At 37.2% G+C, this 144,179-nt stretch overlaps 3 protein-coding genes and 1 pseudogene across 4 annotated transcripts in view; 2 read left to right on the forward strand and 2 right to left on the reverse strand.

Annotated features, from left to right (window-relative positions):
• Positions 1–13,116: 13,116 nt before the first annotated feature.
• On the reverse strand, positions 13,117–23,391 carry NDUFB3 (NADH:ubiquinone oxidoreductase subunit B3). The gene is made up of 4 exons (XM_079710202.1): positions 23,341–23,391; positions 17,803–17,886; positions 17,056–17,197; positions 13,117–13,409 (listed from the first exon to the last, which is right to left on the reverse strand). Exons 3-4 carry the CDS (start codon positions 17,193–17,195, stop codon positions 13,253–13,255), a joined length of 297 nt encoding a protein of 98 aa, XP_079566328.1. The 5' UTR covers positions 17,196–17,197; positions 17,803–17,886; positions 23,341–23,391; the 3' UTR covers positions 13,117–13,252.
• A 383-nt stretch (positions 23,392–23,774) lies between these two features.
• Positions 23,775–85,099, forward strand: HYCC2 (hyccin PI4KA lipid kinase complex subunit 2; the record flags this gene model as incomplete). Its single annotated transcript, XM_079710101.1, has 16 exons — positions 23,775–23,796; positions 24,599–24,632; positions 34,914–35,017; positions 37,691–37,790; positions 43,450–43,693; positions 45,975–46,055; positions 47,011–47,112; positions 52,910–53,089; positions 57,009–57,089; positions 58,393–58,508; positions 65,455–65,550; positions 68,229–68,345; positions 77,649–77,736; positions 79,299–79,458; positions 80,187–80,354; positions 84,498–85,099. Exons 6-16 carry the CDS (start codon positions 46,005–46,007, stop codon positions 85,097–85,099), a joined length of 1,761 nt encoding a protein of 586 aa, XP_079566227.1. The 5' UTR covers positions 23,775–23,796; positions 24,599–24,632; positions 34,914–35,017; positions 37,691–37,790; positions 43,450–43,693; positions 45,975–46,004.
• LOC307057076 (RING finger protein 122-like) lies at positions 69,500–69,965 on the reverse strand (annotated as a pseudogene). Its single transcript has one exon. The product of its transcript is annotated as an RING finger protein 122-like (transcript).
• Positions 85,100–110,541: 25,442 nt separating the features above from the next.
• The window catches only part of ORC2 (origin recognition complex subunit 2), a 46,848-nt gene continuing 13,210 nt past the window's right edge, over positions 110,542–144,179 (forward strand). Inside the window, exons 1-9 of the mRNA XM_079710754.1 lie at positions 110,542–110,592; positions 111,527–111,630; positions 112,101–112,244; positions 123,943–124,032; positions 128,303–128,395; positions 129,295–129,326; positions 131,735–131,798; positions 134,209–134,402; positions 135,397–135,495. Of these exons, the coding sequence (XP_079566880.1) occupies positions 111,534–111,630; positions 112,101–112,244; positions 123,943–124,032; positions 128,303–128,395; positions 129,295–129,326; positions 131,735–131,798; positions 134,209–134,402; positions 135,397–135,495 (813 nt within the window). The 5' untranslated portion in view covers positions 110,542–110,592; positions 111,527–111,533. The remainder of the gene's footprint in view (positions 110,593–111,526; positions 111,631–112,100; positions 112,245–123,942; positions 124,033–128,302; positions 128,396–129,294; positions 129,327–131,734; positions 131,799–134,208; positions 134,403–135,396; positions 135,496–144,179) is intronic.

Below are 144,179 nucleotides of genomic sequence, written 5' to 3' on the forward strand. Positions count from 1 at the left end.
ACCAGTGATATGAAATGACTGACCGATCAATCTGTCCCATAACTTTCCATTTGGACTGGAACTGACCAAACTACAGACACAGTATTGCTGGAATTTTGCCAGAATATGAAGTTTAGTGTCTGCTCCATTCCAGACTCTTTAAATGAATCAGATCAGCCCTAAAATGTGAGATCCAGCCTCAGGCAATACCAGCTGTTACCAGCTTTCATTCAGATGGGCTGTCATTTACTGTCCAGAATTGTACCATTTATTTTCTTTGCCTGCCTGGCTTGACAATCCCCTTGAATTTTAATTTATGCACACATTCTTTGTAATTGCACAATCCATTTGGACAGGATTTTCTGCCTCTGGCTTTCAGCACTCTCTTCAGACCTGACTTGGTAAATGCCCTCTACCCCAGTCCTCAGGAGCTATACTAGATAGGCCACCCACCATTCCTACCAGTTTTCCTGTGAAAAATTTCCAGGAAATTTTAAGGGAATAGGTCTTAAAAGTTCTCATCACAAGGAAAAAAAAAGTGTAACTATGTGAGATGATGGATGTTAACTAAACTTATTCTGGTAATCATTTTGTAATATATACATATACCAAATCATTACGTTGTACACCTAAAACAAATACAATGTTATATGTCAATTATATCTCAATAAAACTATTTACAGAATTAATTTAAACTTTCTAACCATCTGACCAAATTCTAAGCAGGCAATGTTGGGATCCACCCGGGTGCTGTGAAAGTTTCATCAAGTTGAAAGTTGAGAATTTCAGTAGCATTTGCCATATAAATTTGGAACCTGAATTGAAATATATCCTCACATCAAATATGCCTTATGAGAAATAACTGTATTCTTGCTGCCTCAGTCACAATTGAGCAATAACTGCTAATGTTATTAATGCTAATGTTAGTATTAACAAATACTAACTCTATAGCAGGGCACTTTTGTAAAAATAAAGTTGAAGAAAGTATTTTTGGACATCTTTTATACTACTGAAAAAATTAATTTTAGGAAGTGCTGACTTCTATAGTTGTCATTTAAAAATTAGCCTTCTGGGCTTCCCTGGTGGCGCAGTGGTTGAGAGTCTGCCTGCCGATGCAGGGGATGTGGGTTCATGCCCCAGTCCAGGAAGATCCCACATGCCGCGGAGCGGCTAGACCCGTGAGCCATGGCCGCTGAGCCTGCGTGTCCGGAGCCTGTGCTCCGCAGCGGGAGAGGCCACAACAGTGAGGTAGATGCCTGCGTATCGCAAAAAAAATAAATAAAAAATAAAAATAAATAAAAATAAAAATTAGCCTTCTACACACATGGATTTCTAATCATATTGCTCTTTGTTAAAAACACGTGGACACCCTTCTGCTGTATAAACAATGCTTACATGTCTATGTAGTCATATGTGGGTTATGTGCTCAACCCTAAAATAAACCAGAATGGGTGGTGCAGCTCTAGTGGTCCCAAAGGAGGATAAAACCAAAGTAGTTCTGGAACACAACTTTATTTTTATTTTGGTGAACATCTGGACCATCTGGACCTACAATGGGATGACAGGGGAGTAGTGAGAAGATAAAGATGAAAATACCTAGTCTTAGTCTCAAGGAGTTAATCTAGAGGCAAGATAAGAGTCATGCAAAGTAGAGTGAGATAAATTGTAAATTGAGTATAAGCATTGTGCTGAGGGCTTGAAGAAATGGGACTTATTACATTTGTGGCAGGAATTAGGTTCCAGTAAGTAAGACAGGGAGTGAAAAGGAATGTGGGACATCAGAGAAAACAGCCTGGGGCTTCAAACAGTTGCTAGATGTTGAGCTTTGGAATGCTTGTGGCACTGCAGCTAAATCTATGTGGTTCATGGCTTAGCAGACAGATGTCTCAGTGTCTCCTCTGGCCTATGGTGACCATAGGACCTTGAGCACAGACAAGAATGCTTCCTATTAATCTACATGACCAGGTCAGCCCCACTCTATGATTGACATACTCAGGCCACCTCTCACATAGCCCAGACTGCCACGTAAACCCACTACATATCTGCAAATGTAGGCCACTTCGTTATTTTAGCTTTTGTAACTCTTCGGAATTATACACTTTATTATGGTCTTTATTATAACTTAGCAAGAATAATCAATTGACTTTGAAGGATAATGGAACAGGGGAAGAAATGATGTAATATATGAAGCAAGTATGGTAAATGCTTAAGTAGATTTAAAAAAAAGAGAGGAGATCAATGTATAAATTTTAGAGAAATGCAAATCATTTCTCTAAAATTATTATTTTAAATTAGAGAATTAGCAAATTATTAGAGAAATGCAAATCAAAACTACAATGAGGTATCACCTCACACCGGTCAGAATGGCCGTCATCAAAAAAATCTACAAACAATAAATGCTGGAGAGGGTGTGGAGAAAAGGGAACACTCTTGCACTGTTGGTGGGAATGTAAATTGATACAGCCACTATGGAGAACAGTATGGAGGTTCCTTAAAACCTAAAAATAGAACTACCATATGACCTAGCAATCCCGCTACTGGGCATATACCCTGAGAAAACCATAATTCAAAAAGAGTCATGTACCACAATGCTTATTGCAGCTCTATTTACAATAGCTAGAACATGGAAGCAACCTAAGTGTCCATCGACAGATGAATGGATAAAGAAGATGTGGCACATATATACAAAGGAATATTACTCAGCCATAAAAAGGAATGAAATCGGGTCATTTGTAGAGACGTGGATGGACCTAGAGTCTGTCATACAGAGTGAAGTAAGTCAGAAAGAGAAAAACAAATATATATTGACATATATATGTGGAATCTAGGAAAACTGGTACAGATGAACCTATTTGCAGGGCAGGAATAGAGATGCAGATGTAGAGGACGGATGTGTGGACACAGCGGGGGAGGGGGAAGGGGAATTGGGATGAATTGGGAGATTGGGATTGACATATATACACTACCATGCATAAAACAGATAGCTAGTGGGAACCTTCTGTATAGCCCAGGGAGCTCAGCTCGGTGCTCTGTGGTGACCTAGGTGGGTGGGAGGGAGGTCCAAGAAGGAGGGGATATATGCATACATATAGCTGATTCACTTTGTTGTACAGGAGAAACTAACACAACATTATAAAGCAACCATACCCCAATTTAAAAAAATCTGATGGTTATGTTTTTATTTCCTCAGTTACTCTTTTATTTCCTTTTTAAAGGATTGATTTTAGGTGGTTAGGCAAAAGAGGAATTTACAGTCCTCATAAGAACTGATTTAAAATTTTTTAAGTAAGTAAAATTACTTTAAACATGTTCAATTCTGTTCAGCAAATATTTATTGAGGTTTCCTTTCCACAAAGCACTGTGAAAGAAAAGTAGTGTAATTGTGTATAAGTAGTTTAAATGAGAATTATACTCATTATAAGAATTGTGATAAAGTCTTTGTTAAAAAACAGAAATAATGAATAGACGTTTTTTCAAAGAAGTCATACAGATGGCCCACAGGTTCTTGAAAAGATACTCAACATCACTAATCATCAGGGGAACGAAAATCAGACAATGAGATATCACCTCACACTTGTTAGAATGGCTATTATCAAAAACAAACAAACAAAAAACCAAGAAATAACAAGTGTTGTCAAGGATGGAGAGAAAAGGGAACTCTCTTACACAGATGGTGGGAATGTAAACTGGTGCAGCCACTATGGAAAACAGTGTGGAGGTTCCTCAAAATTTTTTAAATAGAAATACTCTATCATCTAGCAATTCTACTTCTGGGTATTTATCCGAAGAAAACAAAAACACTAACTTGAAAAGATACCTGCACCCCCATGTTCATTGCAGCATTATTTGCAATAGCCAAGATATAGAAATAATATGTGTCCATTGACAGATGAATAAATAAAGAAAATGTGGTATGTATATGTACAATGGAACATTATTCAGTCATAAAAAGGGAATGAAATCTTGCCATTTGTGACAATAGAAATGGATCTTGAGGGTTTTACACTAAGTGAAATAAGTCAGACAGAGAAAGACAAATACCATGTGATCTCACTTACATGTGCAATCCAAAAAGGAAAAAAAAAAGAAAAACAAACGAGCCAAGCTCATAGATACAGAGAAGAGATTGGTGGTTGCCAGAGGCAAAGGGTGGGGGGATGGGGGAAAATGGGTGAAGGGGGTCAAAAGTACAAACTTCCAGTTATCAAATAAATAAGTCATGGGGATGTGGTGTACAGCATGGTGACTAGAGTTAGTAATACTGTATTGTATATCTGAAAGCTGCTAAGAGTAAATTTTTAAAAAATATTTATTTATTTATTTAATTTATTTAGTTGCAGTGGGTCTTAGTTGCGGCATGCAGGCTCCTTAGTTGCAGCTCGCCAGCCCCTTAATTGTGGCATGTGTATTTTTAGTTGCGGCATGCATGTGGGATCTAGTTGCCTGACCAGGGATCAAACCCAGGCTCCTGCATTGGGAGCACAGAGTCTTAACCACTGTACCACCAGGGAAATCCACAAGAGAGTAAATCTTAAACGTTCTCATCATAAGAAAAAAAATTCTGTGTCTATGTATGATGATGGATATAAACTAGACACTGTGGTGATCACTTCACAATATATACAAATATCAAATCATTGTGTTGTACACCTGAAACTAATGTAATGTTGTATGTTAACTATGCCTCCATTTTAAAAACCAGAATTCAGTCCAAATTAAACACTTGTTGAACATTTATCATGTGTAAGGCACTGTGTAGGAGATAAAAGAATAAATAAGGTAAGATTTTCAAGAATTTAAATCCTGCTAGAGAATAAAGCAAGTATAAAAATAACTGAGTTACAAGGTAAGGCAAGATATATTTTACTAGGAGGGTACAAAGTTCTGAGCAATTTATAGGAGGGAAAGATCATTATCAAGAATCAAGACTCACTGACAAACTGCAATATCAGATTTATAGTCTTAGGGAAAAAAAAAGTTTGGTTGGCAAAATATACTGCATGTGGACAAAATGTCTCTCGTGCCTGCCAGGTAGAGAATAGACCCACTGTTAGTAATGATAATCCTGCACCCGTATGTAAGTACCAAGAGGAGAGAAATTCGTCTGTTTTATTCATTGATGTATACTTTGTGCCATAAAGATCCCTGGTACCTAGAAGGTGCTCACTAAATATTTAAGTGAATGAATAAAATTCGAAGAAAAGGAGCTGAGATGTCTCTTTTCTAGTTGTAACTCCCTGAAGCTTCTTGACTTGGACTTTGGAGGAAGGTTGGGCAAGCATGCCTTATTTGCATATAGGGGTTATGTTCCTTGTAATCTTGAGAAAACAAAACAAAAAATGACCAATGTATTGAATGAGAAATATTTATTGCATGCAACAGCCATAGGGTAATTGGTTGGTTGCATTTAGCAGAAATTAGTCTTGACCTCCGATGGTTAGTATTTTTATTACTAACTCATCAGCAAGTAGGGGAAGGTTACATAGCATGTGTCAGAAAGCTTAGGCATAGCTCAGTTCTAACATCCTCGCCAAGGGGTTGGGGAAATGCCTTCCAGTCCTGGAATATGTGCCCAGGTTACCATCACAGGCCTTTTGTAAAGGATCTGTTTTCTTGTAGGCAATTGGAACCAATGAAGCCTCTTAGACATTGGAAAATATGTGACCCTCTCCAATCCTTCATTCCCACTAACCCTTTATTGATTCATAGATAAGGTGTTAATCTGTGACTAATCATTTCTATTACCTCACTTGTATATTTAGATCTCTAATTTTGTTTCTTTAATATAAACTTTTTAAAATACATTTATTTATTTTATTCATTTATTTTTGACTGCGTTGGGTCTTCGTTGCTTTCTCTAGTTGCAGCGAGTGGGGCCTACTCTTCGGTCTGATGCGCGGGCTTCTCATTGTGGTGGCTTCTCTTGTTGCAGAGCACAGGCTCTAGGCACATTGGCTTCAGTAGTTATGGTGCGCAGGCTCAGTAGCTGTGGCCCATGGGCTCTAGAGCACAGGCTCAGTAGCTGTGGTGCATGGGCTTAGTTGCTCCCCAGCACGTGGGATCTTCCCGGACCAGGGCTGGAACCTGTGTCCCCTGAATTGGCAGGCGGATTCTTAACGACTGTGCCACCAGGGAAGCCCTAGATCTTTAATTTTGAATTCATTCATTCAACAGACACTGCCTAAACACCTATCACAAAGGTACAGTCCCTGTCTTCAAGGAGGCCATAATTTAATGAGGGAGTCAGACACTGAGTGAATAATTAAGATGCATTATGATTAGTGCTATAATAGAAATACGTTTAGGGTTTAAGGCTGTAAAAAATTTCTTTCATTTACTTATAAATGTATAAATTGACTTATTAGAATTATAATTGCTGATAAACCCAGGCCAAATATAAGGGAGCATTTATAAGCTATGAATGAAGGAATTAATACCTTGAGTTTAATCTCTGTATTGTTTTTTTTTAAATATTTATTTATTTATTTATTTATTATATTTATTTTGGCTGTGCCAGGTCTTAGTTGCAGCATGCGGGATCATCGTTGCGGCATGTTTAGTTGTGGCATGCGAGATCTTTAATTGCGGCACGCATGTGGGATCTAGTTCCCCGACCAGGGATTGAACCCGGGCCCCCTGCATTGGGAGTGCGGAGTCTTACCCACTGGACCACCAGGGAAGTCTCCCTGTATTGTTAAATACATGAATTGTGACATGTTTCCTTGTTGGAACTTATTTAGCATCTACAGATACGGTTTTAATTTTTAATTATGTTTCACTAGAAATCCTGGTCTAAATATAAGATCTAATTTTAAACTTTTCTATCTGTATTAAACCCTCATGTTACTATCACATGGGATTCCCAGGTCCCGGTGATACCACTGCCTGTGAACCTGATTCTTCCTCAGTAAGATGATTCCATCTGTGCTGATACAGGGACTCTTTATTTTTAGGACAGCTATTGCCATGGTTACTGTGAACCACAGAGTTGGCCTTCAGTACTATGTCCCTGAACAGTATTTCCCACAAAATTTTGTAGCAAGAGAATAAATGAAATAAAATATATCATACGTATAACACAAGAAGAGCTATAATCACAAAACATTCACTTCACTGTGTCATTCATTCAAATGTGTAATGCAAAGATTTTTTGAAAATCCCTTTGCTCTTCTACAATAAGTAAAAATGTCTGACCAATGTATTTAAAATAAGTACATTTAGAAAGATGTTTGGTTAATTATCAAGTCAGCAGGAAAAGGCAAGTTAAATGCTATTATTATTTCCAAATTCAGTTTGGGAACTGAGCAATTAAAATTAAAGTAGGTGGAACATTTGCATGGGGTATTAAATGCTTTATTTATAATGAGATTTAATTAATAATTTACAAATACTCTGGTAAAAATCTAAACGTAAAAGATTTCTTTCTAGTCATAATTTGCTTTGCAGGGCACTCTTTGGAACATTATTAAGAATTATTCTTTCAGTTTTAAAACACAAAATGAAAATATATGACTGTTCCAAATGGCACAAAATCTTCTGATTTACATCTTAAATATACTTAATGTTCTTATTTTGCAATGGATTTCCAGAAATATAAGTCTTTAGCAACCCTTTTTAGGTAGTTTTGTAACTTGGGGCCACATTTCAAGAGTTTTTTTTTTTTTTAATGTGAGATTCAACAGAAAAATATACAGACCTTGAGACAAAGAATTTTGTTGTTGTCGTTTTTAAATAGCTAAAGCCAGTTTTAAATTGTTATATGTGTCAAAGTTAACTCAATCTAATACAATATATTGCATTTAATAATTTAATGAGTTAAGCATTTTGAATATTATATTTATAATATATGATAAATGTAATACTATATAAAAATAAAGTATATAATATATATTTTATATATAACATAATGTGTTAAAATAACACTCTGCAATAGATCCTTTTTAATATAATTATTGGCAGGCAATGTAATTTCCATTGTGTGGTCTAGTTTCTGAGTTCCTGAAGCTGATTTTCTGACCCAAAACAAAAATAAAAACAAAAGCAAAAAAACCACCCCATTTCTCTCTGCTAACTGATATTGAGGTAAATTAGGACTCAAGTGGATGATTCTACTCTCAATAGTATAGCTGTTTAATTTGAATACCTTGAAATTCTAGAGATTCTGAGGACCCATGAGGATTATATCAAATTTTGAAACTCATGTTGCCAACTGAGTGAGAGGCCATCATGAAATAACATTTAATTTTTGTTGCTAAACTACCCGGGTTTTATATAATTAACTATACATTAAAAAAATAAAAACTTTAAAAATCTGATGAGTCCTCTGAATGCTATTTTTTAATGACAGCTGAATACTCTGAGGAGAAAGTACATTAAATCTCCGTCTTTGTCTTAACATTTTATATGTAATATGTAAATATTATCATCGACATTAAGAATACACAAATATAGAAATTAAGGGTAACACAAAGATTAAACACAATTTTTTAAAGTGTTTAATTCAGGGGTTATTATTATATTCACAGATATGTGTACCATCACTACAGTCAATTTTAGTAATATTTTGGCCTTACCGCACGGCATGTGGGATCGTAGTTCTCAGACCAGGGACGGAACCCAGACCCCCTGCAGTGGAAGCACAGAGCCTTAACAAGTGGACCACCAGGGAAGTCCCCAATTTTAGTAATTTTTGTCAAACATAATTTTAAATGTTTTCCTAATCATAAAGACTACATGGGGACTTCCCTGGTGGTCCAGAGGTTAAGACTCTGCACTCCCAATGCAGGGGGCCCGGGTTCGATTCCTGGTCAGGGAACTAGATCCCACATGCCACAACCAAGAGCCAGCATGCCAGCAACTAAAGATTCCACATGCCACAAGTAAAGATCCTGCATGCTGCAACAAACATCCCACACGTGATAACGAAGATCCCGCGTGCCTCAGCTAAGACCCGAGTAGCCAAATAAATAAATAAATATTTTTAAAAAAGGACTACATGCCATCATTAGTTAATATATCAGATTTATATACTCTTAGGGCAAGGTTTATTGTACTAACAGAGGGTCCAATCCATATTTTGATCTTTTTTTTTTTTGGTTGACTTTTTTTTCATGGTTAGCTCATTGTAATTTACCTGGTAATGTTGCTGATGAAGAGTTCATAACTTATTTTCTTCTTGTTTGCTTGTTCATGTATATCACTATTAGCAGCTTCTTTGTAAAAAATCTTTTTAAGGCACTTACCCACTTCACGAAGTTTAGTTTAGTAAAACTAGTAGATAATAAATTCCAAGAACCAAGTACATATAAAGTACAATCTGTAGCAATCCACTGAATAGTCCCTTTGTTCTCCCCTTTGGAGAGCAGAACTCCCACTTTCCCCTCAGGATACCTTAGTTACCAACAATTCTATGTGATCACTTGGTAGCCACCAAATAAGGGAAAACCTCACTGTCTGTACCTTAAACATTAGCAAAATTGAATTAATTTTTATTAAACATGAAAATAAATGTTTAAATTTATTCTCTTTCTCACATCAATGCATAGTCTCGCACATCCCATGAGTTGTGTGTATCTCATTTGGGGAAACACCATGTTAGAAAATGTCTGTCTAGTCTCTGATACCCAAATTTTTAAAAAGAAAAATGACAAATATGATCAGTGATAGGAAAGAGAAAGAGAAGAATGAAGGGTAAGACTCAAGTTATTTCTACTGGAATAGTTTTATCTAGTCCCTAACCAAGCAAGCCTTGCCAATGTCCTCTCTCTCCAAACTTAAATCTATGTTAATATGTAGACTGACTGTGTTAAAACCCAATGTAAAGTACCTTCCTTTTCACAGTATCATTAAGGTCTATATTTGGTTGAAGCAGCGAGTGGATGATTGTAAATACATCCTATTGTGCACGTTCTGCTTGTCTCTGCTGCTTCCATCAGGTCCATAATCCTACAACCCCTTCTTTCCCTTTTTTATTTTCTTCTAATTTGTTTCTTCCATCATATTAATTGCCCACTTGGATAAATTCTTATTCTTTCCATGGTTTTGTCTTTGTACAGATTTTCTGTGCCAACTTGTCCCTCCAAAATCCTCATGTTACTTTAAAAAAAAGTCTAAATCTGTTTCATTAGGTGTATCAAAACAGAGTTCCCTTCAAAGTACAAGTATACAGTAAAATGACTGTATTCATTATTTTCTTTTTCATAAAATATTACATGCCATATTTTAGATTTTTAAAAATCCCTACTGTTTACTTCAAGCGTAATTAGAAAGTAGCGCTGAGAAAAGATCCCAAACGATAATTTTATGGCATCTTATAGTAGTTATCAGATACAACATGATAGGTAACATAATTTAGTGGTAACTATGGGCTGTGGAGTCCGACCTGGATTCAAATCTAACTCTAGAACTTACTAGCTATGCCATCTTAGGTTTTGTTACTTTACTATGAACTTGGCCAACATACAGAAAAGGGCTAATAACCCTTTTAATAATCATCTACAATGCTTATTCATGAGGCTAGCAGACACATAATTAGCATTACTCTCAAATGTACTTTGGTTATTTTAAGAACGCGTATCACACTTAATTGGTTCTAATTCAAGTAATGGCAACAGCTAAGATGACAGTCGTTTGTATGCTTTGCAACTCCTAAGGTATTCAGGCAATAATTTTCAAATTAAGATATAAGGAAAACTTTACTTCTTGTTTCCAGCAAATATTGATGGATAAGAAAAATCAATTCTAAGATTTGAGAACAAAACTACTGTTATTCTCTACTATTAATGTATGAAGCACTGCACTTTCCATCTTTTTGCTACCTAACCCAGCAAATGAATTTACAATTAACCAGAGATTCAATTTCTTTAATATATATATGGCTATTCAGGTTATTTACTTTTTTTTTTTTTTTTGCGGTACGCGGGCCTCTCACTGTTGTGGCCTCTCCCGTTGCGGAGCACAGGCTCCGGACGCGCAGGCTCAGCGGCCATGGCTCACGGGCCCAGCCGCTCCGCGGCATGTGGGATCTTCCCGGACCGGGGCACGAACCCGTGTCCCCTGCATCGGCAGGCGGACTCTCAACCACTGCGCCACCAGGGAAGCCCCAGGTTATTTACTTCTTTAGTGAGCTTTGGTAGTTTGTCTCATAAGGATGTAGTCAATTTCATCAAAGTTTATTTGCATAAAGTTGCCAATAAATATTATTGTTTCATTGTTGTTTTAATGTCTCTAAGGGATCTGTAACGATGTCTCTTCTTTCATTACTAGTATTCCTAATTTGTGTCTTTTTTCTCATCAGTCTAGCTAGAGATCAATCTTATTAGCTGCATGTCACAAATTTTGCTATTTGTGTTTTCATTTTATTCAGTTAAAGATATTTTCTAATATACCTAGACTTTTTTGGGCAGGGGTATTTACAAGTGTGCTGCCCAATTTCCAAATACTTGTAGATTTTTCAGATGTTATTTTTAGTATAATTTCTTCATGGTCTAAGAATATACTTTGTGTTGTTTCAATCCTCTTAAACAGTTTTATGGCCCAGAATATAGTCTGTTGTGGTAAATGTTCCATGTTCATTTGAAAAGAATGCTCTACTGAGCCTGTGCTCTAGAGCCCGTGAGCCACAACTACCGAAGCCCACGTGACTACAGCCTGTGCTCTGCAACAAGAAGCCACCGCAATAAGAAGCCCGTGCACTGCAACGAAGAGTAGCTCCCGCTCTCTGCAACTACAGAAAGCCCATGCACAGCAATGAAGACCCCATGCAGCCAAAAATAAATCAATAAATTTATTTTTTAAAAATCTGGGGACTTCCTTGGTGGTCCAGCCTTCCAATGCAGGGGATGCAGTTTCGATCCCTGGTCAGGGAACTAAAGATCCCACATGCCACGGGGCAACTAAGTTCGTGTGCTGCAACTACTGAGCCTGTGCACTCTAGAGCCCATGCACCACAACTAGAGAGCCCATGTGCCACAACTACTGAGCCCACACGCTCTGGAGTCTGAACACAACTAGAGAGAAGCCCACACACCGCAAGGAAAGATTCCGCATGCTGCAATGAAGATCTCACGTGCTGCAACTAAGACCTGATACAGCCAAATAAATAAATAAATATTGTTAAAAATATTTTAAAAATTAAAAATAAAAATCTGGGGACTTCTTTGGTGGTCCAGTTGTTAAGACTCCATGCTTCCATGGCAGGGGGCACAGGTTCAATCCCTGACTGGGAAACTAAGATCCCACATGCCACAAGGTGCAGCCAAAAAAAAAAAAAAAAAATCTGTTAGAGTACACCTGTGTTCATAGCAGTATTATTCACACAGCTAAAATGTGGAAGTAACCCGTGTCCATCAATGAATGAATGGATAAGCAAAATGTGGTATGTACATAAAATGGAATATATTATTCAGCCTTAAAAAGAAAGGAAATTCTGACCCACGCAACACAGATGAACCTTGAGGACATTATGTGAAGTGAAATGAAATAAGCCAGTCACAAAAAGACAGATTCTGAATGATTCTACTTATATGAGGTACTTAGTCAAAAATCACAGAGACAGAAAGTAGAATGATGGTTGCCAGAGGCTGAGGGGAAGGCAGAATGAGGGGTTACTAATTAATGGGCATAGACTTTCAGTTTTAAAAGATGAAAAGAGTTATGGAGACAGATGGTGGTGGTGATGGTAGCACAACATTATTAATATATTTAATGTCACTGACTGTTCACTTAAAAACAAGATGGCAAATTTTATCAAAATTTTAAAAATTAAAAAAACTATTAGAACATACCCATTTGTTCAAATATATGCTGGCTGTCTGCTATTTGCAGAATGTACTGCTGCCAGTCCTCAACCCCCCAAGTATTCCAAACCAAATCTGATATGGCTGGAGACACTTTTTTTTTTTTTTTTTTTTGCGGTACGCGGGCCTCTCACTGTTGTGGCCTCTCCCGTTGTGGAGCACAGGCTCCGGACACGCAGGCTCAGCGGCCATGGCTCACGGGCCCAGCCGCTCCACGGCATGTGGGATCTTCCCGGACCGGGGCACGAACCTGTGTCCCCTGCATCGGCAGGCGGACTCCCAACCACTGTGCCACCAGGGAAGCCTGACACTTTTTTTTTTAAAGAATGACAAAGCAGACTGGTACATGTTCTCTTTATTAAATCTTACTAGTATTCTTTAAGGGACAAACACACAGATGAGTAGGCTACAGTGAAGAAATCTTCTTTTTATAAGAGAGTTAAGAAGACATTAAAAGATAATTCCAGGTATTATCTTCAGTGATGCTTCTTATCTTTTTTCTGGGACTCCAGGTAATATTCAGCCCCTACAGCTACCACAAATGCAGCAAATCCCCATTTGAATCCTTTTAATAATGCACCAACAAAGGAAACATTATTTGCAAAGCCACCTGTGTATCTCCAAGCTTCATTGCTAGAGGAAAAAAAAAAGGGGAAAATTATATTCACATATGACTTACATACATTCATTGAGTAAAATATATTTGATTTCATCTTTCTAACAGACTTAAATGCAACCTTATATAAGATAATCTAAGTGGATCACAATAGGAAACTTTCTTTGACATAAGATAATTAGATCTATATGCCCACATTTCGTACATGAAATACAAGAAAAAACACTTGATGATTTCATATTTCACAGTCATAGTACTCAGGATTTTACAGAATTCTCAAATCCAAGGCTCACCTTGGCCTATCCATCACAGGTCAGTTGCGTAGCTTTGCTCATACTAGTCATTACAGCTTCATGGAAAGAGGAAGTTAAGAGACCTGGGTATTAATCTTTGCTCTGCCATACTAGATACACAACTTAGGCTCAGCAAGTTACTTAACCTGTTGGGGCCTGTTTCTTCTACTCAATAATGATTAATGGTTACTATTTACCTTATAGCATTATAATAAAGATTAAACAGAGTAATGTATGATGTATTTTGGCACAGAGAGTACGTAACACTCGATAATACTATTACTATTCAAGAGGATCATTGATTTTCCCTGTCATAGAAGCCAGAACTTTAGTAGACTAATTTCGTGCTCTGGCAATCATTCTTTTGAGTATCCTGAACAGAGAAGGAAACAAATCAGAGCGCTCTAGTGAAAAGAAGTCTTCTCTCACAGGTAAGGATAAATGAGTGGAAAAAATCATGCTTTAAAGAACAAAACCCACTTAACTCTAAAAATCTGACTTATGAAAGCTAATGAAATCTAATTTAAGACACCAAAACCAGGCAAAGACATTAGAAGGAAACTACAGATTAATATTCCTCATCAACATAGATGCAAATATTCTTAACAAAATTTTAGAAAATTGAATGCAGTAATATTTAAAAGGATAATATATCACGATGAAGTAGGGTTTACCTCAAAAGAATGCAAGATTGGTATAACATCTGAAAATGAATAAAATTAACTCACCATATTAACAGAATAAAAAAAGAGGTGAGTGTCTTAATAGATGTAGACAAAGCATTTAACAAAATTCAACACCTATTAGTAACAATAACAATAATAATAGTAACTCATAGTAACCCAGGAATAGAAGAGAAATTCCTCAACTTGATGAAAGGCATCTCTGAACATCCTACAACTAACATTACACTTAATGATGAAAGACTGAATGCTTTCCCCAATTAGGAATAAAGCTAGGATGTTCAAATACACCACTTTTATTCAACATTATACTAGCAGTGTTAGCCCATGCAATAATGCAAGAAAAAGAAATTAAAAGGTTATAGATCGAAAAAAAAAGTAACGCCTTTGTAGACGAAATGATCTTCTATGAAGTAAATTCTAAGGAATCTGTAAGAAACACCTGCTAGAACTAAAAAGTTAGCAAGGTAACAAGATACAAATTCAATATATAAAAAGCAATTATATTTTTATATATTAGCAATGAACAACTGGAAACTGAAGTTTAAAAATACTGTTTACAATAGCATAAAAAATACGGAATAAGTCAGGATAAATTGAACAAAATATGTATAAGACTGTATGAACACTGCTGAGAAAATTAAAGAGGATCTAAACTGTCCATGGACTGGAAGACAATATTGTTAAGACAGCAGTTATCCTCAATTGAGCTAAAGATTCAAGGTGATCCCAATTAAATTCCAAGCAGGCTTTTTATAAAAACTAAAAAGCTCATTCTAAAATTTAAATATAAATACAAGAACTTGGAATAGCTAAAACAATTTTTTTTAAAGTTGGACATCTTATTTTATACTACCTGATTTGAAGACAGTGTGATATTGACATAAAATAGATATATTGATCAAGGTAACAGAAAAGAATCCAGAAATAGACTGTACAGATATTGTCAACTGACTTCTGACAATGGTGTCAAAGTCAATTAATGGGGAAAGACAGTCTTTTAATATATGGTGCTAGAACAAGTGGAGGTCCATATGCAAAAACATTTACCTTCATCCTTACCTCACATGCATAAAAATTAACTCAAATGGATCATATGCCTCAATGTAAGAAAGAACACTATAAAAGCTTCCAGAAGAAGATTAGGAGAAAATCTTAGGATGCAAAAAGCACAAACCATAAAAGAAAAAAATGCTAAATTGGGACTTCAGCAAAATTTAAAACTCTTTTAAAGACATCATTTAAAAAATGAAAAGAGGCACTTCCCTGGTGGAACAGCAGTGAGAATTTGCCTGCCAATGCAGGGGATATGGGTTTGATCCCTGGTCCAGGAAGATCCCACATGCTGCAGAGCAACTAAGCCTGTGCGCCACAACTACTGAGTCTGTGCTCTAGAGCCTGCAAGCCACAACTATTGAGGCTGCGTGCCACAACTACTGAAGTCTGCGCACCTAGAGCCTGTGCTGTGCAACAAGAGAAGCCACCGAAATGAGAAGCCTGTGCACCGCAATGAAGAGTAGCCCCCGCTCACCGCAATTAGAGAAAGCCTGCGTGCAACCATGAAGACCCAATGCAGCCAAAAATAAACAAACAAACAAACAAACAAATAAATAAATTTATTTTAAGAAAAGAAAATGAAAAGATAAGCCACACTCTGGGAAAAACATTTGCAAAACTTTTATCTGATAAAGAACTTATATTAAAAATATATAGACAACTCATAATTCAATAAAAGACAAACACTCTGATAAATAGAATGGGCAAAAGATCTGAATAAACATTGCACCAAAGAAAATAGACAAATAAGCATATGAAAAGATTCTCGTGATCTTCATTCTTCATGGAAATGCAAATTAAAACCCAAAGAGATATTACTATCACATTCACTAGAATGGCTAAAATTAAAAGGCTGATAATACTAAGTACTGATGAGGACATTGAGCAATTGAAATTCTCATGCATTGTTGGTGGGAATGCAAAATAGTACAGCCACTTTGTAAAACAGTTTGGCAGTTTTTATTTAAAAAAATACACTTTTCAAATGATTCAGAAATCCCACTGTTAGGTATTTACCCAAGAGAAATGAAAGCATATGTTCACATACACTTGTACTTGAATGTTTAAAGCAACTTTGCTCATAGTAGCCAAAAACTGGAAACAAGCCAGATGGTCATCAACTGCTGAACAGTAAACAAAATGAGGTATATGCATACATTGGAGTAGTACTCAGCAATAAAAAAGGAAGGAACTATGGATATAAGTTAACAATGTACATGTCTCAAAAGCACTATGATAAGTGAAAGTGGCCAGAACAAAAGACTACAGACTGTATGATTCTAATTGAAAAAGCAGATCAAGGGTTGCCAGGAACCAGGGGTAGGATAGCACTGAGTGCAAAGGATCATCAGGGAACTTTTTGGTATCTAGAAATATTCTGCACCATGACTGTGGTGGTAGTCATGTAACTCCACACGTAACTGCACACATCTGTCAAAACTCATGGAATGATACATTTAAAGTGGAGTGAATTTTACTATATATAAGTGGTATTTTAATAAAGCTGATTTTAAAACTTAAATGTAAAAGGCCATTTTCAATGATTTTTTAAAAAAGAGAATACATTGAAAAGGAACATAGATACTGCTTCTCTAGGATAAGTTCTATTTAAATTATTTAATTATTCTTACCGGCACCACGGATCCCTTAGCCCTCGTGCAGCCAGCTTCTTCTGGACAGTTTCTAATGGTGTCCCTTCTATACTCCATTGTTTATAATCTGGAAGTTCCATTTTACTATGACCATGTTCATGTCCATGTCCATGGGCCATGTCTACAGGAAAAGATTAATTTAAGGGAGAAATACATATATTGTGGATATCAAATACCCAAGTTTACTATTTATGTTTTAAGGTAAAAATTTAATGTTTTAAAAAGAAAAGCAATATAAATACTTGAAAATTCGAAGCTAAGAAATTTTATAAAACAGTGTCTCTTTACATAACTAGTACCTGTTCACAGTTTGGAAATATACATATGCAAAATATAAAAAAGAAAAATAATCAGTAATCCCATCACTAAGAGATAACCATTTACTATTTGGTTTCTTTCTTCATTATAATAATAGCAAATATTTATCATGCCTTATGTGCCAGGTGCACTATGATAAAGTGCTTTAACTGTCTTGACTCCACATTATTCCTAAAACAACTCTTTGAACTTAAATTACTATTATCCCCATTTTATAGATGAAGACAATGAGGCTCCAAGAAAATAAGTAACTTTCTGAAGGCAACAAAAATAGTTAATGGTACAATTGGGTTTTGAACATTGCAGTTTCATTTCAGAGCCCTTGCTCCTAACTTTTAAGCAATACTGTTTCCTTCTTTTCAGTCTTTCATAATGCATGAATATCTGTTACAAAAATGTTGTACATACTGCTTTGTTACGTGCTTTCTTCAGATGATTCTTTAAAAATGCGGTGTTACTGTGGTTAATACATATGGATCACGTGAACTTTTTCTGTAAAGAGTCACATAGTAAATATTTTAGGCTTTGTTGGCCAAGAGGTAAAATCAAGGTTATTATGTAGGTACTTTATATAACAGGAGAAAAAACAAATTTCCATAAATATTTATTGATAAAATTCAAAATATAACAACTGAGTATAATTTTTTATAATACAAGTCTTCTGATGAAAAAATACAATTCCTTTTTTGGGGGATAACATTTTGCTTAACTGGGGCTCAAAGTTTAGTGTTCCTTAGTATCAAATTGATTGCAAATGTTCATCTGTAAAAACCCTTCTTAACTCATTGGCCACATAAAAACAGGCAATGGGCTGAATTTGGCCAGCAGGCTGTAGTTTGTTAACTCTTTTTTTTTAAAAAATAAATTTATTTATTTATTTATTTTTGGCTGCATTGGGTCTTCATTGTTGTGCACGGGCTTTCTCTAGTTGCGGCGAGCAAGGGCTACTCTTTGTTGCAGTGCGCGGGCTTCTCATTGCAGTGGCTTCTCTTTTTGCAGAGCACAGGCTCTAGGTGCATGGGCTTCAGTAGCTGTGGCTCACGGGCTCCAGAGCGCAGGCTCAGTAGTTGTGGCTCACAGGCTTAACTGCTCCGCGGCATGTGGGATCTTCCTGGACCAGGGCTCGAACCCATGTTCCCTGCATTAGCAGGCGGATTCTTAACCACTGCACCACCAGGGAAGTCCCTAGTTTGCTAACTCTTGACGTAGATCAACAGAGACTTTTTTAAAAAAAATTTTATTGAAATATAGTTGATCTACAATGTTGTGTTAGTTTCATGTGTACAGCAAACTGATACAGATATACATATATTAAGTATTCTTTTTTTTAACATACTCTTCCATTAACAGAGTCCTTAGGACCCCTTTTTAATCGATAAATTTGCTTTAATAAAATATACCCCAATGGGTATATAAAGATTCCAGTTTTCTAGTGTTACTTTTATAGATAACACAAAAATAAACTTGAGCTCAGTCCCCAGTTATATTGTTATGAATTTCAAATTAACAGGGTATGAATTAATAATGCTATACTGTAATTTGTATAAGGTTAGCAGTAGCAATTCTAGAATCACTGCTTTCCAGAAATAAAACCAAACCAAATAATTATTACCATTTTGTCTTCATTTATAACTATAAACAAGTCCAGTAATAAGGCAGGATTCTTACACTGAATTTTAGAAGACAGAGGTAATTATTAGATAGTGTATACTAAAGACACATTATGTGAAGTGCTCATTTCATTAAACAATAGTTCCCAGAATATGGGGGACAAAACTGTACATAGTAATTCTGACAAATTAGCCAACACTTAATATTTTTATTTATAGACATGTTAAGATATCAAAAAACATTATGTTGATGATTTTCACATTTAAAAGAGAATAAAAATGAACACCTACCAAACACAAGTTAAAACTACAACATTCACAACTTTGAATGAAACATTTAATCCATTATTTCATTATTATTTGGTGGATTCAATAATATAAAGGAAACAAATTATGGTTTCAGATTTCAGTCTGACTTTTGAGATTCAATACATTATCACAAAAGAAAGACTTCTAGAAGCATTTAATTATAATGATATAGTGTTGTCTTCTTCTAACTATGTTTTCCAAAAAATATTTTTTAAATAATGTTTCATTCCAAAAATCTTTAGATTACAAGAAAACCCTTATTTTGGCAAATGTCAATTCTAGAACATTAAACGTACTTGAGTATCAATGTACTTGGAAGAGAATACAAAACAAAGGTCAAAAATTTTTGATTAAATAGCTTGATTTTGAAAATGAAAATTGAAATGTTACCATGGTATGAAAGCTATCTCAAAGTTACAATACTACTATGCTCAAAATATTAAGTAATTTGGAAGATATATCTTTGAAAAAAAAAACCATGAAAGTATACCTATACTCATTTCTCCTAAACAAATTTCCTTTAATAAATTCAATGTATTTTCTCTTCTATCTGATTAAAATATTTCAGTAAGAGTCCCTTCATAGGCATTTACTAAATATTTTAATGACTTTTCAAGAAGAACAAAAAGTTGAACAACACTATTTTTAGGGAAGCTTCATTTTCTCTTAAAAATTATTTCTACTTCAGAATAGCCATAAATCAAACAATGATATCCTGATCACTTGAAGGAAGAGTTTGGAATCCTACTGAAGTGCAGACTTTGGTGCTGTACAGATCTGGCATCAAACCCTGAATGCACCATTAATAGCTGTAAAATCCTGTGCAAATCATTTAAATCTTGCTCAACTTCAGTTTCTTCATATAACATGAGGCTAAAACCTACCTTGCAAAATTGTGAAAATTGGGGAAAACACATTGTGATGATATGCCTTCCACTTTCACAACCAGGTGGTGAGAATGTGATTTAACAAAACCACTGTAAAAAACTGTTTGGTATGTCCTAGAAAAGTTAAACATTTGAATACCTTACGGCCTAGCAATTCCAGTCATATGTACTGTATATATACTCTAGATCTGCACTGTCCAATATGGTAGCCACTAGCTCCCTAAATGTGGCCTATGCAACTGAGGATCTAAAAATTTTAATTTAATTTTAACTAATTTAAATTTCAAAATGGATTTTCAAACCAGTTATTGGAAAATTTTAAAGTGTCTTTGGTACAAACTGGGCATGCAAAGCTGCTTTATCAACTGTAAATTTTATGAAATATAAATGCAGATCAAGTGTTTGCATTTATGGAAACAGCATATTCTGTAAGAGTAAAACATCACTTTTGAAGACAGCATGAAGAAAATGTAAAATATTTCATTAATAACTTTTAATACTGATTACACCTTAAAATTATAATATTTTGAATATATACACTCAGATAAAATCATTATTAAAATTAATTTTATGTTTCTTTTTACCTTTTTAAAATTTTTTTAATTTAAAAAATTTTTTTGCATATGAATGTTTATTTATTTATTTTTTCCAGCTTTATTGGAGTATAATTGCTTTACAATGGTATATTAGTTTCTGCTTTATAAAAAGGTGAATCAGTTATACATATACATCTGTTCCCATATCCCTTCCCTCTTGCGTCTCCCTCCTTTTTAATATGGCTACTAGAAATTTTTAAATAACATATTTGGTTTGTATTATATTTGCACTAGACAGCACTGCTCTAGAGAAACTCTTGCATCTGTATAACAGATATATTTTATAATCAACAGGCAGATAGATAGGGACTTCCCTGGTTGCGCAGTGGTTAAGAATCTGCCTGCCAGTGCAGGGGACATGGGTTTGAGCCCTGGTCAGGGAAGATCCCACATGCCGCGGAGCAACTAAGCCCGTGCACCACAACTAATGAGCCTGCGCTTTAGAGTCCGCATGCCACAACTACTGAAGCCTGTGTGCTGCAACTACTGAAGCCCATGCACCTAGCCCGCGCTCCACAAGAGAAGCCACCACAATGAGAAGCCCACACACAGCAACAAAGAGTAGCCCCGGCTCGCCACAACTGGAGAAAGCCTGCGTGCAGCAACGACGACACAACGCAGCCAAAAAAAAAAAAAAAAAAAAAAAAAAAAAGCTAGAGAATCAGGCGGAAAAACTGTTAAAATAAAAATTCAACAAGAATGCCAAACACACAATGAAAAAAAAAATCTTTCTAGCCATATTATTTATGCTAGCCCCAAACTGTAAACAACTCAAATGTCCAACTATGGAATGGATTAATTATGGAATATTACACAATGAAAAACAACATGCAAAAGTATGAATGAATTTCACAAATATAAGAATGAGCAAGGGGCGAGTTAGAAAAAAACACACACTTTGAATCCCATTTATATAAATGGAAAAACCTAACAATTCATTTTCTAGGAAAAAAGTTTAAGTGAAACAAGTAAATGATTACTACAAGTTAGGATGCTGGTTACCTCTTGCTGGAGGAGAAGGAAACACAGAAACTCATTCAGGGAGCTTCTAAGGCAGCGTTTTTCAACGTAATTACTGTACCCCAAAGGTGCTTTCTTAAGACCTTTTTTTCCCCCTCATCATGTTCTCACCCTACCCCTCCACATGAAAATTTAATACCACAGTTTATGTACTATGGCTCTTTGGAAGGCCACAAACTATTGTATTATCTAAGGGCTTTTTTGCCCTCTCATCCCCACCCAACAAGAACCAGTTTTTACCTCCTTAAAAGGCAATCACCTCTGCTGAGAATGCATATTTAAGTTTTTGGCAATGCTTTATTTCCTAACCTGAGGGGTGGTGATCAAGTGTTTGCTTAATTATAATTCTTAAAAATGTACTTATGGGGCCTCCCTGGTGGCGCAGTGGTTGAGAGTCCGCCTGCCGATGCAGGGGATACGGGTTCGTGCCCCGGTCCGGGAGGATCCCATATGCCGCGGAGCGGCTGGGCCCGTGAGCCATGGCCGCTGAGCCTGCGCATCCGGAGCCTGTGCTCCGCAACGGGAGAGGCCACAACAGTGAGAGGCCCGCATACCGCAAAAAAAAAAAGTACTTATGTTTTATACAGCCTTCTGTTATGTATACTTCACAATAAAAACTAAAATTAGATAAAGTGACTTAAATCGTGCCAAGGACTCAACAAGAGGTGATTATTTCCCTTTCAGAGCTTTTCAAACAAGAACAGCAAGGAAATAAGTTCAACAAGGAAAGAACATGTAATCATGAATTTTTTTTCACCTCCTTCTATCTACCTATGTTTGGAGTGAACCTACAAGTTTGTTGGATATCAACCTCCACTAACGGGAGCTGGCTCTAGTGCAGGAACAGTGTTGGCATACTTTCCCTAAGAAGGAAATAAAAGGGAAATGCCGCTTACACTATATGTAATTTCACAGTTTACCGAAGACTTTGAAGTATATATCCCAATTTCTCCTCATTTAAAAAACTGTACCATAAGAACATTAGAAAATAAAAGACAAATTAACTGTTTTCCCCTTTAGTGTCCCTTCCAATCCCTGTATCCGCGTATATGCAATTGAATAGTAATCACACGAAAAACTGATGTTACTTTGTACCCTTTTAACATTGTGTCATAAACTTTCATACCAGAAAAATCTTATTTAAAACTGTACTATAAATGCTCGTGAGGTAGGCATTACAAGTATTCCTATTTTACAAATTTTCGATTTGAGTGCGGTTGTGCCTTCATTCGACTCAAAGATAAACCAAAAAAACACGGGGCGGGGGGTGTTGCGGGTGACGCAGGAGGAAAAAAAGCATCTGGACTTAACCACCACAGCGATCCTCACAGCATCCTTCTACAACCACCCCTCACTACTCCAGGACTCCATAGTTCTCTCCTGCTAGTTCTTCGATCTCCTTCCCTCTTGAGCTACTCATTCTCATCATCCTTCTCTATTTAGTCTCTCCTTTTCGACAATCCCCGGAGTAGAGTCTCATTCTCATTCCCGATCAAGAGATCTACCACCAGCTCCCCTATTTACCTGACAGCAATCTGACCTCTCAGGACACTCAAGATTGAACGCACCAGCCGGAGGCAACCGGAAACGGAAGTTGTCACCTCGAGTACCTTACGGCAGGAAAGCAGAGGAGAAATTTAACATTCTGGTCCTGGGTCACTGATTCCTGGACCAGGTGGAGGTGACATGAAGGAGGCTGGAAGTGGACATTTTCCCCGCACATCTGTGCATCCGGAGTCTGACCGAGGTAAGAGAAACCGTGGAGGACAGAGGGAGGGGAAGAAGCGACGTGGTCCTTCCTAGGAGACCGGAATCTTTAGACTCTGCACAGGGGGAGGGCCGCGGGCATACTGCTGCCAATCAGCGGTGCTGTTGTTGGAGCGTGGAATCACCCAATGGGAGGGCCGATTGTTGCGCTGCAGTTGGCAGGCTGCTGCGGGAGGCGGTGGCGGTAAGAAGCCGGAGGCAGAGGGGTGACAGGTAGGCGGCGGCGCTACCTCTGGGGGACGCGGAGTGCCAGATAGGGGGGATTTTCTTCTTCTCCGGCTACAGGAACTATAGAGGGGATCTGCCGAGGGTGGTCTGGGAAGGCGGTAGCCGGGGAGTTGGGTGTTGGTGGTTTCGGAACCTCTAGGAGACCAGCTAGCAGCTTGGGAGGGTCGTGAGGAGAAGGCAGCCGAGGCGGATGGAGGCTGAGCCCTGCGGGGCGACGTAGGGGCCTCAGGCGTGGGGGGCTGCGGTGGCGCCGGCGGAGACGGGAGAGAGGCCGGAGCAAGACGGCGTCGTGAGGGCTGGAAGAATTCCTTGCACGGAGCTCCGAGAGAGAAGAGGACGCGCGGCATTGCAGGCACCTGAGAAATCCTAGGGCTTGCTTCTTCTTAGGGCCGTTTCTCAGGGTGGGAACGGAGGAAGCGGAGAAGAAAGATATTCATTGGCGGCCAGATCCTTGAAAGTCTTCGTAGCTGTATATTACGTAATCCTTGGCCGTTATTTACGCAAACAACCAGGTTGCCCCTCCTGGAAGAGGAGGTCTTGCAGTCTCTTGATGTGTGAGGATAGTTTTTTCGTTTGTTTGACTGTTTTGTACCCCGGCAGGCTCTGTGGGCGAAGAAGCATGAAGGATAGAGTAGTCACGAAGAGCTTATCCCAAATATGGACTTGGGTTGAGAGATGTGTTAGTCTGAGATGAGCGTGGCCAGGTTCACGTTCTGTAGTTCGTGAATTTATTTGTTTTGAGGGTCAAGGCTGACTACAAATCTTTTTTTTTTCTTTTAATCTTCAGGAAAGTGGAGACTCTCAAAAATCTATAGTAGGAGGTAAGTGCAAGTTGGAAAATGACTAGAAGATTAGTTGGTAGATTTTTTTACCCCCTAAATATTGTGGGTGTTAGAGACTGTGAAAATTAGGTGGTGGTCTGATTTTGGTGGGGGGAGAGTCGTCTTTTTAAGCGATTTGCTCTATGAGTCTGAGAAACCAGTTTGAATTATTTATTTCTTAGGTTTAAAAAGTATGTTCTTTGAACCTCTCCGGTAGAGGTAAAATGTATTTACAGACATAATTAATTGTAGATTATCCTGTTTTTTCTAAGTTTTTATAATTCATTATTTGCACAATGAAATACAGAATTAAAATAGGAATTCCATTCAGTGTGTATTATGGAATGACAGACTATGTTAAAAACTTGATTTTATAGCTCACTGGAAAGCAGTTTTAAAGGAAGTGTTATAAATTTCTAAAATGTGAGCTGATGGAAATGTTGCCTTTAGCTTAGAAGATAAAGACTCATGTAGTATTTATTAGCAAGTGTATCATTTTCCTGAGCTTATTTTAATACTACATGTCAGAAAAACTTTCTAAAATGTGATTTTGTTTTCTATTATTGATAATTTATATTAGTGTATCCCAGAAACTAAATTGAAAAAAGTTTTTTTTCCACATGTCATTTGGTAAAGAGAGCTGGATCATTAGAGTTCGTTTTGAAATATTTAGCATACTGAGATATTTATCAGTGTTTCAGATAAAAATTTTGATACTTGGTGTTTCATTCTTGGTCGTTTTATCTTTTGGCAAGAATAATACTCTCAGTCCAAAGAACAGTTCTGCTTCTGTTTTAGGTGCAGTTCTGTAGTGTGAGTACCTGTGAACAAATCTCTGCTTTCATGCAGGGTATATGTGTCTCTGTGTGTGTATGTATGTGTCTCTTCTTATTATGTAACCAGCCTACTAGAGTTGTCTTAGAGAACTAATGGCTGATTTTGAATGACCAGTAGGTGTCCTTGTAGAATGCAATAAAGTTGAACATTGAGTAGGAAATTACCAAGTGATTTAAGGAATGCTAGTCCAAATTAGAATATAATAATAATTGGCTGATTATTTATACATGATTAGAAATTCTCTTTTCTGATACACTTCAGTATTGTTTATAAGGAATTTGAAACAATGACTGTAAGGAAGTATAATTGTTTGCCCTAAAATGGGCTTTGAAAGCTTGTTTTTTAATCCAACTCTTAAGCTATCTTGACATGCGATATGGATTTAGGATTATTTGATTGTTTTTTAATACAGTTTTGTCATCTTATTGTAGTTTATTAGGTTCTAGAATGGTTAAGATTTTCAGCTTGACTGAATTTTGTAATAGAAAAATCAATGCTACATAATGAAAAACTAAAATGATAAAACATGGGCAGAAAGTCTCCAAACAAATTAACAGCTGCACAACATAATACTTTGTTATTGTTCTTTTAATGCTTTGTTATGTTCTTTTAAACAATAGAGGAATTTTTGTCTTTCTTTTTCTGTGGCTTAGTTTTTTTGATGTCCCAAATAGCTTCTTTTTACATTTTTATCTGACTGGTAGACAGTGTGCTTTTCTCAGGATGATGAACTGAACATTTGTCATTGTCTAAAATATATAATGGATTCTGGAGGGAGCTGGCACAGAAAGATTAGGGCTGCTATTAGTACAGCCCCTTACCTGCAGAGCTTTCTGCTGTGCTCTTATCACTGTGTAGCTCTGCTCTTTTTGCCTGCTGTTGATACAATGTTAAAAAATAGAGTTGGACCTAATTCAGGTATTCTCCATAAAAATGAGTGACTCCAAGAGAGTTACATGTGTATCCGAATAATCTAGGAGTTAAAAAAAAAAGGCACACATGCATATCCGTTATATCATCTCCACTTCCCTGCAGAATCTTAGTGGTAGGGGGAATATGAAGGGAGGCAGATATATTTTGAAGGAAAAAAAATTCTCTGGATGATATGGTTTATGACGGGCTTCTACTTGAGAATCATTGATCTAATTCAAGGCTCTCACACTGTGGTGTGAACCAGAACAGTAGTTTTAGCTTGAGAAAAAGGGCTTCTAAATCTATCAATATATTATAGCTCAATAAATTTTCACCATTTAATGTCATAGCTGGGATGATGGATTTTCTAATCGGGAGCTAAAGTTGCCAGAAATAAAAATTGTGCTGAATGTTTTGGTTGGGATTACTTTTTACTTGGCACTTAGCTGCTTTACATAAACCAAGCTAATTTCTTTCATAATTCAGACCTGTGCTTTGCACAGATATTTACTTGTACCTGTTCTCTCAATGTCTCTGAAAGCTATCTAGTACTAAATTAAACTAGAATTGGAAGTTTTCTTGATAAAAGGTTTTTTTGCAATATTACTATGATATGATGAAGGTATACATTTATCTTTTTGTAAACAAATAATATATATTAAAAATTGAAATTGTGAATGTGTTGACTTTGACACAGGTCCTGTTTAGAAATTCATGGTATATTCTTATGAATCCTAGACTTTCTGTTTGGGTATTTGTCTGCCATGGAGACAATTACGAGAAAAAGTAAATGAATAGGCTTTAATTTTGGAGAAAGGAGTAAAAAACTCAATTATGTAATATATTAAGGGTGTGACTTTGATTACTTATGGGATTATAGTTCTTTCTAAGTTTGAAATACAACTGCCAAAAATGTGGTCATAAAATATGGTAAGTGGCACTTAAATTGTTAAATGGCAAAGCATGGATTACATAATAGTTACTTTGTTCTGTTCCAAAAACTGAACTTCAAAAAAGGTTAGAATCAAACTTATCTATCACTTTTGTCATTATGAATCCTTGGCTTTTTTTCATTGAGGTGTAATTGACATTATCCGTTGACTCTTTTTTTTTCTTCAATTTTATTTATTTATTTGCATGGGTTTTCTCTAGTTGCGGCGAGTGGGGGCTACTCTTCGTTGCGGTGTGCGGGCTTCTCGTTGCAGTGGCTTCTCGTTGTGGAGCACGGGCTCTAGGTGCACCGGCTTCAGTAGTTGTGGCACACAGGCTCAGTACTTGTGGCTTGCAGGCTCTAGAGCGCAGGCTCAGTAGTTGTGGCGCACGGGCTTAGTTGCTCCGTGGCATGTGGGATCTTCCCGGACCAGGGCTTGAATCCTTGTCCCCTTCGTTGGCAGGCAGGTTCTTAACCACTGTGCCACCAGGGATGTCCCTATCCCTTGACTCTTGATATTGCTTGCTTCTTATTTAGCTACTAAGATTTGTCAGTTTACCTCCTTAAATTGCCCATTTTTTTTTTTTTTTTTTTTTTGCGGTACGCGGGCCTCTCACTGCTGCGGCCCCTCCCGCTGCGGAGCACAGGCTCCGGACGCGCAGGCCCAGCGGCCACGGCTCACGGGCCCAGCCACTCCGCGGCACGTGGGATCCTCCGGACCGGGGCACGAACCCGCGTCCCCCGCATCGGCAGGCAGACTCTCAACTACTGCACCACCAGGGAAGCCCTCCCCATACATTTTTTTGAAAAATGGGTGGAGGGAGTTGGATGCTGAGTGGGGAGTGAAACTTATGCTTTTTACATATTCTTTTGTACTGAGGCTTAATTGTTTTTGTTTGTTTGTTTACTGGACGTTTTAGAGCGGGTTTTAGATTCACAGCAAAATTGAGTAGAAAGGACAGAGATTTCCCATAAACCCTCTCAGATATGCATAGACCCCCCCCCCATTATCAATATCTCCCACAGAGTAGTACATTTGTCACAATTGATGAGCCTACGTTGACACATTATCACCCAAAGTTCATAGTTTACATTAGGGTTCAGTTTTGGTGTTGTACATTGTATGGGTTTGGTCAAATGTATGATGACATATAATCACTATAGTATCATATGGAGTAGTATTAAGGTTTTTTAATCAGCAGGTATTCCTTTTGTAGTTCTTTCTTTTTAAATGAAAAAGGGAGTGGGGGGAGCGTATATTACTCCCTTTATACTTTATACGTTATACTATGATTGTAAAACTCATATGGTAGACATGATGTGCTGTAATATCTAAAGTTAATATGAATTTGCAGTCTCACAGTACCTACTGTTTTATTGTTTGTGGGAAAAAACTAGAGGAAATGAATGTTTCTGTTCTTCATGGATCTGTTGTCAAATCTCTTTGTCATTCTGTACCCTGTCCCTCTGATGTTATTTACTCAAATCAATCTCTAATCCAGAGCCTTTTCTTAATCTCTGGTTCCTATTCTATAAACCTAATTGCTTGCTAGTTGAGGATGACCTGCAGATACCTCAAATACAGTATATATAAAAGTGAATTCGTGGGCTTCCCTGGTGGCGCAGTGGTTGAGAGTCCACCTGCCGATGCAGGGGATACGGGTTCGTGCCCCAGTCTGGGAGGATCCCACATGCCGTGGAGCGGCTGGGCCCGTGAGCCAGGGCCGCTGAGCCTGTGCTCCGCAACGGGAGAGGCCACAACAGTGAGAGGCCCGCGTACCGCAAAAAAAAAAAAAAAAAAAAAGTGAATTCATATTTTGTCATCTATCTAACGTGCTGAAGCTGGAACCTGGTGTTATCTTTGACACTTTATTCATATACCCCTCATCTGAGCAATGCTATATTCTGTTGACTCTGCCTTTTTATTTACTTCTCTCAATTTCTACAACCACTGGAAATAGTGTGAAGAGTTAGGACCTAGAGGCAGATTGTCTAGATTAGAATCCCAGCTCCACCATTTATAGCTTCAGTTTCTTTAAAAACAGAGTTGTACAGTCCAGCAGTTGCACTATTGAGCATTTATTCCAGAGAAATTGAAACTTACATTCACACAAAAACCTGTACCTGAATGTTCATAGCAGTTTTATTCCTAATAGTCAAAAACTGGAAACAACCCAAATGTTCTTCAACAGGTGAATGGTTAAACAAACTGGCACGTTTATGCTGTGCAGCAATAAAAAGAATGAGTTATTGATACATGCAACAACTAGGATGGATCTGAAGTGAAAAAAGCCACTCTCAAAAGGTTACATACTGTATGATTTCCTCTATATAGCGCTCTTGAAATATCAAAATTATAGAGATGAAGAGCAGAGTAGTGTTTGCCAGGAGTTAAGGATCAGGGAGAAGGGAGTGGGTGGCTACAAGGGAGCCTCTCGGTGATAGAACAGTTCTGTATCTTGATTGTGATGGTAGTTACACATATCTACATCTGTTATAAAATTGTATAGAACTACACACACATACACAGACAAATGAGTGCTTGTAAAACTGGTAATATCTGAGTAACCCTCTGTGGACTATACCAATGTCAGTTTCCTGATCTTGATATTTTACTATAGTTATGCAAGATGTTACGATTGGGGGAAACTGGGCAAAGGATACATGGGACCTCCTGGCACGTAGTTTGGGAACTTCTTATGAGTCTGTAATTATTTCGAAATAAAAAATTTTTTAAAAGGGTTGTATTAAGGATTAAATGAGCAAACACATATGAGGTTCTAGTTATAGTACTTGCTTGGTTCGTCATAAATACATAATACCTCTACTATATATAAAATAGATAACTAACAAGAACCTACTGTATAGCATAGGGAACTATACTCAATATCTTGTAGTAACATATAATGGAAAAAAATCTGAAAAAGAATATATATATATGTATATATACACACACATATATAAACTGAATAACTTTGCTGTATACCTGAAACTAACACAACTTTGTAAATCAACTATATTTCAATAAAAATAAAAATTAAAAAAAATGTCACCAAGGTGATATTCTATTAAAACAAATAAAATAAATATATAATGCAAATAATAGTAGCAGCAGCAGCAGTAGTAATGATAGTCTAGCCTTCTAACCTCTTACTAAGCCTCTCACTAGGACTATTCCAGCAGTATTCATATTGGTCACTCTGCCCTCATAGGTCTTTCCTCCCTGTGGTCCACTCTACAGTGTAACCAGAGTTCTCTTTCTAAAGTGCCTATTACATATTACTCACTTCATACAAAAATTTTTAATGGCTCCCCATTGTATTTTCATACATTAATTTCTTTTTTTCAGTCGTAGTGGAAAGAAGCATTGGAGTCGGCATGGCTTCCAGGGTGCTATAACATATGAATTAAAGATAAAAACAGAAAAATCTCAAGCGAGTGTTCTCACCTTCAAGAAGCTGTTATTTTAAGTGTTATCTTAAAGTTTATTTGATATTGCTGCCTGAAACACTACCGCAAAATTAAATGACTCAGGACAAAAAGATTTATTGTAATTTTTCATGATTCTGTAGGTTGGCTAAATTGTTCCTTTATTGGTTTCACTTGGCTGTCTCATGTAGCTGAATCCACCTGGAGGGTTGACTGAGTTAAAAGGTCCAAGATGTCTGCACCCACATGTTTGCACATGGTGCTGGCTGTCCATTAAGGTGCTTCAGTTCTTCTCAGTGTGGTTTCTCATCCTCTGGTAGGCTAGTCTGGCATCCTTACATGGCATTCTCAGGGTAGCATTCTAAAAAAGGTGAAGGTGGAAGCTGTAAGGCTGCAAGGCCTCTGAGGATTAGGCTTTGAAACTATATAACAGCCCTTCCACCATATTCTGATGATCAAAGCAACTCACCAAGCTAGTCCAAATTCAAGGGAGTGGAGAAATGGAAAAGGACCTTTGTCGCAGACAATTCAGGCTGCTATAATAAAGTACCATAGACTGGGTGGTTTAAACAACAGACTTCTATTTCTCACAGTTCTTGAACTTGGGAAGTCCAAGATCAAGGTGCCAGAAAATTTTGTGTCAACTAGGGACCCACTTCCTATTTCCGAGATGGCTACATTCTCATTGTGTTATAACATGTGAGAGTGCTCTCTGGGGATCTCTTTTATAAGGACACTAATCCCATTCATGAGAGCACTACTCTCATGACCTAATCACCTCCCAAAGGCCCCACCTCCTAATACCATCACACTGGGAGTTAGCATTTCAGTATATTTTGGGGAGACCCAAAAATTCAGTCTATAACAATAGTCCACAGAGAGATCAGATTATTTTCTGTTTTCTTAATGTAAGAATGAACAACAGTCCAAAAAATGACACAGTCACTATAAGAATTTAAAATTTTTTGCTGGGATCTATCAAATAAAAGTAAAAACACAAGTACCAAAGACATTAAATAGCAAGCCAAGAAGGACAGATTCAAAATCTTCATGAAGTAGAATAATGTGCATAATATGTGGGAGATTCAGCCTTATCTAACTATTGTGCTACAGTAGTGTTTCCTGAAACCTTGAAGGAGGTTAATCTGTAGAAAGTTCACTGGGTTTTTATTTGAACAGGTTTTAAACAGCTGATTTAACATCTTCCATTAAACTGTTTATTTTTCCTAACCTCTCATTTTCATATAATTTGGTTTTGGCCAGTCACAGTAAGCCACATTACTTTTCTAGAACATAACTCCCAAGTGTTGGCAAGAAATTATAGTACTGCATTATGAAATCTTGTCAGTGTACTGAACTATTATAAACACCCCTCTGTCTGAACTGTAATGGTGGTGCACCTTCACAGAGTAGATTCATTCTTTGGTCAGTCTTGCTTCCTACACTCCCCACCACCCCAATTTCAGTGTAATATCCTAAACACTTTATTCTTAGCATTAAATTGAAGCATAACTGAGATGGCTTGTTGGCATCTTAGACCATAAATTTGTTCCTGCAGTCTCTTTCTTACCTTACCAGGTGGGAATTGTGTTTGGCTGCTAGAAACAGAGATAAGAAATAACCGTTGCTTAAATAAGATAGTAGTTCATTTCTTTGTCTTGTAAAAACAAATTCAGAAGTAGTCTAAGACTGGTACGGCAACTCCATAGTCTTGTCAAGGACCCAGTCTCCTTCTCTCTTTCCTTTGCCATCCTTAGCATGTGGTTTCTATTCTGAAGATCACAGAATGGTTGCTGGATATCCAACTATCACATCCATGATCTAGGCAGAAGGAAGGAGGAAGAAAGGCAGAGGACAAAAGGGGCATACCTTCCATCTTTTAAGAAAACTTTCTAGGGACTTCCCTGGAAGTCCAGTGGTTAGGACTCCATGCTTTCACTGCCGTGGGCCCGAGTTCAATCCCTGGTTAGGGAATTAAGATCCTGCAAGCCACATGTGGATGACAAAAAAAAAAGGAAAGAAGCCTTTCTAGAATTCCCTACACAGTATTTCCTCTGATCTCATTGACCAGAACTTAGTCATTTGGCCATACTTAGCTATAAGTGAGGGTCAGAAATGGCTTTAGCTGATTGTATCGACTAGATCATTGGGGGTGGAGGTGTGGATCTCTATCGGGTGGGAACTAGTAGTCTTTACCATACTTGCCGCCTGTCTCCTCTGCTGAGTCTGCAGCTGACTGACTGCTTGTTGCTGTTAGGCCCTTCACTCAATAGTCATGAACTAAGTGCTAACTGTGCTAAGCCCTGTCCCAGGAACTGGGAATACAGATACATCTGAGATGTCCTCCCTGTCCTGGAGAAGTTATAGATCTTACAGTTTTCCTGCCTTACAGTTTTCCTGCCCTACCCCCCCACCAAGCAGTCACATCTCTCTCTAGGTATCGGGCGTAGGTATTGTTGATTTCTTCTGGTCTTTGGCTTGCCTTTTCACTCTCAGTTTCTTTTGATGACAGGTTTGATACAGTCCAATTTATCGTTGTTGTTGTTATGGTTATGGTTAGTACTTTTTGTGTTTGCTTAAAAAATATTTGCCTGCTTCAAGGACACAAAGATGTTTTGCTATGGTTTTTTGTTTGTTTACTTTCACATTTAGAGCTGCATTCTATTTGGAATTTACTTTTGTTGAGTTGTGTAAAGTTAGAGATCATGATACACTCATTATTTTCTATAGGGATATCCAGTTGACCCAGCGTCTTTTATTTAAAAGAATGTCTTTTCCCAACTGCACTGCAATTTGCCTTTGTCATAAATAAAGTAGTCTTATTTGTGTGTGACTTTTTAGGCTCTATTTTTTCATTGGTAAGTTTTAGTTACTATACTTGTACAGTTAATTACTATGGCTTTATAACAGGTCTTAGTATTTTACAGTATAGTCCTCCAATTTTTGTTGTTTTTCAAGGTTGCTTTGACTATTCTTTTTTTTGCATTTTTTTATTAGTTTCTGCTTTATAACAAAGTGAATCAGTCATACATATACATCTGTTCCCACATCCCTTCCCTCATGCATCTCCCTCCCTCCCACCCTCCCCATCCCACCCCTCCAGGCGGTCACAAAGCACGGAGCTGATCTCCCTGTGCTCTGCAGCTGCTTCCCACTATGCTTTGACTATTCTTGGCTCCTTGTAGTTCCCTAGGGATTTCAGAATCAGCTTGTCAATTTCTCTCTAAAAGGAGAAGAGTGGGATTTTGATTATGATAGCTTTGAAACTAGAAATCAATTGGGAGAGAATTGACATTTTTACTATGAGTCTCCAACCTGTGAACATGGTATGTCCTTCAATTTATTTAGACCCTTAAATTCTCTCAATGTTTTCTTGTTTTCAGTGTAGTGGTCTTGCACATCTTTTGTTAGATTTCTTTCTTTTTTTAAAAAAATGCTGTTGGAAGTTGTGTTTTTATTTTCTTTAATTTATTTATTTGATTATTTTATTTACTTATTGTTTTTGGCTGTGTTGGGTCTTCGCTGCTGTGTGCGGTCTTTCCTCTGGTTGCAGTGAGCGGCGGCCACTCTTCGTTGTGGTGCGTGGGCTTCTCATTGTGGTGGCTTCTCTTGTTGCAGAGCACGGGCCCTAGGCGCGTGGGCTTCAGTAGTTGTGGCGTGTGGGCTCAGTAGTTGTGGCTCGTGGGCTCTAGAGCACAGACTCAGTAGTTGTGGTGCATGGGCTCAGTTGCGCCACGGCATATGAGATCTTCCCAGACCAGGGCTGGAACCCGTGTCCCCTGCATTGGCAGGAGAATTGTTAACCACTGTGCCACCAGGGAAGCCCAAAGTTGTGTTTTTAAAAAACACTAGTTTACAGAAATATAATTGATTGTTATATATTAGCCTTTTATCCAGAAACCTGGATAAATTCACTTATTAATTCTAATAATTATTCTGTAGAATCTTCTGAATTTTCTTGGTACATATTCATATTGTGTATTAATAATAATATCATCTCTAAATAATGACCTTTTTTCTTTTCTGGTTATTCTTATATCTTTTTCTTGACTTGCTGTAGTAGAGCTAGGCCCTCCAGCACAGTGTTGAATAGAAGTGGTGATAATGGTTATCTCTTTCTTCTTTTTTTTTTTTTTTTTTTTGGCATCACTCCGCGACATGCGGGATATTAGTTCCCTGACCAGGGATCAAACCCACGCCCCCTGCAGTGGAAGTGTGGAGTCTTAACCACTGGACCTCTAGTGGAGTCCCTCTTTCTTGTTTTCAACCTCAGAAAGTAAGTTTTCAATATTTTATCGTTGACTGTGACACTTGTACAACCTTGGTGTTGTTTCCTTCTTAACTGTTTGGAAAAATCCACTGGTGAAACCATCTGCACTTGAGATTTTCTTTATGGAAAGATTTTTAATGATAGATTACATTTCTTTAATATCCATGACGCTGTATGGATATTCTATATCTTTCAGTGTTGGTTATTTGTATTTTTCAAGAAATGTGTTCATTTCATGCTAAGTGTAACATTTATTGGCATAAAGTTTATCATAACTTCTTGTCTTTTTGATGTCTAAAAATTTCATAGTAATTTGTGTTTTCTCTAATAAGTATTACTAGGGGTTTGTCAATTTTATTAATCTTTTCAAAAAACCAACTTTTAAAAATATTTTATAATTTATTTGGCTACGTCAGGTCTTAGTTGCGGCATGCGGGGTCTTTGTTGCGGCATGCAGAATCTTCTGTTGCGGTGCACGCAGGCTTCTCTCTGGTTGCAGCGCTTAGGCTCTAGAGCGCACAGGCTTAGTTGCCCTGTGGCCTGTGGGATCTTAGTTCCTTGACCAGGGATCGAACCCACATCTACTACATTGGAAGGCGGATTCTTAACCATTGGACCACCAGGGACGTTCCAAAGAACCAACTTTTGACTTTGTTGATTTTTTCCCTTTATTGTGTGCTTGTTTTCTGTTTCACTCATTTGCTATCCTCTCTGACCTCTAGAGATAGATATCTGTCAATAGATAAAACCACTGATTTTTTTTTTCAGCCTCTCTGCTAATATAGGCAATCTTAGCTTTGCAAGGTACCAGGTTAACTGAAACTCCTAAATGCATATAGGAACTATGTCTTTGCTTAATACATGCAAAGTAAGAACTTTCTACATATGAAATAAGGCTACAGCTACATCCCACAAGCTTTAATATATCTTTCTTAGCACTGAGTTAGGCATTTTTTACTAATTTTGGTTGTTTTTTGGGTTTTTTTGGCTGTGCTGTGCAGCATGTGGGATCTTAGTTTCCTGACCAGGGATCAGATCTGTGCCCCCTGCATTGGGAGTGTGAAGTCTTAACCACTGGACTGCCAGGGAAGTCCCTAATTTTGGTTTTAATATCTTCTTTGACCCATAGATTATTTAGAAGTATAATTTAAAATTTCCAAGTAGTTGGGTTTTTTTTAGGTTTTTATTTATTAATTGTTGTTAATGATCTCTAGGTTACTTTGGTTGTGGTTAAAGAACATGAATGGCTCAGTTTTCCTGTCATTTGCCCTGTTGGGTTTTCTTGTTTTGTTTTGGCTTTTTCCTCAGTTGAGAGCCTAGTATCTGTATCCTTAGCCATGAAAGACTGTCAGAGACAGTCTTCCCAGCATAGCTCTCAAGTCTGCCTGCCTGCACTGCTTCAAAATCTGGTGATTGTCTTGGTGGTTCCAAATTCCCAAGGTACAAAAAGACAGTCTCCTTGGCACCAGCTGCCCCTTCCCAGAGTGTTACCAATTTCCTGTGTATCTTTCCAGAGGCTAACAGAGAAAACTTGCTAGTCCTTTTCAAGTTTTTTCCCCACTGCAGAACTTCTCATGAAATAAAAATCCCATGCGATAGCCCAGTATATACGAGATGGTTGGAGTAGGAGCTCCTGACACATTTTCAGTTTGGAAAACATGGGAGACTTTACAATGATAATGTCGTTTAACTCCAAGAGAATATTATTGCAGTATTCTTTGTATTAAAAAATGTTTTGTCAATGGACATATTTTTAAATGCTAATTTTCTTTTTGTGTTTTAGCTTTTAAAGTTGTGATAAGTTTTTTTTTTTTGGTGGTATGTGGGCCTCTCACTGTTGTGGCCTCTCCCGTTGCGGAGCACAGGCTCCGGACGCGCAGGCTCAGCGGCCGTGGCTCACAGGCCCAGCCGCTCCGCGGCATGTGGGATACTCCCGGACCGGGGCACGAACCCATGTCCCCCGCATCGGCAGGTGGACTCTCAACCACTGCGCCACCAGGGAAGCCCTGTGATAAGTTTTGAATCAAAGAAGTAGAGTATAATGTGGTCAGCAACTACATGATATTAGTTACTACTTTATGAGAAAAGTATACTTTTATCAATTTGAAAATAATTTTTAATATTTTTTGTGCCAAAAGTTCAAGTAACAGCATTTTCTATGTTCTTTCTCAAAATGATAAAATTTTCAGTCTGTGAAACTTATCCGAAATTATAATGTAGCCATTGATACTTATTTAAGCTTGGTTTTATAGTACATATTAAAATTTTAATGATCGTTGCATGTGTGTGTGTGTATGTGTGTGTGAGATCACTGTAATATGTTTCAAAAGTTGGATTCATAGAAGTTTTGGCTGGAAAGTACTTATTTTTGTAGATTTTTCAGGTGAGGCTCCAGAATATTTAACTTACTCGAAGTCTTTACAGATATTTAATGGTAAATTTGAAACTAAAACTCAGACTTCTTTTTTCCAAATCTAATGTCTTCTAAAATAGGTTTGATAATGGTACATAAGTATAGCCTAGTTATTATAGAAAACTTAAAAATAATCCCAATTATTTTAAAAATTAGATAAACTATATTATAAATGCCTTTTCAGAATTGTTCTTTCTCCTTTATATTACATTCTTGAGGATATTCTCTCTCACTATTTCACAGTTTTTCGTTTTCATTTTTTATAGAGTTGGAAAACATTTAAGTCTCAACAAATGAATTCCACACTTGAACTCTGCCGCATTCCTGTGCCACCTCCTCCATTGGAACACTGATCTTAAAACAGAGGTAAAATTATAGAATTTAACTTTTTAAAAGGTAAAGAATGAAGTTCCCATAGTTAGACATGTTAGAATTTTTGGTAATTTTTGGTGGGTAGCTTCTATATATTAAGGAGTTTTACCTAGGAGAATAGTCACATCTTAATTATTGCCTTTGAATTTTACTTTTGAAAGTGTTTCCTTTTTCATAGTTGTGACTTCTGGGCTTCCCTGGTGGCACAGTGGTTGAGAGTCCGCCTGCCGATGCAGGGGACACAGGTTCGTGCCCCGGTCCGGGAAGATCCCACATGCCGCGGAGCGGCTGGGCCCGTGAGCCATGGCCGCTGAGCCTGTGCGTCCGGAGCCTGTGCTCCACAACGGGAGAGGCCACAGCAATGAGAGGCCCGCGTACTGCAAAAAAAATAAATAAATAAAAATAGTTGTGACTTTTAATTTTTTTGTTACCTAAATTTTACAGCTCTTGAATTACTGAGTTTACTCAGCATAATTGTATTATCTAGCTACATCTAGATCAGTGCTGATCATAGAATTTCTTTGATAACATCTGTATTCTACATCTGTGCTGTCCAATATGGGAGACACTAGCCACATGTAGCTACTAAGTGCTTGAAATGTGGCTAGTGCAACTAAGGAATTGATTTTTTTTTTTTAATACAATGTTAGTTGGGTTTTTTTTTCAGTTTTTTTGGCTGTGCCACACAGCTTATGGGATCTTAGTTCCCCAACCAGGGATTGAACCCAGGCCCCCTGCAGTGGAAACGCAGTCTTAACCACTGGCCCACCAGGGAATTACCAGGAATTGATTTTTAAATTTTGTTTTTCTTTTAATTAATTAAAACTAACTGGACAGTGCAGCTCTAGTTTTTTCCTTAGGGAATTTGGTATTTACAATACAGTAATAGCACATGTTAAGTGCTTTGTTTCTGACTTATACCTTGAAATATCTAGATAGTTGTTGGCCTAGTTTGAAAATTTTCAGTAACATAGCCATTTTTTTACTGTCATATGTTGCCCTGATAATTGTATAGGTTTGTTTATACAATAATTTTGGTCCATTAGAAACCCTTGAGAGCAGTTATAATTTTGCTCACTGATGTGTTAATTTATTTAATCTTTAAAAAAAAAACTTTGACATAGGTACTTATATTATCCCCATTTTATAAATGAGGGATTTGAGGCCACAGGTTAGGTAAGTAACTTTCCCAAGGAAACACAACTTGTAGGTCATGGAGGTGGAATTTGAACTCAGGCAGTCTAGAGCAAGAGCCTGTCCTCTTTAACCATTAGGCCATACTGCCTGTTATATCCTGTTTCTCTCTAAGTTGACAATTCCTAAAAAAATATATGTGCTGACTATCAACTAAGACACAATTTCTACCAGTGTTGTTAGTGGAGAACTTACTGTACTTGTGCAAGTACTGTGAGTTTGCTTCCTGGCAAGTAGTTATTGACCTCTTTCAGATCATGTTCCAGCACTTTATTATTTTTTTCATTGTGTTTTATTCAGGGCTTGCTAATAAAGGTTGCCATTACCATGGTCACCAAAAAGATAATCATTTTCTGTGATATCTTCTTTATTTTGCTTCATACTCTGGAAGTGAGGCAATATGGGCCTGAATTGATCTGCATGCTAGAATATCAGCTTGACTTTTGCTTTTAAATACAGCTTTTAAACTAAAAATAGAACTACCATACGACCCAGCAATCCCACTACTGGGCACATACCCTGAGAAAACGGTAATTCAAAAAGAGTCGTGTACCACAATATTCATTGCAGCTCTATGTACAATAGCCAGGACATGGAAGCAACCTAAGTGTCCATCAACAGATGAATGGATAAAGAAGATGTGGCACATATATACAGTGGAATATTACTCAGCCATAAAAAGAAACGAAATTGAGTTATTTGTAGTGAGGTGGATGGACCTAGAGACTGTCATACAGAGTGAAGTAAGTCAGAAAGAAAAACAAATACTGTATGCTAACACATATATATGGAATCTAAAAAAAAATGGTTCTGAAGAACCTAGGAGCAGGACAGGAATAAAGACGCAGACGTAGAGAATGGACTTGAGGACATAGGGAGGGGGAAGGGTAAGCTGGGGTGAAGTGAGAGAGTGGCATGGACTTATATATGCTAACAAATATAAAATAGATAGCTAGCAGGAAGCAGCCGCATAGCACAGGGAGATCAGCTCGGTGCTTTATGACCACCTAGAGGGGTGGGATAGGGAGGGTGGGAGGGAGACGCAAGTGGGAGGAGATATGGGGATATATATGTATATGTATAGCTGATTCACTTTGTTTTAAAGCAGAAACTAACACACCATTGTAAAACAGTTATACTCCAATAAAGATGTTAACATAAATAAACAAATAAAATAAATAAATATAGCCTTTATACATCAGATGATGGGATGGGTGTAACACAGTAGAAGAAATGATTTTCAGAATTCCATATTGTCTGTTTAAATAGAAAGAGGGCTTGCAGTATGTTTATAACTGTGTTCATAGCTACTTCTAAATACTAAAAGATGCTGATTCTAGTTAGAAAACATATATTTAAAAAATTTCTCTGTAACTAGTACTGTTCTGTTTTCCAAATGAAGGTACTAAAATATATTTATAGGATTTTAGATTTAGAAAGTAATTTATCATTGTAGTGACCTGAAGCCCAAAGGGTTTAAGCGATTTGTCCAAGGTCATATAAGCTATGTGGTTCATTGATTCAACGAATATACATTAATTACCTGTCATATGTCTAGATACCATAATATACTTGTTAGCATTGAGTCCATAGTGAGCCCTCAAATGCTAGCAGAACAGAAAAGGACCCTGTTCTCATGGAATTTGTGACTTGATGGGAAAGATAGACAATAAGTAATAAGGTTTAATATACAAGGTATAAAATCCAAAGCCCTAGGAAGGAAATGAACCATATTTGTTTGAATGGAAAATACTGGAGAAGGGAGAAAGGGCTCCTATTTAGATAAAGTCAAGAAAGGCCTGCTGAGATTAACAGGATTGGAAGGAGCCAGTTATTTAAATAGCAATTGTAGGACAGCATTCCAGGCTGGAACAGCCCACACAGAATCCCTGGGGTGAAGGTGTGCATGAAGCTCTAGAGAAACTGAATTGAGAATATGGCCAGAACATAGGAAGCTGTGGTGGGGGAGAACTATGAGCTATAAGAAAGGGACCACGTTACATTTTGCAACCATAGATTTTATTTTATTTATTTTTTTAAAGTAAGGGTTTTAAAAAATTTTATTTTAATTAATTAATTAATTAATTAATTTGTTTATTTATTTATTTATTTATTTTTGGCTGCCTTGGGTCTTCGTTGCTGCGCACGGGCTTTCTCTGGTTACAAGGAGTGGGGGCTACTCTCCGTTGCCGTGCTCGGACTTCTCATTGCAGTGGCTTCTCTTGTTGCGGAGCACGGGCTCTAGGCGCGCAGGCTACAGTTGTGGCACGTGGGCTCAGTAGTTGTGGCATGCAGGCTCAGTAGTTGTGGTGCACGGGCTTAGTTGCTCAGTAGCATGTGGGATCTTCCCGGACCAGGGATCGAACCCGGGTCCCCTGCATTGGCAGGTGGATTCTTAACCACTGTGCCAGCAGGGAAGCCCAAGGATAATTTTTTAAAGTCATATGTGATTATATGGATATGCTTATGCTTTTATCCTTTAAACATTTTGTTTCATTTTAATAAAGGATTGTGTCTTACTTCCTACTTAAATTTGTTAATAAATTACTGTCTTAAAATTAGTATCATAAAATTGGGGAAATATGTTAGTGTTTTGGTTATAATTATCATTAACACCACTATGTTCTTCTATCTAAAGTTAATTAACTTGCAGTCATTTAAAAAATGGTATTGGTTGAAAGTAAAGTGATTTGATGTGCCAAATTTGTGGTTATAGGAGAGATCCTACAGGAATTTAAAATAAGAAATTTAACCTGGATGTGATACTTTTTTTTTTTTTTAACTGAAGGGTGGTCATCAGGATTACTTGGGAAACTTTTTCAAAATATATATTCTGGGCCCTATATCAGATAGGGATTCTGATGCAGAATATATCACATTTAAAAATTTTGTGTTTCTTTCAAAAAATAATGTTTGGTTTTCTTTTTTATTTTAAGAGCTGTGCTGATGTTTTTTGTAAAGAATTTGAAAAACTTTTTTGGTTAATTGTACTTGCTTTTTCTTATCCCTTTCTATAACATAATCAACATTGAAAAAATCTTCTAATCCATTGTAGTTAGTAAAAAGATAACTTATTAGTTTATAAATTTTTCCTAAAACACAGAAATCTTAATTTAAGCCATTTTCAGTATTTTAAATATTTATCTAAAAACTTGTTCATTTTGATTTTTTAAGAAAGTGTTTATTTTTATGTGTGTAACAACAGCTAGTTTGAAATAATGAAAAAGAATCACAGTCGCAGCAGGAAAATATAAACTTTTAACCCTTGAACAACACTGGTTTGAACTGTGAAGATACATTTATACTCAGATTTCTTTTCAATAAATATCGATACATGCAGTGCTACACAATGCATGGTTGGTTGAATCTGCTGATAGGGAGGGCCAGCTCTGGGACTTGAGTATTGTTGGATTTTGGTATCTGCAATGGGTCTGGAACCAGTTGTCCACAGAAGATTATACTTAGGAATCAACTTAATTTGAACGTGTTGATCTATATGAAGAAAACACAAAATTTATACAGACATATAAAAGATTTTTCTTAAAAAAATTTTATTTATTTGGCTATGCCGGGTCTTCATTGCAACACATAGGATCTTTTAGTTGCAGTATGTGGGATCTAGTTCCCTGATCAGGAATCAAACCCGGGCCCACTGCATTGGGAGCGTGGAGTCTTAACCACTGGACCACCAGGGAATTCCTAAAAGAAGATTTTTAATAAAGAGCAGTGCCATGCTTCTGTATTGGATAACTCAATTATGTGAAGATGTCACTTGAAATTAATTTGTAAATTTAATTCCAATAAGGATGGAGTATGGGAAAGAAACTTATCATTAGAAGTCTAATATTCAACTGGAAGAATAAGCAGGCAATAATAATAAAATACATTTTTAGGAAAAAGAATTATTATGGGACTTGTACTATTATAAAGTGCATTATAAAGCCACAGTAATTAAAATATTATAGTCCCGGTACCAAATTAATGGGAAAAGTAGCTCAGAAATAGTTCCAAATATACGTGGGACTGTTAGTATATGATAAAAATAGCATTTCAAGTTAGAAAAAAATAGACATGGAAACAAGATATTAGGACAACTGAGAAAACAGTGTTTATTGGGAGAAAACATTGTTAGATCTTAATCTCATACTGCATTCTAAAATAACTTTCAGATTGTTTAAAGAGTAAACTATAGATGTGGTTTTTAACTTTAGAAGATTCAAGCCTTTACTAAACAAGCAGAGTGATTTTTAAAGTACAGTAAAATATATTGTGGTATCTTTTTTGCCGTGTCTCTTTCAAATACATTACAGCATTTGTGTATTAAATTTTGAATGTTTTGGTAACTAGTACTCACTCGAATGTTCTGATACCGATTTTTGTTGTCCTAGTTTTAAAAGTCATATACATCATATTAACAAATGTAGAAAAATTGAGGTATTTATATTTAGATTTTTTTTAGATTTCAGTGCTGGGCTTCCCTGGTGGCGCAGTGGTTGGGAGTCCGCCTGCCGATGCAGCGGACACGGGTTCGTGCCCCGGTCCGGGAGGATCCCACATGCCGTGGAGAGGCTGGGCCCGTGGGCCATGGCCGCTGAGCCTGCGCGTCCGGAGCCTGTGCTCCGCAACGGGAGAGGCCACAACAGTGAGAGGCCCGCATACCGCAAAAAAATAAATAAATAAATAAAATAGATTTCAGTGCTAAGGTATTAACTTTATAAATAGAGCAGGAAGAAATTATTTTGTATATGTAACAATCATATGCTCTTTAAAATTATATGATGGATTATGGTCTTGAGAATTTATCTGTATTTGCATATGCTATTAAAAATATTTATATCCTGTGACCTTAAAAATTCAAATTCAAGTTTTAGAGTTTATACTACAGAAGATAACAATACAAATACATAAGTACGTACAAGGATGTGTATTGCAGCATTTTTTTGTAATATAAGGAAGTTGAAAACAGATTTGTTTATTAGTAAATAATTAAATAAATTATGGGATTATACTTATAATTAATTACACCCATTAAAAAGAATGAGCTTGAACTATAGATCTTTCATATATTTTTGACAATTGGAAAAGCAATTATAGAATACTATGTACAATGAACACAACTATATTTAAACTGTATACACACACATATACATATATGCATATACATAAAACATATATGTGAAGAAAAATACATACCAGCTGGTTAACTCTGTTTATCTTTGTGGGTGGGGGAGGTAGTTAGGTTAAGTTCCTTTTTTAATAGACATACACTATTTATAATAACTTTTAAAATTATTTAATAATTGAATATCAACTATTCATATTTACAGCTAAGGATATTTGTAAAATTAGAGGTAATAGTTGGGGTACAGAGGAAGAGTAGCTTTTTAAGTTTCCAGTAAATAAAAAGCAAAAATCAATCATTATTAAAATTCAGCAGTGGAAATAAAGGAGTTTTGTGGGTTTTTTTAAAGTTCCTATTTTGTTTATTTTGGAAGATAAGTCCTTTCTGTCACCACTAGAATGAAATTGTGGTTTTCTTCTTTACATGGTAGTATATTTATTGAAAGTATTTACCTCCTTTTCTGGAGTACTTCTCAAAGAGGACGTATAATTCAGTCTCTTTTTCCTCAGTCTTGTGGCCTGTGCTCCGCAACGGGAGAGGCCATGGCAGTGAGAGGGCCGCGTACCGCAAAAAAAAAAAAAAAAAAAAGTAACCTATAATAATTCCTTGAATTAGTATCATCCAGTATTAAGTAATAAGTCATACAATAAGTCACGTTTAACCTTTTCCAATTGTGTTATGCTCTTTTTTATTGTTGAATCAGAGTCCAAATAAGATTCATCCTTTGGTTCTTGATTTTTTTTAACATATCTTTTAATCTGCTGTCTCTTTTTTCCTCTTGCAATTTATTTGAATAAATCCACCAGTCCATCTTAAGAGCATTTGCTACTTGAGAATAAGGGACATTTCTTACTCCTTTTTGTACTCCTTGCTTATATAATACTTGGTATAGTGCATTATATATGGATATTTAGGGAATGGGAGGGGTTTAGAAAATCTGATTTCTTTTTTTTAGATAGAAATTTATTATGGAATATGACACATATTGTCTTTTTGATAAATATGTCTTTTTAATAAAGGAACTTTCATTTTAGTTGCTCTGGAGACATTTCCCTCCCTGCCCAGAAAATTCCTTTTTTCTTTTGGTTACCTTTTGAGCCTTAAATTTAAAACCAAAAACCTTCTGTTGTTTGTCTCACTTAAAAAATAATACATACCAATTTTTATATTTTTTTATAATTCAAAGTTACATAATTAGAATATCCTCAGTAATCCTTCCCTCAGAGGCCAACACTTAATAGTTTAGTATATATATTTTTCCTCCCAGCCTTTTCACATTTATATAATTTTTAGTGGAATTATTATAGCTTATATACTGTTGTACAACTTGCTTTTTCTATCTGGCCGTTTTTCCATTTTAGAAAACATATAAATCTACCTCCTTCAAAGACCTTATTTCATATAATATATATATATATGTTTATAATCAGTTTGCTGTACATATAACCCTTGATTTCTAATTTTTTTACCTTTGTAAAAATCTGTCCCAGTGTTCTATTATGTATAACTTTTTCCAGTTGTATGTGCCAGTTGTATATTTAGTAAAAGTTCTAGGCATAGACTGTGCATTTGTCTTGGGTAATGTGCAGTTTGATTTTACTTAGTAAACTTGTTTTTGCTACTTTGGAGTATAATTGGAAAATAGAAAAGCATTAGGAAAATAGATTTCAAACGTATCATTAAAAATAGAACTTATTTCTTAAAAACAGTTCTGTTTTAATTGAACACTAGTCTAAAAGTAAGCTTCCTTATCTAAAATATACACTAGATGAGTTTCTCTTTTAGTGAAAGGCACACATCATTTACCTTTGATAGTTTCTGTAAGTAACACTGTCCTCAAGTTCAGTGCCTTTTTCTTTCAGAGAGAAAAGAGGAATAGAAGGTAGAAGAAGATGCTGGGATCTGAACGTGGCGTTGTGGAAGAATGGTTATCAGAATTCAAGGTAAATTGGATTGAGGATAAGAATGTGTCATATGATTCTATATATCAGTAATTCAGTTATACATTTTCATGGAAAAACTGAAACAAAAGTTATGAAGTAGGAATGGCAAAATATGAAATAACCTGTTTCTGTAGCTGCACCTCTTTAAAAATGCACTAATGTGAATAATGGCTAGAAGGTAACGTAAAAATGAAGCTAGTAAACTTGTTTTTGCTACTTTGGAGTATAATTGATATGGATTGATATCAATGGATTGATAAGGTGATATATAAATTTTAAGATATATTCAATAAAAGAGGGGAAGCATCCAAGCTTTAATAAGGCACAGAAATGAGATTTGTGCCTTATATTTTTATTTCCTGTGATTAAAAAAAATCACTCATTAATTTTATTGAAAACTATATAATTTATAAACACTATGAAAATAAGTGTTTTGTGAACATAAAATACAAGAATTGAAATATATCCCACACTCAGGGACATCCCTGGCGGTCCAGTGGTTAAGGCTTCGCCTTCCAGTGCAGGGGGTGTGGGTTTGATCCCTGGTCGGGGAGCTAAGATCCCACATGCCTCGCGGCCAAAAAACCAAAATGCAAAACTGAAGCAATATTGTACCAAATTCAATAAAAAGACTTTAAAAAAATGCACACCTCATTAAAAACAAAAGAATATATTGCACACTAATTTTTTAGACTAGATTATAAGGTGACTCATTTCAGCAAATCTTGGTGTAATGTGTGATTTCTAATCATTTCTCATTGTTGAGTAGTTAGAAGAATTGTATAACATCCTAACTAATTTGTTTTATTAACTCTCATGGTTATTATATTAATTATTTTTACTTTTCTTAGTTGACTCAATTATAAATCTTTTCAAGAGGAACTCATATAAAATAAAGTTTCTAACTTCTCAAATATTAAGTTCACTTTTGGTTTCCTTTGATGTTTTCTTTTAGGCATTACCTGACACTCAGATCACCAATTATGCAGCAACTTTACATCGGAAAAAAACACTGGTACCAGCCCTGTATAAAGTTATTCAAGATTCGAATAATGAGGTAGGAGAGTTTATAAGAAAAGTAATTTTAATGTAGTACATAATGAAATATGTGCACTAAAACACATACATGTAAGTTGTGCACTTTTCCTTCTTTTTTTAAAATCCTTCCAGTGGGACTGGAAAACTTTCTTTCTGCTATTTTTCATTCTGATAGTTGCTTTGGCTTTCCCCATGACCTCCCTCTCCATATTTTTAAATGTTTTGATTAAATTTGTTCCTGTTGAGGACAGTATGTTTTGATTCTTGATTTGAGTGACCACCATCTCAGTAGATTATTTATTTAATTTGAAACTTTTCTCTGTTTCCTGTTCTGGAATGTTTCCTTTCCTGGAGTCCAAATTTTAACCATATACTGATTGAGATTTATTAATTTTAAGTATTGTTTGCAGTCCTTTTATTGACAGTAAAGAGCTATGTGTAATCACTCTAATTAGTGAATTCAGTCAAACTGGTAACATGAAATGCTGCTGCTGTAAGTTTAGCTTGAAAATGATCAGAGAAAGCCTAAATAGTCAGGATCAGTAAACTTAGAATAACAGTTTCCTATTATTTAGCCTGTGCTAGAAGGGAAAAAAAGTGCAGCTATTGGCTCTATGTGTTAACTTACGCAAAATACACACATTATCTTTCCATTAACACAGTAGTATGACATACAGTTTTATCACCAGTGGATTCGTGTATGCTTTAAAATGAAATGAAAGGAGCACACAGGAAAGTAGCTTCTTATCTTCCCAGATACAGCCTCCAAGAGTGCCTCTGCTGTGTACTGGAGTGAGTTTGAAGAAGTTCAGGTAATCATCTTCTAACCAGCAGCTTAACTTAAAGTGCATCTTCATTTTTGTACTACCACTAAAAGCTTGCTTATTGACCTCTTTCTCTCCTATCTCCTAAACTTGGATTGGCTCTCAGTTGGGCTTGCATCTGTTGCTATTTGTAGCAGCAACCGCAGGATTCATTTGCTTCTTTTTCTCTTGCTATGTATTTTTGAATGTTTTATAACTTAGGTATGGTAATGGACATATATGCATATCCTTCTTGGTCAGGAGTTTTCAAAATTCTGTGTGAATATGAATGTATGTATCCCTTGTTTTGCACTGTCTTAACATTAAGCTTTGCTTATTAAAATGGATTTGTTTTATGCTTTCTCTTTAAATTGTAAGCTCTTCATGGGCAGTGGTCGTATATTCTATATCTGTTAACATATATATCTGTTAATTCCCTAGAATCCAGTATTTTATCATGTGCATAATGAACACTTAATAAATATTGATTAGAAGAATAGTGAAATACATGGAATTCTCTGGCAGTCCACTGGTTGGAACTCCACGATTTCACTGCCAAGGGCACGGGTTCGGTCTCTGGTTGGGGAAGTGAGATCCTGCAAGCCACGCGGCCAAAAAAAAAAAAAGAATCACCAGGGGAAAAAAAAGAATAGTAAAATACAAAATGAGATTCTAAAATGCTGTCATTTTCATTAGGACTCACAAGTATGTAAAATGTATTGGCTTCCTTTTTTTCTTTTATGCTTTGGAAGCTGTGATATTGATATTATAAGAATTAACTCACTTTATATTGTCATACTTCATAATACTAATGTGTGAGACTTTGTCAAGGCTAGAAATAGAAAAATTACAACTTGCGAGACTCAAGCTTAAGACCCAGCAGTCATTATAATCAACCAGTTACTAGAACAGGTCTGTCTGTCCATCCTTTCTCCTGTCAGGTCATAAGATTCTAACCATGCATTCATACTTCAGAAAAACAGAGTGTTAAGTTCCGTAGAATCTCAAAGCAATTCTGGACTTCAGTTCTAGAAGGAGAACCCTTTTAGTCCTGATTTTGTTATATTCTGAAACATAAATGTATTATTTACTTAATAAGAAACAAATTTGCCTTAAATACCATGAAAGTTCTTAAGAAAGTATATTTCCTAGAAGTTCTTTTTTTGTTGTTTTGTTTTGTTTTGTTTTTTGGCCGTGCCACGTTGCACGGCTTGGGAGATCTTAGTTCCCCAACCCAGGATCGAACCTGGCCTACGGCAGTGAAAGCGCTGAGTCCTAACCACTGGACCGCAAGGGAATTCCCAAAGAAGTTTAATATTACATATCATGGCCAACCTGTACTACAGCTCAAGTTTTAATCTCTAGACCAACATGTTGCTTTATTTTTCTCCTTTCCCTCCTTCCAGATCCCTTAGTCACTCTAGCATTTCTTCCACTTCAAGGAGACCATTAACCCTCTTGCTTTTTTACGATTTGATTGTCCTTTTGCCTCCCTTCAAATGTCTCACTTCCTTCAAATGTCTCACTTGCCTCTTTTCTTAGCTAAATTTTCTTGATCCATCATTACAGTCATTCCCTTGCAAACATTCTGAGCTCCTTTGCCTCTCATTCCCTTAGGTCATATTCTTTGGGCAAAATCTCAACACTGGATAAAACCCAGCCATCCACTTCATGCCTGTACCTGAGCGGCTGAACATACCTGGAAAAAACACAATTTTGTTGACTTTTTCCATTTAAATGCAGGACTAAAAATCATAAATGAGCACATAATATTTCATTGGTACACTGTCCCAGTGTTCGTTTTATACCTTCTCTTTCCTCACACTTACTGCCCTTCCTCCTCATTTTCAGTTTGCCTTCTGTGTCATTATAAAAGAAGAAAATAGTTGGAAACTCTATTCTCCCATTCAAATCTACCACTCTACCAGCATCTCTACCCACACTCTCCTGCCGTTTCTGCTGTTCGGTGGATGAAGTGTCTCAGGTTGTATCAAAGGCCATCTCTTCCACTTAGGCCTGGATCCCATCTTCTCTAACTACCTCAAAGATTGCTACTGCAGTTATCCCCTCCCTTTCCTCTGTCACTGATTTCTTTTTTCTTAAAACAGCAGTGTTTTTTTTTTTAAATTAAGTTATTTTATTTATTTATTTTTGGCTACGTTGGGTCTTCATTGCTGCGTGAGGGCTTTCTCTAGTTGTGGCGAGCAGGGGCTACTCTTTATTGTTGTGCACAGGCTTCTCATTGCGGTGGCTTCTCTTGTTGTGGAGCATGGGCTCTAGGCGTGCGGGCTTCAGTAGTTGTGGCACGCGGGCTCAGTAGTTGTGGCTCACAGGCTCTAGAGTGCAGGCTCAGTAGTTGTGGCCCCCAGGCTTAGCTGCTCTGTGGCACGTGGGATCTTCCCGGACCAGGGCTCGAACCCATGTCCTCTGCATTGGCAGGTGGATTCTTAACCACTGTGCCACCAGGGAAGTCCCTGTCACTGATTTTTTTTTTCCTTTCTGATGAGAGGAATATGATAAACAACCATATTCTATTGTTTTAAAAACCTTCTTTGATTTGCCTCCTATTTTATTATCTACCCCATTTTTCTGTCCTTCTTCCCAATGAACTTTATAAAGTATTGCTTATTCATAGTCTCTGTCTACTTGTGCCCATTTCCTCACCTCATATTTTTTCTTTAACCCACTCATATTTGGGTTCAGTCTCCATTATTCCACCCAAACTGCTCTCAATGCGTTCATCATATGGCATGCCTCTTAGTAATTATCATGTCAAAACTATTTGCTAAGTTTGGGGAAGGTGTAAATTTTTCTTAAGCTTTTATTTAACGAGAAGATAGTGATTTTTAACACCTTTTGCTGTGGGTGATAGCACCAGTTAGGGGAGGTCATTTCTGATACTGAGAAATTGAGAACACGATGGCATGATAACATATGCTTAGAATTAAAGATTTTAACAGAGCACATTGGCAAGTTTTTAACAGTCTTATTTTGCAGTGGAGTTGATGAAAATTTACTGGATTGCCAGCCACTCCTCCCTCCTTTTAAAAAAAAGCAGAGTAATAATTTTGGTAACTCTGTATTTCTTTGCAATGCTTATTAAAATATAGTCTCTACATGCCAGTGTACTTGCTGCTGAGGAAGGAAAATAAGGTCTTTATGACATAGACAAACTGTAATTGTACCATGGCCAGTGAAATCTAGAGAAGGCAATTTTAGAGTCTTCTACTAAAGAGGAAAGTAGATTTGAAACGTGGACATATATTTTTAAAACATAAATTTATGAGAGAAACAATGTTTAATTGTCCTAAGGAGCTGAATATTGTTGTCAGTACTTTACAAAGTTGCCAGCAGTTGACCATTTTCAAAAGTTTATTACTTCGTTATTAGCACTACATGGACTACACTATTTGTAATTAAACAACGCTCACCTCCTCCTCCACTTCCATCCTGGTATAAGAAATGCGGTATAGTGATAACATCAGCTTGGTGTCAGAAGTTCTGAATTCTGGTGTCTTTCTCCGCTACTAATTTCTGTAACCTTGGGCAAATTGTCTGACTGGTCTAGACTTCAGTGTAAGGGGAGAGTTGGAACGTTTTTTAATATTTTATATCCTATGAGAGTGATTTCATATAAAGAGCTTAGTAGTTACTAGACTAGGTGTGTAAATTTTTTTAGCTTTAGAGTTGTTTGTTAAGAGCTAAGCTTAAGTCATCTAAGTATATTAACTGTACAAGCAACATAGGATTTGTTGACTTTTAATTTACAATTTTGAAAGTAATGACTTTATTCTGGAGTGTTAGATTATTACAGACATATATAACTACATTCAAGCAGATATACAAGTGTATATATATATTATTGTAATCATTCAGAATAGAAGTAAGCATATAAATTACTGAATCGTTCTTTTTTTTTAAAAGCTAGTGTTACACTATTATATATAAAGTAGATAACTAATAAAGACCTACTGAATAGCACAGGGAACTCTACTCAATACTCTGTAATGACCTATTTGAAAAAGAATCTAAAAAGAGTGGTTATATGTATATGTATAGCTGATTCACTGTGTTGTACACCTGAAATTAACACAACATTGTAAATCAACTATACTCCAATAAAAATTTTTAAAAAACAAAACAAAAAAAGCTAGTGTTAAATTTTTTTATAGTTTCCTCTCAGTGTTTTATCTGCATTTTAAAATCATAGCCAGTTTTGTGTAGTCTGCAGTTATTCTAACAAAACCAGTCTAAATTAGCAGTACAAGTTTAGGGGAAAAGGGGAGGTTTGTTTAAACTGCTCATTTTCTTCAGTTTTTAAGATTATGAATTTCCTTATAAGTCATATTGTATGATATCATATGAAAAATTATCCAGTTAAAAATTGGAAAAGCTATTTCTGTATACTTCCTCCTTTTCAAAATCTTTCCAATAAATATAATTAGTAGAATTTGTCAGTCTTAAAACAGAGAAGTAATCTGTTTTACTTGTATGTATTTAAAATATTAACTAGCATTTTGGATGTCCAAATATTATGTATTGCCAAGTCCCGTTATCTACTGAGTGGTATATAATTTGTTTAAATCATAGTCTTAAGTTGAGATTTAAAGTTTATTTCCAACAAGATTATTTGAAATTATTTTCTTCTAATAGAAACTTTTAAAAATGGAGGATAGTAAGGGTTGGTAATAACAGAAAAGGAAACTCAATATAAAGTAGTACATTGGTTAAAGAACTAATTATCTAATAAGTTTAATAGTACAGTGTATTGAAAGATATGTTGTTATTATCTGGGCACAAAGTACTTCTTGCAGTTACTGGATTGATCAGTTTAATGTGTAGTCTCTGAGTATAAATAGAGATTGAGGTTTTGGTTGCATTGATTCAGAATAAGCAAAAATTAATGTTGAGAATTTATTTAAAAAATATTATACAAGCATATGTGCCTAAAAAAAAAATTACAGTTACAGCCAAAAGAATGGAAATAACTGATGCACTTTATTTTCTTCTTAGCTCCTGGAGCCTGTCTGCCACCAGCTGTTTGAGCTCTACCGTAGCTCTGAAGTTCGACTTAAGAGGTTCACACTGCAGTTCTTGCCAGAATTGATGTGGGTTTATTTACGGCTTACAGTTAGCCGAGACAGACAGAGTAATGGTTGCATTGAAGCACTACTTTTAGGAATTTACAATTTGGTAAGTGGAAAATGATAGTTTGGGAAATTTTAAGTATTTTTTAAAGTCCTCTGAAATAATACTTGAAGAGTATTTAGAGGAAAATAAATTTAAATGTCTCTTGAATAACTTATTTGAATTAATTAAATTGAGTACAGAGGTGTTTAATAAGTAATTGCTGGTAATGCATTTTATAAAGTAGGTGAAACTATTATAATTGATAGCATTACTAATATTTTATGGCTTATTTTTCTAATTATTTTATTTGGCTAATATTTATGAATGCCTTGCATTTATTAATCATTTGATAAAACATTATGTATTTGATACATTATTTATGAAACTTTTTTCTTCTAAGGAATTCTTAAGTACTTTAAATGTTATTATTCTGTTGTTTTTTTTTTCTTCCTCATGGTGCCCAGTTTAGAACATTGGTATTGAAATTCCTGCCCTTTGAATTCTTATATTCTGTGTATTCACTGTAAACAGACACTCCACATATTAAAGTTAAGTTTGTAGTTGAGAGGTACCTCAACCAAAGTACCTCACAAAACATTGAATCTCACAAAAAATAAGTATTCTTCTGCACCAGTGCTCATTCCTCTAAGTATTATCCCTTAAAAAATCATTAAAAATCATTTCCATTACTAGAATCTGAAGCATGGAGCCTGGCCTGTGGAATCACTTGTATTTTGTTTAAAATCAGGTCCTGTCACTTACTGCCTGTTTTAAATTTAAGCAAGTTACTTAATATCTTGACTTCAGTTGCCTCGTCCTGTAAAACAGAAATAAAACATTGTTAGTAGGATTAAAAGCAATGAGAAGAACCCAACATTTTTCCTGAGGTGTTTATCAAATGTTTACCACTATTATTATAAATAGTAGTAGTAATAGTTGTATCATAATTAAAGATGAGTTTTTTTAATGAAAAGCTGGTGTAGGTATAAAAGTCTTTATTTTGCTACCTTGCCTGATTTTGTCTTTTAAAGTAGGAAATTTGTTTCACATATCACTGTGTTTCTAGTGCTTAGCAAGGCACTTAGTAAATGTTGATTTAATAATTGAGTTTAGTGTTTTAGATTATGTTTGACATTAAGCTATCATTTGTCTTGTTTAATGTAATAAAATTCAGTAGTGGGACAAATGAAGCAAAAAATTTTGTATAGTGGGATGCCTGACAAGTTCTTGACAGTACTTGTTTGTGTTATGGTTTAATTATCTTTTGGTATCTCAAAAATAGTGTACTGTTTTAAAAATGCTCAATTATATATCAGAAATGTAACCTCAGGTTTCTGTCTTCTTTTAATTCCCTTGATACCTGTGTTCTCTCTTCTCTGTGGTTCTCGATTTTTCTTACCACACTGGATTTCTTTTATATATTAATTTCTCTTTTTTCTTCTTTTCTCACTCCAGCATTTCTCCCTTGCTTCAGTAGCCCAAGAGAGAGTTTTATATTGCCCTCAACTTAAAAAAGTTTCATAACACCCTTCTCCACAGATATATACACAGATATAAATAAAAAGTATTTGGCTTAATTTGAAATTTAGGAATAAAAATTAAAATTTTATTGCCTAACTTAAATCAGGCCCATTCATCTTAGCATAGATGTTCTCTGAGTCACAGTGGCCCAGATGTGGTGGTAACTATTTTGTCTACAGAGTAGTTAAATGATCTTTCTAGGGATTTTTAAACCATTTTCATGCCAAAATTAGAGGTATGGCCATTGTTCACATGTAATTGATACTCTCCTATGACATATTAAACCCCAAAACTAGCCCTATAGGGAAGTTCTTTTGGGTTTGTGTCTTGGTGATGATAGTTGTTTTTTTTTTTTTTCCTGTTGTTTCTTCCTCTTATGCTGTGCAACTACTCAGTCTCTGTCTGACTACCTTCCTTCTAGGGCAGTCTTCTCTGTCTGGATTTTATGCCAGTTGTGTATACTAATATGAGTTTTAAAAGAAACAGACTAAAGACAGTAGAGAAAAGGAGTGATTCAGGAGGAGCATTTCACCCCTCTAATTGCTGGCATCTGTAGGCAGTTTTTTTTTTTTAAACATTATTAGATCTTTTATTATTTTTTTAATAGGTTCTCACATCTATTTTTTGGGGGGGGAGTGCTGCACTTGGTCTTCCTTGCTGCCCGCAGGCTTTCTCTAGTTGTGGCAAGCAGGGGCTACTCTTCGTTGGTGGTGCGCGGACTTCTCATTATGGTGACTTCTCTTGCTGTGGAGCACGGGCTCTAGGCATGTAGGCTTCAGTATTTGTGGCTCGTGGGCTCAGTAGTTGTGGCTCACGGGCTCTAGAGCGCAGGCTCAGTAGTTGTGGCGCACCGGCTTAGTTGCTCCGCAGCATGTGGGATCTTCCCGGACCTGGGCTCGAACCCGTGTCCCCTGCATTGGCAGGTGGATTCCCAACCACTGCACCACCAGGGAAGTCTGTAGGCAGATTTTTATTGATACCTGTAGAAGATTGGCGGTGCCAGAGACTGTAGAAATAGATGCTGTTGACCTTTTCAGTGAAAGATAAAGTGCTTTTAAAAATCACAGGAATGTTTTTGTAGTCAGTAAAAACCACTTAAGTATGAACTTATGATTAATCACTTGGACTACTATTAATCATGTTAATATGTAGCTTATTTCAGGTCATTAATTTATTGCTGAATAATTGTAAGATTTTCTTTTAGTTAAGATTCATCCTGTGTTACAACAGTGTTTTTCTTTTTTTTTTCTATGAATTTATTTATTTTATTTTTGCTACATGCAGGCTTTCTCTAATTGCAGTGAGCGGGGGCTACTCTTCGTTGAGGTGTGCGGGCTTCACATTGCGGTGGCTTCTCCTGTTGCGGAGCACAGGCTGTAGGTGCACAGGCTTCAGTAGTTGTGGCTCATGGGCTTAATTGCTCCGTGACATGTGGGGTCTTCCCTGACCAGGGCTCGAACCTGTCTCCCCTGCATTGGCAGGCAGATTCTTAACCACTGTGCCACCAGGGAAGCCCTGTGTTTCATATTTTAATAAGTGTGGATTTTTTGGCTAAAACCTTTAATTTTAATTTTTTATGTGGTGATTCTACCTTTAGCTTTCTGAGGAACCTCCATACTGTTTTCCATGGTGGCTATACCAACTTACACTCCCACCAACAGTGTAGGAGGGTTCCCTTTTCTCCATACCCTCTCCAGCATTTGTTATTTATAGACTTTTTAATGATGGCCATTCCGACCAGTGTGAGGTGGTATCTCGTAGTTTTGATTTGCATTTCTCTAATAATTAATGATGTTGAGCATCTTTTCATGTGCCCACTGGCCATCTGTACATCTTCTTTGGAGAAATGTCTATTAAGGTCTTCTACACGTTTTTCGATTGGGTTGATTGTTTTTTTGTTGTTGTTGAGTTGTATGAGCTGTTTGTATATTTTGGAGATTAAGCCCTTGTCTGTCTCATCATTTGCAAATATTTTCTCCCATTCCAAAAATACGGAACACTTCACGAATTTGCATGTCATCTGTGTGCAGGGGCCATGCTGATCTTCTCTGTATCATTACAATTTTAGTATATGTGCTGCCGAAGCGAGCAGTGATTGTAAGCTTTTAAACTCAGTCATGTTTCAACTAAAAGATCTGATCACTTATAACCTCCCTAGCCTGTATGTAAATTTATCATGAAATTTGTGTGCCTACTTCATGTCTTTGTTGTCATGGTGTATTTGATTGATTGTAGTAGTATATCTTTCAGTGTTTCTCAAAGGATAACTCAACTACCAAAGTGTACAAATCTGCTAATAGGTTAGAAAAGATACACTAGGGTAATAATATTTTTATATATTACTATTTCTAAACATTCTCCTCAATTGCCAGTGATATATTTGTTAAGAAAGTAATTATTATTTCTTTTAATATAGTCCTGTGATTATTTCATTATCTCTGCTTTTTTTTTTTAACCATAGGAAATTGCTGATAAAGATGGGAACAATAAAGTTCTGTCTTTTACTATCCCTTCCTTATCCAAGCCTTCGATATACCATGAGGTAAGTAAGACTGGAAAGGTAGAATTTTTAAAAATTATGTTGAGTAAAAGTCAATTTCTTACTAGAGATAAATACTCCTAACACATCTTTACTGATTTGTTTCTTAATGGAGATGTTTGTTATTAGTGATATAAAGCTGAGCTGTTGTCAAGGGAGAGAGAATGTAATTAATGGAAAATTTTCCTCTAGTTCTGGTTTATTTCTTTTTCATTCTTCTACCAGTATCATTTTTGGTCTTTTTTTTCAAAAATACTTTCAAAAATATTCTTTTAATTTTTTTGTCTTCCATATTAATTAGAAATCATCTACGTTAGATTGATTTATTTTCATTATTTTTTAGGAAAATAATTACACTTCTGATTTTTGCTTATATTTATTTGGTTGAAGATTGTGAGAACACTGATAATTATATAGGTAGATGACTCCTGTTGAGCTGAACTCCTTCTGCCTGCTCTCTTTAAGGACATAGACTTTGAATCAAGCTTCTTGTCTGTAGTGGCCTTCAGTGCATAAACTTGTGAGGAAAGTGCTTAAAGAAACTTTACCAGTAGTCTAAAAATTAAAATCCATTTTCTTACCAACAAACAGTATCCAGTTGCCTCATAGCTCTATGCAACTATTTATTTTCTCAATTAATTCCCCTGGGACTTTGTTTTGTGTTGAAAATAGAATGCCTCCTATTTAACCAGGGCTGATTTTAGCATAGAACATTTCTGAGTAATAGATTTTAACTGTGTGTTACAAAATAAAATGGAGGGTAGTGAAAAGTGTACAAATGGATGGTTCTTCTAACTTTAGAAACATGAAATCAATTATGTCACTATTAAAGAGACATTTGATCCTAGTATTCTTGTTTGTGTTCCATAATTATAACTCTCTGCACCTTGCTTTCTTCAGTGTGGAATGAGATTAATGAGAGCAGCAACCTTCCTGAAGTTAGAAAGACCTCCAGGGTTGAATGCATAGTCCCCAAGAGTGCTCTGCGTTCTGGAAACAAACAACTTAAAGTTGATCCATTTGTAGCCTTTATTCTGTTCAACGACTTTTCTTATTCTGTCCTAAATATAGACTCATTCCATAATATTTCAAAAAACAAAGCAGTGTATTTTTAGTTTTATATATTGTATAAATATTTTTTAAAAGGAGCTGTAGAATGTATATAATAGAAAAGTGGAAGAGGTTTTGAAACGTAAGAAATGGTCTGAAACTGTCTTTTGTTGAGACAGAATTAAATATCCTCACATGATATAGATTTTTACTTCATTTTAGAGACACAGTCTCATACTTTACCTTGTTTTTGTAGCCCTCAACAATTGGATCCATGGCTTTGACAGAAGGGGCATTGTGTCAGCATGATCTCATCAGGGTTGTTTACAGTGATCTTCATCCGCAGAGGGAAACATTCACTGCACAAAACCGGTAATGGTCAAAACTGTAGACAGTAAAAATTATTAATTTATGCTTAAGTTATCTACAATTACTTTGGTTCAGGTTTGGTGTGAGAAAAGACAAAAGTTAAATATGTCATACTAGTGAAATACATCATAGCAGTGAAATACTCATCCGTAAACGTAGCAGCTCTTTGTTGGTCAATAGAGAGTTGTTCACAGGGCCCCATCTAGGTGATAGATAGAATCTGGCAGATTGTCAGGTGGTGCCAAAGTTGGCCCTAGGGAAAAAGAGGTTTCCTGCCTCCCTGCTTATGAGTACTATAAGTACTTCTTTCCATTCCCTTGGTAGCATGTTTCTGCACAAACCATTTGCACCTTATTATGGAACTCTTCTGGCACTTATAATGGGACTCTTCTGGCACTTATTATGGAACTCTTCTGGTGTTTTTCTGACATTACCCAGGATATTATGGGTATTTCAGATTTCAGGATTATTTTATATTTCAATCATGGGGGCAGTCTCACTTCGTACCCATTGGTAAGCATGTTGTCTCTCAAATGGAAATTTTCTGGTCCCAAATCCCAGAAGTTGTTGCTAGGTGGCACTTACTGGCTTCTGCCATAAGCTCAAGTCTGTATTCCACATAAGGCTATTGTTCAGCAAATTAATGACCTTGTAAACTTGGGCAATCTTATTGATCCCAGTTGAGCATGTTCAATTAATATTAGAGGAAGGATGGATGGATTTACATGCCTTCTGTTTTACAATACTAGATAGGGGAAGTGTTCCTCAGACACAGACACAGTATCTGTTCCCATAATGCATTCAGGTAAATGAGACACAGTCACTTCACATAAAGTTCACCCAAACTTTCACCTTAATCCTGTCAATCATCGCAGTCTTAGAGCCTTTCAGTCTAGCCGTTACCAACAAAGAGAGCCTGTGTCACCAGCCCCCACTCTAAACAACTTATCAGGTATGACATAGGTTACTTCCCAGAAGCTGAGGGCAAAGGCTAAAACTTTCTTTGGGCATGGCCAAATTTTTTACCATACATTGCCCTGCATGGTTATTGTGAGAAATAAATGAGATGATGCTTAAAACATGCTTAGCACAGTGCCTGGAACATAATATATGTTAGTGATACTATTATTATTATTCTTTTTTACAAAATGTTTATTTATTTATTTACTTGGCTGTACCGAGTCTTAGTTGCAGCCTGTGGGATCTTCGGGATCTTCGTCGCGGCATGCGGGGATCTTTAGTTGCGGCATGTGAACTCTTAGTTGCGGCATGTGGGATTAGTTCCCTGACTAGGGATCAAACCCAGGCCCCCTGCATTGGGAGTGCGGAGTCTCAGCCACTGGACCACCGAGGAAGTCCCGATACTACTATTTGTTATATAATATTTTATGTTCATAGTAAAATAGTACTCTTATCTTATTGGTTATAATATTAGAGTTATGGAAGGACTATAGGATCAAGCAGATTTCTCAATTATTGACCTTTGATCAAGTGCTTCAGTCTGGAATTCCAGTTCTTCTTAAGGGTCTTTCCAATATTACACATATGATAGAAAACACAGTGGCTTCCCTTGTTTCCTAACATATTGGAATTCAGCTTTAGTGATTGTTCTTTATTAGCCAGCAGGGTGCTGTATAACACCTGGAGAAGGCCTTATCCCAACTTAAAGTAACAACTTAATTTTTTTCTATACAGTTATGTTGGGGTACTCAAATCATTTAATAATAGAAAATGTATATTAGAATAGTGGTTCATAAGTACTGTTTGCAGACTAGTTTGCATAAAAATCATCTGGTTACCTGATTCCTTTTTTGTTTTCTCATTTTAATTTTTTAAAGTATAACAATATATACTTGTGGTACATTTAAAATAGAACAGAGTATAAAGTAAAAATAGGCAAGAGTACAATGAGAAAAGTATATGTCCTCTTCCCTCTAACCACCCATTTCTACTCTCAGTAGTTAAATTATTAGCAGTTTTTTATGTGTCCTTCCAGAAAATTTTCATGCATGCAAAAGCATATATTCAACCTTAAACACTTGCAGACCCATACACACTGGATTCATTTGTACATGTTGTTGTACAACTTGCTTTTTTTTTTTTTTTTTTTTTTGGCCACGCCACGTGGCATGTGCGATTTTAGTTTCCCCACCAGGGATTGAGCCCACACCCCCTGCAGTGGAAGTGCGGAGTCTTAACCACTGGGCCACCAGGGAAGTGCCCATACTATCAGTTTTTAACCACTCTCAATCTGACTAAAATTTAGATTTTTTCCAGTTTTTTTAAACAATCTTATAAGGAACACAATATTTTTTGTATAAATATTTGCATGGGAGCACCAAAGTATCTGTAAAGTAAATTCCTAACAGTGAAATTGCTGTGCTAAAGAATGTCTGCTTTTTCAGTTTGAGTTAGTATTGCCAAATTACCCTCCCCAAAACTGATGGACTAATTGAATCTCCTATGAGTAGTTTGAGAGTGCCTCTTTCCTCATACTAACCCCCAGTACTGGATATTTTCAAATTTTTTAATCTTTGCCAATCTGAACATTAAAAATTGATGTCACATTATTTTACTTAGCATTCCTTTAATTATGACTAGGCTTGAATGCTTTTAATATGTTAATTCATTAAGTATTTTTCTTGACCTGTGAACTGCATATTCGTGTCCTATGTCCATATTTCTTATTGAACTGTGTATTTTTTTTCCTAGTGATTGGCAAGGGTTTTATTTGTTTATTTATTTATTTATTTATTTTGTTTGTTTGCACCGAGAGGCTTGCGGGATCTTAGTTCCCCAGCCAGGGATTGAACCTATGCCCTCTGTAGTGGAAGCACGGAAACTTAACCACCGGACCACCAGGGAATTCCCCGAGAGTTTTTTAAATATTGAGGAAACTGCACTGTGTTTTATATTTGCACATTTTAAGTTAATTACTGACTTTTAAATTTATTTTAAATTAAGATATAATTCACATACCATAAAATTCACCCCTTTAAAGTATACAATTCAGTGATATTTAGTGTATTCACAAGCTTGTGCATCCACCACCACTAGCTAATTCCAGGATGTTTTCATCACACTAAAAAGAAACTCCCCTTTCCTTTCTCCCCAGCCCCTGGCCACCATGTATCTTACTTTCTACCTCTATGGTTTTGTCTATTTTAGACATTTCATATAAGTGGAATTATACAGTATGTGGCCTTTTGTTGTGTCTGGTTTCTTTTACTTAACATGTTTTCAAGTTTCGTTTATGTGGTAGTGTGTAGTTCCTTTGTATGACTGAATAATATTCCATTATGACAATATACATTTTGTTTATCCATCCATCCATCAATTGATGGATATTTGGGTTATTTCCAGTTTTGGAATATTTATGAATACTACTGCTGTCAACATTTGTTTACAAGTTTTTGTGTAAACATTTTCAGTTCTTTTGAGCATATACCTAGTAGAATTGCTGGGTTATACGGTATTTATTTCATTTTATTTTACTTTATTTTATTTTTATTTTTTGGCTCCACCACATGGCATGAGGAACTTCCCTGACCAGGGATCGAACCCGTGCCCCCTTCAGTGGAAGTGCGGTGTCTTAACCACTGGACCACCAGGGAAGTCCCTATATGGTATTTAACTTAATACTTAACTTTCTGAGGAACTGTCATATTGTTTTCCAGAGTGGTGTACCATTTTGCATTCCCACCAGCAATGTATGATAGTTCCAGTTTCTCAACATCCTCACCAATACTTATTTTCCATCTTTTTGATTATATCCATCCTAGTGGGTATGACAATTGGTATCTCATTATTGTGCTATTGTTTTGTCTTTGCTGTATATGTTACTTTTTTGTATAGCCGACTGTATCAGTAATACACACACACACACACACACACACACACCCTTTTTTTTTCAGTTAAATGTGCATTAGTCCTACAGAGCATATTAAGAAGAACTGCAATCTCCAGGTCCCTCTCCCTTCTACTTCTCCCTTCCCAGATGTAACAACTTTTAACCAGTGGTTTTCAGCCAGGGCACTTCTGCCCCCCAGGGAACATTTGGCAATGTCTGGAGACTTGTTTGTTTGTCACAACTGAGTGGGAGGGAGGAGTGCTACAGGCATCTCAAGTGTAAAGGTCAGGGATGCTGCTCAACATCCTACCATGCCTGGGCCAGCCCCCCACAGCAAACACTTATCTAGCCCAAAATGCCGATAGTGCTGAGGCTGAGAAGTCTTGCTTTTAATATTTACCTCCACTTCTTTGATTAATTTATTGCTTTTTAATTTTTCACTTTGGGCCATTATCTAATAACTTATCTCTAGGAAAGATAAAAATTTAGGTTGTTACCTCTCTCATTGTCCTATCTTATGTTGTAATTCTGGGGAACTCATTATTTAGATTTCTCATTATGAATGATCATTGTTCATCAGAGCTATTCAGGCTGAGCTTTGTGATTAGTTTATTACTTTTCCTTTCCTGCATATCTTTTTGTTTTCCTTGAAGTTCATCCTTAGCCTTTTGTTTTCTTTGTTATCTATGTGCTTTGTAATTCAACCCTGCAAATTTTCTGTCAGTTTTCTACATAGCCTTCCAAGACTTCATTTACACCAGTTATTTTCTCAGTTTTATCTCAGAACCTTTTGACTTATTCCAATCTGGACTGTGTTGCCCTCTTTGCCTGGTGTACACATTATGTTGGGATCTCCCCTCACTCTTATCCTGGGAATTCTCTTTGTCTTTTTCCTGTGTGGATGGATCCACTGTTTCCTGCACCCTATATCCTCATTCTTTGTTCCTAGTATTCTGAAATTCCTTTGTGGTATTTCTTGGTGTGGGTTTATTTCCTCCTTTGTGCTGAGCACTATGTGGACCTTTTCTATTTGGAAACTCATGTCCTTCAGACTGGGAATTTTCTTGAATTATTTTTGTTAATTAGTTTAGGCTCCCCAGTTTATCTGGTCTTTTACTATTTGTCTTTTATCTATCTCGTCTTTTATTATCTTTCTTCTGGAGCTTTTATTATTTGAATGTGGGAACTCCTGTTGTGGTCCTCTTTCCTCTTCCATTCGCCATATGTTTTTCCTTTTGCTTCACTTTCTGTGGTATTTCCTCAATTTCATCCACCAATCCTTTTCTTGAGTTTTTAATTTCTGTCATCATATTTTGTGTATCTAAAAGGTGTTCTTGTTTTCTGAATGGTCTTTTAAAATAGATCCTTTTTGGTGTTTTTGGTTTTTTTATTTTTTGAAACAACATCTCATCTTTTAGAATATTAATGATAATTTGCTTTATTTTTTCCTCTTCTATGTTCTCTGTGTCCTCCAAATTGTGCCCTCGCCACCCCCCATTTCTTTATTTTGATCTCATTTTCATGTTAGTGAAGTTCTTCAGGTGTCTGGTAATCCTTTTTTCCCGCTTATGTTTAAAAGTAGGGGAATTAAAAAAATGAGAAGCTATGGCCATGTTGGTAGGGCTAGTTGATGGTGAACTTCACAACTTCTCACTGGGCCATCCAGCTGGGGAACTTCCCAAGTCTATATCTTTAAGTCTTTCCTCTTAGGGTGGTCAGATTCCCCAAAGAAAACTCTCCCAGTCTCTTAACCAGAGGGCTTGCTGCTAGCATTCTGATGACCACATGGGGAAGGAGGACTTGAGGTCTCAATATCCAATAAGACCTATTTCACTTAAGTTTTCTATTTTCAGTATCTTCCCTTCCTCCCCGACCCCCCGCCCTGACCCCAAATCATAATTGTGCCTGATGGTTCCCAGGTAGAAATTTCTCTTTTATCCTTTCAGAAAATAAATCTTCAATTTCAGAAAATAAATCTTCAATAAAACTAGCAGCATAGAGAAGGAGAAAGGATCTGAAGATGTGCCTGCTTCCACGTCAGACTTTCAACTCACTTTTTACCTTTTCATTTTGAAATAATTTCTGGCTTACAAAAAATGTTTCAAAAATAGTACAGTGAGTTTCCATATACTCTTCACCACCTATGGGAAGCTTTTTAGACAAACAACGTTCCTGGGTCCTGCCCTCAGAGATTCTAATTGGGTCATTCTGGGTTGAGACACAGGAATATATTATTCCAAAGTGTCCTTAAATAACTATAATGTGCATCCAGGCTTAGGAGCCACTTTCTTAGTGATCATAAAGATTAGGAAAGCATTCATTTATTCACTCAATAAAAATTAATTGAGCAGTAATAATGTATTAAACACTATGCTGGACACTAGAGTTAGAGATGAATAAATCAAGGTCTGTGTCCTAAAGTTGCTTATTACTAAATAGATAAAACAGAGGTAAAGACAGAGTTGATTTAGTGGGATAAATGTTGTATTAGAGCTACACAGATAAAGGGAACAGTGTTTGTTTGTTTTAGTTAGAAGAATTAAGAATGGCTTTATGTCTGAGATTAAAGTTTGAGCCAGAATTTGAAACCTTAGCAGGAGTTTCCCAAGTGAGAAGTATGTTCTAATAAGAAAGGGTAGCATCCATAAAAGCAAGGAATTTTGAAAGGTTATGGCATATTCATGGAATGGTATAAGATTGATGTAGTGTTGTGTATGTGGTAGACAGTAGAGGGAAGTAGGGTTGGAGAGGTAGGTTGAGGGTGGGTTTTAAAGGACTTTGTATGCCATGATGAGTTTGGGCTTTATCATGCAGTCAATAGGAATAGTGGATTAATGTAGCATAGAGGAGTCATCTGTTCAAGCATGTTGGGGGTTTTTCTGAGGAAGAAAATATAGATGGCAGCAAGAGCTGTGACCTTTAATAAGGCAAATGGAAATAGAGAAATTATTGAGGTGGATATTACAGTACTCTGATTGAGAAATTATGAAGGTCAATATTAAGGCATTGTTGTTATAACCGTCAAACGAAGAAATCATTTACTACAGTCTCTAAGTAGAAATAATTGTAATCCTTTTTCCTTGTTTTTGTTTTTTCTAGGTTTGAAGTCCTGAGTTTCCTCATGTTATGTTATAATTCTGCTATTGTGTATATGCCTGCTTCATCTTACCAGTCTCTTTGCCGAATGGGCTCCAGGTAAGAAGAATAATTATCATTAACCTTCACACATATTTATTGAGCACATTCTCTCTGGTAGGCACTGTTCTAATTTCTGGTGATACAGCAGTAAACAAAACTCAGGGAACTTACATTCCTATAGGAATCCTTATCCCTCATGCATCATGATTTCTTGAAAATATTTCAGTTATTAAAGAAGCATTTTCTAGCTCAACATTGAGCTAAGCCAAGATGTTTTAGGTTTAGGGTGGTTTAGTGATATATACCTAGTCACTGCCTGGATGCCAATTTTTATAAATCACTTTGAGTGATTTGAAAAAATAGTCCTCTATGTAGAGAAAGTCATAAGAAACATGAACTTTTTCCCTTCTATATCTCACAAATAACTGTCTGCTTTGGATAAGATTAGCAGTGACATCAATTATGTGTATGTCTTATTTGTATTTGTATATTCTAATCTTTACTAAATCAGAATTTCTAATAATTTGGACAGACCTGAGCTGAAATTTTAAATTTCCACTGTTGAAAAAAAATTAAGTAATATAAATGAGATTGGAGACAGAGGAGCAGAATTTTAATTATAGAAGGAACACTCAGTTTATCCTGCCCAGTTGATTTTTATTTGAGGAAACTAAGCCCCCACAAAAGTTAAATGCTATTTTAGTTTTTCTATTGCCTCATAACAAATTACACCATGAATTTAGTAGCTTAAAATAGCATGCATTTATTATTTCAGTTTCTTGGGGTTAGAAGTCTAGGTATCATTTAGGTGGGCCCTCTGCTTAGGGTATTACAAGCTGCAGTTAAGATGTTGGCTAGAGTTGTGGTCTTATCTGAGGTTCATTTGAGGAATTATACACTTCTCTTGGCAAAATTCAGTTCCTATAGTTGTAGGACGGGCTTCATTTTCTTGTTGACTGTCTGCTGAAGGCCAGTGGTCAGTTCCTCTTACATAATATAATCACATAACGTGTACGTGTACGCATGCGAATCCTATCACCTTTGCCTTGTTACAAGCAAATCACAGGTTCCAACCACACTCAAGAGGAGAGGATAACACAGGGTGTGAATACCAGGAAGGAGGGATCATAGGAATCAGGGCCCCTGACCCCACCCCTCAAAGAGTCTGCCCACTGCAAATGCTTTGTACACGTTCATGCTGTTGTATTATTGGGAAGAGACCAAAACTCAGTTTTGCTAAATGGAGGAAGGCCGATCTAAGTTAGCTGTGAGATTGATTTATATATTATCTTAAAGTTCACTTGCCTATAATAACATGATTAATGACTAACAAAATTCTTGTCTCGGGCTTCCCTGGTGGAGCAGTGGTTGAGAGTCCGCCTGCCGATGCAGGGGACGCGGGTTCGTGCCCTGGTCCGGGAAGATCCCATGTGCCACGGAGCGGCTAGGCCCGTGAGCCATGGCCGCTGAGCCTGCGCGTCCGGAGCCTGTGGTCCACAACGGGAGAGGCCACAACAGTGAGAGGCCCGCGTACTGCAAAAAAAAAAAAAAAAAAAAAAAATTTCTTGTCTCTAACCTAGATACTGTTATCAAGAGAGTATACTGTTTAAGCACTTGCTTCCTATCTACAGATAAATTTATTTATAAATGACTATTTTTTGGCTCATTAAAACAAATCTGCCATATCTCTAATTGGTAACATTACTGTGGCATGATATAGAGTTTCTTAATAACAAAAGTGATGATAGAGTTTAGTAGTCCTCAGACTTTTATTCACATATCCCCTAAGGAATTTCGAAAAACTGTGTAGCCTTTGTACACTTTTAAGTTAATATTTAAATTTTTTATTCTGTTTTAAATAGTTGTAAATTATATGATTTCCAGTAGGTAAATATTGACATAATAAAACAAATAATTGTTGATCACTATTTTAAATGTATATAATGTAAATACACAGTGATCTGATTGATAACCACCATCATCCCATGTATGGAATAAATGAACAAGCTTTTCTTTAATAGTCTAACATTCTTTTTCTCCTTAAAATTGAATTTCTGTTCCACTTTATCCACATAATTTTATCCTAATATTGTGCCATATTATACTTACAAATCTTTTATTCATCACCTAATTATACATCTCTGCTACCAAAAAAATGTGTAAATTAAAAATTAAAAAAATATTTCCTGACCATAATGCACGAAACACTAAAAAATTTCTTCTGGACTCACCATTACAATTATTCTAATAAATTAATTTCTTAAAATAATAGAAGTACATAACAGTTTTTGATAATCATTAAGGGTAACTTTTCTGGAAGCATCTCTTAATGAGATGGAAAACAGAGAATTATTTTTGATACTTTGGTTATTTGTTTTGAGATTTCTGTATCTTCCACTCATTCCATCCTGATTCAATTTGGGATGTGTGAAAGTTATGCATTTCTTTTGTGAAGAGGGAGAAGGATGATTATGAAAGAGATGCCTATTTGAGAAAAGTTATTACTTGTATTGATATAGTCCACTAGAATGTTCGTTTTATGAGGGCACAGATTTTATTTTTATCTTTTTGCCTGTTTACAACTGTATGCATGGGCCCAGAATAGTGACTGACACATAGCAAGTACTCAAAAACTATTTGAGAAATGAGTCATTGAATAAGTGAATTTATGGAAACAAAAATGTTTTATTTAATGTATCAGGAAATCACATGTGATAAATAATGTATTTTCCTAGGGTTTGTGTGAGTGGGTTTCCACGGCAACATGAAAAACACTGGAAAGAACTCTGTGGTCGAATAGTATTGGATCCCGAATTTATGGTGCAACTTCTCACAGGAGTTTATTATGCCATGTAAGTAGGTGTACTGTGAAATTGGGTGAATTCTTTCTAGTGTTTGGAAACTTATGTTTCTCTTTTTTCCTTATTAGTTGCACAACACTGAATTTTTTGTTCCATTATGGACCCATTATCTTGTTTTTCTAATATGAATTTCTTTTAGTACTTTTTTTTTAGAGAAACTTGTTATTAAATTTAATTTTCTTTAAATACATACATTTTTCCCACCCTCACCCACTTGGGGGAGGGACAGAAAACCCCTACCCCTTCCATTTGGGGGATTCCATGTATAAAGCCTGAGATGGTGAGGGTGAAGTATAAAAATACTATTTACAAAGGGGAAGAGGGTGTCCACTGCGACCTTAATATTCAGACACCCCCATTCCCAGGCCCCTTTTTGCTCCTTTAGAAAAAACCCTGGGAATCCATTTGGGTGTAGACCAAGCCCTTCCTCTGGGGCAGTGGATACTCAAACCCCAACATGGAATAGGAAGCTCTGAGATCAACCAAAGAACAGGGAACAGATAGCACCTCAGATCTAGGAGGGGGAGGGGGCTGCCCTCTACCCCCCTGTAGTCAGCAGGCCGGCCAGACAGCCTTTGTTTCCATAGGTCCCATGTAAACATTGACTTTTCTTCTGTTCATCCCTGCTCTTGCCAATTTCCTACAGAGCCTCCCTCGCTTCCACTGGAGGCACTTGGTTCCTCCATCTTTCCTTCCTTCCCTTCTAACCTTCCTCTGGAAGGAGTGGGGAGGGGGCAGGGAGGTCACAGGCGGGGCAGAGCCTATCTCATCCCTTCTTCTAGGTCAGGGCAGCTTGTCCTCCTCAGCGGAACCCTCAAGGGAGTGTGCTCTAAGTTCTTGGGCAAATAGGAATGGATTTCTTTTCCCAGAGCAGGGACAAGGCAGGCAGATAGTCCAGTACCAGGATACAGTGGTCCTGATGGGCAAGTCCATCAAAACTGAGTAGCAGGGAAGAAGGTTTCAGGAAGCAGAGAGGTGGGCAAGTCTAGTCTCACCCTGATGCTGGAAGACCAGCCCTGCACCCCCGCCCCTCCAGGTGAGCATGCCCATCACCACCCAACAGTCTTGTTCACCACCTCTTTGTGGAAGGACCAGGCACCCATGAGGCTAGAGGTCTTCTCCAGGCCTTGGTATGGAGGCAGCACTCACACCAGCTCATCCAGTAGGATCCCGAGGCTCTGGGTGGCCTCTGAGGGACCAGCAATGGGCTTGTTACACATGGGGCAGACACAGCACACTTCCAGCCACTTCACCAGACACTTGTGGTGAATGGCGTGTTGGCATGAGAGCACACCCTGCTCATCCTTCCCCTTGGAGTCTTCCAGACAGACTGCACAGGTCTGCCCATATAACTAACTTCTTGGCATCACCTTTAAGCACCACCACTTTATATCCATATCGTTTGCTCTGTGCCTGGTTCCAGAGTTTGCTGATAAAATAGCAGCAGAAGATGAGGCTGAGCATGAACACAAAGATGCCTGTGCCGAAGATGACCATGTAGATGTTGAGGGGAAGGTCTTGGAAACTGATGGGTGGCATCGAGCAGGACTTGTTGGGGCTCACCAGTCCTAGGCCGCAGAAACACCCATTACACCACTGGAATGGGTGCATCAGTGAACTCTCGGTTGGCTTCCTCAGGCGAACGAACGCAGGTGGCGGGTCGGGCAGGCGGGCTGGGCGCACCGGCTTGCGGGGTTGCAGGAGGGGTGGATGTGGAGCGCGGCAGCCGCCTTCGTCTGCAAGTCGAACTCTCTTTTTTTTTTTTTTTACATTTTTATTGGAGTATAATTGCTTTACAATGGTGTGTTAGTTTCTGCTTTATAACAAAGTGAATCAGTTATACATATACATATGTTCCCATATCTCTTCCCTCTTGCGTCTCCCTCCCTCCCACCCTCCCTATCCCACCCCTCTAGGTGGTCACAAAGCACCAAGCTGATCTCCCTGTGTTATGCGGCTGCTTCCCACTAGCTATCTATTTTACGTTTGGTAGTGTACATATGTCCATGCCACTCTCTCACTTTGTCACAGCTTACCCTTCCCCCTCCCCATATCCTTAAGTCCATTCTCTAGTAGGTCTGTGTCTTTATTCCCGTCACACCCCTAGGTTCTTCATGACATTTTTTTTTCTTAGATTCCATACATATGTGTTAGTATATGGTATTTGTCTTTCTCTTTCTGACTTACTTCACTCTGTATGACAGACTCTCGGTTCATCCACCTCATTACAAATAGCTCAATTTCATTTCTTTTATGGCTGAGTAATATTCCATTGTATATATATGCCACATCTTCTTTATCCAATCATCCGATGATGGACACTTAGGTTGTTTCCATCTCCTGGGTATTGTAAATAGAGCTGCAATGAACATTTTGCTACATGACTCTTTTCAAATTATGGTTTTCTCAGGGTATATGCCCAGTAGTGGGATTGCTGGGTCATATGGTAGTTCTATTTGTAGTTTTTTAAGGAACCTCCATACTGTTCTCCATAGTGGCTGTACCAATTCACATTCCCACCAACAGTGCAAGAGGGTTCCCTTTTCTCCACACCCTCTCCAGCATTTATTGTTTCTAGATTTTTTGATGATGGCCATTCTGACTGGTGTGAGATGATATCTCATTGTAGTTTTGATTTGCATTTCTCTAATGATTAATGATGTTGAGCATTCTTTCATGTGTTTGTTGGCAGTCTGTATATCTTCTTTGGAGAAATGTCTATTTAGGTCTTCTGCCCATTTTTGGATTGGGTTGTTTGTTTTTTTGTTATTGAGCTGCATGAGCTGCTTGTAAATTTTGGAGATTAATCCTTTGTCAGTTGCTTCATTTGCAAATATTTTCTCCCATTCTGAGGGTTGTCTTTTTGTCTTGTTTATGGTTTCCTTTGCTGTGCAAAAGCTTTGCAGTTTCATTAGGTCCCATTTGTTTATTTTTGTCTTTATTTCCATTTCTCTAGGAGGTGGGTCAAAAAGGATCTTGCTGTGATTTATGTCATAGAGTGTTCTGCCTATGTTTTCCTCTAAGAGTTTGATAGTTTCTGGCCTTACATTTAGGTCTTTAATCCATTTTGAGCTTATTTTTGTGTATGGTGTTAGGGAGTGATCTAATCTCATACTTTTACACGTCCCTGTCCAGTTTTCCCAGCACCACTTATTGAAGAGGCTGTCCTTTCTCCACTGTACATTCCTGCCTCCTTTATCAAATATAAGGTGACCGGGGCTTCCCTGGTGGCGCAGTGGTTGAGAGTCTGCCTGCTGATGCAGGGGACACGGGTTCATGCCCCAGTCCAGGAAGATCCCACATGCCACGGAGTGGCTGGGCCTGTCAGCCATGGCCACTGAGCCTGCGCGTCCGGAGCCTGTGCTCCGCAACGGGAGAGGCCACAACAATGAGAGGCCCGCGTACCGCAAGAAAAAAAAAAAAAAAAAAAAGGTGACCATATGTGCGTGGGTTTGTCTCTGGGCTTTCTATCCTGTTCCATTGATCTATATTTCTGTTTTTGTGCCAGTACCATACTGTCTTGATTACTGTAGCTTTGTAGTATAGTCTGAAGTCAGGGAGCCTGATTCCTCCAGCTCCATTTTCTCTTCTCAGGATTGCTTTGGCTATTCGGGGTCTTTTGTGTTTCCATACAAATTGTGAAATTTTTTGTTCTAGTTCTGTGAAAAATGCCAGTGGTAGTTTGAGAGGGATTGCATTGAATCTGTAGATTGCTTTGGGTAGTAGAGTCATTTTCACAATGTTGATTCTTCCAATCCAAGAACATGGTATATCTCTCCATCTATTTGTATCATCTTTAATTTCTTTCATCAGTGTCTTATAATTTTCTACATACAGGTCTTTTGTCTCCTTAGGTAGGTTTATTCCTAGGTATTTTATTCTTTTTGTTGCAATGTAAATGGGAGTGTTTTTTTGATTTCACTTTCAGATTTTTCATCATTAGTGTATAGGAATGCCAGAGATTTCTGTGCATTAATTTTGTATCCTGCTACTTTACTGAATTCATTGATTAGCTCTAGTGGTTTTCTGGTAGCATCTTTAGGATTCTCTATGTATAGTATCATGTCACCTGCAAACAGTGATGGCTTTACTTCTTCTTTTCCGATTTGGATTCCTTTTATTTCCTTCCTTCTCTGATTGCTGTGGCTAAAACTTCCAAAACTATGTTGAATAAGAGTGGTGAGAGTGGGCAACGTTGTCTTGTTCCTGATCTTAGTGGAAATCCTTTCAGTTTTTCACCATTGAGGACAGTGTTGGCTGTGGGTTTGTCATATATGGCCTTTATTATGTTGAGGAAAGTTCCCTCTATGCCTACTTTCTGGAGGGTTTTTATCATAAATGGGTGTTGAATTTTGTCGAAAACTTTCTCTGCATCTGTTGAGATGACTATATGGTTTTTCTCCTTCAATTTGTTAATATGGTGTATCACATTGATTGATTTGCATATATTGAAGAATCCTTGCATTCCTGGGATAAACCCCACTTGATCATGGTGTATGATCCTTTAATGTGCTGTTGGATTCTGTTTGCTAGTATTCTGTTGAGGATTTTTACATCTATGTTCATCAGTGACATTGGCCTGGAGTTTTCTTTTTTTGTGACATCTTTGTCTGGTTTTGGCATTAAGGTGTTGGTGGCCTCGTAGAATGAGTTTGGGAGTGTTCCTCCCTCTGCTATATTTTGGAAGAGTTTGAGAAGGATTGGTGTTAGCTCTTTTCTAAATGTTTGATAGAATGTGCCTGTGAAGCCATCTGGTCCTGGGCTTTTGTTTGTTGGAAGATTTGTAATCCCAGTTTCAATTTCAGTGCTTGTGATTCGTCTGTTTATACTTTCTATTTCTTCCTGGTTCAGTCTTGGAAGGTTGTGCTTTTCTAAGAATTTGTCCATTTCTTCCTGGTTGTCCATTTTATTGACATATAGTTGCTTGTAGTAATCTCTCATGATCCTTTATATTTCTGCAGTGTCAGTTGTTACTTCTCCTTTTCCATTTCTAATTCTGTTGATTTGAGGCTTCTCCCTCTTTTTCTTGATGAGTCTGGCTAATGGTTTATCAATTTTGTTTATCTTCTCAAAGAACCAGCTTTTAGTTTTATTGATCTTAGCAATTGTTTCCTTCATTTCTTTTTCATTTATTTCTCCTCTGATCCATATGATTTCTTTCCTTCTGCTAACTTTGGATTTGTTTGTTCTTCTTTCTCTCGTTGTTTTAGGTGTAAGGTTAGGTTGTTTATTTGAGATTTTTCTTTTTTCTTGAGGTAGGATTGTATTGCTATGAACTTCCCTCTTAGAACTGCTTTTGGTTTTGGGTCGTCATGTTTTCATTGTCATTTGTTTCTAGGTATTTTTTTATTTCCTCTTTGATTTCTTCAGTGATCTCTTGGTTATTTCGTGGCATATTGTTTAGCCTCCATGTGTTTGTATTTTTTACAGTTTTTTTCCCTGTAATTGATATCTAGTCTTATAGCGTTGTGGTCGGAAAAGATACTTGATACAATTTCAATTTTCTTAAATTTACCAAGGCTTGATTTGTGACCCAAGATATGGTCTATGGGCTTCCCTGGTTGCGCAGTGGTTAAGAGTCCACCTGCTGATGCAGGGGACACGGGTTCGTGCCCTGGTCCGGGAGGATCCCACATGCTGTGGAGTGGCTGGGCCCGTGTGCCATGGCTGCTGAGCCTGCACGTCCGGAGCCTGTGATCCGCAGCAGTGAGAGGCCCGCGTACTGAAAAAAAAAAAAAAAAAAAAAAGATATGATCTATCCTGGTGAATGTTTCATGAGCACTTGAGAAGAAAATGTATTCTGTTGTTTTTGGATGGAATGTCCTATAAATATCAATTAAGTCCATCTTGTTTAATATATCATTTAAAGCTTGTGTTTCCTTATTTAGTTTCATTTTGGATGATCTGTCCATTGGTGAAAGTGGGGTGTTAAAGTCCCCTACTATGATTGTGTTACTGTCGATTTCCCCTTTTATGGCTGTTAGCATTTGCCTTATGTATTGAGGTGCTCCTATGTTGGGTGCATAAATATTTACAATTGTTACATCTTCTTCTTGGTTTGATCCCTTGATCATATGTAGTGTCCTTCTTTGTCTCTTGTAATAGTCTTTATTTTAAAGTCTATTTTATGTGATATGAGAATTGCTACTCCAGCTTTCTTTTGATTTCCATTTGCATGCAATATCTTTTTCTATCCCCTCACTTTCAGTCTGTATGTGTCCCTAGGTCTGAAGTGTGTCTCTTGTAGACAGCATATATATGGGTCTTGTTTTTGTATCCATTCAGCCAGTCTATGACTTTCGGTTGGAGCATTTAATCCATTTACATTTAAGGTAATTATCATTATGTATGTTCCTATTACCATTTTCTTAATTGTTGTGGGTTTATTTTTGTAGGTCTTTTCCTTCTCTTGTGTTTCCTGCCTAGAGAAGTTCCTTTAGCATTTGTTGTAAAGCTGGTTTGGTGGCCCAGCACCATTTAGTAAAGACACTATCCATTCCCTATTTTATATTCTCATATTTGTTTAAATTAATTGACTATATATGCATATGTTTATTTCTCAGCTCTCCATTCTGTTCCATTGATCTCTGTGTTTTTAGGCCTAAAACTTTGTGATAGAGTTTGAAATTAGTAAGTATCATGCCTCCAGGTTTGTTGTTGTTTCTCAAGATTGCTTTGGCTATTCAGGGTCCTTTGTGGTTCCGTATAAATTCTGGGGTTGTTTGCTCTGTTTCTATGAAAAATGTCACTAGAATTTTGATAGGCATTGCACTGAATTTGTAGATTGCTTTGGGTAGTATGGACATTTTAACAATATTAGTTCTTTCAGTCCTTGAGCGTGGAATATCCTTCTGTTTATTTGTGTCTTCTTCAGTTTCTTTCATTGAGGTATTATATGAAAATCATAAGTGTACAATGCTCAGGTCTTTCACCTCCTGAGTTAAATTTATTACTAGGTATTTTTAAATTTAATTGTTAATGGGATTGTTTTCTTAATTTCCCTTTCTGATAGTTTGTTATTAGTGTATAGAAAGCAGATTTTTTTTTTTTTTTTTTTTGGCCACACAGTGTGGCTTGTGGGATCTTAGTTCCATGACCGGGGATTGAACCCACGCCCTCAGTATTGAAAGGGTAGAGTTTTAACCAATGGACCACTGGGGAATTCCCTTTTTTTTTTTTTAAAGAAATGCAGTAGATTTTTGTTATTGCTTTTATACCTACAAGTTTACCAAATTTCTTTATTCTAACAGTTTTTTGGTGTAGTTTTAAGAGTTTTCTACAGTTGACTCTTGAACAGCAAAGGGCTTAGGTGTGCCAGTTGCACAGTTGAAAATCTGAGTTTAAAGTCAGCCTTCCATATCTACGCTTCAACCAACCACAGATTGTGTATTACTGTAGTTGGTATTTATTGAAAAGCATCCACGTATAAGTGGTCTTGTGCAGTTCAAGCCCGTGTTGTTCATGGATCAGCTGTATTATATATCATGTCATCTGCAAATAGAGACAGTTTCACTTCTTTTTTTCTGCTTTGCTAGAACTTCCAGTACTATGTTGTATAAAAGTTGCGAGAGTGGACATCCTTGTCTTGTTCTTGATCTTAGAGGAAAAGCTTTCCATTTTTCACTGTTGAGTTTGTTGTTGACTGTGGGCTTATCATGTATGGCCTTCATTATGTTGAGCTACATCCCCTCTGTACCCACTTTTTTGAGAGTTTTTTAATCATGAATGGATTTCAAATTTTGTCACATGCTTTTTCTACATCTATTGATATGATTGTGTGATTTTTATCCTTCATTTTGTTAATATGGTGTATCACGATTGATTAAATTGTAGACGTTGAACCATCCTTGCATCCCAGGGATAAACCCCACTTGACCATGGTGTATGATCCTTTTAGTGAATTGTTGAATTTAGTTTGCTAATATTTTGTTGAGGATTTTTGCATTTATGCTACGTTCATCAGGCATATTGGCTTGTAATTTTCTTATAGTGTCCTTGTCTGATTTTTGTATAAGGGGGATGCTGGCCTCGTGATATGAATATGGAAGTGCTCACTCTTGGAAGAATTTGAAGATTGGTATTATTTCTTTAAATGTTTGGTAGAATTCACCCATGAAGCCATCTGGTCCCAGACTTTTGCTTATTGGGAGGGTTTTTTTTGTTTTTTTGCGCGGTACGCGGGCCTCTCACTGTTGTGGTCTCTTCCGTTGTGGAGCACAGGCTCCGGACGTGCAGGCTCAGTGGCCATGGCTCACGGGCCTAGCCGCTCCGCGGCATGTGGGATCTTCCCGGACCGGGGCACGAACCCATGTCCCCTGCATCAGCAGGCGGACTCTCAACCACTGCGCCACCAGGGAAGCCCTATTGGGAGGTTTTTGATTACCGATTCAATCTCCTGTGGGTACAGTGATGGGTCTGTTCAGATTTTTATTTCTTCATGATTCAGTCGTGGTAGGTTGTATATTTCTAGGAATTTATCCATTTTCTAGGTTGTCCAGTTTGTTGATGTATAATTGTTCATAGTCCTTTCAGTACTTTTAAAGTAGCCAAAATATAAGTAATCATTAAATTGAAGACTAGAAACTGTCAGGTTTTCTGTATGGAACTCTATGTCTTTCTACGTAGTTCATAACCCAGGTTTTCATGAATGCATTAAATAGATCACCCTAAATATCAACACATGATAAAAAGCAATTAATATGTAGAGACTTCTGTAAAATATTTTATTTTTAGAAAGTTTCATGACTTTCTTTTTTTTTAATTAATTAATGAATTTATTTATTTATGGCTGTGTTGAGTCTTCATTGCTGTGCATGGGCTTTTCTCTAGTTGTGGTGAGTGGGGGCTACTCTTCATTGCAGCGGACTTCTCATTGCAGTGGCTCCCCTTGTTGCAGGGCACGTGCTCTAGGCACGTGGGCTTCAGTAGTTGTGGCATGCGGCTTCAGTGGTTGTGGCTTGTGGACTCTAGAGCGCAGGCTCAGTGGTTGTGGCATATGGGCTTTGTTGCTCTGCGGCATGTGGGATCTTCCCGGACCAGGGCTCAAACCCATGTCTCCTGCATTGGCAGGTGGATTCTTAACCACTGAGCCTCCAGGGAAGTCCTGTAAAATATTTTAAATGTTAGTATTGAAATCTTCATTTTGTTCTTGTAACCAAGAAATGAAATGATGCAAAAATTAACGTGAAAATCTTGTTACAGAACCAAAATAATAGGACTTGGAAGAATAGAAAAGATGGTTGTTGAATATTAGAAATATTTGCTAAAGATAGTAAATAATCTGCTTCTCCATAGGTATAATGGACAATGGGACCTTGGCCAGGAAGTCCTTGATGACATCATTTATAGAGCTCAGCTAGAACTCTTTTCTCAACCGCTATTGGTAAGTTGTTATATTTAGTTTTTATTAAACATTCCTGTGCCTGAAAAGGGCACTAGTAGGTTTAAAATTCAATGTGTAATATATGAGGCATTTTAAATCATTGAGGGAAAAAGATTTATTCCATAGTAACAATTGGAGAGAAAACAAAATTGGTTTAGATCCTGTCCTCTTATCAAATAAAGTTCAGATAAATTAAAGAATTAAATGTCTTTAAATCCTTTAAGAAAAGAAAGAAGAAAAGTTATAAATATTTACTCAAATTTCTAGAGAAGGAAGGATTTTCTAAGCTTTAGTGATGGTGACACATCACCAAAAAAGGTTGATTTTTTTTTTTTCCTACATAAACATCTAAATTCTAAACCATCAGTTTTTGTTTGTTTGTTTTGTTGGCTGCACCGTGCAGCATCTGGGATTTTAGTTCCCTGACCAGGGATCAAACCCATGCCCGCTGCAATGGAAGTGCAGAGTCTTAACCACTAGACCACCGGATAGTCCCTAAACCATCAGTTTTTTAAAACCAAAATTAATATGTGGTATACAAATTGAGAAAAATATTATCAACAGGCATGACAAAAAAGCCAATTAATATTTTGTTCTATATAAAAATTTCATACTCTTCCACAAAATAAATATGTCTCCAAAGGGTAAATGATCAATCAAAAAATAAATGTGAACATCCAGTAGCAGAGTAAGGAAGGCATTCTCTATGTTACCAGTAACAGTATGACACAACTCTGATCATCCCTTTGCAGTAGCAGTTTGGTAATGTGTGCGTATTTTCTTTGACCTACTATCCCATGTGTAGCAACATTTCCCAAGAAACTACTTAAAGTTTTTTTTAAAGTATTGTGAACACTAGATCAATGTTAGTTTAATTGCAAAGGAATCAGAACCCTAAACGTTTTACAGCAGAGAATGATTAAGTTATGTTATTTACTTGATGAAGTTATATGTTTGAAAATTCATATTAAAGGAACATGCTAGCTGTGTTAAGTGGTAAAGCAGTATACAACTATTTTTAAAATCTAGACAGGACAAAGGAAACAAAACAATGTTATAATGGTGATTACTCTCCAGGCACATATCTCACTCTCCTCCATGGAGGGCAGAAAGTGGTGGAACAAAATGCCAGACGTGTTTAGGGAAAATTTCTCCTCATGGAAACAAAGCTAATTTTTTAATTAAATTTTATTAGATTAAATTTTGCATGTTATTTATCATCTGAATAATCAGAAACTCATTCTAAACTTTCCTATATCAGGGTTCAAATGTTAAAAACACTTTTTCTTTCTTTGGAATGTTTTTTCTCTTTGAAAGTCAACAACTTCAAGGAATCGATGGGGGTGTGTGACTCACATTATTTTAAATGAATTCTCATTTTAAAGCCTGCCTAAAAGAATATAGACCAGTGGAGATACAGACATTTCTGACACATTATGCTTGTATATTTTATAATAGATGTTTTAAGTACATATTTTAAAAAGTAGGGAAACATGAAGTGTAAAATAAGCATAAATTGTATATTGGGTGTAAATATATATAGACTTACGTTATCATTTTAGGTTGCCAATGCCATGAAAAACTCATTACCATTTGATGCTCCTGATTCTTCACAAGAAGGCCAGAAAGTACTTAAAGTCGAAGTCACTCCAACAGTGCCGAGGATTTCTCGGACTGCGATTACAACAGCTTCAATCCGTCGCCATAGATGGAGGAGAGAAGGTGAGTACGAAATCCCTACAGCCCACTCACGGATTAAAGTAAGTTTTTACAGACTATATTAGCACATGATATTATAGTACTTTATGTAATTACAGTAAAATTGTTTAGTTGTTAAAAATAGCACTAGAAATATGGTTTAAATACCTGAATTCATTTTAATATGTATATATATTTTATAAAGCAGAAAGATGTTATTTAGACTGCTCTATGAATGTTAAAACAGAAAATAAGATCAAGTTAATTTTTGTCTTTTTTTGAACTAGTAATAACAATAGGAAAGAAATTTCTGTAAGCCTGTTACCATACTGGGGAAAAAAGGTGCCTGTATGAGAATTGTGGGAGAAAACTATTTAACTGGCCAAACTAATGGTATAATACAGCTATCCATAAAAGAATTGATTTTTATCTTTCTTTTTCTTTTCATATAAGTGCTGAGTCCAGCAGTATTTCATAGGCGTATGGTACTTGAATAGTCAAGCTGTCTTGCCTAAGAGATATTAATTGCCGTTTTAATGATCTCTATTTTTCTCTCCTGTTCATTTGCAAACCTCACATTATTCATCTGCTGCCTTATGTGTGTGCATGCTGTGCACACACATGTAACTATATAAATAATATTTGCATTTATATCATATCCATATATACATTCTCTTATCTGCCTGGGTCAAAATGCTCAGAAAAGAATAGAACAGCACAAAAGCACTAAAATTTTATATGTTGAATCCCAGATGGCTTTGACTTCTCAAACGAGGCTGACTCGAGTATTCCTGGCTCCCCGATCCAACACGGCTCCACTGACCTAGGGATCAAACGTGTGCAAGAGGGGGAGGTGCTGGTGCGCAGGACTCCTGAGCACGGCTCACCGGAGCCCAACTCAGCATCAGCCACAACAGAGGGTAGGACAGAGATGAGGAGGCAAAAGTCAGTGAGGCAGTTGCTGGAGAAGGATCCTGGCTCTCTGTCCCCAAGCAGAACATCTTTCCATTCTAGTGTGTGTTTCCACTACCCCAGGGTATATTAGCTCCTCCTTGCAAAGTGCACCCCCCCCATATGGCTAGCACCAGGTCAGGTACAATCTTTAGTTACCATTTGTGCTGGCCTGGAGTCTGCATCCCTGTGTAATTAAAGAACAGCTTGGCATGGCTACTAACAAGGGAGAGGCCTGTCTCCAAAAGGTCTGCAAATGCTTGGGATTTTTTCATTACTGAGCATGTTTATTCTAACATCAGGAAAGGAAAAATGCACCCAATGGACATGAGTCTTATTAGTCACTATGCATCAATTTCATTTATATAGTAATGTATTCTTTTGAAAATATGTGAGGAGAGTTGTAAAGCATTAACACATTATCTTTGAGAAACTGGACTAAAGTGGAGCCGGCTGATTTGTCTCTAGTCCCAGGGTGGTCAATTAACAAGAATTTCTTATCTCTTTGACAGAATAAACAAGTATTGATTGGCTTTTTGTAATCGTCGAGTCAGGTTGCCTGGGTCTAACTAGTGAACTACTGACATCTTTCCTCTATAAATGTGCTGTCCTGGTGCACACTACATTTTATCATTTATTGTAAATAATGATTGCCTTATAAAGCTCCCAAACAGAATTGAAATGTATTATTTAGAGGTTATAAATCCTAGCAGATCCTTGTTTCTACAGTGTGGGTATCTCAAATGAGATTTTTTTTTACCCCTCCCCTGCCACCACACCCACGACCACTATCTGGAAAAGAATACTTCTCTCTGATAGGAAAGTATTATTTGTAGTTTTACATGTGATGCCATAGAAGCTGGTTTTGTGAAAGAGGAAACTGTGGCCTAATAGTTTTTCATTATTTAATATATTGCTGCTGTGGAAGCTATACACTAATTTATGAAATATAGCAAGAAAAGAAGTTTTAGAATAGGTTACATATTTTTACTTATTTTAAAGACCAAACATACATGAAGCAGTTACCTTCTACCTTAGGGAAATCTCTTGCTTTTTGGTGCATTAGAAATTTGAGCATGCTCAGTAAGAATCTAAATCTACCCTCTGTTCCCTTGCCCATTTGCCCAGATTGACCTTACTTCATTTAACATTGTTGCATGTGCATGATCTAGGGACACAAAGAAGTTGGTGCTATGAAGAGAATCGTGTGAAAGACGCAGCCTTCCCTTTTTGTTCTTCTGTATCTCTTTATGTTATCCCTAGGAGTCAGTTTTATCTTGTATAATGCAAAAAAATAAGTATATGAATAGATGTCGAATTCAGAGTTGGCCTAAATTGAACAACAGTCTGTTTCTCCACATTCTTGATGCCTAAATGAGACACTTGAAGTGTATCTACTACCATTGTTAGAATATTGGAGTATTTGTGCTAAACGGAAGTACATTAACACTTGATGAAATTCTAAAAAGTATGGGATTAGATAGAAACATTTCTTCCTGTTAATCATAAGTCATACTCTTTGAAAAAGAAATCAAAATAGAATTCCTTTAAAATATCCTATTAAATGTTAAAACATCCTATTTTAATATTTCCTATTACTGGTAAGATTTCACTTTGTGAGGGTGGGGTGTAGCCACAAAGAAAGAGGAATGAGTCCCTTTGGTGTGTTTGAAATTTCTCAAATTATTTTCCCTTTTAATCTAGCTTAATTGTAGCTTTAAATCAATATTAGTAAAAGCTAATTTATAAGGAAAGGCAGACATAAATAGAAAAGTTCATTAAAAATCCTTTTTGGTTGCCTCATCTTTGGATCATGAATAGTATTATCACCCAGGGAGAAAATTAGAAAGGAAAAAAGTTGTTATACACAATTGCCTTTTTATTCTTTGAGGTTTTTTTAAACAGAAATATGGAAATTGCTAAAACCTATGAAAAGTTTTGGTAATTCTGAAGTCTTCTGGAGCTTTTGGATTAGCATCAATAATGGGTCTTCTAAAAGAAAAAGAAGGGAATTCCCTGGTGGTCCAGTGGTTAGGACTCTGTGCTCTCACTGCCGAGGGCCCAGTTTCAATCCCTGGACAGGGAATTAAAATCCTACAAGCCGTGTGGCGCAGCCAAAAAAAGAAAGAAAGAAAAAAAGAAAAAGAAAACATGTTTTCTAATGGTTTTAAATAGTTTTATAGTTAAAGTTTTATTTATTATATGTTGAAATTGAAGGGAGAATATGAGCCCATCACCTACCTTTATCCCGATTGTGAAGTAACATTTTATTTGTGACTTTTAAAAGCTGGATTTAAAGTTATTACTAAACTGAGGACAATGCTTGTGATTAAAGTATATTCAGTGTTCCACTATACTGAAATAGCATTTCTTAGTATATAAAATATCAGTAGATTCTTTTGCATGGTGGTTTTTATGTTATCATCATCTCTTTATGGCCATATTGCTTGGGCATCAGATCTGCATGTGGCAAGATTCAGAAGCTAGCACTAAGTCTCTCAGTCTCCTTTCCTAACCATTGTATATACCCAATGATACATTTCTCTTCACTCCTAGTTTTATATTACTGATATTAATTCTGAACCAGTAACTATCTTTTCTTGGGCATTGTGGAGTTCTTTAGAGTAATTGTAAATAAATTGCTAAGATGATGTCATATAAATATAATTTAAAGTTTTTGTTTTGCTGTACATTATTTTGCTGTTCTTTTGAAGAAGGGGGTTGAGAGAAGTGGTGTCAGCTGCATTTTCATATGGCTTTGCATGATGAATAAAGATTGTTAAACTGCTGGATATAACAAGATGCCTTTTGCTTTAAGGATAGCCTAGTTCATTCTTCTTTTGAAGGAAAGAAATAACTAATCCATGTGAGAAAACATTTTTATTTTTTTCAGGTACTGTGTTAAATAAAGATTGTGTTTAAGTATTTCATGTATATTTTACTTAGGTAACTTGTATCTCAAAGTAAGGTTTTTTCAGATTTCTTTCCTAACATTTTACCTTAACTATAATATTGATATCTGTATGTAGATTCAGATTTAACTTTCTTACAGTCTGGTAAACATATTTTAAAGGTAGCAAACTGCTATCAGTTTTTGAAAGAAACAAATGTTCTACTTTCTAGAGAATGTTGATCATACTTTCAGTAAGAGAATTGGGCTTTCTGGAAACCCCAAGCTAAATATATTATATATGCTTCCTTTCTTACAAAATCCCAAGATAAGGATTCTTTCATTAACTGCAGTTTCTGCATGAAACGTAATGAGACACTATAGTATTTTGTGATCCCGACAATAATATATCTCAGTACTAAAAATATTATAGAAATACATCATATAAAAATTATTGTATATATTATTTATATATTATAAAATAGTAAAAATTCTTCCTCAGTATCCCTGCTGGTTCCCTACCCTTGCTCTCTGATAATCAAATATTTTCACATTAATCGATGAAGAAAATATGGAAACCAGTGAGTAGAGATTTTCATAAGACAAAATGTGAATATGAAGTTACTGGAAGCAATCTAGAGTTTTTAGTTTAGAGTTAGAAAATGTACTAGTTCCATGTTAAAGGTTTTAAAGCCATTTAGAAGCACTTAGCTGTTGAATAAATATAAAATTTCATTGTAGTTAAAAAGGGTTTGGGGATGAGTTTTTGACATTCTGGGTGACTGAAATTAGAAGGGGGTCTCATTTGTAAGTTCTATTTCATGATGGGTTAAGGAAGATATGAGGAAAAATTTTTGTTTTTTTAAATAGATATGCTCACCTCAAATTGACAAGGTGTATCATAAAGATTTATGTAACAAAATATTGTATTTTATCCTTAAGTTGTTTTGTGTGTCTAAATATTGATAGTATGCTAGGTTTGTTTGTGGATAGTTGTACAAAAGCTAGCCTAATTAAAGCTAAATGAATAGAATGAATAACATTAGAATTCTGTATAGATTAAGGTTTCTTCCCCTAAATTATTTAGGGGAAGTGTTGATAGCAAGGGCCATTGCTGACCTATAGCAAACATTACCTAGGAGATAAGGTCAGTTGAGTTGTTATTCACAGTTGCTTCTTATTTAATTTAGCTATTGCTGAGTCTGTCTGATTTGTTTTTTAGGTGCTGAGGGTGTAAATGGAGGAGAGGAGTCGGTAAACCTGAATGATGCAGATGAAGGATTTTCATCAGGGGCTTCCCTCAGCAGCCAGCCAGTTGGCACCAAACCATCCTCCTCTTCTCAGAGGGGAAACTTAAGGAAAGTAGCAACTGGGCGTTCAGCCAAGGATAAAGAAACAACTTCTGCTATCAAATCCAGTGAGAGCCCTCGAGATTCAGTAGTTCGCAGGCAGTATGTACAGCAACCAACTGATCTTAGTGTAGATTCAATTGAGCTGACGCCGATGAAGAAACACCTGAGCCTGCCTGCTGGCCAGGTGGTGCCAAAAACTAATAGTATAAGTCTAATTCGGACAGCCAGTGCTTCCTCAAGTAAATCGTTTGACTATGTAAATGGCAGTCAAGCAAGTACCAGCATTGGGGTTGGCACTGAGGGTGTTACTAATTTAGCAGCTAACAATGCTAATCGATATTCAACTGTCAGTCTGCAGGAAGACCGGCTAGGTCAAGCTGGAGAAGGTAAAGAGCTCCTCAGCCCAGGAGCTCCCTTAACCAAGCAGTCTCGATCCCCAAGTTTCAATATGCAGCTAATATCCCAGGTGTAGTCTTGACATCCTCTCTCATCTTTCTGCTTACCTTCTAAACTGAACATTTCATGTGCAAGAAGACACTTCATCCCACTTGTGAAAATATTGGTCATCATAAACAGATTTGATTTAGTTTAGGTATCTTCATACTGTATTTTGTATGGAAACAGCAATAAGGTTTTCTTTTCCCTCCTTCCTATGTCTTCTCTTCACCTATTCCTTGTAAATGTGTTTGTGAAGCAGTAGAAAATGTTTGTGTTTTCCACACCTTCCTTTCTCCTTGGGTGAAGTGCAATCCATCGTAGGCTGATCGGTCCCATTTCAACACTGTGAGACTGAGGTTATGTTAGAGGAAATGGTGTATATGATCCCTATGAATGATTCTTCAGCTTTTGTTTAAAAAAAAAACGGGTTTGTTCTCATAATCTATGAAGATTACTGGGTCATATTTTTCTCTCTTAACCAGGAGTGCCTCAGAGATTCTGCTATGACTTTGGACTTCTCTGAGTCTGTGCAATTATTTTCTTGAGAAGCATGGGGAAAGGTGGTAGACTGCTGCACTTTTTCATTAAAACGAGGGTGGCTCTTTTTTCCCCCATCTCCTTTATCTCGAGGACACAATGTTCAATTACTGAGGCATTTAAATCAAGTTGTGGCCGCCTCTGTTGGAGGACAGGGCTCTAAGTTGATTGTGTAATAGATAATGCACTTTCTCAATGGCTCTATAGTCATTATTAACATGTCTTCCCTCCTCCCCACAAGGACATAAGGTCATTTCTGTCCTTCAAGTTTGAACAGCTAATAAATCAGAGAATCCAAGGGGCATGTTCTATTTCCCAGGAATGATTGACACTTTGGTGCTGGGGTTTTATGGGGGGAGGGGGTAGTTTTTGTTTAGCTTGTGTGGGATTGTGTGTGAGGAGAAGTTTTGATTGTTTTTTTTTCTTTTCCTTTGTGAGCTGTTGACGACTGAAGTAGAATAGGTACGTCTTCAGGTAAAGAGAGGGATTTCTCAACCCTCTTTCTGTGATGTCAGACTTGGAGAAACCCTTTCAGCTGCTTTCTAGATGTACCTAAATTCAGTCAGATATTTTGGATTAAGAAACCTGAAGTCCTGATAGATCATATACTCCAAGGAAATACATCAGGGACAGATAATTGGCTGAAAACACTGACGCTTCAATGTGACACATTTTTATAGAACATTTCTACCAGGGGGTACTGACTTGATTTCTCCTACAAGGACCACACTGCCTTTGTGTTTAATGTAATGCAATTTGTGTACCTTCTAATCATATATCTGCAAAAGTTTCTCATTTTTATAAAATATCATGCCAGTAAGCTAGATGTTGAATGTATGTAAGTAGCATTTGGTAACTGTGCTAAGAGGCTACAAAAGTGCATTATTGGTTTAAAAAAAATTTTTTTTTTAGTTCTGATTTGGTTGGATAAGGTTTCTTTATGACCTCTTCTGGGTCTCAGGCTCTAATCCTTGATTGAAATAGAAGAAGATATATTGGTTTTTGAAAATCAGTGTATTGTGACTTGAACTGCTATACATTCTTCCACACAGTATGTCAGAGTGATTAGTGCTTTGTACATTTAGACATTTTTATTTTATTGTTGTGAAAGAAAAATATACTGAATTTATAGAAAGCAAGTATTCTCCTAATTAACAAAGTTTAAAATATTATCTCTACTGATTAAAATTACAATAGATTTTGATAAATAAAATAACCAGAAAAATGCCTCTTGTTTTTTTCACACCTAAAAATCTACCCATTCCCCCCACCTTTTATTGTAAGAGGTTTTTGTAAGGGACTTTCTGTTAGAATCTTTATAAGAACAGTGAGATGCTTGTTTGAATTTGGTGGTGTGTAATATTTTTCAGCTCACATGAAAATGGAAAACTAGAACCTGAACTATTACCTACAACATTGCCAAAGTCCGGGGGAAAGCTAAAAGTTGATAAACAGAGATTTGTTGATTTGTGTATATATGTATGTGTGTGTGTGTATAGTGTGTATATGTATAAATCACAAAGAATATTTTAGATATCCCTTCTTTTCATTTAACTAAGGAATGTCAGATAAATGAATTAAAAGCAACGAAATAAATGAGGTATAAAGGTCTATAACATACAGAGTTTCAGGTGTGAAAGGAAAAGAGCATTGTACTTACTAGGGGGTGAGATCTTGGCCGTGGCTGGAGATCAGTCACTTTATGGCAGAAATGTCTGGTTGATTTAAGAGACTGAAGGGTTGTTTTTAATTCAACACACTGTGCATTTATTGGCATCTAAATCTAGCATGATTTTAGTTAAAGCACAAAAAAATACCAAATAATACCAAATTACAACAAAGGCTATAATAAATATAATAAGCTCTCCCTCTGGTTTGTTAGAAATCTTATGTTATACCTGAAAAGTTGGTTCTGAAAAACTTTCACCGTAGAGAATTTCATTTATTTCTATGTGTATTCGTATATATTTTGTACATATACATAGCTGTTAATATTTCATGACCCTCTAACATTTGTGTTCCATTCTTTTAAGTGATATAATTTGGCCCCAAAGAAGAAACATTTCATTTAGTTCAAATTTTGCATTCGGGGTCTTAGAACAGATTTCCTGTGCAAGATATAGTTAAAATGGAATGAGTCAGTCATAAACCATAGTCAGATTTTCTAAGAGATTTTTGATATTCATTTGCATTATTTATTGGCATTTAATGTAAAATAGTTTTCAGATATACAGCTGTTACAAATATATGCCAGCAATATTCACGCTTTATCCTTTAACAACCTTTTGTTTCTATACTTCCTAATTTCCATTTTAAAAAGTTCTTCCATTTATGGACAGGCTAGTTAGGGAGAAAATACTTGTTTTCTATAACAAAACAATTTGATTGATGCCATCTGTGCCAGGTTTGATTAAAAAATACAAAGAAATATCTGAAAGCTTTGGGAACTCTCCTCTATGACATTAATTTGAAATCATGTTACTAGAACATTTACGTGTTCTAGAACAAACCAAGTGTAAAGTGAAAGCTACCTACCTTGGAAGTAAGATTTTTAAATATAAAAATATTTTGAGAATCTGGAGGGGGATGATGGTTGTAATTTGAAATCCTGACCCCTACCACCACTCTTACCCTCTTGATGACTCTCCTGTGCCTGTTTATTATAGAATCAGAATTTTTGTGCTAAAGAGACCGTAGAGATAATCTAGCCAGTCTCCCAGCACCCACCCCTCCATATCCATCCTCAGGAAACTGAGGCTCAGAAAGGTTGTAATGTGATCAAAGTCACATAACTAAGAAGCAGAGCCAGAATTAAACTCCTGTCTCCCGTTGAATGCGTATTAACACCCCACTGCCTCCTTTTACTCGTCCTATGGTAAATGTAACACTCTCCACTTCTGTAGCTTCTTTACAGTTCTGGTCTAGTAGTTGGTGAATACAGCATGTGAAGAAAGGTATTAAATCCAGAAAAAAATGTAGAGTAGTAAACATAGGTGAGGAAGTGTTGGAAATGTAGGTATCTATACCACAGATATAAGGATAGATACATTTTTCTTATTCTAATTTATGCCTTACTATTTCCTGCCACATAGCAGTTGAATGCTGCCATTTTATAGTTGATTATATTTCTGGGGATTTATTTAAATGCAAAAATAAACCCAATGAAATGACTTTGATCAGTGTTTCTAGCTATCTTAAGTAATAGCTTTCACAGTCACCTAGATGGCAAGTTAATTGTATTGCACAGTGGGGTATTGCAAAGTAAAGATTAAATAAATTTGATTCCACAATTTCTAATGTAAAGAGATTGGACCTTATTTGTGCCCAGAGCAGATAGATAACAGCAATATTTCCTTATGTGATTGAAAAAGATATATAGTGTGAAGCTTACGGTTCCATAACAGAATGGTGACCATGTCATTTAAAGTGTATATACAGTATAAAATATCTTAGTTACAGTAGTCTCAGCTATATAAGCTCAATATTTCCAACCTACATTCTCAAACTCCACTTAGTAGTTTTAAAGTAATTATAATTATTTATTAGACACTGGAATACTGAGAATAACTTCTTTCAAATTGTTTTGTTTGCACTATTTTTGTGACTTTTAATGAAGTGGGGTGTTTTTGCTACCTCACTTGGATAGGTTAGTATGTGTCCATTTTTTGAGTACTTTAGTTGTTGACAATCAGTTGTCTCATTTACTTCTCTGCATGTTCATTTGTAAATAAAAACACTAGTATCTGTCTTTAGTGGGTAGTACACTATACAAACACTGGCAAGGAAGATCTCTCCATTTCTGATCTTAAATTACAAAGTGAGGTTTATGGTTTTGTTTTTTTTTTAATCAGTATTCATTTACATACTTGTTTTTCAGTTTAAAAATGTTTAAAGGCCATGCCAGTGGTCAGAAAATCTACAAGAATTTCAGAGCAACTTTTCTATACTATGGCTATGTTAAACAGTCTGAACCTGAGACTTTTTATCTTTCAAGTTGAATGATTATTGTCATGTTTCAAACCATGAAGTCGGTTGAGACACTTATTTGTAATACTTTAATTTTTTTAAAGTGCTTTTTAGAAACAAATTGTTTGAGAACCAATTAGAAATAATTGATAGTTTAAACTCTAAATATTAGAATATTTGCCAGATTATAAGAAGATGAAATGCAGTGTAAAACTGTTAACATGCTAAAAAAAATCATGAGTCACCAGATTGGTACAACTTTCCATTGCCAAGGTGGTCATGTTGATAAATATAAGACATAAATTTTAGTATTACCTGCGTTGTGTCCCTAATGGGTATATCATATTGGCACTGAACATACATAGGAAATACTATTCATAGAGTCAACCAATGTGCACTTAAACTATATTAGATTTTTGGCGGTGCCAGAAATTTGTGTGGTGATATCAACCCATTAGAATTAGAGGAGTCATATCATCCAACCTTCCCCTGCCCATGTAGGTACATTCCTTCTGAACCTGACCACACAACCACAACATTTTGGTTAACTTCAATCTCTTCAGTATTTTTGTAGTCTTTGCCATTAGTCACATGAGAAATACAAGAGCAAACAGTTCAGGATAGACATTAGCAGAAAGCTGGGACTGATGTGAAATAACTGGCAGCATAGTACAGATACGTAAGTTCTATGTTTTGTTTCTGGATTTTAAGAAATTGTTTACAAATTAAGTCACATTCGGATGTCTGCTATTATGCTATTCTGTTTAATATAGATTTTACCCCCCAAATTAGAATTAGGTGTAGCTTAAAGTATAAATGAGTCTTTTTTTCATAATTGCATACCTGGAGGTAGGTTTAATAAAGAAAGTCTTTTGTTTTCAAAGAAAATGAACTTAATTGGACAATCCATCCCCAGCTACAGAATTGATATCAATCTGGTTTGCTGTATTCGAGTGTCAAAAGTGCCGTGTTAATTATATCAGAGGAAGTTCTTCACATCTTCATAAATTACAAAATTTACCAAAGAAAATGTATTAACCAAGTATAAATTTTGGAGTACCTAACTGTTAAGGAATGAGGCCCCTGTAACATAAAGGATTGATTTCTAGCCCTGGGGGAAATGTTCTTCCATCTGGAACAGATATACAGTACTTACAAGATTCCATTTGAGGTTTTCTTATCATGTTGGTAAAATGTCAACATTTATACTTCCAGCAAAAGTACCAGTGAAAGATTAAGTCCAAATATTATTTCTTATGGCACATTTTCATGTCTCCTTAACTCAGATTGAGGATTCTACTCATCAGTGTTAAATAAAAGGGGGAGGGAGGAATTCCTAAAATTGGCATATTGTATGATATTGTGACTTTTTAAAAATAAAATTGGGTAAATTATGGAAATGTATCTTTTTAAATGGGCAATGTCAATTATATCTACTAAATATGATATTGGCTAAAACAGTATGTTTACATATTTATGTACATGATCACTCTGGGTATTGTTTTTTTTTGTAGAAAAACAGGATTGGGTTCAGAAAGCTGAAATACTCATTTTTAAATGTATAGCTTAATAAGAACTAATGGATTTACTTAAACTATTAAATAATGATTTTTTTGGAAAATATAAAACTGTATATTAACTGATGTTCCAAACAGGCTATATGTATTGTTTTTTCATATCAGTTGGTAGTTAAAAAGTAATGAATGTGTTGATCAGCTACCTTAGAAAAGAAGATTGGCTTTCTAACAATTACTAATGTAGGTTTTTGTGGGTTTTTTAAAGTTTTATCATCCAAACTGAATTGAGAGATATGTTCAATGTTCTTTGTTGGTTTTAAAATATTCGTAATAAGTTCATTAACTACAGTGGATTCTTATTCTAAAAATTATGCTGGCTTTACATTCAGTTTAACTGGTTAAGTGAAACCGTTTTTATGGTGCAGATTATTTTTCCACTTTCTCATAATAATTTGGCTTTCCTGAGCTACAATTTCTGAAAAGTTTTTACTGCTGTAACATTAGGTAGTCTGATCTCTGTCACAATGGACAAGTATACAGGAAATATCCCACTTTCACATGTTCGCTTCATAAAAGGATATAGATTGTATAGGTCAGCTCTTGCGTTTTTGTTTGTCTTTTCACCAGCATCAACCTATTGCTTGGTGTAAACTTCCCAAGTATTCAGAGAATAGTGCTGGTTAAAATTTAAATAGGCTAGGCATGAAGAAAATATGATCTCTATTGACTGACGTCCTTTCAAACTAGGACTAGTGAAAACATTCATTTTTTTTTCAGAACTGAAGAAAAAAAACACGTACATTTAAGATCATATTTATTGGTGCATGTAAGCCATTATCTTAACTGTCTTACTGAACTGGTTAATGCTGTTGATTGTTGCAATGTGAAATGTAGTCACTGTTGACCTTGTAAATATCTGCCAGAGATGAAAAAATATTTTAAGTTATTGTAAATAAAGATGTATAAAATTCATTAACAGTCTGCAATGCAGAAACATATCTAAGATGTTAAATATTGTGTTTCTTGAGAGATGTGTAATTTTTCCCTAGATGTATCTAGATATATTAAGAATGTAAATTTTCTTTTGTACAGTATAAAATACAGCTTTATTTGGCTTTTGACTGGATTTCCCGGAGTTAATTTTATATCTACCTAAGTTTCATAGATTAAAATGGTCCTTCATTGCATTTTTCAAAGCATGCAATTTTATTTATGCATGTCTGAACTTTTTACTTTTTAAATTTATTTTTCTAAGACAGCAGGTTCTTATTAGTTACCTATTTTATACATATTAGTGTATATGTGTCTCCCAATACCAGTCTCCCAATTCATCCCACCCCCACCCCACCCCCCGCTTTCCCCCCTTGGTGTCCATACGTTTTTTCTCTACATCTCTGTCTCTATTTCTGCCTTGCAAACTGGTTCATCTGTATCATTTTTCTGGATTCCACATATATGCGTTAATATACGATATTTGTTTTTCTCTTTCTGACTTACTTCACTCTGTATGACAGTCTCTAGGTCCATCCACATCTCTGCAAATGACCCAATTACGTTCCTTTTTATGGCTGAGTAATGTTCCATTGTATATATGTACCACATCTTTATCCATTCGTCTGTCGATGGGCATTTAGGTTGCTTCCATGACCAGGCTATTGTAAATAGCGCAGCAGTGAACATTGGGTTACATGTGTCTTTTTCAATTATGGTTTTCTAAGGGTATACGCCCAGTAGTGGGATTGCTGGGTCATGTCATATGTAGTTCTATTCTTAGTTTTTTAAGGAGCCTCCATACTGTTCTCCATAGTGGCTGTATCAATTTACATTCCCACCAGCAGTGCAAGAGGGTTCCCTTTTCTCCACACCCTCTCCAGCACACCCATTCTAACTGGTGTGAGGTGATGCCTCATTGTAGTTTTGATTTGCATTTCTCTAATAATTAGTGATGTTGAGCAGCTTTTCATGTGCTTCTTGGCCACCTGTATGTCTTCTTTGGAGAAATGTCTATTTAGGTCTTCTGCCCATTTTTGGATTGGGTTGTTTGTTTTTTTAATATTGAGCTGCATGAGCTGTTTATACATTTTGTAGATTAATCCTTTGTTGATTCATTTGCAAATATTTTCTGCCATTCTTGGGTTGTTTTTTGTCTTGTTTATACTTTGCTGTGCAAAAGCTTTTAAGTTTCATTAGATCCCGTTCATTTATTTTTGCTTTTATTTCCATGACTCTAGAAGGTGGGTCAAAAGAGATCATGCTGTGACTTATGTCAAAGAGTGTTCTTCCTATGTTTCCCTCTAAGAGTTTTATATGTCCGGTCTTTAATCCATTTTAAGTTTATTTTTGTGTTAGGGACTGTTCTAATTTCATTATTTTACATGTAGCTGTCCAGTTTTCTCAGCACCACTTATTGAAGAAACGATTTTCTCCATTGTATATCCTTGCCTCCTTTGTCATTGATCATAGGTGTGTGGATTTATCGCTGAGCTTCCTATCCTGTTCCATTGATCTATATTTCTGTTTTTGTGCCAGTACCATATTGTCTTGATTACTGTAGCTTTGTAGTATAGTCTGAAGTCTGATTCCTCCAGCTTCGTTTTTTTTTTTTTTTTTTTTTTTTTTTTTGCGGTACGTGGGCCTCTCACTGCTGTGGCCTCTCCCATTGCGGAGCACAGGCTCCGGACGCGCAGGCTCATCGGCCATGGCTCACAGGCCCAGCCACTCCGCAGCACGTGGGATCCTCCCGGACTGGGGCACGAACCCGTGTTCCCTGCATCGGCAGGCGGACCCTCAACCACTGCGCCGCCAGGGAAGCCCCAGCTTCGTTTTTTTCCCTCAAGATTACTTTGGCTATTCGGGGTCTTTTGTGTCTCCATACAAATTTTAAGATTTTTTGTTCTAGTTCTGTAAAAAAAAAATGCCATTGGTGATTTGATAGGGATTGCATTGACTCTGTAGATTGCTTTGGGCAGTATAGTCACTTTCACAATTCTGATTCTTCCAATCCAAGGCCGTGGTATATCTCTCCATCTGTTTGTGTCATCTTTGATTTCTTTCATCAGTGTCTTAGTTTTCTGAGTACAGGTCTTTTACCTCCTTAGGTAGGTTTATTCCTAGGTATTTTATTCTTTTTGTTGCAATGGTAATAAATGGGATTATTTCCTTAATTTCTCTTTCTGATCTTTTGTTGTTAATGTATAGGAATGCAAGAGATTTCTGTGCATTAATTTTGTATGCTGCAACTTTGCCAAATTCATTGATTAGCTCTAGTAGTTTTCTGGTGTCATCTTTAGGATTCTCTATGTATAGTCATCTATAAACAGTGCAAACAGTGACAGGTTTACTTCTTTTCCAATTTGTATTCCTTTTCTATTTCTTCTCTGATTGCTGTGGTTAGGACTTCCAAAACTATGTTGAATAAGAGTGGTGAGAATGGACATCCTTGTCGCTGATCTTAGAGGTAGTGCTTTCAGTTTTTCACCATTGAGAATGATGTTTGCTATGCAGTTGTCATATATATACTTTATTATGTTGAAGTAGGTTCCCTCTCTGCCCACTTTCTGGAGAGTTTTTATCATAAATGGGTGTTGAATTTTGTCAAAAGCTTTTTCTGCATCTATTGAGATGGTCATATGGTTTTTATTCTTCAGTTTGTTAATATGGTGTATCACATTGATTGATTTGCATATACTGAAGAATCCTTGCATCCCTGGGATAAATCCCACTTGATCATGGTGTATGATCCTTTTAATGTGCTGTTGGATTCTGTTTGCTAGTATTTTGTTGAGGATTTTTGCATCTATATTCATCAGTGATATTGGTCTGTAATTTTCTTTTTTTGCAGTATCTTTGTCTGATTTTGGTATTAGGGTGATGGTGGCCTCATAGAATGAGTTTGGGAGTGTTCCTTCCTCTGAAAATTTTTGGAAGAGTTTGAGAAGGATGGATGTTAGCTCTTCTCTACATGTTTGATAGAATTCACCTGTGAAGCCATCTGGTCCTGAACTTTTGTTTTTTGGAAATTTTGCATCACAGTTTCAATTTCATGACTTGTGATTGGTCTGTTCATATTTTCTATTTCTTCCTGGTTCACTCTTGGAAGGTTATATCTTTCTAAGTATTTGTCCATTTCTTCCAGGTTGTCCATTTTATTGGCCCAGAGTTGCTTGTAGTAGTCTCTTAGGATGCTTTGTATTTCTGCGGTGTCCGTTGTAACTTCTCTTGTTTCATTTCTAATTTTATTGATTTGAGTCCTCTCCCTCTTTTTCTTGATGAGTCTGGCTAATGGTTTATCAATTTTGTTTATCTTCTCAAAGAACCAGCTTTTAGTTTTATTGATGTTTGCTATTACTTTCTTTGTTTCTATTTCATTTATTTCTCCTCTGATCCCTATGATGTCTTTCCTTTTGCTAACTTTGGGTTTTGTTTGTTCTTCTTTCTCTAGTTCCTTTAGGTGTAAGGTTAGATTGTTTATTTGAGATTTTTCTTGTTTCTTGAAGTAGGATTGTATTGCTAAAAATTTCCCTCTTAGAACTGCTTTTGCTGCATTGCATAGGTTTTGGATTGTCGTGTTTTTGTTGGCATTTTTCTCTGGTATTTTCTGATATCCTGTTTGATTTCTTCAATGATCACTTGGTTATTTAGTAATGGATTGTTTTTGTGGTTGTTTGTTTTTAAAGCAGAAGCTGCAAGATCTCTTTTTTTTAATTAATTAATTTATTTTTGGCGGCATTGAGTCTTTGTTGCTGCACATGGGCTTTCTCTAGTTGCGGCGAGTGGGGGATCTCTTTGCTGCAGTGAGTGGGCCTCTCACTGCAGTGGCTTCTCTTCTTGCGGACCATGGGCTCTAGGTGCACGGGCTTCAGTAGTTGTGGCACACAGGCTCAGTAATTGTGGCTCATGGTCTCTAGAGCGCAGGCTCAGTAGTTGTGGTGCATGAGCTTTGTTCCTCCATGGCATGTGGGATCTTCCTGAACCAGGGATCGAACCCATGTCTCCTGCATTGGCAGGTGGATTCTTAACCACTGCGCTAACACGGAAGTCCAGTAATGTATTGTTTAACCTCCATGTGTTTTTGTTTTTTACGGTTTTTTCCCCTGTAATTTATTTGTAATCTCATAGCACTGTGGTTAGAAAAGATGCTTGATATGAGTTCAATTTTCTTAAATTTACTGAGGCTTGGTTTGTGACCCAGGGTGTGATCTATCCTGAAGAATGTTCCGTGTGCACTTGAGAAGAAAGTGTAATCTGCTGTTTTGGGATGGAATGTCCTATATATATTACCTAATCTCTGTGGTCTATTGTGTCATTAAAAGCTTGTGTTTCCTTATATTCTGTCTGGTTGATCTGTCCATTGGTGTAAGTTAGGTGTAAAAGTCCCCCACTATCAGTGTGTTACTGTTGATTTCGTCTTTTATAGCTGTTAGCATTTGCCATATGTATTGAGGTGCTTCTGTGTTGGGTGCATATATATTTACAGTTGTTGTATCTTCTTGGATTGATCCCTTGATCATTATATAGCGTCCTTCATTGTCTCTTGTAACATTCTTTATTTTAAAGTCTATTTTATCTGATATGAATATTGCTACTCCAGCTTTCTTTTGATTTCCATTTGCATGGAATATCTTTTTCCATCCCCTCACTTTCAGTCTGTGTGCATCCCTTGGTCTGAAGTAGGTCTCTTGTACACAGCATATATACAGGTCTTGTTTTTGTGTCCATTCAGCCAGTCTGTGTCTTTTGGTTGGAGTATTTAATCCATTCACGTTTAAGGTAATTATCGATATGTATGTTCCTATTACCATTTTCTTAATTGTTTCGGGTTTTTAGGTCCTTTTCTTGTTTCCCACTTAGAGACGTTCCTTTAGCATTTGTCGTAGAGCTGGTTTGGTGGTGCTGAATTATTTTAGCTTTTGCTTGTCTGAAAAGCTTTTGATTTCTCCATTGAATCAATGAGATCCTTGCTGGGTAGAGTAATCTTGCTTGTAGGTTCTTCCTTTTCATCACTTTAAATATATCCTACCACTCCCTTCTGGCTTGTAGAGTTTCTGCTGAGAAGTCAGCTGTTAACCTTATGGGAGTTCCCTTGTATGTATTTGTCATTTTTCCCTTGTTGCTTTTAATGATTTTTCTTTGTCTTTAATTTTTGTCAGTTTGATTACTATGTGTCTCGGCATGTTTCTCCTTGGCTTTATCCTGCCTAGGACTCTCTGTGCTTCCTGGACTTGGGTGGCTATTTCCTTTCCCATGTTAGGGAAGTTTTCAACTATAATCTCTTCAAATATTTTCTTGGGTCCTTTCTCTCTTCTCTCTCTTCTTCTGGGACCCCTATAATGCGAATGTTGGTGCATTTAATGTTGTTCCAGAGGCTTCTTAGGCTGTCTTAATTTCTTTTCATTCTTTTTTCTTTATTTTGTTCTGTGGCAGTGATTTCCACCATTCTGTCTTCCAGGTCACTTATCCGTTCTTCTGCCTCAGTTATTCTGCTGTTGATTCCTTCTAGTGTATTTTTCATTTCAGTTATTGTATTGTTCATCTCTGTTTTTTTTGTCCTTTAATTCTTCTAGATCTTTGTTAAACATTTCTTGCATCTTCTCGATCTTTGCCTCCATTGTTTTTCTGAGATCCTGGATCATCTTCACTATCATTATTCTGAATTCTTCTTCTGGAAGGCTGCCTATCTCCACTTCGTTTAGTTGTTGTTCTGGGGTTTTATCTTTTTCCTTCATCTGGTACATAGTGCTCTGCCTTTCATTTTGTATATATTTCTGTGAGTGTGGTTTTCATTCCACAGGCTGCAGGATTATAGTTCTTCTTGCTTCTGCTGTCTGCCCTCTGGTGGATGAGGCTATCTAAGAGACTTGTGCAAGCTTCCTGGTGGGAGGGACTGGTGGTGGGTAGAGCTCAGTAAAACTTTAATCCCCTTGTCTGCTGATGTGTGGGGCTGAGTTCCCTTCCTGTTGGTTGTTTGGCCTGAGGTGACCCAGCACTGGAGTCTACATACAGGTTCTTTGGTGGGGCTAATGGTGGACTCCGGGATGGCTCACGCCAAGGAGTACTTCCCAGAACTTCTGCTGCCAGTGTCCTTGTCCCCACAGTGAGCCACAGCCGTCCCCCACCTCTGCAGAAACCCTCCAGTACTAGCAGGTAGGTCTGGCTCAGTCTCCTATGGGGTCACTGCTCCTTCCCCCTGGGTCCTTATGTACACACTACTTTGTGTGTGTCCTCCAAGAGTGGAGTCTTTGTTTCCCCCAGTCCTGTCGACGTCCTCCAATCAAATCCCACTAGCCTTCAAAGTCTGATTCTCTGGGAATTCCTCCTCCCATTGCCCACAGGTTGGGAAGCCTGATGTGTGGCTCAGAACTTTCATTCCAGTGGATACACTTCTGTGGTATAATTGTTCTCCAGTTTGTGAGTCATCCACCCAGCAGTTATGGGATTTGATGTTATTGTGATTGTGCCCCTCCTACCGTCTTATTGCAGCTTCTCCTTTGTCTTTGGATATGGGGTATCTTTTTTGGTGAGTTCCAGTGTCTTCCTGTCGATTTTTCAGCATTTAGTTGTGATTCCAGTGCTCTCGCAAGAGGGAGTGAGTGCACATCCTTCTACTCTGCCATCTTGAACCCATCTCCCTGAACTTTTTAATTTATATGATACCCTATTAAGGACATTTATAAAATTAAGGCAATATATAAAATTACCTATAGCACCGAAAATAAGAAATAACATGTAGGCAGGAGTGAAATTAATACATAAAATGTGTTCATACCTTTATGTTATTGTTGAGATACAGATTTCTCTCTGAACTTTATAGCAGCCAAAGAGGCATAGATTAGTCATGTGATTTTCAGATATCATTAAGATAGAACAAATCAACTTCTCAGGTGAAGCACGACTGTTTCTAATACTGAGACTTTAGAACTAATTTTCTTTCCTGGGTCCTTATAAGAGGAGCCATCATTATTACAGTACCGTTTACACTCTTCAGCAATGTATGAAAGTGCCTGTTTTCCTGACAGTCTTACCAGCAGTTAGTTCTCTAATCAATAAACTTTTCACTCTTTCCCACATTGTCTTAGAAAAGGTAATACTTTATTTAGCATTTTCTTGGAATGTGGGTTTAATGAAGGGCTGAGCCCCAGGCCTCCTTTTCCCTTCCCTTTACATGCACTCCCTAGAAAAATCTCTTCTATACCTGTTCCTTATGGCTATTATTCCTTACTGATGGACCAAAACTTTGTTTTCTCTTTTATATCTTGTTATGCCTTAATCGAAAGTTGCTGGTGTAGATTAGCAGTTCCAGAAGAGTGGCTTAAGGCAACTCATCAAGCCTGTTTTTCTTTTTCTCCTCGACTCTAGTTCTGCATTAGTTAGGAAGAATGAGCTTTACCAGTTGACAGTTTCAATTTTCCTTTTATTAAAAATGTATTACTTGGGGCTTCCCTGGCATTCCCGTGGTTAAGACTCCACGCTTCCACTGCTGGAGGCGTGGGTTTGATCCCTGGTCAGGGAAGTAAGATCCTGCATGCCATGCAGTGCAGCCAAAAAAAGAAAGTATTACTTGCTCATTTTGAGAACCTTAGAAAATACAGAGAAAGTACAAAGGGGAAAGTCACTTTAAGGTACTGTAATAAAATAGTGAATATTAATAAGATAATGGAGGCACTATCCCTCCACACACATACAAGTCTGGTCCAGGTCACAATACTTTATGGTCCAAAGATGTATTAAGCAAAAACAACATTTATTCAGTGCTAGGATGTGCCAGGCACCGTTCTAAACACTTTGATGAAAGTGCCACAATTCAATATTCAGTTTATACAAGTGTCTGATAAGTAGTTATTCTTCCTTTATAAGAAAAGGAAAGTTCATCTGTCCAATGTCACAGAGCTAGTAAATGGTAGAGCTGAGATTGAACCCAGACGCTCAGGCTCACAGACTTATGCACTTAACTATCAACATACTTCATCATACAATGTTGATTGTTCTCAGCTATTAGTACACTTGCCCTATCCCCACAAGGCCAAGGCCCCTGTGGGAGTTGGGAAGGAAGGGGAGATTTGACCTCAGTAGAGCTAGATAACTAGCAGGCAAATTAAATCCATGAAAGAATTGAGTCCTAATATGCTAGGTATCCATAGTTATAAATTAACTTTTCTCCTACATATATACAATGGTTGTGTACTATCCTTAATTATGTACCATTCTCTGGAGAAATGAGAAAATAGTCTTTCTGTGGTTCATATGAGGAACCTCAATTGAGAAAAGCTGGTTTAGACCATAATAAAGTAGAAGAGGCTGCCAAAATACAGAACTTAAAAATATTTTAGTTCCTTCCTCCCAACCACCGTGGAAAAAAGTGGCCAGGTAACTTAGGAAGAAATCAGTATTTTGTTAGACTTACTTGAAATTATTTTATGATTTAATGTTATTTTAAACTACATGGGAGAGGGTAGAAATAAAAGTCTTTTGTGTTTAGGGCCTCTAAAGGTCTAACTGTGGCCCTAGGTCATAATCCAAATAGGATGGATATAATCTGTGGTAACAGCCCTAGTTTTGTTCAAGATGTTATATCAGAAAGGGGTGGTACTGACTTTTAAAACTTGAAGGGCCAATCACTTTTGGCACTTTGTCTTAGGGAACAATGTTTAGTACACATTGAAGGACGAAAACTTTTTTTTTTTTTTTTTTTTTTGTGGTACGTGGGCCTCTCACTGCTGTGGCCTCTCCCGTTGCGGAGCACAGGCTCCGGACACACAGGCTCAGTGGCCATAGCTCACGGGCCCAGCCGCTCCACGGCATGTGGGATCTTCCCAGACCGGGGCACGAACCCATGTCCTCTGCATCGGCAGGCGGACTCTCAACCACTGCGCCACCAGGGAAGCCCCGAAAACTTTTTTTTATGGCTGATTATGTTAACCAGTACAAACTTAGGTTCTGAATCACTGTATAATTTAACTAAAAAGCACTATTACATTCAAAAAGATTAATCACGGGATTTTAAGAAATCTATAGACATTAATTTATTATCAACTGCTATAAATAATGGTGTTATGCACACTGTAAAATTATTTCTGAATTGAAGATTATAGTCTATATCTAGTTTCCCAGAACTTGAATTACTGTGTACACATTTTTTAGGGCTTACTCTGCCAAATCTTTCACTGCTAATTTGTGTGTGATTTATGAAGGCCTCATTATCCCTGGTTCAAGAAAATCCTGCAGATAAAATAGCTTCTGGTTACCATATTCTTTTATTCCTAGACACTATGAGGTAATCACTTTTGTTTCCTGAGCATGATTAAAATCAATTGATATCTTTAAATATCTCTCAGTAGAAATTACTTGCTGAGGCATCTGCCACTGACATTCTAGACCTACTGTACCCTTATCAAGTGTGTGTTTAATGCATAGCATCTAGGTCATTTCATATCTGACAAAAATTTATTGCCAGTTTTCATTTTCCCTAGCTCAGTGGTTTTCACCCCTAGCTGAACATTAAAATCATCTGGGAATCTTTTTTTTTTTTTTGGCTGCGCCGGGTCTTCGTTGCAGCACACAGGATCTTTGTTGTGGCCTGCAGGGTTGCGGCATGCATGCAGGATCTAGTTCCCTGACCAGGAATCAAACTCAGGAGCCCTGCATTGGGAGCTCAGAGTTTTACCCACTGGACCACCAGGGAAGTCCCTGGGAATTTCTTTTTTAAATTCTGATGAACAGGCCACATTCAGACCCTCTGGAATTGGGATATGGCATCAGTAGTTTGTTTTTTTTTTAAGTAAATTTATTTTATTTATTTCATTTTTGACTGTGTTGGGTCTTCATTGCTGCATGCAGGCTTTCTCTAGTTGTGGCGAGCAGGCGCTACTCTTTGTTGCAGTGCGTGGGCTTCTCATTGAGGTGGCTTCTCTTGTTGTGGAGCATGGGCTGTAGGCGTGTGGGCTTCAGTCATTGTGGTTCGTGGGCTTAGTAGTTGTGGCTCACGGGCTCTAGAGTGCAGGCTCAGTAATTGTGGTGCACTGGCTTCGTTGCTCCACGACATGTGGGATCTTCCCAGACCAGGGCTCGAACCTGTGTCCCCTGCATTGGCAGGTGGATTCTTAACCACTGCACCACCAAGGAAGCCCAGCATCAGTAGTTTTAAAAGCACCCCAGGTAATTCTCATGTGCAGTCATCATTGAAGACTCTCTTTAATCCTATGACAATCTTCTGGCATTCATACCTAAACTTTCCTTCTTCCATCCAGAACCACTGACTCAGTAAGAATGTTTTCCTAAAGAAATATATTAAACAGTAACAACAATATAAGAAAGGCAGTAATCCATTCCATAAAAAAAATATTCATTCATATCAATGTTGCAATTTGCCTTCTCTAATACCTTAATCAGGCCATTGAACACTATGGGCATCAATACAATTTCATTGGCCCCAAACTTAAGCCCCCAACACTTTGAGGTCCTTGTACTTCTTGGCCTGCCCTAGTTCTATTCCTTTCAGTTTCTGTTCCAAAGCTTTATCACTTTAAGTATCACTTTCTCAGCAGCCTCAACTCTTGCTTCCTCCATAAAATGGAGGTCATCAAGCTAGAACACTCTTAATTTCCTCTTCTCACCTACCACTTCAAAGAACAACTATATCTGCAACTATCCTCATTCCCTTGCTGCCTGCCTCAGAAGATGAAGTATCTCACTTAATTTCTTATTGTACTCAACATCTCTGGGGAATTCTTAATTTTCCCCCTTTGGATTTAATCTATACGCTAATGACCCCTAGATCTCTCTCTCGAGGCCTTGACCTCTTGAATGAATTTCAAACTCATATCCAACTGTTTGCAGGATGTTTGAATATCCCTCAGGCACTTCAAAGTCAAGATGCCTCAAGCTAAACTCAATTCTTCTATTCCTTCCCTCTATTTGTAATCTCTCTTTCATAGCACAATTGGGAACTTATACCCAAGCAACCAAACCAGAAACCTGGGAATTATATCTTTCCTCTCCCTTACCTCTATAACCAGTCTCCAAACCTTGCTGATTTTGCCTATTTTTTTTTGCAAATCCATCATTTCCTCTCAACTTTTACTACTACAGCTCGAATTCATGTCTTACTTTATATCCACACTGCTTTGATAGCCTCCTAACTAGACCCCGTGCTCCTCTCAAATTTATCTTCCTTTAGTGATTAATATAAAACTCCTATCAATTATTCAATGGTTCCATCACAGAGGATAAATTCTATGTTCTTTAGCCTGGCCTTTACTTCTCCCATCCCATCTCCTATCATTCTTTTTTTAAAGAAGATTTATTTATTTAATTTATTTTTGGCTGTGTCAGGTCTTAGTTGCAGCATGCAGGATCTTCGTTGAGGCATGCAGGATCTTTCATTGCAGTGCGCAGGCTCTTCGACATGGTGCTCAGGCTTCTCTCTAGTTGTGGCGTGCAGGCTCCGGGGCACGTGGGCTCTGTAGTTTGCGGCATGCGAGTTTAGTTGCCCCATGGCATGTGGGATCTTAGTTTCTTGACCAGGGATTGAACCTGCATCCCCTGCATTGTAAGGCGAATTCTTTACCACTGGACAACCAGGGAAGTCCCTCTCCTATCATTCTTACTTACACTTAAGATTTAAGTAACACCAAACTTTGTATTACCACACCCAGTTTGTATTACCATACTTTCTTCCTGAAATTCCTTCTATACACCACTCCCCACCCCCACCCCACCCCCGTTCTCTACCGTTTAAAGTTGGAATGGCCTTTACTCTGCTATCCCACCCTCTTACTGACTTACCCACCAGGCTGAGCTAAATGGTATTTGTCCTAGCAGTTCTCAGTAAATTCTATCTTTGCACTTAACACCTTAGTATTGAAATTATCTGATTCCTTCTACCCAACTAGAATCTTAAGGGTAAGGGACATACCTGGGCGCTATGTTCCTGGTACAGGTAGGGGCTCAGAGTTCATTGAACAAACTGAACAGTTCTAAAAAGAAGACCCAAAGATGGATTTTTTCAAACAGCAAAAGTATCAATATAAAGCTTTTCATAAGACTGGCAATAAAAACAAAAGTTAATTGAGTTTCCCAAATTTAGGAATGAATGCAAATATCTTTTAACTTGTCCGCAAGAACTACCTGGTCCTGGTTGATTAACCTAGATCTTTCACTGACATCTGTGCAGCCATTTAAGTTATATTTCAATTTGCAACATAGGAACTGGTACTCTTGAATTTGATCTTCTAAAATATGATTTGGGTAAAAACACTTGTTTGAATATAAAAATAATTAAACTTGAAAAAATGATTTCACATTTTTTAACTCAGTCATCTTCCTGAGGAAGAAATACATAGACATTCTGATTTGTTGTGCTGACAAATGAGATCATTGGTGAAAAAAAATGTGCAGCTGATATCTTGATGCTGCAGTCTACTGTTTAAAAATTAAACTTTATTTTTTCTTTAGAAATCTAAACTTGATGACCCACATTCTTTTTTATATTCCTTCTTTTATAAAGTCTTTATCTCTGAGGTATTTTTAATTACAGTTCAGAATAAATTTTCTTCTGGTTCCTACATAGTCTTTTTGCTCCTGGTCTATTTGTTTTGCCTCTTTCAGAGTTGAGGCTTTATTCAAGTTTGGTGAAGCAAAAATTGACTGGAAAGTCTGCCTGCAGGGGCAGGGATTATCAGCTAGCAGGTTTCAATGTGGATCAACAGATCAACTGGCTTTTCCCATTGGGGCCTCCTCATCTTCTGATTAGTCTTCTGAAGAATAAGTGTTTAAATAAATGACTAGTTGCCAGTGCTCTGGGAGCCAAACAAAAGAAAATTCCTAGTCTCCCACATAATCTTCCAGTTCCACCCCCACCCCCAAACTCAGTATGACTTCTCATTTCTACTCTGTTGAGTCTCAATCCTCTGGTTCACCTTGTGAATGCCTGCTATTATGCTAAGTATGACAAGAGATCAAGGATCTAATTGTTCCTTGTTTCAGACTTTGACCATTTCTCCAGTTCTCAGTCCCATTCTCCTCTTCTGACTTCAGAGGTTCCTGTACACTAATTCCTGAGACTAACTGGAGTTCTGGGACAGGAACAGACTTATTGTCGTCATTCTTTGCTGGCCTGGGTTTCAGCTTACTGTGCTTTGCCTGATCACTATACATCTTCCAAAATTTTATTAACTTATCTCACTTCCTTTCCTGTTCTTTTGTGTGTATGTTTATACTTCAAAAATTTTTTTTGACTGTTATTTTAGTGGCATTTCAAGACAGTGTTCAATTCACCATGTTTAATCAGATTCTATTAGAGACTTTTAAAGCCTGGTCCTAAATTTCAAACTATAACCCAATTAACTGCTGGCATCTCTACCCCCTTAAAATATACACAAAATTGACTTGGTCCTCTCTTTCTCTTGGAAAAATCTAGTGTTCTACACAAAATGTGTGTGAATACATGCGGGAGTTGCCATTTTATGATCACCTCTATCTTCAACTTCCTACCACTTCTGAATTCTGGATCTCCATTCTGAATGGTATGGCTCTTTGTTTTTATCTAGCCTAGTATCAATCTAGAAGGGAAACTCAGCTCCTTCCCTCTATTTTCCACACATATACCATTAAAAACAAAAACAAAACCCACTGCTCACACCAAGTCCTCTGAATTTGCAGAAGAGTTTAGTGAAGATTTGAGGGGGAGATGGAAGAGAGTTTACATCATAGAAACATAAAGAACATATTAGTTGAATATTAAATATTCCCAGATCTTCACATTTTTAAGAACTTTTCAAGCACTTCACTGTTAACTGTTGGCTATGTTTTCTTTCATCTTCTCTCTACTCAGCCCCCCAAATTCTTTATCTCCAATGTAGAGAAAATTACCTTTCTCTTTTGTTTTCTTAAATCCTGCTAACCAAAATGGAATACTGAGCTATCCAGGCTACAACCACTTCCATTTCCCAATCTGATGTCCTAAACAGCTTCCAAAATGGTGTGACTCCATCTGTCTCTTCCTTCCCTCTGCTCCCACTTTTCACCTCCTTTATCCAGAGTGATCTTTCAATACAAATCTGACTAGTGCCCTAAGGGCCAAACTAGCCCTTCATAACAACAGATCCAACTTTGGCACTTGCCTCTTGGCCCTTTATACACCCACTATATTGATTTGGGCCTTCTACCTGGAAAACTTTACCCCTCCTCTTTTTCTGGCTTAAAGCTACTCAGTCCTCAGGTTTCAGTTTAAATATCTCTTCCTCCAAGAAAATTGTTCCTGAATCCTGCTGTACTTTAATTAGATATTCCTGCCAGTGGTTCGATAAACACTGGACTTCCCAAATCGTAGCATTTTTCTCTATATTGTCTATTCAGTATCTTCCCCTATAGGATCTACTGTGAGGGCAGAGACCGTGCTCAGCTCGCTCAAAAGTGTAACGTTATTATCTTGTACGTAGGTTTTGTTTTGAGTGAATGAATGAATCCAAATAAAATCGTATTATTAGTGGTGACACTGTTACTCCAGCAGGTTCATTCCTTTTCTTCCTCATTATCTTTTTCCTCAGCTTTCTCCGCGTCTATTCCTTCTATTTTCCCTGTCTTTTCATCCTATTAGCAGTCTGATTCCCATCTCCACATTCAGTGACCCAGCCGAAATTCTCTTCTTACCAGAGAGCATTGCTCCCCGCCTCCCCACCCCAAACCCCTGAGATGCACTTGATCCTACCTTTCACGCCAAATGAGGTAAAGTTATAAATAAATAAATAAATAAATTCATTCCCATTATCTTTTTCCTCAAAAGAAGGTATGAAGAGAAACCAATGAACACTTTCAAGATTGCGTCAAGACAGAGAGCCCACTCAGCCCACTACAACTCCTCCAGTTTCCTCAGATCTAACCAACACTTCCTTCTCCGGTGAACAACTCCTCCAGTTTCCTCAGATCTAACCAACACTTCCTTCTCCCTTCACCGGAAACGGAAAGAGGAAAAGCAAAGCCCAGAACCCACCGCTTAGGGATTCGTTTTCTTCGGGTTTCTTGTGGGCGAGGCCATCAGGCCGGCGCCGACTGGCGGACAGAGCCGTCGCTCTCAGCCAACTCCACTTCCTATTGGCTCCCTGGGGCTCCGCCTCCTGAGCAGGGCGGGAGATTCGGTGTGCAGCTGGGAAGCTGCCCTTCCCCCCACCCCCCGCCGGTCTGCGGAAAGCCCCTGCTCGACCCTGCGACCCCGCGACCCTGCTTCTGCACTGCCTAAAAGAATTTGGCCTTTCCCGCTGGGGCCGAAGCCGCCTTTCCAGCGGCGACCATTCAGCGGGGTAGCGTCCGGCAGGCACGAGGCGGCCGCAGGCGCGCCACCCGGAGACCTGGCGGTGCGTGGTTGGGCGGCGGGGCAGCTTGCCTCCCTCTCCTGCTTAGCTTGGGGCTTGTGAGGTGAGTCCAGGCGCGCCCAGTCCCCGGCCTTCACCTCGGCACTCCGGGCAGCGTCGCTGTGCCTCCCTCTCTGCCCTCCCCAGGCTGCCCCCGGCCCCGCCGGCCTGAGGACCCTCGGCTGGCCGAGAACGGCCAGCTGGTCAGTTGCGCGAGGCCCAGACCGAAGTCAGTAAATACTTGTTGGGGTGAGAGGCTCCCTCTTTAAAGACCGTTCCTCTGTCCAGCAGTGATGGGCCTTCTGTGCAAGGGGTGTCTGTTACCAACGTATGTTTCCCGGCGCGATGAGCCTTCCGTGTGCAGAGGGAGAACTGTAAAAATCCATACCGAAAGTAGTAAGGTGTCCTGGGAGAGGAACAGGTACAATGAGGGCTGAGGAGGAAGAGATCTTGTCCCAGAACTACCACTGGAGCGAGAGCCCTTTGATGTCATCCCAGCCTGGAAGCACCAAATGAATCCTCCTAACTGAACACAGTCACCCTGGGACAGTGCTTGGTTGTAAAATGTTGATAAACGAGGCTCCTTTGGTAGAGCTTTTTAAGTTAAAACAAGTTGATGCAGTACTTTTTCGCTTTACAGCTGAAATCCTAATAGAACCACTACACCTTCCCCTAGTTAAATTGCAATCTGAAGAAAAATAGCATGGCCCTACACCTTTGTGTGATGGCACTGCACATTAAATGGGCATCATTCATTCAACATTTATTGAGCACTTTTTCTGTTAGCTGTGCTGACGAAAATTGATCAGTAGTCGATCTAAGAAAGAAGTGGAAAATTTTATTTGAGCCAAACAGGGTTATAACTCCGAGAACAGCCTCTCAGAAAGCTCTAAAAACTGTTCCGTTTGTTAGAAGGCAAAGCACTGTTAGATGTTTTTGAGACTGTGGGCTGTACATTAAATGGCATATTATTGACAGTTTACACAATCCAAATCTACACATACAGAGCAAAGAGTGGGTCATGGGTCATCCTGGCCCCTTACAAGATAAGAAGGAAGTTATCTCCTAAAGAGGTCTGGTTAATGCAGATGCGCAATACACACTAAAGTGGAGGGAGGAGGCCCAAGTAGGCAAAGAAAAATTTTATGTTTATGTTTAAATATGTTTAATATGAATTTTATTTCGTCAGACATTAGTTGGGATATGGAGTTGTACAAGAGATCTGCATGGTTAAGTTGAAATTTAAAGTAAAAATACCCGTAGTAAGGAACCTAGTTAGCATTTTCATAGGCCAAGCACATGGTTTCATTTAATCGTCACAACTTTGTCCAAAGTCACACAGTTGTAAGTGTGGAGTTAAGATCGGAACCCAGGTTTATCTGATATTAAAATTGGTGCATAGCCACTAAACTATACCACCTTCTTTTTTTAAAGGATTATTTTTTAATTTTAGCAAATCTTTTATTTGCTCTCAAAGGAGAGTGTATTGTGTTAACGCTCATTTGGTGCTGCTGTATTACCCTGTTAACTCCTTGAAAAGAGTCTACTTAAAAGTAAACACCAAGACAGTGCATTGAAGAGTAAGTGGTCACTAAATATTTTCATTTTATTATGCGATTGTACTGGGGTTGTTTTGTTTTTGTTTTCAGAAAATGTTGGAGAAGAAGGAAGGAAAGGTTTCTTTCAAGGTTTTTGTAGAAATTTCAGTTTTTTGATTCTGTACTGTATAATAAGATGCCTTAAAATCTAGAAAAGGAAATTACGTATAAGTGCATTTGGCTACAAACAAGACTAAGTTAGGCTGCCTCTGTCCAGACAATTCTTACATAAAATACCATACGGAAATTGCCTAGGACAATATTAAGTTGTCTAGAATATTTGTTTTTAAATTTTCCTTGAAAATCTTCTTTTTTACCCCGAAGGGACTACTAAACTTTTGCTAATAAGAGGTAATGTAACTGACCTTTACTCCTTTTGATTGCCAGGAAGCTAAGAGCCCAAATTCTTTGTATGATTTTATTTTCTGCCTTTCTTTATATTTTCCCTGATCCAGATTTCCTATTAGTGTGTATAGTTTATCATTTGTTGTATTGCACTGCTTATTGTCATTGCTTCAAATCTTTTGTAGAACACAGCAGTATATAGGTTTAAATAATGTAGCCTATGCTGCTCTTAAAAGTATGCTTGATAGAACTAGTGATGTTTAACCTAATGAACTAGAAACCTAGAGGAACTGTAGAAGTTCTTGGATATTTGAACCACTGTGTGGGAGAATGACTAAACATATTATGAATAGTTTCCAGAGGTCAAGACAAGCATTTAGGATAACAGATTTGTGTTTAATGGCAGGAGAAGTGTGTCATTTAATAAAATGATCAGGGTCTTTGGAATTAGTCAAACTTGGGTTTCAGCCCTAACACACTTTCTAATTGTGTGAATTTGAGTGAGTAATTTAATCTTTAACCTCAGTTTACTCATCTGTAAATTGGGGGAATTAAATACATTTTTAACCATCTCAGAGAATCTGAGGATTTATTGATCTGGTATACATAAAAGTGCCTAACACAGTGCCTGACAAACAGCCCCTTAAAAAACTTTATTTTATACAGATAGAAAGAAATTGTGTTTCTTAATTTTGTATAAATGTCACATAGATGCATTAAACTTCTTCTCTAATACACCCAGTTCCCCATAATAAGAAGCAACCTTCATGACTAGAAGGTTGGTCCAAATGGATATGTTCTACTGGCAGTGGCCATATAAATTATAGATGAAGTATAATCTTTGTACACAAAGTATAAACCTAATGGAATTGTTGTGAGGATTAAATGAGAATACATATAGAATATTGAGAAGAGTGTCTAGCACATAGTAAGTGCTCACATTTTGGCCTCCCTCCACCTACTTGCCCCCACAAGTTAGATCTTCTCAGTCTCTAAGGCTCCCTGGCCAAAATGGTAATGGTCATTTTGCCCTTTACTGTGCCATCATAACAACTTTGGCTTTCTAAGATCTGCCTTTATCTACTCATCTTGTTTGTTAAAACTCATGAACTTCTTTGGTTGCTTTCGTTTTCCTGTTAGCTGGCCCGACTGAGTTCTTTTTCCAATTACAGGTGACTCTACTTGAATTTCCCAGCTGCAGAATATGTAGTACCTTTAAAGGTAAATGAAAACTGAGACAAATCATTTAAGTGTGCTAGTTACAGAAGAAAACTTGGCAACATTTAGTAAGTTATCTGCATGCAGATAACTGACTCATGGGGGACTCAATCTGTAGATCCTCTTGTCAGGGGAAAAGGCATAAATAGGATTTATGAGAGAGAGAAGAGAGAAAAAAATTCATTTTTTGAGTAAACTGATTAGCTGACAACTAGTTGGAATCGTTTATTTGTTTCAGGCATTAGCATTATAAGTTCTGAAACTAAATTTTGTCAGCGGAGCCAGAGTTGATCAACTTTTGCTTGCCAAATCCGAAATTTGTTCAGTGAAGAACTGACTCTAAAGTACTGGAAAGATTCATGCTTACTCTTTAGTTACCGGGATACCTAGAAAGCCATATCCATGATTGTCAAGTTGTTTGGTGAGCATGCAATTTAATAGTAAAGGGAGATGCTTGAAAATTATTTGATCCAGTCTTGGTACACCAAGTGAAGCACACAGACTTCCCCCAGTGGACTATATCTTTCTAGTGAACAGATATGACAATCCACCAAACCATTATTCTTTGTTTGGCTGGCCCTTTTCTAAACTCTCATGTATTAACCACCCCCTTTCTAATAATGTTGTTATTCTGTATATTGGTTAGAGCTTTCTTTACAGGCAGAATTATTTTCTTGTCATTATATTTTAGTTGCCTTGATTGGATTTGGCTTTTTCCTAATCTCAGTCACTTCTTCCTCTCTTCCATTTTTCAGATAAAGAATTGAGTTACTTATTATCAAAAACACAATATTGATACAATAATGATAATGTATTTTTTCATACTTAAAGACTTTTAAAACTTTTATGCAAATACATGTATTCATTATGTGAATGTTTATTTGGCTGTTGATATGAATTTTTGATCACTTCTGAGTGCTTTATTGCTTTTGTTTAGGTTGGCAATGATGAGCAAGCTGGAATCAAAGGAAGACAAGATGCTGGAGGTTCAGTTTGTGGGAGATGATGATGTTCTTAATCACATTCTTGATAGAGAAGGAGGTACTGAATGATTATATAATTGAAGGGATGCTTATATAATGGTTATGTATTATTTCACTTTTAAAAATAATTTAATCTTCTATTTTGAAAATACAGCACAGAATATTTGATCTAGTAAGACTGCAAATAAACCTTAATTTTTAGTTTAATCCATTCAAAATGTATTGAAAATTAAAAATAATAAAGCCTCATCTAATGTGAAGTGCTCAGTAGTGGTGGTAAGTGATAACCACCCATTGTAATTAAAATGTATAGTCATTTTGACCCCCCAAAATATATAATTTAAAGGTGTTGTTTTTTTAACTTATAAACTTTGGAAGAGAGATCTGTACCTGAATCAAAGAGAAAACACTGAATTTTTTTCCAGCTTTTAAGTAATGACAATATTATAGTATAGTTTATTTATTTAACTGTAGTGTTTAGAAAGAATTTATACCTGTCATGTTCTGATTCTTTGGATGTTCTTATAGGAGCTAAAATAAAAAAGGAGAGGGCTCAGCTTTTGGTCAACACAAAAAAAATAATAAAGAAGCCAGAATATGATTTGGAGGAAGATGACCAGGAAGTTTTAAAAGATCAGAACTATGTGGAAGTATTAGGACACCATGTTCAAGGTATTTGTGGAGTGAGGGGGGTGGTCATTGTTGGAGTTGGGAGTGTACGCTCATATTTCTGTGAGTGGCTGAAATTGCTTTGCAGGATACATAAAAGTAGTCTGGTAGGTTAGGCAACATTGTGCTACAATTTTTTTTTTTTAATTTATTTTGGCTGCACGAGGTCTTAGTTGTGGCATGCAGGATCTTCGTTGTGGCATGTGGGCTCTTAGTTGCAGCATGCAGACTTCTTGGTTGTAGCATGTGGACTCTTAGTTGTGGCATGTGGGATCCAGTTCCCTGACTAGGGATCAAACCCGGGCCCCCTGCACTGGGAGCACACAGTCTTACCCAGTGGACCACCAGGGAAGTCCCTTCCCCAATTTTTTAAATTGTAAGGTACCCATAACATAAAATTTACCATCTTTACCATTTTTAAATGTACAGTCCAGTTATATTAAATACATTCATAATCTTGTGCTACCATTACCATCATCCACCTCCAAAACTTTTTATGTGGTGTGCTATAATATTTTATTTCTCATCAGAAGAGCATTACTTTAGGGCTTCCCTGGTGGCACAGTGGTTGAGAGTCCACCTGCTGATGCAGGGGACACGGGTTCGTGCCCCGGTCCGGGAAGATCCCACATGCCGTGGAGCGGCTAGGCCCGTGAGCCATGGCCGCTGAGCCTGCGCGTCCGGAGCCTGTGCTCCGCAACGGGAGAGGCCACAACAGTGAGAGGCCCGCATACCGCACAAAAAAAAAAAAAAAAGAAGAGCATTACTTTAGGGCTTCCCTGGTGGTGCAGTGGTTAAGAATCCGCCTGCCAATGCAGGGGACACGGGTTCGAGCCCTGGTCCAGGAAGATCCCACATGCCGTGGAGCAACTAAGCCCATGCGCCACAACTACTGAGCCTGCGCTCTAGAGCCCATGAGCCACAACTGCTGAGCCTGTGCACCTAGAGCCCATGCTCCACAACAAGAGAAGCCACCGCAATGAGAAGCCCACGCACCGCAACCAAGACTAGCCCCTACTCACTGCAACTAGAGAAAGCCTGTGCCCAGCAACGAAGATCCAACACAGCCAAAAATAAATAAATAAAATAAAATAATTTAAAAAAAAAAAAAAGAAGAGCATTGCTTCAGATTTTTTCTCTATAGTTGGAAAGGTTGGAAGCACTGAGTTTCTACTGTACGTTTTTAAATCTATACATAGTTCTTTTTTTTTAAAAACCAGTCTGGTGCTTAAATATTTTTAGAAAGATAGTCTACAGACCAAGCACTCTAAAGTTGTTTTTTTAAGATATCTATACTTTTAACTAATTTGAAATAATTTCATAAAGCAAGTCACTTTATTATTAACTTGATGTTCTTTACAAAAATAGTTAGAAGGAAGATTCCAAGAAGTAATGTGTTCCAACCTAGGTATGCTGGTGTTATGTTTTTTTACACCTAAGCCAGATTCCTGCCAGACAGTGCTTAAAAAATCTTAGTCTTGAATTATAATTTACTTAACTTAGGGCTCAAAGAGCACAGATTTATATTAGGGTGCAAGGAGCATAGACCTACTTAAGTTGACTTAAAAAAATAAAGATCAAGGAACAAAATCAGTGTTGTTGGGCACTAGGGGCATTGGAGCTGGGAGCATGTTACGAAATGAGGGACTTTGCTTTCACATATCTCCCGGTCTCCCTCAAGTCATCTCTGTGCATCAGTTCTGTTCTCTCTATGCCACCTGTCTCCCTCATGTACATGTCTTTTACTCTCTCATATTTGACTTATAAATGGCCACTGTGACTACTCCCAACCTTTTTGTCACCTCTTGAGTGATACTGCTTCTGGATTTGTTCCCAGTGTTAAATGATATGATATAAAAAACAACCATTGTCCCTCAGTAGGCTTACTGGGCAGGGCATATTCTTCTTAGTTAGTTAGTTTTTTTTTTTTTTAATTAATTAATTAATTAATTAATTATTATTTATTATTTATTAATTTATTATTTATTATTTATTTATTATTGATTGATTGATTGATTGATTGATGGTTGTGTTGGGTCTTCGTTGCTGCACGCGGGCTTTCTCTAGTTGTGGCGAGCGGGGGCTACTCTTTGTTGCCGTGCACGGGCTTCTCATTGTGGTGGCTTCTCTTGTTGCGGAGCATGGGCTATAGGTGTGTGGGCTTCAGTAGTTGTGGCATGTGGGCTCAGTAGTTGTGGCTCGCAGGCTCTAGAGCGCAGGCTCAGTAGTTGTGGCGCACGGGCTTAGTTGCTCCGCGGCATGTGGGATCTTCCTGGACCAAGGCTCGAACCCATGTCTCCTGCATTGGCAGGTGGATTCTTAACCACGGGCACTACCAGGGAAGCCCTTAGAACATATTCTGAATAGAACTTTGGATTCTTGACTATTGTGTTAGACCTAAGAACAGATTGAAAACAATATTTTTTCTAAGTGTTTTCTTTAAAATAGTTTCTTATTGTAATGGTAATATGTATCTGTAGTAGAAACTCAGTGCTTTCTTGTAACAGCATCCACAGCAAATGATATTTGGAGGCACACTGAAATAAAGAGGAAAATTTGGGATTTCCCTGGCGGTTCAGTTGTTAGGACTTGGTGCTTTTACTGCTGTGGTCCAGGTTCAATCCCTGGTGCAGCCAAAGAAAAAGAAAGAAAAAAGAAAAGAGGAAAATGCTCCAGACCAGGGATAAATGCCTTGGGCTTCTGACCCCTGTTCCCACCCCCTCTGCAGGCCCTGACTGCATCGTCAGAGGCCTGAGAGGATCAATACTCAGCACACCTGTAACCCATGTCTTTAATTTCTGCACACTGGTTGGGGAACTTTGCTTTAAAGCTGTATTTCTCAAGCTTTTAAAAATTATTATCGCCTAAGGAACCTTTCTAGATTTTTTCTCCTTATCACCCCCCACCCATGAAATTTAATACTACATATATGCTGTATATCTCTTATGTACTAAGATTCTTTGGAGGGCAACAGACCATTGCAATATCTAAGATGTTTTCCACACTCCCCCTCCTCCCACCAAGAGCCATTTCCGTTGCATCAGGAGCAGTATTATTCCTGTTGAGAATGCATGCCTTAAGAACATGGACCTGGGACTTAACTGGTGGCGCAGTGGTTAAGAATCCGCCTGCCATTTAGCTATCAGGAACAATGTTGCTATGAATATACGTCTATCCTGGTATACATATGTACTAGTTTTTCTGGAATATATCCCAAGTAGTGGAATTTCAGGGTCATAAGATATGGGTATCTTCAACTTTACTGGATAAGGCCAAGCTGTTTTTGTGGTTGTTTAACCTGTGATCTCTTAAAAGTTCATAGAGTCTGTCATACAGAGTGAAGTAAGTCAGAAAGAGAAAAACAAATATCGTATATTAACGCATATATGTGGAATCTAGAAAAATGGTACAGATGAACCTATTTGCAGGGCAGGAATAGAGACGCAGACGTAGAGAACGGACATGTAGACATAGAGGGGAAGGGGAGGGTGGGATGAATTGGGAGATTAGGATTGACATATATACACTACCACGCATAAAATAGATAGTTAGTGGGAACCTGCTGTATAGCACAGGGACTCAGCTCAGTGCTCTGTGATGACCTAGATGGGTGGGATTGGGGGCGTGGGGGTGGGAGGGAGGTCCAAGAGGGAGGGGATATATGTATACATAGAGCTGATCCACTTCGTTGTACAGTAGAAACTGACACAACATTGTAAAGCAATTATACTCCATCAAAAAAAAAAAAGTAAACTGAAAAAAAAAGAATCTGCCTGCTAATGCAGGGGACACGGGTTTGAGCCCGATCCAGGAAGATCCCACATGCCGTGGAGCAACTAAACCCGTGTGCCACAACTACTGAGCCTGCACTCTAGAGCCCGCGAGCCACAACTACTGAGCCTGCACTCTAGAGCCCGCGAGCCACAACTACTGAGCCCACGAACCACAGTGACTGAAGCCCGCGTGCCTAGAGCCTGTGCTCTGCAACAAGAGAAGCCACAACAGTGAGAAGCCCACTCACTGCAAGGAGAAGTAGCCCCTGCTCGCTGCAACTAGAGAAAGCCCACATGCAGCAACGAAGGCCCAATGCAGCCAAAAATAAATAAATTAATTAATTTTAAAAAAAAGAACATGGACCTGTTGACAGTTTGTTGTGTATCTGTCTGCATAAACATGCACACACGTAAGTTTGTCTCGAGTACAGGAAATGGGGCTGTTCATTTATTTGGCTATGGGCATGTACGACAGAGGAGCCTGTAACTTACAGTTAAGTCTTGCAAACGTGACTTTTCCTGTTTCGCTTTGTTTTTTCTTCTTGGCGAAAATGTGTATAGGGGTGGAGAGTGGTGTTTCAGATAAGGTGTAGGAAGGAGAGTTTTCTTAGTTTTCTTTTAATGTTTTCTTTAGGGAAGAAAAGGTGACATCTTTTACCATCTTGCTTAACTTTACTTGAGATACTGAACAATAAGCTTCTGCCTAATCCTTAATTACAAACAGAAGGCAGTAAGGATTTTTTTTTTTTTTTGGCCACACATCTTACTTAGTTCTCCAACCAGGGATCGAACCTGTGTCCCCTGCAGTGGAAGCACTGAATCTTAACCACTGGAACACCAGGGAAGTCCTGATAAGCATTACTTTTAAAACACAGACATTTCACAAAGAATCTTAAGGAATATTTAAAAGGAAAAAACTTTTCAACAAGGACCTTTAAATACTTTATTAATCAATCCCTTTACTTACTATTGAAGTATAAGCTGCTGCTTTTAAGCAACACATATCTTGACATACCTGGCATAACTCTTATATTCTATTAATCCATCCACTCTGGTGAAAAATCATTGCATGGAGGTGCTAGGTGGTCTCAGGCATTAAACAGAATGTTTTCTGAAAGATCTCCCCCAAACAATCAGACAGGTGTCCTCAAGAGCAATTTGCCTTATTGATGCTTCTCTTAAACAATTGATTTGTTTTTTAATTTTATGAACAGAATAATTCTTTAATTGATTATAAGTTGGCTGTTAGAAAATTCTGAGACAAATATGTGGTCCATCCATAGTATTTTTTAAATTTTATTTATTTATTTATTTATTTATTTATTTATTTATTTATGGCTGCGTTGGGTCTTCATTGCTGTGCGCAGGCTTTCTCTAGTTGCGGCGAGCAGGGGCTACTCTTCCTTGTGGTGCGCGGGCTTGTCATTGCGGTGGCTTCTCTTTTTACGGAGCACGGGCTCTAGGCGTGCGGGCTTCAGTAGTTGTGGCTCGTGGGCTCTAGAGCACAGGCTCAGTAGTTATGGCCCACAGGCTTAGTTGCTTTGCGGCATGTGGGATCGTCCCAGACTAGTGCTCGAACCTGTGTCCCCTGCATTGGCAGGAGGATTCTTAACCACTGTGCCACCAGGAAAGTCCCAATCCATAGTATTTTTAATTTAGCCTTATTCAGAGTTCCATTTTTGAACTTAAGGATGATGTCAGAGTTTTAATTGTGGTTAAATTAAAAATCTATTTTTTAAAATTGTAAAAAATATTGTGGTAAGATATACATTAATATACAATTTACCATCTTAACCATTTTTAAGTATATAGTTCAGTATTAAGTATATTCACATTATTTTACAACCGATCTCTAGAACTCTTTTCATCTTACAAAACTGAAATTCTGTACTTAATTAAACAACTGCCCAGTCCCCCCTCCCCCCAGCCCCTGGAAGCCACCATTCTACTTCCTTTGACTCTATGAATTTGACTACTCTAGGTACCTCATATAAGTGGAATTGTACACTATTTGTCTTTTTGTGTTTGCCTTATTTCACTTAGCATAATGTCCTCAAGGTTCATACATGTTTAGCAAGTGTCAGTTTCCTTCCTTTTTTTTTTTTTTTTGAGTTTCCTTCCTCTTCAAGGCTGAGTAATATTGCATTGTATGTATATACTACATTTTGTTTATCTATTTATTGGGTGATGGACATTTGGCTTGCTTCAGCCTTTTGGCTATTGTGAATAATGCTACTAGGATGATCTTATTTGCAAAGCAGAAATAGAGACACAGATATAGAGAACAAACATGGATACCAAGGGGGAAAGTGGGGGGGATGGGATGAATTGGGAGATTGAGATTGACATATATACACTATTGATACTATGTATAAAATAGATAACTAATGAGAGCATACTGTATAGCAGATGGAACTCTACTCAGTGCTCTGTGGTGACCTAAATGGGAAGGAAATCCAAAAAAGAGGGGCTATATGTATATGTATAGCTGATTCACTTTGCTGTACAATGTAATAATGCTACTAGGAACATGGGTGTACAAATATCTCTGTGAGATCTTGATTTGAATTCTTTTGGGAATATTCCCAGAAGTGGAATTGCTGGATCATATGGTAATTCTATTTTTAATTTTTTTGAGGAACCACCATACTGTTTTCCATAGCAACTACATCATTTTGCATTTCCACCAACAATGCACAAGGGTTCCAGTTTCTTCACATTCTCACCAACACATGTTGTTTTCTGTTGTTGTTTTTTTTTTAATAATAGCCATCCCAATGCATGTGAAGTAGTAGTGTTATTTCTTTCTAAATTTAACATATTGTTAAATTCTTAGAGATTATTCTCTGAACAAAAAAAACCTCTAATAACTGAATAATAATATATTCTAACCTATAAATAATACATAGTTTCCCCTGTTAGACTTCTGAATTATTTCTAAGTTTTTATTATTATAACTAATGCAGTAGTGATTACCCTTGAACATAAATCTTTGTTCAGATGTCTTATTTTTTTTATCAGAGATTCCTCAAATAGAATTACTGGTGAAAGTATATGAACTTAATTTAAAAAAAAGTATATGAACTTTATAAGGCTTACATATTGCTAAATTACTTTCTAGGAAGATTGTATCAACTAGTATTAAGATCCCTCATCAGCATTAAACATTTTTTCTTTATTAGCCATTTTAACTTCTGTGAATTGTATGTTCATAGTTACTTTGGTATTGTCTATTTTGAGTAATTTTAAAACTTAAAAAGTTTTATTTATATATTATACTAAATCCCTGTTGGCCAGTGTGATTAGAGCCATTGTTAATTGGTCAATTTATCAAAATATCAGAACAAGGAAATCATAAAAATAATTATATACTCTACACATTTTGTTTTACATATAAACATATGTAGATATTTATGTATAATTGTCTTTTCTTTAAATATAAATTTGCCAGTCAGCTGGTTGAAGAACAGCAGCACCTTTCGGTTTTGGTTTTGGGTTTTTTTAGATAGCATATCCATAATGTATTATCTAGGATTTCAAGTTTTATTTCCTTCCATTAGATTGATCATTTAAAGACACTTTTGATGCAGTCTGAACATAGTGTGCTTTTATGTTTTTCAATTTTTTTCTTAAATCTTTTATGGTTTCTCATCCATACCTAATTTGAAATCAGTTGTTTTAGTTAATAACTTTTATCAAGTCTTTCTAAAGCATTTACTTTAGTTTACATAGAAACTACTTTTATTTTTTATTCATATTTTGTCTGTGTGCCAAACATTTAATTTACATAATTACAGTAACAAGTTCTCCATAAACAGACTTATCCATATGTGCATATTATAGATATATGATAGAGGTAGCATTGGAGATCACTAGGCTAAGGATGAACTGGTCAATAAATGGTGTTGGAACAATTGAGTATCCTTATGAAAAAAGAAATTGGGGGCTTCCCTGGTGGCGCAGTGGTTGAGAGTCCACCTGCCGATGCAGGGGACACGGGTTCGTGCCCCGGTCCATGAAGATCCCACATACCGCGGAGCGGCTAGGCCCGTGAGCCATGGTAACTGAGCCTGCACGTCCGGAGCCTGTGCTCCACAATGGGAGAGGCCACAACAGTGAGAGGCCCGCATACTGCAAAAAAAAAAAAAGAAAAAAAAGAAATTGGATTCCTAACTGCCATCATAACTTAATTACCTTAATTAAAGATTTACACATGAAAAGCAAATTATAAATGCTTTTACAAGAAAATATAAGAGAATATGGCTTTGGTCTTAATTATAGAAGAATTTCTTTAAAAATGTGTAATCAAAAGAAAAGATTGACAAATTAATTAAAATTGAGAACTTCTCAAAGACAAACCACAGCTAGGAGAAAATATAGCAAAAGACATATCTATTAAAGAACTGTTACCCAAAATATACAAAGAGCTCTTAGAACTCAACAATAAGAAAATGAACAACCTGATTAAAAAATGGGCAAAGGACCTGGACATTTCACCAAAGATACCCAGATGGCAGATAAGCATATGAAAAGATGTTCAACATTATATGTCATTAAGGAATTGCAAATTCAGACAACAGTAGGATACCACTACACCTCTGTTAGAATGGCCAAAATCCAGGACTTCCCTGGTGGTCTAGTGGCTAAGACTTCACCTTCCAATGTGGGGGGTACAGGTTCGATCCCTGGTCGGGGAGCTAAGATCCCACATGGCTCACAGCCAGAAAACCAAAACAGAAAACAGAAGCAATATTGTAACAAATTAAATAAAGACTAAAAAAAATGGTCCACATGAAAAAAAAATCTTAAAAAAAAAAAAAGAATGGCCAAAATCCAAAATATTGACAACACCAAATGCTGGCAGAAATGTGGAGCAACAGGGACCCATTTACTACTAGTTGGAATGCAAAATGGTACAGCTCCTTGGAAGACAGTTTGGCAGTTTATTACAAACTAAACATATTCTTACCATGTGACCTAGCAATTGTGTTCCTTCATATTTTCTCAAATGAGTTGAAATCTTTTGTCCACCCAAAAACCTGCACACACAGATGTTTGTAGCAGCTTTGTTCATAATTGCCAAGGCTTAGAAGCAACCAAGAAGTCAACCAAGGATAAATAAACTGATGCATCCATGCAGTGGGATATTATTCAATGCTAAAAAAAAATAATACGTTGTCAATCTATGAAAAGACATGGAGGTACCTTAAATGCATATTGCTAAATGAAAGAAGTCAATCTGAAAAGGCTACATACTGTATGATTCCAACTCTGTTGACATTCTGGAAAAGGCAAAACTATACAGACAGTAAAAGAAGACATTGGTTGCCAAGGGTCAGGGATAAGGAAGGGATGAATAGATGGAGTACAGAGAATTTTTAAGGCAGTGAATCCATTCTGTATGATACTATAATGATGGATACATGTCATCATACTTCTGTCAAAACCTATAGAATGTACAACAGCAAGAGTAAACCGTAATGTAAACTATGGACTCTGGGTGATAATGAAGTGTCAACAGAGGTTCATCGATTCTAACAAATGTACCACTCTGTTTTTTTTGTTTTTGTTTTTTAATTTTAATTATTTATTCATTTTGTTTGTTTTTTTACGAATGTACCATTTGGTGTGAGATACTGATAATGGGGGGAGGCTGTGGATATGTAGGGCAGGAGATACATGGGAAATCTCTGTACCTTCCACTTGAGTTGGTTGTGAACCTAAAACTGCTCTAAAAAATAAAGTCCATTTTTTAAAAATCCAGTACTTCTCTTCATCAAATGACATTATCAAGAAGTGAAAAGACAAGACACAGGATAGAGAACATATTTCTTCTTTGGAAATAAGAAACCCTTAAAATGGTGTTAGGCTTCATTAGTGACTAGGGAAAGAAAATTAAAATGCCTTTCCCCATGAGATTCATTTTGTACCCACTAGATTGGCAAAGAATAAGGAGTTTAGGTAATACCAAGTGTTCGTGCATATACACACCAATGGGAACTCTTAAGCAATAAAGGGAGCAAACACTGACTTCAGAAAAGTTTGGCACTTTAATAAACTCATTAAAGGTTTGGGGACTTCCTGGCATCACAGTGGTTAAGAATCTGCCTGCCAGTGCAGGGGACGCGGGTTTGATCCCTCTTCTGGGAAGATCCCACATGCCACGGGTTAACTAAGCCCGTGCGTCATAACTGCTGAGCCTGTGCTCTAGAGCCCACAAGCCACAACTACTGAGCCTGCGTGCCACAACTACTGAAGCCCACACGCTCTAGGGCCTGTGTGCCCCAACTACTGGACCCACGTGCTGCAACTGCTGAAGCCCACATGCCTAGAGCCCATGCTCTGCTACAAAGAGAAGCCACCACAATGAGAAAACTGCGCACCACAGCGAAGAGTAGCCTCTGCTCACCGCAACTACAGAAAGCCCGCTGGCAGCAATGAAGACCCAGTGCAGCCAAAAAAATTAAAAGAAAAAGGTTGGCACAATAATAAACCCATTACATGTTAACATAAATTACATGTATTTTGATGAAAAATATCTATTTCAAAAAATTATTGAAGAGGGCCTCCCTGGTGGCGCAGTGGTTGAGAGTCCGCCTGCCGATGCAGGGGATACGGGTTCGTGCCCCGGTCTGGGAGGATCCCATATGCCGCGGAGCGGCTGGGCCCGTGAGCCATGGCTGCTGAGCCTGCGCATCCGGAGCCTGTGCTCCGCAACGGGAGAGGCCACAACAGTGAGAGGCCCGCATACCACAAAAAAAAAAAAAAAAAAAAAAAAAAAAAAAATTATTGAAGAGGGCATAGTTTTATATTTTTGCAAATCTCTTTAATGTTTGACTTAATAGAAAACAGCTGGATTTTCACATCTTTTCATGCATTCCCTTAGCTGACAGGGTGGTGACATCACCACACATCATGTAGTTTCTGGATTACCTCAACATACACTCATGATTGAGGGTCAGAAAGTCAGATCTTGTCTTAGTGTTACTATGAAACAGTTTCAGCCTCAGGGGCCTCAGAGACACCCTACCCGCCACTCCGTAACAGACTACATTTTGAGAATCACTGTGATAGCAAGTAGACTACTAGCCATGAGTGTCCGGTATGTTGTAGGTAGCAGTTGTTACTTAAAGGGAGAATTAAAGAATGAAATTAAGTCAGGGTCTTAGTTGAGAGTAAGAGAACTTCTATCATATAACAACTGTTTAAATCTCAACCTCAGGGCTTCCCTGGTTGTGCAGTGGTTAAGAATCCGCCTGCCAATGCAGGGGACATGGGTTCGAGCCCTGGTCCGGGAAGATCCCACATGCCGTGAAGCAACTAAGCCCATGCGCCACAACTACTGAGCCTGTGCTCTGGAGCCCACGAGCCACAAATAGTGAGCCCGCGCTCCTAGAGCACATGCTCCGCAACAAGAAAAGCCACTGCAATGAGAAGCCCGCGCACCACAACGAAGAGTAGCCCCCGCTCGCCACAACTAGAGAAAGCCTGCATGCAGCAATGAAGACCCAACGCAGCCAAAAATAAAATAAATGAAATAAATAAATTTATTTAAAAAAAAAGAAAGAAGCATAACTAATAAAGTCCCTTTTGTCCTCCCTCCTCAGGGGCAACTTCTATCATGAATTGAATGCATATCCCTCTAGTCTGGAGTGTTTTTTAGTGGGCTTTTTATTGTTGTTGTGTTTGTTTATATATTGTTGTGTATCTGTGAATAACATGTTTTCTGTGTTTTAAAATTTATGTAAACAGTATCATAGTTTCTGTGTATTTTTAATATCTTATTTATAAATATGTATTGTTAAACATTTGTGCAAGACAGTGAGGGGTACAAATCCTAAGTTTTTATTAAAATTCTGTCTTTTTTTTTTTTCCTGTTAATTAACCTCACCCATTTTTCCTAAATGTATGTTGCATTTTTCTTTCAGAATCCTTGAAAAATGGCTCTGCTACACATGGTGGGAATAAAGTTTATTCTTTTCAGAATAGAAAACACCCTGAAAAGATGGCTAAATTAGGTATGTTGCTTTTCTGACTTCTGTAATCACTATTCACCTTTTCTAAGGTGTATTTAACCACATTTCCCACTGTTATCACCCCACTGCATTCACTAAAAGAATGAATGAGGGATGTTATTTTATTTTCAAGCATACTTAAAGTCAATAGTTTTTTTCATGTTCAGATGTCTTCTGTTCTCAGCTAGTTTCGAAGGTTATAGTAGAGACTCTGTCTTAAGAGTCCTTCCCACAACATCTAGCATAGGCTCTTAACAAATTTTTGTTACGTAAACGAGTGACTTAAGTCACACAGAGATATTCTGAATTTATTGAATAAGAGTTTTACACTGTATGTAGAAGAAAAGAGTTCGTATTATAGAAAATTATTTATGTAAAATTGTTAGGAATGGGCTGATCTAACATTTTTCTTACCCAGGTTACCACTTATACTAATTACACGTGAATTACTGATTTTCAGAGAACTAGACTTAAGTAAATTATATATAGCATTAAAATTAAACTGGCAATTTAATTCTTTTTAAAAATTCAGGTGGCACTATTCTTGGATCCTGCGGCATGAGGGATCATCAGTTTTGAAAGCTTTGAGGAAAGGAAATAACATGTGAAAGCACTTTAAAATTAAGGAGGTCCATAAGTTTATGGAAGTTTGGGAATACCAAAAAGTTAAGAGCAAGGGAATAATAATTAACTACCTGGCAAAATGTAGTCATTGTATAAGAGGACTTATAATCTATAATTATAGAACATCTACATATGTGTCTTAAGTGGTGTATTTTTATGCAGTCATTATAGTCAGTGATCATTTAAACATTCAAAGTCAAATGAATGTCACACTTTTTGAGTGTTGACACTGACGAGGGACATATAAGAAGTAATTATAAGACCTGTGTTTCTGAACATAATACAATTTAAGCATTTGCAAAATTCAGTTTTTCTGAGAGATATAATATTATATGCATCATTAATTTTGAACCTAACATGGTACATACAATAATTTACACTAATTGATGTGTTTCTTAGAGTTTATTATCTACATAAAGAAATCTAAAAAGTTTTTGATACAAATGAACTTATTTACAAAACAGAAATAGACTCACAGACCTAGAAAACACACTTATGGTTACCAAAGGGGAAAGTGGGAGGAGGTTTAAATTAGGAGTCTGGGATTAACAGATACACACTACTATATAGAAAATAGATAAACAGCAAGGACCTACTTACTGTATAGCACAGGGAACTATACTTGATATTTTGTAATAACCTATATGGGAAAAGAATCTGAAAAAAACGGAATCACTTTGCTGTACACCTGGAACTAACACAATGCTTTAAATCAACTATACTTCAGTAAAAAATAAATTAATTTAAAAAAAGAAATTAAAAAATTTTGATCTGTAAAAATGACTGAATTCTGTGTAGGATCTCTGGGACACCAGAGGAAAATGCTAATATAATTACTAGAGGAAAGATCAGATAGACACCAAGGCCAAAGTGAAACCCTAATGACAATGAAGCATTGGAGAAGGAGAACTAATAGTGAAAAGAAAAATGGAACCTCACTGGAGTAATCAAGTAGAAGTTCCCTGAGTGGATAGTCAACATGCACATAACTGCAATGATACATGTCTCATATCTATATGTGCTGTGAGGAACTTAAGTATTGTTATGATGGGCATTTCTGTCATCACATCTGAAAGAAATACAGTCATGAAAAGATAGTGTTCTGGATAGTTTAAGACTGATCATACTTTCCAAAATCTGTGTTTAGTTAGGACCTGTGTTTAGTTATGTCACTCTTTGAGTATTTTTGCTAATTGTGTTTACATCTAAATATATCAATAAAATAGAATGCCTTGATTTTTTAAAATAAGTTATGATCTGTCAGAAAATCATATATTACTCTGAGTATAAAAGATGATTAAATATAATTGGACTAACCAAGATATAGGGCTAGAAATAGAGCAAGAGTTAGATTGGAAGGCTTTGTAAAACACAGAGAACACGTCCAGGATGAGTAAGTAAATGCAAAGAAAAAGCAAAGGTAGAATTACCACATGGAAAGGACAAGGACAGTAAGGAGTTTGACCAGCTTGGAGAAAGATGAATTTAAGGAAATTGAAACTAGATTGGATAGATAGGGGCAGATAATAACCTGATGCGAAGTTGTTATTAGGCAAAGAGGAGTTTTATTTTAAAATTTCTAATATGTTGCAGACCAGTTGTTGTGTGAAATATAATACAAGTGAATTAGAAAATTAAATAAAATATTTGCCCCAATTTTTTATTATTGAAATTAATATCCATACATGGATGACTGTCTCTTGTTTCCTTTCCTCTTCAATTCTTCCTTTTTCTTCCTTTCTCCTTTTGTAGTTTAAAGTTATTTAAAAGCAGAGAATTTTTATGTTTCAATATAAAACCAAAATGATCTCAGCTAAGTTACTTTGTACTTTTGTGGCTTTTTGTTGATGTGAAGGTTTTTTTCCTATCCTGTGGATCAACAGCCTTTAATCCAAACATGGCATATTTTTCTGGTGTAAAGAGAAGGCTAACGCCTGAGCTTTAGGTACTTGCAGGTTAGAATGCTTAGGAGGATGAGGGCAGTGAAGTAGAGATGGAATAACTACCAACAGTAGCCAGGGACCAGGCTAATACCATGGAACCCAGATGGAGGAATAATTTCAAAGAAAGATATAAAAAACTGTAATGAATGATACAGAGGATCAAGGAGGTTAAGAAAAAAGAAGAAGCCAATGCATTTGTAGGGACTGTCATGAATATCTTGGGTCAGTTCCAAGATTGGATAAAGCTGTGTGACATAGGTTAAAAAGAGTTTGAGTCAGTGAAGTGGCTTAATTTACACAAATTCAACTATACTTTCTCTTTAAAAAAAAAAAGATGGAAGAGAATTTAAATAGTGTTCTCAGTGAACAATGTTCTTAGTGTATGAAATGTAAATCTATTCCTTCAGTTAGACTCAATTCCCATATGCCTATCACAGTGTGAGAACGTGAGCATCTTTAAAGATAAACATTGTATTTTTCATTTTAAATGGGCCCCTTTTTAAAAAAATTATTTATTTATTTATTTATTTTTGGCTGTGTTGCGTCTGTGTTGCGTCTGTGTTGCTGCGCACAGGCTTTCTCTAGTTGTGGCGACCGGGGGCTACGCTTTGTTACAGTTCGCGGACTTCTCATTGCAGAGCTTCTCTTGAGGAGCACGGGCTCTAGGTGCGTGGGCTTCAGTAGTTATGGCATGCAGCCTCAGTAGTTATGGCATGCAGGCTCAGTAGTTGTGGCTCACAGGCTTTAGGGCACAGGCTCAGCAGTTGTGGCGCATGGGCTTAGTTGCTCCGTGGCATGTGGGATCTTCCCGTACCAGGGCTCAAACCCATGTCCCCTGCATTGGCAGGCAGATTCTTAACCACTGCGCCACCAGGGAAGTCCTGGCCCCTTCTATTCAGAGGCCAACTATTTCATCTGATGCTCAGTTGAAGAAGTGCCATCTGGGACTTCCCTGTCCAGTGGCTAAGACTCCACGCTCCCAATGCAGGGGGCCTGGGTTCAATTCCTGGTCAGGGAACTAGATCCCATGTGCATGCCGCAACTAAGAGTTCGCATGCCGCAGCTAAAGATCCCCCATGCCACAACTAAGACCCGGCACAGCCAAATAAATGAATAAATAAATATTAATAAAAAAAGAAATGTCATCTGTTCAGTGCTATATCATATTTTATACATTATTAATATGTGTTAGAGTTTTAGACACAAGTAATAAACCACATTTTATGGGAGACTTAAGAGTAATAAACCACATTTTATGGGAGACTTAAGAGCTTTAAAAGTATAATTTTAAATATACACAGTTTTCAGTTGATTTTAGATCCCACTTTCTGGCCATTCTTTCTTAAGTGTTAGCAAAGATGTGCCTCAAATATATATGGTAAAGAAATGGAAGGAGTATAAACCTGTCAATGGAGAAGAGAGGGAGAGTGTGTGATAATTGGAGAAACCAGCAAGGTCAAAGTTAGCTCTTTATTTGTATTTTTTTGCGAGACTTGTGGATAACTGAAGGAAGACTTGGAAGACAGTGAGTAAAGGTGAAAGCAGTAGTACTCTTAATATGGCTAGGTTTATTTATCTTTCTGATATTAGTAACAGCAGGTTTCTTTTTTTTTAATTTATGTAAGTGAAATAAGGCTATTTCCCCTCTTAATCTACTGTTGTCCATTAAAAGTTTTTTTTAATATATTTCTTTTGTCTGTTTACAGCTTCAGAACTAGCAAATACACCAGGAAAAAGTGTTTCATCCAATTTGAAGAGTGATCCTGAAATTACCATAGACATTCCTCAATGTAGCAAGGGTAAGATTTTACTTCACTTCTTTAAAGAGAGTTTTCATAGTTGCTTCAAAGTTATAGTGTTACTTTTCTTTCTTGTCTAAGTGCAGTTTTATATATTTTCTTCTTTTCTGTTCTGGAAATTCATTCAGTAAATGCAGTTAATACCCCAACCTGTGTGCTTTAGTATACCCGTATTTAGCTATCAATAAAAGGGGAAAAGATCTGTGTAGGTTGAAGTTGTACAGATTGACAGGGGCAACTAGAAACAGTCTTAAATCCTGTTGTCATTTGCTTGAGTTAGCCAAATGTTCGTGGAAGATTTGCTTTGGCAAATACTATTTGAAATAAGGTTTTGGGGATTTGGAAGTCTTTTTTTTTTTTTTTTTTTTTTTTTTTTTTTGCGGTACGCGGGCCTCTCACTGTTGTGGCCTCTCCCGTTGCGGAGCACAGGCTCTGGACGTGCAGGCTCGGCGGCCACAGCTCACGGGCCCAGCCGCTCCGCGGCATGTGGGATCTTCCCGGACCAGGGCACGAACCCGTGTCCCCTGCATCGGCAGGCAGACTCCCAACCACTGCGCCACCAGGGAAGCCCTGGACGTCTTACAGTTTGGAGAATTGTGGAGCAGTTGTTTTTGAATGACCCATTCTAACTAGATTAAATAGTGTACTTTTAAAATATTGAACAATGAAAAGGACTCCATTTTTTCTTGTTACATGAGTGCTAAAGAAATGTCATTAATGGGAGAAATCATAAAATTAATAGTGACAGTTCAGCCTCTAGTGGAGATGCAAATAATTGAGAATTCAATAATATGTAGTGGCTTCTGGGTAGAACCTGCACCTTTGCTTTTAATGAAACTAGGCTATTATGGAAAATGAAGTATTTGTAGTAAGTAATGGCTTTTTGTTTCATTCTTTAGGGCATTCTGCTTCAGACGAAGTTCAGTTGAAGGTAAGCAATTGAGTAAAAACAAGGAAAACCCTTAGTGTTACAAAGTTAAGACATGATGAAAAATATCCATTTCATCTCTTAATTTAGATAATACTTTTATCATTTATAGGTATTTGCCAATTAAATACCTAACTTACAGATAAAGAATCTGAGGCTCAGAGAGGTGAAGTGACTTGTCTGAGTTCACCAAACTAGGAAGGAGAAAAGCTGGAAAATGAAGCTAGGTCTTCTGGACCCACCTGTTGTGCCTTTTCTGTGTCAGAACTATCCCTGGGTGTTTTGTTTGTTTGTTTGTTTGTTTTTAATTTAATTTAATTTGTTTACTTTTGGCTGTGTTGGGTCTTCTGGCATTCTTTTTCAAGTTGTGGATCACAACACATTAGTGGATCTTGTTGATTCCCTAAGAGACCATCAGAAAACCTGTTAATCAGTGGTATTATATTTACATACCACAATAAAAGAGAACATCAGTCTGCGAGTCTTAGTGCACTGTCTTATAAGGGGGAGTTCAGGAGAGAATATGTATAGGGCTTGGGGATCTGGACTCGAGGGGTTTAAGGCACATCTATCAAGATGGGGAACTGATCTGTATTAGACAGAATTCATGGCATAGTATTTTAGGAGTAGTGGACACAGTGAGGAGAGGGTCTTGAATTGAGTTTTGATAAGTAGACCAATGTTTGATAAGCTAGCTGTTTGCCCTGGTAAGTAGTCTGTTGTCCTGATGGGAAAATACGTTGCCCAAATGAGCAAACTGTCAAGATAAATTAGTTTGCAGAAATTTCTGTAGCAAACAGTGAAGTTATTTAATAGTTTATAGCCTTATCTTTTTGAGCAAGAATTTTCTGAAATGGTTGTTTTGACACAAATATTCTCAGACCTGATAATTAAGCTATATGGATATAGGTTGTCTCAACTCTCAGTCTTGAAATCAGTTTAGTAGGGCATGATCTACAGTTTAAAAAAATGAAATAGAATAAATTAGAAAATTTCTATTTTATAAGTATTATTTAATTATAATTTGGTCAAGTTATATATGCACATGTGTACTGGATCAAGGTGGCAAAACGTTAAAAAAAATTGTAAGGATCTGGACCGAAGAAGTTTGAAATATACTGTGATATACTTTATAAACCCAGTAGGTGATCAGATCACCTATTATAATAGTATTCTTAATATCCCAAATAAAAATTTAGTTATAATATTTGTAACTAGCACCAACAACTTATCACAAGATAACAGACTTAAATTTTTTGTCATATTTTCATGTTGCCAAAAAAACACAGGGTACTTTATCTTTTTATCAGTACTGTTATGTATACACCAGTAGGCATTTTATTGTGCTAGAAATTGAATGGTGTTAAAGTATTCTGTAAGGAAAAGAAAAACGTGCGTTACACTTCTGTAAAATGTTTAAAAAATTAAAAATACAGAAGTAAAAAGTAGAAATCTTTTTTCTCTCCTTCTCACAGACTACTTTAACACCAGTAAATTTCTCGTACATGCAAAGGCCCACTGCAGTTAAGTATAGGAGTCCCATATCCTTGCTTACTCATCATCTCTGGACAGTATTACCTTTTTTTAGAAAAAATATTCTGCTAATCTGATGGGTGAAGAATAATTCAAAGGCTGATAAGCTTTTTCTTTACATAATAATAGAAGTGCATCCTTTGCAGGTGTCTGGACTACAACTTCTAGAACCACTCTAGGAATCCTTCGGAATTCGTTGTATCGTTATTGTTGTCATACTCTCCCCCCGCAACAAATTCATATATTGTTGTCTTCCAGGTCTAGGAAAGAGCTCATCTGGTTCTAATGTCTATTGAAAACAAAATATTTTTCTTCTTTTCTAGCCTTTCTTTCACTCAGAGACATCATTAATTTTCATGTCATCATTATTATTATTTTTTTTACATCTTTATTGGAGTGTAATTGCTTTACAATGGTGTGCTAGTTTCTGCTTCATAACAAAGTGAATCAGTCACACACACACACATATGTTCCCATATCCCTTCCCCCTCGAGTCTCCCTCCCTCCCACCCTCCCTATCCCACCCCTCTAGGTGGTCACAAAGCACCGAGCTGATCTCCCTGTGCTATGCGGCTTCTTCCCACTAGCTATCTATTTCACGTTTGGTAGTGTATATATGTCCATGCCACTCTCTCACTTTGTCACAGCTTACCCTTCCCCCTCCCCATATCCTCAAGTCCATTCTCTAGTAGGTCTGTGTCTTTATTCCTGTCTTACCCCTGGGTTCTTCATGACATTTTTTTTTCTTCGATTCCATATATATGTGTTAGCATACGGTATTTGTCTTTCTCTTTCTGACTTACTTCACTCTGTATGACAGTTATGTCATCATTATTATTTGACTATTTAAACTATATTGCTTTTTTATTTTTAAACAGAACAATGATAAAAGTGAATTTCTGTCAACAGCACCTCCTCGTGGGCTAAGGAAAAGACTAATAGGTGTGTATTTCTTTTTACACTGAGTTTTTATAAAAAGAAGCATCTAAACGAGGCAATAATCGTTAAATATACAGGTTCTAGTCTTAGAATGCTTACTTTTTATCTTTGGGCTGCCACTTACAGGGACCTCTCTATGCCTCAATTTTTTTCATTTGCGAAATAGGGATAATAATGGTACCAGCCTCAGAGTTATTTTGAGATTAATTGAAATAAAGGATGTCAAAGTGCTTAGCGTAGTGCTTGACCTTGGTATGTGCTTAACGGGTGTTGGCTATTATTACCTTTTATTATTATAACTACTTATTGCTATTTCTTTTCATGAAAGAAAGGATATGTTCATGTCTTCAATTAAGCTGTAGATTCCTTAAGGGCAAGGACTATATCTTATATTTTAACTCATAACACTTAGCACTATGTCTACATTATAGTCAGTGGATATTGAGGTTAGTTAAAATTCTTCAATAAAGTAACATGCCTTTTAGTTTATTTGTCTGAGACAGTTTTAGAAATAGTTCTATTGATTTATTTAGAAGTTTTATCAATATATTGAAACAATTTTAAATATTTACTTACAGTTGTACTGAATAGTATACAAAGCCAAGTAAACAGACATGGTTCCCACCTTTGGGGAAATTAAAAATGGTTTTGGGTTTTTTTTATGTTTTGGGGGGTTTTTTTGGCCACACCACATGGCTCACGGGATCTTAGTTCCCCAGCCCAGGGTTGAACCCGGTCCACGGCAGCGAAAGCGCTGAGTCCTAAACACTGGACTGCCAGGGAGCTCTCTGGTTTGGGGTTTAAATATTTAATTCTGGGGCAAATGACTTTTTGACCTTTATATTTCTGAAAGATGTCAACTCCTTTCTTGGGATTGACCCCTTGATAATAATATTAGCTAACATTGTTAAATCTATGCCCTGTAGCCCTTCTTTTTTCAAGGTATAGAGTTAATAATACATTTTTAATCAACATAAAAATTATAACACTAAATTATTGGATATCTGAAGCAATAAAAGATGATATATGCAATTGATTATTATTATTTTATGTCAAATACATCCCACATCTTAAGTTTCCTCCTTACCCCACAGAAGAATCCTTTTTAGAGAGAAGGTGAACTTCCTTCTCCTTCTCAATCACCACCAAACAAATATATCAACATGTGTGATGTATTCATGTAAATAGGGTAAAGACATTGTCTGGTACCTCCTACCACTTCTAACCCTTGCATCTACCATGGGCAGCAATCAGTGCAAATCTGAGTCTGCTAAGCTATGTATGCCCACAAAATCAAGCCTTTTTTTTTTCTTTTTCAGTATCTATATTTGTTATTTGCTGACTCTGGATATCCTGAAATACGCTCTTCAAAATAAAGAGTGATTTGCTTAAAATTATTTCATTCATATTTTGGAAGTTAACCTTTTATGATAGTTTTATACTTATTTTGTTGAGTGTAAGTTTTATCCTTTATGATTATAAAACTAGCTTTATTATTTCTGGAGAGTGGTGGGGGTGGCTACGGTTTAAAAATATAATTCTTACATCTACCCTGAGACGGATTGTGCGTCTGTATTAGTAGTACTTAAAGTGGTAGCTGTCATGTATTGAGTGCTCTCTCAGTTAGGATGGCATTTTCAGTAGGCAGCAATGGAAAATTCTATAACAGTGGCTTAAGCCATGGACACTGAAGTATCTCACATCATAAGAAGTCTAGGGATACACAGTTCACGGTTGATGTAGTGACTTAACAGTGTCATGAAGGATACAGGTTCTTCCTGTCTTTTCGCTTTGCCGCTGGCATTTTTCTTTAGTTTTGATATTTTATATTGCAAAATGGCTTCCATAGCTTTAAGCTATGGGTATAAGTAAGGGGCTTTCCTTCTATAAGTGAGGAAAATCTTTCCCAGAAGCTTCCAGCAAATTTCCCCTCAAGTTTCATCGGTTAAAGGTTTACGTAGCCAACTCTAGTTGCAAAGGAGGCTGAGAGAGCACGTATCTGGCGAAGGAAAAGACAATTAATTACTGTGATTATTTTTCCCTTAGGGTGGAGCATATTGCCACATTTTACAATGAATTCTATTAGCAAGGAAGAAGGAAAGAGAATGGTATTAGGTACGACTGACAATTTCTGCCACATTTCCTATGTGTTAGGCATTGTTAGTTGCTTTACATGCATTTCAATGTAATCTTCACAATGCTTTATTAAATTAGGCACTGGTAGCCTCATTTGATAAGTGAGGAAACTGGTGCTCAGAAAACTTACATAACTAGCTCTGGTGAAATCATCAGCAAGTAATGACAAAACCAGAAGTCACAATCTCTTACTTCAAAGCCCACACTCTTCCTAATACCCCACAATGCCTCTCTTGTCAAACTGTCCAATTTTCCCAATTGCTTCCTCCCCACACAGTTCCAAAGTTTCATTCTGACAGTGAAAGTGAATATTCTGCTTCCAACTCGGAGGACGACGAAGGGGTTGCACAGGAACATGAAGAGGACACTAATGAAGTCACATTGAGCGAACAGATTCAAGCTCAGAATAGAGTAGTTTCGGCTCCTGTTTGCAAAGAAACGCCTTCTAAGAAAATGAAAAGAGATAAAACAGTAAGTGAAGAGAGAGACTTTAAAGAAAAATCAGTAATATCTCAAAGATAAGCTACCTAAGAGATCCAAATGGGAGGATGAACATAATTTTTTTTCTTCACTTTTCTACATTTTCTCAGCCTTTCACATAAATTCCCACATATATTTGTGTCTATTTCTGGACTTCGTATCCTGGCCTCTCTGTATCCATATTCATGTATCAGTACCATAGTATATGCTAAAGGTGACAATTCAGTTGAATTAAAAAGAGCTTTTAAATAAATATTAATTGGATAATTGGAGGCAAGACTTCTCAGTCTATACCTTTTTATATAGTTTCATTTTTGTAACATTGCTGATGTAAAGTCAGTGTAAGTAATAAATGATGTGACTATGGACCCATGTTGCGTTGTTTGGAGAACACTGCACATATTATGGCCTGAGAAAAGGCTGATTATCCCAGCGTGCTCTGTAAAGACTCAGAGCAGACTAGGAAGCCTCCTGCTTGAATGACTTTCCATTCCTTCCTTACCACCACGGAGCTCAGTCCTGCCCCAAATCAGTAGACCACGTGGTGAGTCATTTTACTGGAATAGTAGGCAAGTCTTTTTTTACCTTGCTGTTGATGTCTTTCTCATTTCCACAGTCCTTCAACTGTACTAATTAAAGGATTTGCTAGGAGTGTGTGAGGCAAAACAAAGGTCCTGACGTGTAAACCCCCTTTTTTTTTTTTCCAGTCTAAATGGGAATTATATGTTGGAATTTAGGAATCGTTTTTGGGCCAACTACTTCAATCTAGTCATTTTCTTCAACTTTTATGATCCTAAGAGTTACTCAGTTTTATTACTGGAATTAAATTTGCTTGGTCCTTAGTCTGTGTTGTTGCTTCAAAAAGAAAATACTGACTGCCAAGTAAAGAATTTCACATATCCTGTTTATGCTAATTTTACTGTCTAGTCCTCATATAAAACAAATATCTGAAACTAAGAACTCACTTTGCTTTGTCCACTTTCAGAGTGACTTAGTAGAAGAATATTTTGAAGCCCACAGCAGTTCAAAAGTTTTAACCTCTGATAGAACACTGCAGAAACTAAAGAGGGCTAAACTGGATCAGGTATGTTGCAAGGAGTGTTACTTGTAAATTGTTCTTATTGTGAGCTGAAAAATATAGTACATAAGCAGCAAATCTGAAGAATAAGTGTACATAGCAGAATACTATGCTGATCAAATGAAACACAAATTAGTGTGACATCACTATTGCATATTTTATTATGTAAATGGTAACTGGTTCACTGGATTAGAATTGTTTGACAGACTCTAATTATACATATATAATTACATATTTTTCTCTTATTTATCGTTTCTTCAGGATCTACAATAATCATCAGGGTCATAGTTTCTTTTTTTAATTTATTGAAGTATAGTTGATTTACAATGTTGTATTAATTTCTACTGTACAGCAAAGTGATTCAGTTATACCTGTATATATATTTTTTTCATATTCTTTTCCATTATGGTTTATCACAGGATTTTCTTTTTTTAACATCTTTATTAGAGTATAATTGCTTTACAATGGTGTGTCAATTTCTGCTTTATAACAAAGTGAATCAGTTATACATATACATATGTCCCCATATCTCTTCCCTCTTGCATCTCCCTCCCTCCCACCCTCCCTGTCCCACCCCTCTAGGTGTTCACAAAGCACCGAGCTGATCTCCCTGTGCTATGTGGCTGCTTCCCACTAGCTATCTGTTTTACGTTTGGTAGTGTATATATGTCCATGCCACTGTCTCACTTTGTCCCAGCTTACCCTTCCCCTTCCTGTATCCTCAAGTCCATTCTCTAGTAGGTCTGCATCTTTATTCCTGTCTTGCCCCTAGGTTCTTCTGACCATTTTCTTTTTTTTTTAGATTCCATATATATGTATTAGCATACGGTATTTGTTTTCCTCTTTCTGACTTACTTCATTCTGTATGACAGTCTCTAGGTCCATCCACCTCACGACAAATAACTCAGTTTCGTTCCTTTTTATGGCTGAGTAATATTCCATTGTATATATGTATCACAGGATTTTGAATATAGTTCCCTGTGCACGGTCATAGTTTCTTTGATATCCATATACCATTAATCTCTGTTATCAATTTAACCCACATATTCATTGAACCTCACACTGGTCATAAATCAAAGACTGACCTGACTCTCAGTTGAAAACCTTGCAAAAAGCAGAGGATATTCTGCTTCTTGCTATTATGGAAAGCCTGCCCATTGCAGTAAGGTAACAAGGTTGCTATATACTCTGGTTCCAGTGTCTTGTTTTATAAAAAATAGCATACAGTTAGACTCAGGGCTTTGACAGATACCTCACTAAGAGAGGACAAAGAACCATCTGAATAAGAAAATCTTTCATTAGCAAGTGGGCTTGAGGGACTTCCCTGGCGATCCTTGGTTAGGACTCCGTGCTTCCACTGCAGGGGGCATGGGTTCAATCCCTGGTCAGGGAACTAAGATCCCACAAACCACGCAGCCAAAAAAAAAAAAAAAAGGAAATGGGCTTGATAATTTAAGTCAAGAAGAGATTGTTATTGACTCAGAGAGAATCAGGATTTTATTATTTTCTAAAATAGGAATTCAGTGCAATTTCCTAAGGTATACAGGGCTTTTGACAGAGTTTCCAAGCTATAGAAAAGAGAGAAGAGAGGTTTACCATAGGGTAAACCTATATGGCTTGGATGACGTGGTGCTGTGTGGTTGGGGGTTTTTGGTTTTTTCTGTTTTGTTTGTTTGTTTCCACCTGTCTCATAGGTATTGCAACTCAGATCAGAGACTAGCTGAAAACGTGTCAAGAAACCAAGCTGTTCAAGGAAGAGATGGCACTAACATCTGCATAGTGCATGTATTTTTTTTTTTTATACAGCAGGTTCTTACTAAGTCATCAGTTTTACACACATCAGTGTATACATGTCAATCCCAATCTCCCAGTTCATCCGACCACACCCACACCCACCTGCCACCACTTTCCCCCCTTGGTGTCCATATGTTTGTTCTCTACATCTGTGTCTCTATTTCTGCACTGCAAACTGGTTCATCGGTACCATTTTTCTAGGTTCTACATATATGTGTTAATATATGATATTTATTTTTCTCTTTCTGACTTACTTTACTCTGTATGACAGTCTCTAGATTCATCCACGTCTCTACAAATGACCCAATTTGGTTCCTTTTTATGGCTGAGTAATATTCCATTGTATATATGTACCACATCTTCTTTATCCATTTGTCTGTTGATGGGCATTTAGGTTGCTTCCATGACCTGGCTATTGTAAATAGTGCTGCAGTGAATATTGGGGTGCATGTGTCTTTTTGAATTATGGTTTTCTCTGGGTATATGCCCAGTAGTCAGATTGCTGGGTCATATGGTAATTCTACTTTTAGTTTTTTTTTTTTTTTTGCGGTACGCGGGCCTCTCACTGTTGTGGCCTCTCCCGTTGTGGAGCACAGGCTCTGGATGCGCAGGCTCAGCGGCCATGGCTCATGGGCCTAGCCGCTCTGTGGCATATGGAATCTTCCCAGACCGGGGCACGAACCCATGTCCCCTGCATCGGCAGGTGGACTCTCAACCGCTGCGCCACCAGGGAAGCCCTCGTCTAAGAGTTTTAGAGTGTCCGGTCTTACATTTAGGTCTTTAATCCATTTTGAAGAGGCTGTCTTTTCTCCACTGTATATCCTTGCCTCCTTTGTCATAGATGAGTTAACCATAGGTGCGTTGGTTTATCTCTGGGCTTTCTATCCTGTTCCATTGATCTATATTTCTGTTTTTGTGCCAGTACCATATTGTCTTGATGACTGTAGCTTTGTAGTATAGTCTGAAGTCAGGGAGTCTGATTCCTCCAGCTCCGTTTTTTTCCCTCAAGACTGCTTTGGCTATTCAGGGTCTTTTGTGTCTCCATACAAATTTTAAGATTTTTTGCTCTAGTTCTGTAAAAAATGCCATTGGTAATTTGATAGGGATTGCATTGAATCTGTAGATTGCTTTGGGTAGTATAGTCATTTTCACAGTATTGATTCTTCCAATCCAAGAACATGGTATATCTCTCCACCTGTTGGTATCATCTTTAATTTCTTTCAACAGTGTCTTATAGTTTTCTGCATACAGGTCTCTTGTCTCCCTAGGTAGGTTTATTCCTAGGTATTTATTCTTTTTGTTGCAATGGTAAATGGGAGTGTTTCCTTAGTTTCTCTGTCAGATTTTTCATCATTAGTGTATAGGCATGCAAGAGATTTCTGTGCATTAATTTAGTTTCCTGCAACTTTACCAAATTCATTGATCAGCTCTAGTAGTTTTCTGGTGGCATCTTTAGGATTCTCTGTGTATAGTATCATGTCATCTGCAAACAGTGACAGTTTTACTTCTTTTCCAATTTATATTCCTTTTCTTTTTTCTTCTCTGATTGCCATGGCTCAGACTTCCAAAACTGTGTTGAATAATAAGGGCGAGAGTGGACATCCTTGTCTTGTTCCTGATCTTAGAGGAAATGCTTTCAGTTTTCCACCATTGAGAATGATGTTTGCTGTGGGTTTGTCATATATGGCATTTATTATGTTGAGGTAGGTTCCCTCTCTGCCCACTTTCTGGAGAGTTTTTATCATAAATGGGTGTTGAATTTTATCAAATTCAACAAATTCAAATTTTGTCAAATTTTGTCCAAAGCTTTTGCTGCATCAACCTAAATGCCCATCTATTGAGATGATCATATGGTTTTCTTCAATTTGTTAGTGTGGTGTATCACGTCGATTGATTTGCTTATACTGAAGAATCCTTGCATCCCTGGGATAAATCCCACTTGATCATGGTGTATGATCCTTTTAATGTGTTGTTGGATTCTGTTTGCTAGTATTTTGTTCAGGATTTTTGCATCTATATTCATCAGTGATATTGGTCTGTAATTTTCTTTTTTTGTAGTATCTTTGTCTGGTTTTGGTATCAGGGTGATGGTGGCCTGGTAGAATGAGTTTGGGAGTGTTCCTTCCTCTGCAATTTTTTGGAAGAGTTTGAGAACGATGGGTGTTAGCTCTTCTCTAAATGTTTGATAGAATTCACCTGTGAAGCCATCTGGTCCTGGACTTTTGTTTGTTGGAAGATTTTTAATCACAGTTTTTATTTCGTTACTTGCGATTGGTCTGTTCATATTTTCTATTTCTTCCTGGTTCACTCTTGGAAGGTTATATCTTTCTAAGAATTTGTCCATTTCTTCCAGGTTGTCCTTTTTATTGGCATACAGTTGCTTGTAGTAGTCTCTTAGGATGCTTTGTATTTCTGCGGTGTCCGTTGTAACTTCTGCTTTTTCATTTCTAATTTTACTGATTTGAGTCCTCTCCCTCTTTTTCTTGATGAGTCTGGCTAATGGTTTATCAATTTTATCTTCTCCAAGAACCAGCTTTTAGTTTTATTGATGTTTGCTATTGCTTTCTTTGTTTCTGTTTCATTTATTTCTGCTCTGACCTTTATGATTTCTTTCCTTCTACTAACTTTGGGTTTTGTTTGTTCTTCTTTCTCTAGTTCCTTTAGGTGTAAGGTTAGATTGTTTATTTGAGATTTTTCTTGTTTCTTGAGGTAGGCTTGTGTAGCTATAAACTTCCCTCTTAGAACTGCTTTTGCTGCATCCCATAAGTTTTGGATCTTCGTGTTTTCATTCTCATTTGTCTCTAGGTACTTTTTTTAAAAAATAAATTTACTTATTTTATTTATTTATCTTTGGCTGCATTGGATTTTCGTTGCTGCGTGTGGGCTTTCTCTAGTTGTGGCAAGTGGGGACTACTCTTCGTTGTGGTGCGTGGGCTTCTCATTGTGGTGGCTTCTCTTGTTGCAGAGCACGGACTCCAGGCATGCAGGCTTCAGTAGTTGTGGCTCACGGGCTTAATTGCTCTGCGGCATGTGGGATCTTCCCCGACCAGGGCTCAAACCCATGTTCCCTGCATAGGCAGGCAGATTCTTTTTTTTTTTTTTTTTTTTTTTTTTTTTTTTTTGTGGTACGCGGGCCTCTCACTGTTGTGGCCTCTCCCGTTGCGGAGCACAGGCTCCGGATGCGCAGGCTCAGCAGCCATGGCTCACGGGCCCAGCCGCTCCGCGGCATATGGGATCCTCCCAGACCGGGGCACGAACCCGTATCCCCTGCATCGGCAGGCGGACTCTCAACCACTGCGCCACCAGGGAGGCCCAGGCAGGCAGATTCTTAACCACTGTGCCACCAGGGAAGCCCTGTCTCTAGGTGCTTTTTGATTTCCTCTTTGATTTCTTCAGTGATCTCTTGCTTATTTAGTAATGTATTGTTTAGCCTCCATGTATATGTGTTTATGTTTTTTTTCCCCGTAATTGATTTCTTTTCTCATAATGTTGTTGTCAGAAAAGATGCTTGCTATGATTTCAATTTTCTTAAATTTACTGTGGCTTGATTTGTGACCCAAGATGTGATCTATCCTGGAGAATGTTCCATGTGCACTTGAGAAGAAAGTGTATTCTGCTACTTTTAGGTGGAATGTTCTATAAATATCAATTAAATTTACCTGCTCTGTTGTGTCATTTAAAGCTTGTGTTTCCTTATTTATTTTCTGTTTGGATGATCTGTCCATTGGTCTAAGTGGGGTGTTAAAGTCCCCTACTATTATTGTGTTACTGTCGATTTCTCCTTTCATGATTGTTAGCATTTGCCTTATGTATTGAGGTTCTCCTGTGTTGGGTGCATAAACATTTATAATTTTTATATCTTCTTTTTGTATTGATCCTTTGATCATTAGGTAGTGTCCATCCTTATCTCTTGTAACAGTCTTTATTTTAAAGTCTATTTTATCAGATACGAGTATTGCTACTCCAGCTTTCTTTTGATTTCCATTTGCATGGAATATCTTTTTCCATCCCCTCACTTTCAGTCTGAATGTGTCCCTAGGTCTGAAGTGGGTTTCTTGCAGACAGCATATATATGGGTCTTGTTTTTGTATCCATTCAGCAAGCCTGTGTATTTTGGTTGGAGTATTTAATCCATTCACGTTAAAGGTAATTATCTATATGTATGTTCCTATTACCATTTTGGGTTTGTTTTTATAGGTCCTTTTCTTCTCTTGTGTTTCCCACTTAGAGAAGTTCCTTTAGCATTTGTCGCAGAGCTGGTTTGGTGGTGCTGAATTCTCTTAGCTTTTGCTTGTCTGTAAAGCTTTTGATTTCTCCGTTGAATCTGAATGAGATCCTTGCTGGGTACAGTAATGTTGGTTGTAGGTTCTTCCCTTTCATCACTTTAAGTATATCATGCCACTCCCTTCTGGCTTGTAGAGTTTCTGCTGAGAGATCAGCTGTTAACCTTATGGGATTTCCCTTGTATGTTATTTGTCATTTTTCCCTTGCTGCTTTCAATAATTTTTCTTTGTCTTTAATTTTTGCCAGTTTGATTACTGTGTGTCTCAGCGTGTTCCTCCTTGGGTTTATCCTGTATGGGACTCTCTGTGCTTCCTGGACTTGGGTGGCTCTTTCCTTTCCCATGTTAGGGAAGTTTTCGAGTATAATCTCTTCAGGTGTTTTCTCGGATCCTTTCTCTCTTCTCTCTCTTCTCCTTCTGGGACCCCTATAATGCGAATGTTGTTGCATTTTATGTTGTCCCAGAGGTCTCTTAGGCTGTCTTCATTTCTTTCCATTCTTTTTCTTTATTCTGTTCCACAGCAGTGAATTCCATCATTCTGTCTTCCAGGTCACTTATCCGTTCTTCTGCCTCAGTTATTCTGCTATTGATTCCTTCTAGTGTATTTTTCATTTCAGTTATTGTATTGTTCATCTCTGTTCTTTAATTCTTCTAGATCTTTGTTAAACATTTCTTGCATCTTCTCGATCTTTGCCTCCATTCTTTTTCCGAGGTCCTGGATCATCTTCACTATCATTATTCTGAATTCTTTTTCTGGACGATTGCCTGTCTCCTCTTCATTTAGTTGTTTTTCTGGGGTTTTATCTTGTTCCTTCATCTGGTGCATAGCCCTCTGGCTTTTCATCTTGTCCGTCTTTCTGCGAATGTGGTTTTTGTTCCACAGGCTGCAGGATTGTTGTTCCTCTTGCTTCTTCCTTAGTGCATGTATTTATATATAAGCAACATCGGGGAAGGAGAAGTGGATCTAGGGTCAAAGTAGGACTTCATAGGACTTAGAGACAGACAGACCTGTTGAAGGATGAAAGAAACACCTGTTACTGATAGTGAAGAAAGGAAGGTCTTTCATTAATCGTAGACATAGCTGACAGATACAGTCATAGTAACATGTGTCAATGAGCATTTATTTCTCATGTCTGCGGGTCACCTGGGAGTTGGCTGATCTAGGATTTGCTCCACGTGTCTGTCTTCCTTGTTGGACCTCCTTGGAAAGCTAGCAGACGCATGTTCTTTTCATAACAATGTCAGAGACAGAAGAAGTAGAAAAACAAAAGACCTCTTAAAGCCTGGGCTCACACTGTCTCAGTGTCACTTCTGCCTCATTCTAGTGGCCACAGTAAATCACGTGGCTGAAAACAAAGTCACAGAACAGGGGACGGGGACTAGAATCCACCCGTTTAGTGGGAGGGATTGCAAAGTCACATGGCAGAGGGTACGGATAGGAGGAGAGGCAAGTGTCGGGGCTAATAATGTAATTCTGCACAGATACTAAAGTTTGAAATGAAGGTGAATAGGTGACATAACATTTCAGAGTTCACACTAAGTGTGAGTATGCTCTGATAATACAGTATAAATAACTACTGAAAATGACACTAGTGCTTTATCTGCTTTTCAGGGCTCTAGACGTTAGGAAAAACAACATCAGATGGAGAGAGAAATTTTTGAAATGTATTACTTTACAGTTTTACTTAGAATTTGTCCTATTTCTCTTTAAGTATATGGATGAATAAAAACTGTATAGACTAGAGTGCCTGGAATCTTGGTTGCTGCTTTAGTCTTCAGTATTAGAGAAATATTTTACTTAAAGGATAAAATCATGAAAACACAGTAATGCCAGGGTAAAAATGCATATACAGCTTTTTACTAGAGTTTTCATTTCAAGAAGTGAGCTGTGTTTGAGTCACTAGCATGAATTTCCAAGTTTGGGGTACAGAGCAATGTATCTTCCTCAGTTTATTTTTACATTATTGTTTTAAAAACTTTGCCGTGGGCTTCCCTGGTGGCGCAGTGGTTGAGAGTCTGCCTGCCGATGCAGGGGACACAGGTTCGTGCCCCGGTCCGGGAAGATCCCACATGCCGCGGAGCGGCTAGGCCCGTGAGCCATGGCCGCTGAGCCTGCGCGTCCGGAGCCTGTGCTCCGCAATGGGAGAGGCCACAACGGTGAGAGGCCCGTGTACCGCAAAAAAAAAAAAAAAAAAAACTTTGCCGTACTTATCAAAGATAAACAATTTGTTAGAAACAGCTTTTAAAGAGGAGCAGTGAATTTTACTAATGATAATGGTAAATTATAAAGAAACTTGACTGTTTTCTGAGAATTAATATTGAATTGTTACCTTAAGCTTTTACATTTTTTCAAATCCATAGGTTTTTAAAAGAGTGTCTGGATTTGTTGTCAAAGCTGGGAGGCAGGTTTAATCGTCTCCTTATGGTAACAATTTTTTTAGAAATTAAAGACATATTGATATTTGGAATTTATAGTCATGTAAATGGTTCTAGAGAAAACGTAGCAAATTCTTTACTGTTTTACATATTTGTACTTAAAGAATGTATAAAACATTTTAAGAAAGAAATATTGAAATATTATGTGTATTCTCAGTAGAGGCACTCATTACCAAAC

Source organism: Hyperoodon ampullatus, assembly GCF_949752795.1.
Source record: "Hyperoodon ampullatus genome assembly, chromosome: 8".
NCBI classification, from domain to species: Eukaryota; Metazoa; Chordata; class Mammalia; order Artiodactyla; family Ziphiidae; genus Hyperoodon; species Hyperoodon ampullatus.

Coding starts and splice junctions, on each gene's coding strand:
- NDUFB3 (XM_079710202.1), bottom strand. CDS start 17,195: ATGGCCCATGGACATGGACATGAACATGGTCATAGTAAAATGGAACTT. Junction 13,410..17,055: donor CTAAGGGATCCGTGGTGCCG/GTAAGAATAATT, acceptor TTTTTCCTCTAG/CAATGAAGCTTGGAGATACA.